The sequence below is a fragment of the Anguilla anguilla genome, chromosome 2 (assembly GCF_013347855.1).
Source record: "Anguilla anguilla isolate fAngAng1 chromosome 2, fAngAng1.pri, whole genome shotgun sequence".
In the NCBI taxonomy this organism is placed as follows: Eukaryota; Metazoa; Chordata; class Actinopteri; order Anguilliformes; family Anguillidae; genus Anguilla; species Anguilla anguilla.
Genome location: NC_049202.1, coordinates 44,344,896 through 44,489,074, shown reverse-complemented (window position 1 = coordinate 44,489,074; position 144,179 = coordinate 44,344,896). Strand labels below are relative to the sequence as shown.

General features: G+C 38.1%; 1 protein-coding gene across 1 annotated transcript; it reads left to right on the top strand.

Annotated features, from left to right (window-relative positions):
• The first annotated feature begins 77,802 nt into the window (after positions 1-77,802).
• On the top strand, positions 77,803-131,972 carry LOC118219763 (heparan sulfate glucosamine 3-O-sulfotransferase 2-like). The gene is made up of 2 exons (XM_035403152.1): positions 77,803-79,164; positions 130,531-131,972. The coding sequence occupies exons 1-2, from the start codon at positions 78,608-78,610 to the stop codon at positions 131,147-131,149; spliced, it is 1,176 nt and encodes a 391-aa protein (XP_035259043.1). The 5' UTR covers positions 77,803-78,607; the 3' UTR covers positions 131,150-131,972.
• Positions 131,973-144,179: the final 12,207 nt, after the last annotated feature.

Genomic DNA, 144,179 nt, shown 5'->3' with positions numbered 1-144,179 from the left:
TAGTTAGTGTTTAAAGCCTACAAACAGAATTCATTCAGTTTGATGTATGTGGTAGTGTTTTATAGGCAGCTGGTCCACTATGCATGTATAATCTGGATGACAGCTTCAGTTGATTTCAAAATTGTGAACACATCCCCTTCAGGAGCAACTTGGTGCATTATGTCTTTGTTCAAAGCACCAATGGCAAGACGGCACACACTGATAGCGCTCCAGAAAACAAAGAGCCCATATGAACAGCATAAGTGATGCAAATACATTTATATTGTGGTCATCACTAAAATCTGATTTGATTTTTTTTGCATTCAGGTCTGATAAATTACATTACAGGCATTTGGCAGACGCTCTTATCCAGAGCGACGTACAACAAAGTGTATAACCATAACCAGGAACAAGTATGACGAAACCCCTAGAGAGAAGTACCGGTCCAAGTACAGGGAACAACCGCATAGTTCAACTTGGACCCTGGTGGTTAAACTGATTAACACTAACAACGAGAACGGCAACAACGCAATCTATGGAAAAATAAAAATAAATAAAAATACAAGTAGTCGTTAAGACTGGCGCATCAACTAAGTCACCTATTAAACAGCTGCCTAGTTACAACCCTAAGTTTAGTCATTTACGGGGGGGAAGGGAGGGATGGGGAGAGGTGCAGCCTGAAGAGGTGGGTCTTCAGTCGTCGTTTGAAATGGGTCACAGTCTCAGCTGTTCTGACCTCCACAGGGAGGTCATTCCACCATCGTGGGGCCAGAACAGACAGGAGACGTGTTCTGGAAGTGCAGGTGCGAAGAGGGGGAGGTGCTAGGCGTCCTGAGGTAAATGAGACACCATACTGTGGGACAGTTCAATATTTAAAGGTAGTCGCTAGGGACCGAAGTAAAAGTTCAAACCGCAAGGAAACATGAATAATACATTACCCAGTAGCATTGTAGTCATCAGGACATGGTTCTGGGAATTGGTCAAATGATAATTCTCAGTTGAAATAATAAAATATTTCATGACTTATGTCACTTTTTCACTGTTAATTAAAACATACTTTCTTAAGAGGGCTGCGCAGCTATTAATGATAAATGCTACTTGCTCTGTCACGTGCACACAAACGCTAACATCTTATCTGAATCGCCTTATAAAAATATTGCTATGAGCAAGTAATACCAGCACACCGACGCAGGATGACCACATATTGCATCAACCAATGCTGTCTCTCTAATCAGATTTTGGGAATAATCACACGGTGACTTCCCAAGTGGAATTTGTTCCACTGACATTGGCATGATAAATCTGTGTCATGACAGAATGAGCTGCCCCCTCAGCCGCAGTGATTATAACATTTAATCACTCGACTTTAGTACTACACTGACATTGTCCGGCCAGGCTCCTTGCCAGGGGGCTTGATTTACCAGCCTCTTCATGGGAAAAACTAATTCAGGAGACGGATTGCTGAAAAGGTTCTCCACCAGGCACATAAATCATTCTTTAATCAGAGCACAGCAAGAGCGGGGCTTCGACGTTTGCACCACCACAGGAGAACCATTGACTCAACACTGGCTGCACTGCTGCCCCCTCTGACGCGCCCCCCTTCCCGTCCCTCTAATTTTCTTTTTCCTCTTTCTGATTTTCTCCCCCATCCTTTTGTCATCTGGGAGAAGGATGCACCATTGAACTGCGGGTGAGGCCCCAAAGTGGCCCCGCTTCTGCCACTAGTTTGCGTTTCCTGGCCTGCCGTTGGCTTGGTATTAGGCTGCCCCTGGGTGCCATCCCTCAGCTGTCCCTGCAGGCTCGCTGGCTTTGGCTCTGACTTACATCCCTCCCGTGTGCGTTTATTGCTGTGCCTTGTATGATATGCCATTTATTCAGATTTCTGTTGTTTTCGTCTTCCTGTGATGAAAATGTTCCCTTCTTCAGTAACCTGGCATGTCTTCTTCTAAAACAAAGGTTAATTTTTTACCAGACTGGAAATGTCTCCATTGAAATATTAAACTTGAACGGAAAATTCCGATTTTTTTAGTTGAATGATGCCTTTACATGAATGATGTCTAACTTAACATTCAAACACAATTGAATATAACTTTTTTTTGGACTTGCCACTATTTGTAAGGCCTGTGTTAATTCAAATCTAATCATTTTTTACGAAACATGAAAACATTTTCAGTTATGCTTTCTGGAACTCAAAATTAATAAATGGATCTGTTTTGTAAACCCATGTACATGTGAGATACTATTTTTTAATTCTGCTTAAAAATTGTAAAACCTCACACACAAGTGCTGGCCCCAGCATGATATGGCCTGGGTACTGATTATGTTCATCCTTTTGCAGCCCTAATACTAGATTCTGGGCAGCTGGCACCATAGTATGTGTGGCTGTGTGATGAAAGCTGTTCAAAGCCAAAATGTTGGTGTAATGAATTCAACACTACAGTGCAGCAAGATATGTGTGGCTTATTTAGTTAATTTGCATGTCAAACTTCCCCAAAGACCATCACCACACACCAGGTATGCTTTGTTATAGCTTATAGCCGTCCACACAAAAACCAGACTGTAAGATATTGGGTCTACTGAAATCAGTTCTTTGTTACTAAGTCATGCTGCTTTATTTGAACTAAGATATGGAAAAAGAACAATTTCTGAATCATATCTTAAATTTAGTTTCATTGGGAAAAAAAAACTCAGCAGCAAAATCAATGTCCCCCCTATTTATATATTTGTGTTGAAAACTATTTAAATGGACACCCATGATCATCAATTTATCAGTAAATCACGATGTATAGTGGCACTTGGTGGATTTCTCAGTATTTCTGCCATATTGATGTTATGATCTTCTACTGTTGGCACTCAGCAATGGCACAATACATGACCTGGTTATGAACCTAAATTTCCATGTGGGCTGGTGTGCTGCATACATTTTTTGCATAGCGATACATACAGTATTTGCTGCAACTGTTGATGTGTGAAAATGGGAAAGGTGAGGTGATGCACTGGCACATGTAGACAATGGTGAGAGTTCATTTCAGACCTAACAAATCAGACATACGGGGTCCTATTTTCATGACATCTTAAGTGCAATAGCAGCAGGGCACAAGTCGAATTGCTAGTTTTGTCTCTTGCAAACAGAATATTTGTCATCTGCTCTAGTTTTGATAGTTTCATGGTCTGCAGTAAACCCTTTTGCTTCAACATGGGTTGGGTGCAGCAATAAGGGGTGTGTTAATAGAAACATTCAGTGCTTTGTGAGTTTGGTGGTCTATAGTGCATTTGTCTTGTCATTTGTCAAAGCAACCCAGGGCAGGTTTAAACTCAAACGCTGGTGTATTGTGCTATTTTAGGGGTGTTATGGGATGCTTCTCACATATGAAAGCATGAACACATTACACAAATGTGAGAAATATTTAGTTTATTTAAATTTGAAAAGTTTGATTCTGCAAGCTGAGTTCTGCATGCTGCACGAGCAGCCTCCTTCTCTTCTGTCCTGATTCTGCTAGATCTCAGCTGCTTTCAACACAGTGGAGCACTCCATCTTCCTGTCCTTCCTGGCAGCAACAGGGATCTGTGGCACAGCCCTTGACTGGATCGAGTCCTATCTCTCCGATCGCTCCTTTCAGGTTGCCTGGGCTGGTAGAGTATCGCCGCCCCGCCCGCTTGCCACAGGAGTTCCCCAGGGCTCAGTCCTCGATCCCCTTCTCTTCTCCTTATACACCAGATCCCTTGTCCTTGTAATCTCTGCCCATGGCTTTTATTATCACTGCTATGCTGACGACACACAACTCTTTAAAGTATACATCATGTATTCATGTAATAAGTATCAATTGATATTAATAGTGTAGAACAGTTTTCATAATTAGGTATACACATGTGTATTCATATGACAAACTTCAATGGATAGTAATAGTGTAGAACAGTTGTCAATAATTTGGATGTGAGCTATAGACATTGAATTTAAAGAACAAACTTAATGGCTGAATAATGCATGGCAAATTTGTCTTTGTGATCCACAGTGGGCAGTTCTATACATAATGATAATGCAAATGCACAATTTGGTGTGCATAATTATCTTTAATGCTGAGGGCACATATATGTATGTAAACTCACTCTTGAAGTAAGCTATGCACCCTATGTTATACCTGGGAAAGTAAAAAGGAGTCGACTGCATTTTTCTTGACTGTAATGCTGAATGGCAAATAATTATTGTGCATTTTCAATGCTGGCACCCAACAATGAGGTTTGCTTTCCTCTGCAACTTTGGAGAGTTCCTAGGCACCTGGCTGGGAGCTGGCAGGTTTGAGTTTAGGGCTGATGAAAGACTACCAGCAGGATCATGCTGCGCTTTGTGGTTTCTGATGGAAAATTTCTCTCAGGGGGAGCATAGTCAGTCTCTCAGAAGAGTTCAACATCCAAGGTATGCTTCCTTACTGCAACAGCTAGAAAATGCAATAGAAAAAAAAATCAATTGACCAGGCTATAATTCCTTTCAAATACTTTTAATATTTTTCTATATTTTGTGGTGTAGCTTTGGGGCACAGATGTTCACTTATGTGTTTGTCCTGCAAAAGCCATCTCTCATCTGCATGGAGATCAAGGCTAATGTACATGGCCCTAATTAGTGATGTGTAGAAAAGTGCTCCATTTGTTATATGAAGGTTGAATTAAAGGTGTATGTGCATATATATATATATCACTCAACCCCATTTAATCACATTACATACACAGTGACATTGTGCACACAGACAGATAGACACACACACACACACACCATTAGTGTCAAACCATGTAATGGACTCAACCAGCATGTCCATGGAAGATGTGAGATTACAGCAGAGGAGTGGGCCCCTGTTTCGCACGTGTCCTAACAGATGTTCCCGCTTTACTGAAAGAGTGCATTGTTACCAGAATCACATTACAAACCCACTTTTAAGTTTGTCAGTAGAGATTAATTCCACTCGTTCTACCCAGTCAAGCTCATTAGGCCAGGTGTTGAAAGAAGGTTAATTTGTGGGATGTGGCAGACTGACAGTGAAATATTGCAAAAAAGCTATCTGACAGTAGCAGTCGACCTTTATCCTAATGTCAAGTTATTTCAGAAGTGCCACAGAAGAGAAGGAGCTCAGTGTAGGCGTTCAAATGTGATGCAACGGCTTTGGGTTGCCCTCAGATGAAGAAGCACAATGTTGCAGGGATGAACTTTAACTGTGCACTGAGCAGAACTGGAGAGTCTTCTCTGAACAGGTGGTAAATATCAATTTAAGTAGCTGTAACCCCATCAATACATCATTCAGGTGCGTCGCTTTCCATCCCCTCTGCGAACTTCAGCTGACACCACCAAGGAAAAGCAATTCAAAGGTTGACTCAAATTATTGAATGAGCCCCATCAGCTTGTCTTTTTGCTTTGCTGTGTATTGGCTTCTTAGCATCCGTTATTGCAGCAGCTAACAAGCAGCAAATACTTCGGGAATCTGATCCCAAACCACAGGCTGTCTAGCCATGCCCACCCCTCCCCATACAGAAAAGAGCGCCATACCCAGAAATGTCCCAAACACATTTTAGAATAACAAATACAGGTGAAAGATGCAATTTGGTGAAAGTAAGTAAAGACATAGATTGCCAGTGTATCATAGATGTGCCTTGGATGCATGGATTTTATAATGTTTACAAGTAAAAAATCCAGCATAGTCTGCCTTTAATTTTATTTCTTTTCAACCATTCAGGTGTGGACTTGCTTTTGTGTATTGGATCATTATCTTGCTGCATAACCAAATTATGCTTCAGCTCAGGGACAGATGACTGGATATTTGCCTTAAGAATTTTCTGGTACGGAGCAGAATTTTTGGTTTCGCCAATAATGGAAAGTCGTCCAGGTCCCGAGGCAGAAATCCCCGAACCATCACACTACCGCCACCATGTTTGACTGTTGGTATGTATTTACTTTATGCCACACATAATGGGATCCGCATCATCCAAAAAGTTCCACTTTTTACTCATCTGTCCATAGAACATCATCCCAAAAGGCCATTTTTGCCCAATCTCTTCCTTATTGTGGAATCATGAACATTGACTTTAGCTGAGGGTAGAGAGGCCTGCAGTTCTTGGAATGCCCTTCTGGGACTTCCTGGATGAGTTGTTGCAGCGCCCTTGCAGACATTTTGGCTGGCTGGCCACTCCTGGGAAGATTTACCACTGTTCCAAGTGTTCTCCATTTGGAGATAATGGCTCTCACTGTGGTTGGGTGGAGTCCTGTCCCAGAGCTGTAAAAATAGCTTTGTAACCCTTTCCAGACTGATATATTACAGCAACTTTTTTCTCATCTCATCTGGAATTTCCTTAGATCATGACAGTGTGCTTGTAGAATCTTTGTCGTGTCTGCTTCACCCTGATGATAAGGTTCAATATGAGGTTTAGATTCAACAGGACTTCCAGCAATCAAGCTAGGCTGTGTTCTATCAGTTGAATGTAATTATCAATTAAACTGGTTCATTGGTTTATTGAGTAACTAAGGGGGTAATTACCTTTTCACATACCTGTAGGTGAAAAAAAAGTGTTTTGTGTTTACTCAGGTTCCCTTTGTCTAATATAACATTTTGTCTAAAGATCTGAAACCATTCAGTGTGACAAATAAGTGATACAAGAGGAAATCAGGAAGTGGCAAATACTTTTTCACGGCAATGCGCAACATTGCAAAATGTGTGTGTAGTGGAATGGCTATACATGAATGGCACATGGGAGACCTCGTTGGTGAGTTTTCTCGAACAATTCCACTCTGCCCTTTTATATACCCAAGGATCAAAGGAAGACCCTAAGTCATCAAATACAGACACAATCATAACAAAACAGTAACATTATTGATCCTGTTTGTCCAATCTTTGTTAGCCTATCAAACCGGGGTTAACAGAGATTAAGAACCACCTCAGAGCTCCAGACATTTGTATAGATATAAATTATATAGCCCCATATGCAACAACCATGATTTCCTTTTCATTTTCAATTTATTCATTTTGAGCAAGCAAGCTAGCATGACATCTCGTTTTCAACTTTTCTCACAGATAAAGTGCTTTCTCTTTTATCTTGCAATGTTACCAACGGCTATGTAAATATTATGATCAATAAACAGAAATGTCAGACACCGACCGGCTCAAAGTAACACGAATAATTATTTTGTTGTGGTTCAAGTCCGGGTCATCGCCCTTTGTAATCTTAAAAAAATACCTTGGAATATCTGCATTTATAGAACACTATGTATTTTGTCCTATGTTTTGGGTCTTTTTTCTGCAAAAAAATGAACACAACTACTCTCAGCATCTCTCAGTTTCTTTCAGTGGATAGGGGAGGGGATGGAAGGGGGGCTGACACACAGTCCCTGGGAACGTAGAATGACAAAGGAGCAGAATGCTCAGGAGGTTTTCACAATATTGCGGAGAATTTTATTTCTTAAAAATGTAAAAATAAAGTCTTCAGTACAACAGGACTTCTGTCCTTGAGTAGCCTAGGTTTTGTCATAAGGGAACTGTTGTAAATGCTGTCTCAACAAAAAAAAACATTTTAACAAAAATTCCAAGTTACTCCTGTATAAAAAGCACCCTCCATAAGTAATGTGTTAAAACTTGCTAAATCTAGGCCTGCCATTAAAAGTATTGATATCAAAATGAGGCCAAGTTACAACAAACAATGTTTGCTATCTTATTCCAAAGCAGTCTACACAATGTTTTATGAATTATTCCATGTAACTTCCCTGTGTTTTTTCATCTTATCTGAAAAGAATGTGATCATTCCGACTTTACGTATTACATGAAAGTGCCAATTTGTAGTGCACATAATCTGCAATTTAGCTGTGTTACACCTGAAGTTTCAAAAGTTTAAAAAAGAATAAGTTTAAAATGAGCACATTATATGTTTTAACAATATTAATTTACTGATATAATTTGAATATCAATATTGCATAAGGAAATACATATTCTCAAGTCCTGCTGGCAGCTTGCAATATCTGCTTAAATGAATTATGGCAGTATCTTTACAAAGTAGTTTGGCTTTATACAATTGTAAATACTGTATAAATAGGAAAAACATCAAATACATTTCGGTTTCACCAGTAGCCCCCAACCCATCACCCCCCCAACCCCCAGCCCGCCATTTAAAATTCTTACATTTGGGACGGTCTATAATTCTCTTCAGGACAGTTAACATTATTTCTTGGGACGGTTCCGGGACGAAGGTGAAAAAGTTATTCTGGAGCCCTCGGTTAAGGGAGCTAGGAAGTGTCTTACACTTAAAAGAAATATGATAGGCATTGAGAGGCAAACCAAACGTTTTTGATAAGATATAGAAGCCATTGCTGGATTACTTGGAAGAAGAGGGGATGAATTAAGAAACTTGATATGTTCATGGGGAGCCGTTGACCGCGTGTGCTTAGTGTCGTATCCTGGAGAGACATTTAACATAAACCCAATGCATCCATCAAGTTGTAAAAAGTGGGATTGCCATGTACCTAATGGCTTCTATTTATTCACTGTTAATATATTTTACTCCTGTCATTATTAAATAACTTTGGTTATAAGAGACGAGATATTGCTTGCATTAGCAATTTCATTTATGCACTGTTAGTCAAGTGTGCTCTGCTGACCACACCTTTAGGCACTTTTGTAGCTTCTCCCCAGTATTGGTTTGAGAGACATGGCACTTGGCCTTGTTGCTTTTTATTGACCTGTCTGTTTATGGGTCAATAAAACCTGTTACGCTTAGTTTACTCTTTTGTGAACTGTATAGGTAGACATGCATTCTATCAATGTTAAGAAAAGCTGTAATACAAATTGCTTCATAAATATGTTTTTTTACTAATAATACCAAACTTTTTAATAAATCCTTAAAAATTAAATCATAAATCATAAAAAATTAAATAAATTAATAATAATAATAGGTCTGTTGGGGTGGTCGGGGGAAAAGCTTACGGCTGATGCCAAAAGTGATTTGATCTGCACTAGTGGACTGGGTCTGTATCCTTAAGATGGGCCCTATATGTTATATAACCAATTATATGCAGTTTTTATGCAATGCAGCTGCAACATCATGCATCTAAGGGACTATTTAGCAAGTGCAATTTTTTTGTATCTTTAAAAATACACTTTGTACACTTTTATACTATGAAAGAATCATACAGTTGTGTACAGTGTATCTACCTTTTCTTAACATGGATCTGATTTCCTGTATGAGACAAGCTCTTGTTCAAGAGTAGAAATTCCACAGTCTCTTGCACAGTGGCCATTTCTCATCCTGATGGGATTTAGTGGCTCTCAGTGACCCATGTTGGCACTTCCATTATGAGACTGCTGCAAGGAAAAATAAAGATAGTGGGCCTGAGAAATTCTGTTAACTGAACAAAAGATTACAAAGTTGTGCCTGTGATTTACTCTACATTGGAACACTGGGGTGTTGGCTAGTGGAAGGTGTGCTTGCCTAAACTGTAAATTTTGAATGAAAAGAAGGAAATGTCGCACTTTCTATTTTTTGCTGTTTGCAAACTGATGTGGGACTAATCTTGACTGCACCTCAGGTTGGCCTCCCTTTCCAGCCAGCCTCTTTCCCATGACACCTGATTAATTAAAGCCAGCACATGGTGGAATCCAGCAACTGATTTAATTGGCCCCACAGTTCACACTTAATTCTCAGAGATCACATTGTATGATGGAACGCCACTTCCTCTTCAGGCTCTCATGTCTTTCAGCGCCCCCTCTCCCCTTCACCCGCCCACCCTCCATGTCTTAGAGATTTCTTTACCCGGGTCCTATATGATACGTTCATTTCTGTTACAACTACATCTGCCATAACACGTATCTGGTCCTGTGGCAGTGATCCCCACAAAAAAAAAAAAAAAAATCCAAAAGTATTGGGATGGTGACACAATTTTTGTTGTTTTTGCTCTGTTCTCCAACAAATTGTATGTCAAATAAAACAAAGTTAAAGTGAAAATTGTTAGCTTTAATTAAATACTCAAATTAAAACTGACAGTTTGCACTTTAACCACATATTCGGTTTTTTTTTCATTTCATATTCTATGTGCTGGAGTACACCATCCAAATACTTACTGCTATATATATATATATATATATATATATATATACACACACACACACACACACACACACACACACACACACACAGGCCCCTTTATTAGGTACACCTGTTCAACTGCTCTTTAACAGAAATATCTAATCAGCCAATCACATGGCAGCAACTCAATGCATTTAGGCATGTAGACATGGTCAAGACGATCTGCTGAAGTTCAAACCAAGCATCAGAATGGGGAAAAAAGGTGATTTAAGTGACTTTGAACGTGGCATGGTTGCCGGTGCTGGACGGGCTGGTTTGAGTATTTCAGAAACTGCTGATCTATTCAGGTTAGTTACACAATTTGGTCAATAGCTATTCATCTGAGAAAAAACGTGTATTAAACAGTTCATTTGAAAAAGTAGCATCCTTTGGGCAATATTATCTTAGTATATTACCTTCTTCTCAAGTGCTGTTATCTTGTATAGCAAATCAAAGGAAATTAATTTGTGTAACAGTCTCAGTAATTAAATTTCATTTGTGTGCTGTAGAGAATAGTAATGCAGTTTGTCATACCATACAATATACCACAAAACTAAAAGCTTTCAGCTTTGAAGATGGTATTCTTAGCCACACAAAAGTAATGCAATAGTCAGCCATCTTGAATGATCCCATACTGGGAATAATCTGGTAAACAGCTTACTATGTTATTTGCTGAAGAGAACACAGTGTATTTGGCAATCGGTTTGCCAATTTTCAGACAAGCAAACAAGACCAGATGTGGTGATTATGCAAGAACGCCTCTGCTACAAACATCAAAATAATTAATTTGCAATTATGAATGTAATAAAATCTTATAGGTTGTGAACCTCTGCGCTGCTGAGGGGGTTGAGAAAATAGCTCTACTTGCTGTGCTGGGTACTTGCAGCACATTTCTTTTACCAAAATTAAATTAAATTAAACAGTGAAGGGATATGTATCATACTGAGATTTTTGCAGCATAAAAAAGTTCTGAAGAGCCACTAAAAAGCAATGAGAGGCAGCAAGGAGACAAATAAGGAACATTTTGGCTGGCTGGTGTTACATGAGTACATCTTTATTACAGTTCTGTCAACTACTGTTTCCTTTCAGCTGCCTTCCTATTTTTGCAGCATTGTGATCTAAATTGAAACCAGTTGTGAATTACATGGGTTAGACAAAATGTGCAGGGAAAATCTTGTTTTAGTTTTAGGTTGTACTTGTGTGAAAGTTCACCGATACAAATTCCCATACCTTAAATAACAAATAATAAAAACAAACAATGACTAAACGTAGCATGTTTTAATGAATGCACAAAATATTAATTTAATCATGCATCTGCATCCCGGTGCAGAATGAGTGTACCTGTACATGAAGCAAAGATTGAGTATACGCAGGAACCTGTCAATGCCTTGATGTTTGACTGCAAAGGTTGAGAACAGGCTTCCGTGTGCTGTAACTAGCACAGCACATACTGCTTATTACCGCAGTGTTGCAATGGCCTCGGGTCTCACAGAGAGCTCATTACAGGCAGGTGGTGAGGGGGGTGGAGGGCACTGAGGTACAGTATTCCTATGGCAATAGGAGGTGCAGAACAGTATTGTTATAATATTAGAAAATGTACAGCAGCTCTCATCTTTAGAGAGCGAAAAAACTGAATTGGTCAACTCATTTCAAAAGCTTAAGATTTACTGTTTAAAAAGTCCTGCTCTAAAATAATTTCTAACCCATATAGCATACATTTTTGTGTAATCTCCTAGCTAGGAGATGTGTGTGTATATATATATATATATATATATATATATATATATATATAGACAATTTAATTCATTATCAATATTACTATTGCTTATTAATAAGAAAAAATCCAAACATTCAAGCAATTACTCCTGTCTACTCCTTGCAGTGATCCCATGTCTGTTGCTGATGTCACTGTGTAGTTTTGATGTTACTTTAAAGAAATGGCTGTCATCTAATTTATCCATTGAGGCATGCTGATGAGTCCTTCACCTCATAAATGCATGAAATTATTTGCACCAGAATTCTCCTGAGAAATTTAGTCCATCCGTACATTTACGCAAAGCGACAAACATTTAAAGGACAGTATTTTTTTGCCATGATATTATGCAGTTTTTTTTTTTTTCAGTCTTTCCAACACGGTACAAAAATAACCCATTTTCTGTCAAATCACAAGACAACGGCCCCATAAAAATTACACTTGGCTCTTGCTGGCAATGACATTATAATCAACAGTTATCTGATTCACAAGTGTTTAGATGTGGATTGGGCTCAGAGAACATTTACTCCAGGTCAACATTTAGGCACAGTTCCTTGCAGCTCTAGAGGACAGATGTACCACAATGTTAGGCATATGTGTGCATTATTTCACTTAAAGATGTACCTAGATGGTATTTCACCTGCTTTGTCAGTAATCATTTGGACACGAAAAAACGTTTATAAAACAGATTTATAAAAAAGAGGCAAGCGATACGTAGGCTGACCTTTCTTTTAATTTCAGTCTTCCTATTTTTTGGTATGGAAATGTGCGTCAGAGAACAATCAAAAGGTATCTAAAGGTATAGCTGGTAAATTAACCTCCCCGGGTTGGCTGTACAGAAATATGACTATGAAATGTGTTACCAAATTTCCACATTATCAAATATGCACATGCATGTAATATTCTTCACAATCAACCTAGAGGGTAAATTGCACACTTTATAAATTCAGGTTATGTATGACTGAATACACACCATTGTTTGACTTTGGAAATGTCAAGGGCCACGGTAATGAAAAATTCAGAGCCATTTAAATTCAGACTGACATGGTAAGTTCAGGCAGTTTGTGGCCTGACCCAACTGTAATTACAGTCACATAGCCTTCGAAGGTGACAGATATTGAGTGTAACACCAGGGTTACAACTGTGGCTTCTTCAAAATGCACTCATTACTATCCCTGGATACAGTTGAACTCTCAACTTAAACACCGTTTCTCTAATCATCTCCCTAACTAAGTGACCTCAGCTACACAGTACTGAAGTACTCCCCTGCATTTCAGCCAGTGACTCTGGCTCAGGCAGTAGGATTTGATAGATTTTCAAAATAATGTTCTCAGCATACAGCACAATATATATGACTGCTTAATGATATCATTCAGAGGTGCATATCAGACTGTTAGTAAATATGTATAAGTGGTCTCTGAAACCCAAGGACCATGTTTTGATGACGTCAAGCACCATACACAAGAGTCACGCTAGTTCTTCTCTCCACTGCAGTGGCATCGCCACAGGCTGCTGACCTCTCTTGTAACTGCACTCACTATGGAACACGGCATGTTTTACAACACTTGATATCATCTACCATTTACTATCAAAGAGGAACATCAGTGCATAACAGTGAGATTGAACTTAAATTATGTATGATCTAACAATAATGCCATTTATCAGTACACAATTACAAATTGTAAACTGCCTATGATATTTGTATGCAGACTAGCTGGATTTACCGATAGATGATAAGAATCAGATTAAGCTTTTTTCAGTCTTTTGTGAACAACAAATAGAGAGGGACTCTGGGAAATCAATTCACTGCTTTATCTGCATAATGCACTAGACCTACCTGTTTTTATGCTTTCTGCTGAGTATCATAACAATGGATCCATGAATTGAGCAATCGATTCATTGAAAAGATATGATATGCAGATATCACAATATAATTGTTGCATTATTTTAATTATGAATACAACAGTTTTATCCTAGCATTTCTCCAGAGGTAATTAATCTCATTTTCTTCAGTCACGTGTCATTGCAGTTATAATGCCCCATATGAAATTTGCAGACATGGAAACAGAAACATTATCACTGGCATTTTTATGATTTACTGAACCCTGGTAACAAAAGCAATCGTTATTTTCATGCCATGTTAACAGTATGTAATAGCATAAGAAAAAGAAGTATATTTACATTCTTCAAACAAATGCCCTTTTGATATAAAGCCATTAAAATGAGAAGAAAAGTCCACATGCACAAAATGCACATAAATTGATATTTTATTTAAGTACAGAGGACTGTTTCAGCCTAACCCTTTTGTGCATGTCGATTAACTGGTTCAAATGCATGCCTTAAATTGGAAGTTGTCAATTAGCGAATTTAAAACAACACTACACAGTGATCAATAGCAAGACAATCCACTATTGACTTCGATACTCCAAAGATTTTTCTTGTTGCAGGATCTGGTAAATGCAACCAGAGAGAATGATGTCCCCCATGGTTACACAGGTGCAAGCAAAACACAGAGACAAAGGCAGTACACAGGGAAAACAATAAATAATCATAATAATACAAATTAAACAAAACTTCAGCCCAGAAAAATGTTCACTCAGTAAGCCAATGTAAAAACGACCTTCCTATGTGCTGATATACCTCATTCTCTCATTGACTTGTGTTAAGCTCATGTTATATGGCGTATACCAGCATAGGGTATTCTTCTTTGTGTTGAAGCCTTTTGTTTAAATTGGGGTAAATTAACCATGACTCATCTTGGTACTTAAAGAAGTGCTAAGTGACAATTTTACAATTTGCATGGAATTTCTGAATATCACATTTGTGAAATGACAGGAAGTTCTAAAGCAATCTAAAATTAGCTTTGCTCACTTAGCTACAGCTGGTTTTTAAGTCCTAGACATGGATATTGTCATTGCACAGTATACTGTATAGTGTGTGAGGTTTCTAAAGTGTATTTTCATTTACTGTTATAGCTCCATTATCAAGTGAAAATGTAACAATGATGAATGCTAACTGATCTGTGCATGTCTAATTCTGCTGATCAGTAGAGCACATCAAGGAGACCTGGGCTGCATCCCAAAAGCCTATCCTCGTGTCCTCCTTTCTTCATTCCCTAGTAGGGAATTCCGAGCCTCCTCTACACCTCTTATGGGTTACTGCACAAAATTTGATTTGCAGATACTGAAGTGTACAGAGCACAGGCTTTCTCAGGTTTTTAATGGGTTAATTCTATATACTCGTAAATACTAAATAACATTCTCAAATGTAGATAGTGGCCCCAGAAGCAGTCTACAGGTTGTAAGCATCAAGTGAAGCTGCACAGCTGGACACAATGGCTGTTTATCTGTAGTTGGTTGTTAGGTTGGTTTCTTAAATGTGGAAAACTTTCCAAGCATACAATTGGCGTCAGACAGCTCCAGTAGCTATATGCACTACTACTGGTTCAGTGGTATAGCTAGCAGGAGAGGATCATGCTGATATTAGAGCATTAATTATGTGCTACTATGTGAGTCCATTTTTATCTGACACTCTGACCCTTAAAGTTTTCACTTTCCCAGGCAATCTCTTGTGTTCTATCTCAAAAATGATATCAATATCTACTTAAGAGATGGAGTGAAATGGGGCAGGGATGACAGACAGTTATTCATTCAGAAATAAAATGTCCTTACCATTTTGTGGAACATAATGACTGGTTTCTCAGCAGCATGAGATTTCAGTGTGGAGGATCAATTAAACAGCACATCTACAAGAAACCCACTGGTTTTGTCAATATTTTGCATTAAGAATCTGAGCGCAGACAATTATGGTGAAAATGTGTTTAGTCTGACTTCTTGATTAACCTTTGTACCTCAGGAACCCAAATCACTTGAAAGGTGCCTATTGGGATAGCAGGTATGCCATCCTGCCAGGTTACGGCTTGGTGGGGTGGCATGCCCCATACCGATACAGCACCGAGGGTTTGGCACTATTCAGGTTCCCCTACAGAAATAACCAGAATGACCACGGCCCTTAAAAACATAAATTTCAGTACCTTCTGACACCATTTCAATAGACACAATTCACAACTTCACACGTCCACACAATAAAGCATTCAGACATTTGGATATTTTTCACATTCTGTTACATTAAAACTGATACATCACATTACACACATAATATTTCTATTCAAAACTCACATGCTAAAACTTAACACATTTAAATTTATTATAAATACAGGATGTTGCTTGCCTAGTATTCAGATTCCTCACATAAATATGGTGGCTTTTTCATCCACAATTTTAGTCCTTTTGGTTTGTACCAGCTACCATGTTGGGGGTGATTTTTACCCATTCTATTTGGCAGATTTGCTTCATCTCTCTTAAGTTGCTAGGCCATTGCATATGGCAGTATGACATTTTTGGCGTATGGTAATTTTTAGATTACATTACAATACACAACATTTATTTGGCAGACGCTTTTATCTAAAGCGACGTACAATAAGTACATCTAACATTTTTAAGATGTGCCAGAGATTTTAATTGGCCACTGGGCCACTCAAGGACATTGCTTTTCAATTTTTAATTCTTGAGCCAGTCCAGTGTAACTTTGGCCCTGTACTTTGGATTTTTGTCCCGCCAAAAGGTGAATTTTCTATCAGACTAAAACAGGTTTTCTACCACTATTTTCCTGTTCTTTGTCCATTTTTACTTTAAGTCTGACAAGTTTCCCAGTACCTGAGAACCATCCCCATAGCATGATACTGCAGGGTGTCACAGTGGGAGGAATAGTGGAACCGACTACCCAGGACGGTGGGGGGAGGTGGCAGGCCAAAAGGCTGCAGGGACTGCATTTGTTGTGCAGGACCCAGTATTTCATGCTACACCCCTGTCTATCAGATCTAACATTAGCATCTGTTTCCATTATCAGTCAGCCTTTCATTTTATATAATACTCAGTGCAGGCCTGTTTCCCTTGAATAGCAAAGGACAGTAAATTGTTCGAATTTCTAATTTCAGAACAATTTAGCTTTAAAAATCAGAAGATGTTGTAACAGTTATAGCTATAAAGATTCCCCTGATGTGTGGCCCAAAACCAGTCAAGTGAGCACATGGCCAATGACTGATCTTCAGCTCCAAAACCATACACCATAACAGAGGCAAGATAAAATAAAACAAAAATAAATCTCGCCATGCTAAATGGACATACTTTGGCCTCCCCAGACAACACGACTCCACTAAGACCAGAAGTGAGTGAATCCACAATAATATTGGATAAAACGTATAAAATGTATGAAGGCATATCCCTCCTTCCACTTGGCTGTACAGCGACAGGCAGACTCAACCAGAATAAATTCAATCATATTGAGACTCAATTTCTTCTGTTAACTAAGAGTAGTTATAAATAAGACTAGTTACTCAACAGGTGGCTTGATATGCTAGCTTTGTACCCCTCAATATCAGGATATGGCAGAGAACTGCTTCTTCTCTGGACTGTTGAACTGGGGATCTCACAAAAAACACAGGGCCTCCAAGGGCAGTATTACATCAATAAGTTTTCCTTTCAGAGAAACACTCACCTTTGAAGTATAGTAATCTATCAGTTTCTTTTTTCATCCACAGGAATGGCATGACTGCTGGGACCCTATAAAACAAGTACAGGAGGAACAAACAGCTGAGGACTTGCATATATCACTGAAATCAAAGCGTCTAATTTTTTTTCTAGGTGCCCTGTAAAGTGAAGCCAAAGTTCTGCTTATCCATGCCATGTCGATGGAGACTTCAATAGGTGTTGATATTCAAGTATCCATATCACCTCAAGTGTCCTATCCATCTATTCCCAATATAAAACACACAAATGCAGCACAATCAAAAGGAATTCACACAAAAATATGGCTCTCTCAAAAATATGGGCATTCCTGCTGCCACCACAGCTCCACTACCCCTCCAGAAAAAAAGAGAATTTGTTCTTCAATCCAGTTTCAGTTCATGGATTTATTAACTCTTGTCCAGAGCTAAGGGTTCAGCTCTAGCCACACAAGGGGGAAATAGCAAACATTCAATCAATTCAGCCAGTGGTAGCCAAATATGGGCAAAGGAAATGAAAGGCAAGGCACATAGCTGATATAAACATAACAGAAAATATGGTTTCTAAACACAAGGGGAAATTGCCCCATAATGGTGCGAAGTAGAAGTGAAAATAAATCACACCTGAAATAGTGCATAAATACATCTTATACAGCACACAAAATCCACACCATTTTCCACAGCATATAGTATGTGATTAGTTGCACCTGTGACAATGGCATCCTAAAATATTTTTTTATGTGGGAAGGAATATATTCTATGACTAATAGCCAAGCGTACCGTTTAGATAGCAAATTGCTACACGTAAATATTAACTAACTGCTATATCAGACTTGTTTATCCCTGTTCCTCGCCCTCTTTCTCTATTACACAATACACATGGACACACACAGAAACACACACAGAACTTTTAAAGCTCACTAGCCCTGGTGGTTATGGGAGGCATATCAAGTCTAGTAAAAAATGATGGATACTTTACAGTAGCCTACATTTACACCCATGTGATAATACATACTTTAGACCAGTGGTTCTCAACCTCGGTCCTGGGGGCCCACTGCGTATGCTGGTTTTCACTATTCAGTGAAAATTGCAATTCACCACAATTGCAATCCTGGAATTGTAACAAGCTATTATTTTTCCTTAATTAGGTGCTTCTCATGTCAGAGGGATTATTTGCCCACTTAAGCCACCTTGTGTCAAAAATAGCTATGCATGCCATAAACAACAAAAGTCCCATATTCACATTGTGCTATATTATAGATGAGGCAAATCAACAGGTTCCTAATTGGGGAAAGTGTGGACACCTGGCCACTAAATCTAATCATTTGATAGAAAACGAAGAATTCAAAAACAAAGAAAATGATAACGAGTCAAACCTGTATTGTGCTAATTAGTTTAAGGGAAATATTATGCACTTAAAGCACTTAAACACATGTGTTCAGCAACCTAATAGGAGCCTATTAATTCCCCTCGTCAATTTGATCTGTTAAAAATGCTACCTCTTTAAGTGATTGTTTGCAATCACTTAAAAAGCAACACAATAACGCAATGGAATTTTTTCTTCATGCCAGGCATAGCAATTTCTGACATAATGTGGCTTAAGAGGGTAAAGAATTCCCCTTAATATGAAAAACACCTAATTAAGAAAAATGAGCAGCTTGTTAAAATTCTGAGATTGCAATAGTGGTTGGAATGAAAACCAGCATACACAGTGGGCCCCAGGACCAAGGTTGAGAACCACTGCTTTAGGCAACATACTATGGCTTTAAAATATATTTATATATTTATCTTATACCAAGACTTGACAGGGACTGATTTCTTTCAAAGCTCAAAGGCCAATGTAGGACATTGGCTTGTGTGTATGTGGTGTGGACCCACCAGGAATTCTTTTTTTGCTGTGTCTTGGACTGGTTGCTACCTAACCCATCTGCCAAACGATCTGCTGCGCCCAGGTTGCTATTTGCTTACCTTTCCTCATCGGCAGGTAGATCTCAACTTACTCGTCACATTTGGAGCTGCTAGTTTGGAGCACAGAAGGTAGGTCTCTACTTCTCGATATGTGATTTTGACTCTCAGCTGAAGTATTTTCTGGCTTTATGGGTCTTCGAGTAGGTATTCCAACATTGTCCAGGTTTCTGTCAGTGAGGCATAGTGCTCCCACAAACGTCAAGCTTGTTGAGTAATGAATGTGCTTGCTGTTGCCTTAGAGCAAACGTTAAACTTGATGAAGTACATAAATAACATTCCAATAACTAGCGAGTCAGTTAATTATTTTAGCAAGATGCTTTGTATCATCAAGGGTCTATTACCTGTTATCAGCTCTATGAAGAAACAAACAGATTCATTCAAGTAAATTAAATGTAATCTATGAACCCACTGTTGAAAAGGGGGAATTTTTCATAATTGTAGCATACAAATGTTGTTTTATGATGAGATAATCGATATTTTATGAGACTGAAAGAAATTATGTGACACTGTAGGCTATTGATGTCAATATGAACATTTAATCAGTGACTTTGTGCTAGAATTACTGTTTCAACCATTATTGCGGAAATGGCAACACATGGCCAAATTTTTTTCAAATAAGTAAACGGATAATTACACTCTATTTTAGTTGTACAAAGTCAAGTTTTCTTATTACTCCTGAAATTTTGAAACATGTTTCAAATTCAGTGTTAAAATATGATGGTCAAGGACAACTCCACTCATTCAGTAGTAATAATTGTGTGAGCTTCTAATATGTTTTTATTTGTAGCCATAGTCTTCTGTGACAGAAAATAGTTTGCCAAAATATTGCTTTCCTCTTCATTTAAACAAAACCATTCCATTAAAATGATTAGCTTATGCAGGCTTTATAGCATTAATAGTTTTCCCAGATGGAATAATCAATCAATATCTGAAATAAAAATGGCTACAATATATCAGATATATCAGAAAAATAAATGTACTAGAATTGTGAGAGGATGTTGTTTAAATTATAAAGCTTGCCCTCAACAAACATTATTTGCGCCATATTTCATTAATATTTATGATTCCATATGACTTCATATCAGATAATTGTCCATGTCCTTCTATAGAATGTATTATATTTAAAATCTTTTCCAGTAAGGTATATGATGACAAAATGGCCCTACCGATATGCAAATTACTCACATAACTTGAGTAATCTGTATTCAGTATATAAATATATTATGGAATATGAGAGCCTATGTCTAATTTGGTCCACAAACTGCTTACAGAATGCCCGTGGTGGCCCTATAGTGGAAACATGAAAATGTGTTGTAGCAAACAAGTACTACAAGAAAAAATGTGGCTGACTAAAAATGCCTGTACTGTAGAAAGCTGTCACTGCAAATAAAAAACTGCCTTTATCTCTCTCTCTCTCAAAGTGCTGTATTTCCATGAACATTGGTATTGCTATCAGAATCAGTATTGGCCCGTAAAAGCTCAATACACCTCTAGTAGAAGGTGCTGTTCACACCAGGTGACAAAAAGTAAAAGGCCTGCTTGTTGTCTAAGACTAGTGTGTCTTGTGTGTCCCAGTGAAGACTAGACCCTAAATATATGCGCAACAATGACAAGAAGTCTGCAGCATCAGTACACAACTGATTACGTCTCACCAGAGATACAGTCTCTCAGGAATCCTTGGCAACTGCTACATTAGTCCTTCCAGTGATACTACACAGGGTATTCATTGTCTTCAAAAATTTTCTCTCCTCTGTTATTTTCTTGCTCTCTCCAGTGCAATTGTGTGGACTTTAGTTCGTAAAATTGTCACTGGCTTGCAAGTGCATTGGAGGAGTGCAGTGGTCCTCCTAGAGTGCACTTCAGTTTTGATTACATCATCTACCTTATCTGCTTGACGAAGAACCAGCTTGCCACATTTGTGTTTAAACAGCACATTAAAATATAAAGTTTAGATACATTTGAAGTCTTGAAGTTCAATCCCCACCTAACAAAACTAAAATGAGTGTAAAGTATTGTAAACTGTGTATTGCCGTGTCAAAGAGGAATGTTTTGGATGCAAAATGAGGAAAGAAAGATGTCTAGACAATCACAAAATGTATTGTTTTTTAACCTTCTGTCAGTGGAGGGATTGATAAAACACAAGAATATTAAATTAGAGTGAAGTGTCCGTTAATAACTGAACCAAAGGCAGCTATAAGGCCAAAAAATTACAGATGCCATTACGTGTTATTACTTTTTTGGCTAAACATTATGCAAGTCTCCTTTACCTTTATTATTTTCCTCCATTTGCTTCCTTGATGTCATATAAATATTAAGAACATCACTTAATTTAACACAGCATGCAAATGTAAACTCAATAATACTAATAATCAAGCCAGTTTTTCATTTAAGGTTTTATTTTTTTTTTTTTTTTTTGTAAATAAATGAGGTTATATAATAAGACAAACAAAACAAAGAAAATATACGTAATAAACTTTCGTTAAATGAAGTCTTGACTTCCTTTCGTTAGTGCATTAGAGTAAAAGGCCAGCAAATGTGGTGGTTGTGTTCCTGGGCAATCTCTCAGACTCCCTGCCATGCAATACAGCTAATAAACCTAACATCGTAACTTTCCGGTTGTCCTGAGCTGAACCCATTTGCCTGCTATCTATTTTTTTTGGAACGTGTACTGCAGATACAGCTGCATGGTTCATCAGATCTCAGAGCTAATTGCGCCAAGGGGTAATTATTGTGGTTTATTGGATAATTAATTACCCTCTTTGTGTCAACATCTTGTTAAATTATTTGTCAGTTTGACTATGGTTGAAGCTGTAGTTACTGTATAATGTTCATTACTGTATATGACTTGTTCATTCAGAATTTCCATAATAATATGTCCTTAATTTAAAGAGCTTTTAGTGACAGAGCTTTAGCAACTCTTTTTTTTATAAAGGGCAGTCTCATGGAAGGCAGTATTACATTGTTACAATATTAGTCAGTCCAAAAATACATTGGTAAGGCCATGCATCTACAGCCAGATTGAGAACAAATTGTGTTTTAACACACAGATGCTCATAGACAAGTGGTATGTGTGAGAGGTGCTTGATTGTCAGTAATGCTGCATTAAGGTATTACTGCTTTTCCTTGTTCTTTTCCATTTACATATTATCATTGGGTGTAATTTTCACCAGCAGATGCAGTCCATTTTTGGTAAATGGATAGTCCAGTCATATTTGCTGTAGTATTTAATTTACTGATTTATGCATGCATTTACATCCTGATTGGACATCAGTCCATCAGGCCTGTTGTGTCTTTTTCACACAGTGAACTGTCAGTGTAATATATACTGTACAAGAGAAAGCCATGGTGAACCAAGTCATTCAAACTAAACTGAGCTTGAAGCATGGTTTCAGATTCCTTCTATGAGTCTATATTTCTGTGGCACAAACAGAGGAAAACATACTTGCTTACAAAGCACCACTTAGCTGTGTGTGCTGCAACTCAAATAATTATTCTAAGGATAATTAATTGAGGCCAAGACACCTAGGAGTAATACCCAATAGATCTGAAGTTTTTCATACACTACAGAAGAAAGAAGCCTCTAGGAGCCTGATTACACTAATGCCGAATAGCTGTAGGTGAATAGTAATATATATACTCAAGGTTAGCCTTTCAGAACATAATGCCATATTGTAAAGGCTGGAATTGCGTGTTTGGAATGGCTATGTTGCCCGCAGTGCTGTTGTTTGTTATTTATTCCTTTAATAATTAATCTCTTAGGTAAGCAACCTTGCATTGATCCTCTAGAAGGACACTGAAACTATTTCAGCAAAAGGTATGTATCGGGTGGAATGTATAAAACATTCAATATATTCAAAATATTCAGGAAACGAATAGCTCTGTGTTATAGTTAGCTAGCCTTATACAATTTGCTTCTTGTTCACCATGTTTAGTATCTTGGTTATGCTTCACACTTGTTGACATACAATAAAGGTGCTACTCCCAACTATTTTACACGCATGTCTATGCAAACGCACACAGTGTATCAGTGTAGCATAATGGTTACAAAACTAGTTTTGTAACTACAAGGTTGTGGGTTCAATTCCCAGGGAAAGCACTGCCTTTGTACCCTTCAACAAGGCACTTAACAAGAACTCCTTCAGTATATTTCCAGATGTACATGTAAAAGAATCCCAAATAAACAGAAGACTATGGTATCTAGTGAAGTGAGATGAGGTGCGACATGACCTTGATGGGAAAGATTTAGAACAATACTGGAGCTATATTCTGTATTAGCTGTAGGACTTGGTGGCATGATCAGGGAGACTGGCAAGAAGGAAGTTGCGATGGTCTAGAAGTGGGAATACCAGGGTCTGGAGTAGAAGCCGGGAAGTGGGAATACCAGGGTCTGGAGTAGAAGCCGGGAAGTGGGAATACCAGGGTCTGGAGTAAAAGCCGGGTAGAGTAGGTGATGAGTATGGGGTAGATTCTTTGAATGTTTTAACGAAGGAAAATGCAGAATAAGAGAGAGGTCTTACTGTGAGGAATCTAGAACATGTCAGTCTTAGCTAGATTGAGCTTTAGATAACATCCTGCCATCCAGGACAAGATGTCCTTCAGGCAGGCTGAGATGCAAAGTCAGACCTGAATGTCAGATGGAGGAAGAGCTGAGCATTTTCAGAATAGAGATGGCATGAGCACCATGGGAGGAGATGACAGAACCAAGAAATGGCACAAAAAAGAATGAAAACACTTACAACTTACAGATATAACTTCACACAGCTAACTTGAACAAAACTACAGATAAATGGTTTTGCCTTGTTTTAACTTTACAAGCACCATACTACATTCTATGATTATTGCTATTAATTTGTTTATGTCTGCACACAATATTCTATATGGATAGATATACGGATATGTGTTGTAAACCCAATAATATGTACATGTCCAAAATATGTAAACATGAACCACATGGAGCCATTTCTCATAAGTTTCTGTCTATTTATCATCCTTTTAAACTGAAATCCCCGTCATTGAGACTTGATTAGGGCAGATAAAGGTGCCACATCTGATTTTGGGAATGTACAAATGAGTTCTTAAAATAAGGAAGGCGTATGAGTTGGATCTCAACATCAATAATATATGCTACAGAATCTCAGAGTGCTGTACGTCTTTTCCCAGAAAGATATGAATTATGGATATGGTTTAGTGCTTGGCTGATCCGTTTTGGACTTTAGCATTGGTGTGCGTGACATTAAAAGCTGCCACTTATTGTGGATTCCGTGATTCCTCTTGAAGAATTTTGTCTTCTTTTCATGGAGAAGAGAAAGTTGCTTATGTTCAGGTAAACTCCTCCAACATCAGTTTAGAATTTTAAAAAGTTAGTTGTTGTCTCCATCAGGATTTAAATGACAGTAATATTGAATTTCCCCACTCTGTACCGAGAATGGCAGTTTGATTATTTGATGGAACTGGTGACTGTGCACACAAACTGCTTTGCCGAAAGAGCCTCATAGTTAAGTGCATGGGCTTTGTTCCAATGTAAACTGATAATTACGACCCAATTAATAGAAATGTCAGTTGAATTTTACTCACAATTTTTCAGTGCAAAAATTGAAAGACCCAAAAACTGATGTTGAAAACAATAACTTTATCCTTGGCCTTTCAAAAAAAGTGGTCACAGATGCTATTCCATTATACTTACTAAATTAAGAATTCAAATGCCACTTCTGTACAGAAGGAGGGAATGTTTTATGTAGCACTTGCTTCTGTACTTAATCAGTCAATTTATCAATGTCCACCGTTCAGCTGTTCTGACTTGCACCCGGAGAAAGGAAGAGTATGAAAAGCAATATGACCAAGAAACCTATGGTAACAAAATAAATCTATGTATCATGTCAATGAAATACATAACATGTTCCTAAATAATATCGTTAAATAGGAATAACATCCCTGGCACTTTCTGCATTTTATGGGAGTGGCCCGTTTGTCACTTTTTGAGATGGCGAACATATGATTTTGTCAACTTATGATTCTCTCTAGATCTCCCCCCAATTGATGTCTGTCTACTGAAAGTCAAAATGTATAGATTCAAAGAACATAACTCATTGTTTTTGATACCTGCATAAAAAAGACGATGCCACAATTTACAACTCACTATGACAATACTGGATTACACCAAAAGACTGATCCAAACCTACCGTCTGCTTTTACCAACTGTTCTGTCTGGCACTCAGCAGTAGAGCTGTGGACTGTAAAGTATCAGCAGCTTTGCAAGCTTGTATACGTTCTCCCAAATTTGTGCAGGATGGTGCAGTGATGAAACAAACACAGGTACTGAGTATTCCAAATTAGGAGAAAAGTGAAAAACAAGGGATGCAAATGTGATAAAGTAAATAATTCAACAAAAATAAAGCATGTTCCAGCATTCGAATGCTGGAATCTTTACTAAAGCAATTCAGGTTAAACACCTCGCTCGAGGGTACAATGGCAGAGATCTGGCTGGGAATACGTAACAAGCACAGTTCCCATTACGCTGCATTGCTGCCCCTATTGAACATTGATAGGGAAAATATAATAAACAGAAAGCATAACTGCAAGCAAAAATGTGTTTTTTCCATGCTGTATTCAGTGTATGCCCTGCAACACAAGGTTGTTAATGGTATCCCTTCTCTCTCTCTCACCCTGCCTTCCTGACTCCAAGCATGTATTTATCACCCTACACGTCAACCACAATGTTAAGCAATTAATGGGAGCTGTCTCTATGATCAAATTAATAATAAAATAAGCAGGCGGGATATCAGATGGGCAGCTTGCAAGGTGGGCCCATCCTTTCGCTCTGCAGGAGTGACAAACTGCCAATGGAAAGAAGCTGTCAGAGCCCCCGCAGGCAGTTCAATCTTCCTCCTGCAGTTGCTGTGCAGAAAAAGTATGGGGGGAGACTGACAGAGAGGCTCTCAGGTAAGGAAACTGCAGTCTGCACCTTCTACTATGTTAATTGGCACAATATGGTAATGCACGGGGCTTAACTGTGTCCTGTATTAAAAACAATGTGTCAAAATGAGCTCTTGATTAAAAGTTACAGAGCATGGATATAAACGAGAGTGAACAAATACTAGTAATCCCCAGAAATGTACAGTAACATTTAATGATATCTGAATAAAAACACATTTTCAATGTACAAAAATGCCAAGTTACTCACACATACAAAGCACTGTCTATAAGTCATTAATTGAAACTTGTAAAATCTAGGCTTTCCATTGAACGTATTGTTATTAAAATTAGGCCAGGTTACAAGAAACCTGGCTATCTTAGCTGACATAAACAAGCTATATTCTGCAGCAATGCTGCCCAGTGTTTCCTAAATTATTTAAAGTAACTTGGCCTTGTGTTTTTTCATGTTACAATCTGAAGAGAATGCGGTCAGTGTGTGAGAGACATGCATACACATACATACATATAAACATACATTCTAGCTCAAAGAAACACATAGACATGATTTCAGTCATTTTTTCCTTTACTATGAATGACAAATACATTAGTGATACCACTGCTAAAACAACGGTTTTCAAACCTGAATCTGTAGTCTACCTTCTTTGAAAAAAAAGAATAAGCAAACGATGACATTAAAAAAACATCTTATATATATCAAACACACATCCCATTGTGTAAATCCTTCTAGGTTAAATGCAGCCACACTTTAGACAGTTTCACTTTCGGCATTTTGATCGAATTTAACATTAGTTAGCTTGCTAATGAGTCGACTGTGCAAGTTTATAATGGTGCAAATGGCATCAAAATTAAGCACCGAAATCTGCGTTGCAATTTGGTTGAGGATATATAGGGCAAGCTAATATAAATTTAAAATCATGGCATTGTAGAGTACGTACCGTAGCTTAGTTGAAAAGTAGCTAACAGTAGAAATGTCACAGCGGCCAGTTGCTGCAGCCCTGCATAAGAAGCCCCTGGCTAATCAAAGCCTGCAATAGTAGTCTGAGACTTTAGGGCTGGCCTTTTAGTCATGTTGGTGTCTGAGCCGTTTGGTACCAGATCAAATCGCAGCACAGATTTCAGTGCTTAATTTTGGTGCTGTCTGCTGGAAGGTTGCTCACTTTCTCAGTTGACTCATTAGCAAGCTAGCTAACAATAAACTTGGTCAAAATGCAGAAAGCAAAACTGTCTAAAGTGCGGCTGTGTTTGACCCAGAAGGATTCAAACAATGGGACGCGCCTTTGCAATAAAATTAGACGTTCTTTAATGGCTTAGTTTGCTCTTTCTTTTCTTTTGATGAAGATAGACTACTGGTTCAGGTGGGAAAGTGATGATGTAATTGGCAGGAAGAAGAAGAAGAAGAAGAAGAAGGAAAAAACGCTAGTTTTGGGCTTCATTGTGCGCATATGTGAAGTTGTTTGTGAATTCTGTCTGTTTACATCAGGTCAAAAGGTATAGAAATTAATGTTTTTTTTTTTAAAGAGACTCCCCTGGTTGTTGTAGGAAACCCTGAAAAGTGCCAAAATCTTGCCATAGTGCTATATAGGTATGGTGCATGCTGCCCGGCCAAGGCATAACTTGGCAGGATGTACCTGCTATCCCAATAAATTTACTTTTAAGTCAGCGTGACTCAGTAAAAGTCCTGGAGATATCAGAAGTGTCTAATGCTGGCCATACAGTTTCTGTAAAATCATTTTTTATGCAAGTGGAACATGCATTTTGGGGGATGAGGGGGTCATCACTCCAGAACTGCACAAAAATGTTAAAAAACTATTTGTAAATACTAATCATAATTATAAACACTAGATAATTTAAGATAACTGTATTAAACATTTTACTTACATATAAATGGTATCACAATTCACATGAAAACATCCATAACATAGTTGAGATCCAGTGACTGGATTTTCTGCTTGCATTACAAAAACAATCGGATCCCATATACAGTTACTGATAATTATGAACCAGTTGTCTTTGTGGTTCTAAGCCTATTCTTTACGAACGTAGACTTCAGCAAAAACAGAAAACAAAAAGCTTACTTTTGAAATTATACATTTTCTGAGACATCTTCATATTCATGAATCTGTTGCCATTGCTCACACTTCATGATAAATGAAGCACAGCACAGTGCCTTAAGTACTCCTATCTTTCATTACAGCTTGCGATGATTTATATTAATTAAAACTGTCCCACACAAACATTAAAGTCTGGCTAACCCATCCCATACTCTTGAATCTGTGATTTTGCAGTTTATAAACTTTGTAAGTCAGGTCTCCATGCTCCACTACCACAGGAAAAAAAAAAGCATTTTATCTTTGCCTGGTTCAGATCCTTCAGAACTAAAACAGCATTGATCTGTTCTGTTCCACATCCACAGCCACAAATGTGTCTTGCCACTGCTCATTGCCAAGACTCATATTTTGTCATGAAGCACTGAAAAATGACTGTCAGCAAAAATGTGAGTGGAAGATTACTCACGGTTTAGACACTGCCAGCACTTAAACCCTTCTTTCATATTTTATCCCAAAGATAAAATAATTGGCGGTGGTACAGTACAGTAATGGACTCCATGTACATGGTTAGCAATTTCAGTTAACAGTATCATTCAAGACACAGTATATTGCTATAGTGCATATACAATAAACCAAATTTTGTGAGAGGTGCTGACAGGCTTTTAGGTGACTGAAAAACAAAACTGCTATGCACTCTATATATTTCTGAACTGAACTTTGTCACAGTTGCAAGATATAACAAAGACAATCACAAACATCTCCCAACATAAAGATATTGCATGTGACGGTATGTGTGATAAACCCTCCACAGGAGGTGTCAAAACTGCAGGCTTGCAACAACTCCGTGTTCATGAAATACAACTTGCTCTGTAACTTTTAAAGTAAAGCAGCCAGTATTTTTCCTTCTCTTAGTGAGCTCAGTGCACTATGTCATGTCACTGGGCTCTGAATGAAAGAGCAGTGCAATTCTCCTCTGCCCTGGAAATCACTTGATCAGCAGATGTTTGTTTTGATGAGATCTGGAGCTGAAAGGGATTGTTTTCCAGGTATCAAAACTTTTTTCAGTATCTAAGCTTTGCTTCTCATGCCCTTGGCTAACACTGAACTTAGTATTAACTTTAAATTGCTCCCTAAATGTATAATAGAATCATCCGTAACGAAAAATCAAATAATATTGATTTTGGCATGCATGCTTCTTAAAACAAAAACAAACAATGAAACATTGAATATTGTTTGTTGGCTGGCTGATTAACTTTTTTTGTTTAGCTGTTTTATTTGTTTTAGAATGCCTTGGCAATGGAAATGGTTTCCTGTGGATTGGTTAAGCACTCTTCTCATACTGTGTTTCCTCGGTTGTAATTGCTTTGTATTAACCAAAATACACGCTCACTATCAGCTAATGAAGGCATTGACAATAAATGATAAATTAGGGCTAAAACATTAGCTAAATAAGTACATGCTATATTTTCAGTAGTACACATTTTTATTAATTTATATTCAAACCCAGTTTCCCATTCAATGTCCATCTGTCTACTTTTAATGAACTAATTTGCTTTAGGTCGTGCACCAACAGCCAATATCAGTTCAAATATAAAAACAGTAGTGCATTAAAAAAGCATAAGCACCATTTTAGCCAGGATCTGTTTGAATGTAATATTTACAGAAGTATTTCATTCCCACAAAGACCTATTAAACTCAGTATATGATTGAAATTCTTAGCTTGACGTTTCAACTGGTGTGATAAAGCTAAAACGTACATACCATAGCACAGTAGCATAACATGGTGATGAGAACAGGCTATTCAGCTCAATAACACTCTCCATTTTCCTACCACTAAATTGTACCTAGTGCTTGGTTTACCTACAATTAGGAAGTATCTAGCACCGTATCAAGCATGGGCTTGAAAACTCCCAGGTTCAGCCTCTACTAATGACCTGGCAAGCTATTCCACACAGTGGCTACTCTCTGTGTGAAAAAGATTCCATTTTAAGAACATAGAATTGTTTATGATTAACCCTGGGAGGTACAACAGTACTTGCTCAAGGCAGCAGTGGAACAAGTATAAAACATACACCAGGACACCAAATGATTTGGCTCCAAGTGTAAGGATACAACTGTCCTGAAAGAGGAGAAGCAGGGCCAAATGAGAGTAATGAGTTTCTTTTGTTGGGGTTCAGATTAATCATGGACTGTACAAGAGTAGACATGCAAGGGGTGCCCAGCTAGTCTGCTGCAAACCTATGACAATAAAACTGTAAATACAGCATAAATTGCGAGCACTGGCTCTTGAGTGCGATGGAATTTTCCCAGCAGCTGTCTGCAGCACATCAATAACAATTGCAGTGAGGGCAGATATGTGAAGCTAGTGATGTGTCTCAGTATTCTCAAACTCACAAGTCTTCAATAAATAATTGCTTGCCCCTCTGCTGTTTATAAACTGACAGATATTGGTTTAAAGAAGCCTTACATGATCAAAACTATCCACCTGGTTCTGATGTTTTCTGCAGAAACTGGTTGTTATAGACTTCAATTATTTTTCTACTGGATGTTGATGACGTATTCCAGGAGGACTTATAAAGTATCCGTTTTAAGACATCATACATCCCTGGAAGTCGTATCAGATTCAGACAAGCTGAGTCAGACTAACATTCCTCATTCTGAGCTGACGTCATTCAGTAAAACAGCCTTCCTTCAGACTTATTATCATCATCAGAAAAGGAGTTCTCATTTGATGTTGGTATCATAGACAAACAAATATGATATAGGTCATACTTGTTAACTGAGCTTTGTTAACTGAAAGTTGTTTTTTTCCATTTCACTGAGGTATAAACATGAGGTTAGGCATAAAATCCATATGTCATATATGACCATGAGGGAAAGGCACAGAACTCTGAAGGAATAAGATAAAGGGTTGTTGACATTCATGAAACAGGAGTTTCGTGGCAGATTTGGCAATGGATGGAAGACACTTATGGAAGACACTTATGTTGAAAAGAATGTCATACGGTGAAATATGGTGGATGTTTGATGTTGAGTACTTTTGAATGAACTGGTCCCAAGGCACGTGTTAAGGTAAATGAACTCCAAGTACCAAGATTTTTGATAAACTTTGATTCAGATGCCTCAGCTCATTATTGAAAGCTTAACATTGTCATTATAAAAACCAGAGTTTACCCTTCAAACCTTTTTCAGTAATGATTCCAGTGAAAGGATATACATTCTCTAACATTAGTTTAGGAAGTCCTTTATTCTCTATACTTTGTTAGCTTAGAGGGTCAACTGTACATCCAAACTTATTTAAGAAACGAATACCTTATTTAAGAAACAAATTTAGTAATCAACACAGAATTTGCACACTGCCCAGTGTTTTTATTGACATACTACCTATTACAGTGCCAAACCCATGTTTATTCAAACAGGCTGATTGCAGACCGTGAAACTACCAAACTGGAAAGGGTGAAATTAGCAATTCCACTTGTGCCCAGGTACATTTCTGCTTCTGCTGTCCTGACAATAGGGCCCTAAATGCATTTGATTAAATCCTTCCCACTGTCTAGATTTAAGCTTATGTGAGCGGATGCAGGCATTTATGGCAAATTCCTCTTACGTTGTCAAACATTACAATCTTCTATCTTCCTTTGCTTTCATCACCCCCAACCAGAACAGGAGCTTTGGTGGCAGTATACAGAGCTTGACAGGAATCTTTTCATCTGTGACTGAACTTTCTTTGAGCAGTCAGTGACAGCTATGCAGACAAAGATATGTATATGCACTTACTACAAGCTCCCAGCTAAAGATGCCATTGCATTTTCTTTCCTTTTAAATGGCACGACTTGTGCAGGTTGGAGGGATGTGGTCTGTACTGTGTACCCCCTGTTGGATGGACATGCTTGTCTGATCACAGCTCCTGGACTTGTTCTGAAGAGAAGAAGAGAGTCTGAACACTTAATTCCCCTTGTCTTCCTAACGGCTTGGAAGAGATTAAACTCTGTCACACTGCTCTGCAAGGCTAACTGAAAACTTGCCTCTGTGTGACACAACAGCTAGTGCACTGGTTAGCCCTCTCACTACTGGGCAGCACTTGCCTGTCTTTGCAACAGTTTATCCATGTCTGTTACATATTTTTCAAATTAATATGTTGTGTAATGATAAACTCTATGCTGTTTGTATTTTGTTTCCTTAATGTGGAATCGCTTTTGTGACTTTTGCATTCATCATGCAGGACTTTAGTCTTAGATTCAAAACTTAGATTTTATTTGTTCAGTTGTTTCAAATGTCATTTGAAAAAAGTGAATCTGAAACCCATTTCATCCTTGAAATAAATTGCTCTTACGTTAGCAAAATCATATCAATGTATGTCCCTACAAGTGAAGGCCTTGAATATTGTTGCTTAAATATTTATGCTGAGGATCACAGGCACAAGTTCGCACATTTGAGCACAAGTCACATTTTGTTACAGATGTCCCTCTAAACTCACATACATTGACACACAAAGCTGAAAAGAGCCAAAAGATGGAAGCCAAAAATTTACAATTAAAATTATGTTAACAGCATACTTTATATATGTTTTGGGACATTCATTTTCCTATTTATGAAACAATGGCTTGCTTTGTTTTTGACTCATTATTAATTCTGACCATTCTCTTGTTTTGTCCATATTGTTTTGTTCCTGTTGAAATTGTATCCCCAGGACAACAGCGAATGAAACTTTTGAATGCAAACCTGTTTTTGGCCAAACATATTCAGAAAACAGTTATGTCCAGAAAACTGAAATCTGTGAATTATTTGCTGATGTGTTGTTTTATTTTTTTTGCATTCACAAATGACTGAGAAATATTTAAAAATTATTCTTGCAAAAATTTTCAGTGGGTGGGGTTAACTGGGTGTCAGTTAATGTAACAAAAACCTTGAGTCCAGTGAAATCTTTTCTACATATGTAATAATGTTGCATATCAGTTAATAGATTACAGTTAACCTCTAATATGCAAAAGCTGATCTTCCCTCTATTGTGCAGGTGATGCAAGCTAAGTTGAAAAACGCCTAAGCATTGCTCCTTCTCTGGATGTGGAGAAAGCAATATGCTTTTTTCTTTTCACAAAAATGAAGAGACCTACAAGAAATGGGTTTTTATTTCTGGAGCTCATGGGCACTGCAATATTGCAATAATCCATACAGATACAGTAGTATTTGCGGTGCCCATTTTTACCTGGAATCTACTGCAGAACACGGTGGATCAGTACTGTAAGTAGACCTACTTTTAAGCTAGAGTCAATTAAATAGCTTTCAAGCTTAGAAATGTGGAATCAAATACTTTATTTGGATGTCCAGAGTTTTAGTGTACAGTAGGTCAGTGTTACATTATTACACATTAAATGATCTTCAGGTTAAACTATACCATGGAAAAGCCTAGTTTATGTTGCTTTCTTTCGTTTTGTCTGGTAGTGTAAGGTTACTGCTCTAACTGTTTCTAACCTAGCTAGCGATGAGGAATGTTTTATATATGACGTGTCTTATGGATATGAATGTTAATGAGTGCAGGATACATGCCCACCCTGTTCTTGTCTGCTGAACGGGTCACAATAATCAGTGTTTATTACAATTTAATGGTTATAATTGGGTTAAAAACTTTAAAGAAATATTAAGAAGACAATCAATTCTCAGTCTCTTAATCATTTATTTCTGGCTCTGACAGGCCAGCTAAAGAAATGGCTAATTCTACCCATGGTGGCTTCTATGAAAGTACAGTACATGCAGTATAGCCATTATTTTTACAGGGAACACGTATGTTGCCTTCAGCTGTAATAAACATACAGAGTGAAGTATGCAGCCTAAGAGTAAGCAGTCAATTGTTTGTCTGTGTGCATGAGTGTTCATGTCCTGGCATTAAAGAGAATGATGATGTTGTAATAATACAAAAGGGCCGACTCTTTTCCCATCTGGCATCCATCAAAGTGCAATTAAGGCACTGCAGAGTAAATCTGAAGCACAGACAACAGGGTTTAATTGAAGAGTGAAACAGATTCTATTGTTGTTAGATCTACTGCAGCCCACAGGAGTCAATATTCAATAAATTCATCACCAGCTGATATGCTTGCAGGTGGCCGAGGGCCAACATCTTGAATTGATTAGAGCTTTACCCGGCTTGCAACATAACTTCCTACAGAGGCAGGGAGCAGCTTGCCAGTGTGTGCTACCTGACTCCAGCTGCCAGATGGCTTGGCTGCAGACCGCATTGTGCCCCTCTCCCCCCGCCCCCCATGGCCCCACCTTAGAATAGCACTCTGTGGTCAATACTCTGACCCAGCAACTTCATTCTTACCTATAAACACTGTGATGCTATTTAGAAGCATCCATACCTCCACAAAGTCCTATCCTTGGGGGCTTTTTGCTTTCCTTCAAGCCTTGCTGGGCTTCGCTGGGTTTCTATGGTAACCAATGGAGACATAATATAGCTGGAAAGGTAAATTGTGATTCCCAGCGATGCCCCGGACTTTCATTTCTCTTACCTTTCAAGTGGCTTTTTGCCATGATTGGAGGGCAGAGCCCTGTAATGATCGTTATTGAGGCCCAGGCAAAACATGCCAGGAACCTGCCAGCCAAGGGTTACCTTTGTTTGAATGGCCTTGAGTCATTGCATCACCCCACTCTTCATTCTGTCTTTCAGAATGTATGCATCTGCTTCCTAACAATGCCTAACTTATGTCTTTACAGCAAATATTTCACCCTACACACAAACACGTTAGCAAATATTTGGAGGAACACTCTACAGTGACATTGCACACTAATATACTAATAGGTCAAGGAAACTACTATTTTGAAGGAGCACTGACCATTCACTAGACACCCACATTTCATTCCAAAGGCTGAAGGTTAGCCGATTCAAAGATTACTTTTTCTCCTTACTACAGGTAGAATGTGACACAAAGCTGTCAATGCCTCTTTGTAGCACTGCAGGAATGTCACCTGCTTTTCGAAATTCCAGGTCCAGTTCACAGTAAATATGCTCATGTATAGTATACAGCAGCATGCTATGCACAGCATACGTTTGAGAGAATCTTTTGAAATTAATCATCTGAAATTTGAAATTAATCATTTCAAAGAAATGAAAACGGACGGAGTGTGGCACAGTGGGTAAGGAACTGCGCTTGTAACCGAAAGGTCGCAGGTTCGATTCCCGGGTAAGGACACTGCCGTTGTACCCTTGAGCAAGGTACTTAACCTGCATTGCTTCAGTATATATCCTGCTGTATAAATGGATACAATGTAAAGTGCTATGTAAAAAGTTGTGTAAGTCGCTCTGGATAAGAGCGTCTGCTAAATGCCTGTAATGTAATGTAATGTAATGAAAACAATTAAGTAAGCTTTTGCTATTCTGCCCCTTTGCCATTTAATATAAAGAATGCTAATGCCAGACTTTCATAAATTCCTGTACTTTACATTACATTACAGGCATTTGGCGGACGCTCTTATCCAGAGCGACGTACAACAAAGTGTATAACCATAACCAGGAACAAGTGTGTCGAAAACCCGAGAGAGAAGTACCGTTCCAAGTGCAGGGAACAACCGCATAGTTCAACTTGGACCCTGAAGGATAAACTGGTTAATACTAACACAAACGAGAACAGCAACAACGCAGTCTACGCAAAAATACAAGCAGTAGATAAGACGAGTGCATTAACTAAGTCACCTATGAAACAGTTACCTAGTTACAACCCTAAGCTTACAGTTAATTTAGAGATTACAGGGAGGTAGGGAGGGATGGGGAGAGGTGCAGCCTGAAGAGGTGAGTCTTCAGTTTTCGCTTGAAGTGGGTCAGTGTCTCAGCTGTTCTGACCTCCACAGGGAGGTCATTCCACCATCGTGGGGCCAGGACAGACAGGAGACGTGTTCGGGAAGTGCAGGTGCGAAGAGGGGGAGGTGCCAGGCGTCCTGAGGTAGCGGAACGGAGGGGTCTGGCTGGCATGTAGGGTTTGAAGATCTTGTGGGGGTATGCTGGGGCTGATCCCTTGACTGCCTGGTATGCTAGGACCAATGTTTTAAATTTGATGCGAGCCATAACAGGCAGCCAGTGGAGGGTACTGAGCAGCGGAGTGACGTGGGAGTGTCTGGGGAGGTTGAAGACCAGACGAGCTGCAGCATTCTGAATGAGTTTCAGGGGTCTGATGACAGATGCCGGTAGTCCAGCTAAGAGAGAGTTGCAGTAGTGCAGGCGGGATAGTACCATTGCTTGGACCAGGAGCTGGGTAGAGTAGGTGGTGAGAAAGGGGCGGATTCTCCGGATGTTATACAGGAAAAATCTGCACGCCCAGCTTACCGCTGCGATGTTCTTGGAGAGGGACAACCTGTTGTCCATCACCACTCCGAGATTCTTGGCACAGGGTGATGATGTCACTAAGGTGTCCCCTAGGGAAATTGAAAAATCAAGGAGGGGAGAGGTTAGAGCAGGAATTAACTTTTAATTAAAGAAGATTAACTCCGTCTTACCTGGGTTGAGCTTCAGGTGGTGATTGTCCATCCAGCTCTGGATGTCCCTCAGGCAAGCAGAGATGCGGGCAGGGACCTGTGTGTCCGATGGGGAGAAGGAGAGAAAGAGTTGCATGTCGTCGGCATAACAGTGATAGGACAAGCCATGGGCAGAGATTACAGGGCCAAGGGATCTGGTGTATAAGGAGAAGAGAAGGGGACTGAGGACTGAGCCCTGGGGAACTCCGGTGGCGAGGGGACGGGGCAGCGATACTTTACCAGCCCAGGCAACTTGGAAGGAACGATCGGAGAGGTAAGACTAAATCTAGTCAAGGACTGTGTCGCAGATCCCTGTTGCTGCCAGGGAGGACAGGAGGATGGAGTGTTCCACAGTGTCGAATGCAGCGGAGAGGTCTAGGAGAATCAGGACAGAGGAGAGGGAGGCTGCTCGTGCAGCATGGAGTGACTCACTGACCGAGAGGAGTGCAGTCTCTGTCGAGTGGCCAGGTCTGAAGCCGGACTGGTTGGGTTCAAGCAGGTTATTCTGAGATAAGAAAGCAGAGAGTTGGTTAGATGCAGCTTGTTCAAGAGTTTTGATTAGAAAAGGAAGGAGAGATACCGGGCGGTAGTTCTGGATGACTGAGGGATCTAGTGTGGGCTTCTTCAGCAGCGGGGTGATGTGGGCCCTCTTGAAGGATGAGGGGAAACATCCAGAAGATAGGGAGGAGTTCACGAGGGAGGTGACAAATGGGAGGATGTCTGGTGTGATTGCCTGGAGGAGAGATGAGGGGATAGGGTCGAGGGCGCAGGTGGTTGGGTGGTGAGAGAGCAGGAGCTAGGAAACTTCAGAGTCTTTGAGGAGAGAAAATGTGGAGAAACGGGGCAGAGGGGGCGGTGGGCGCAGAGGGGGCGGAGGGTGCAGAGAGGGGGCAAAGAAGCTGCGGATGTCTGCGATCTTCTCGTCAAAGAATGCTGCAAAGTCATCTGCAGTGAAGGAAGACTGGGGTGGGGGAGGTGGCACGCTGAGGAGAGAGGAGAAAATAGAGAACAGTTGATGAGGGTTAGAAATGGAGTTATGAATTCTAGTTTGATAGAAATTTGCCTTAGCGGCAGTGACAGCAGAAGAAAACTCTGTCAAGAGAGACTGATAGACTGAAAGGTCGGATGGGTCCCTGGATTTTCCCCACTTCCTCTCAGCAGCGTGGAGGCTGGCCCTGGAGGTGCGTAGGATGTCAGACATCCATGGACTGGAAGGGGATGAGCGTGCTGGCCTAGGGACAAGAGGACATAGGGAGTCGAGTGCTGAGGAGAGAGATGAAGTTAGGGCGGAGGATGCAGAGTTAGTGGGGAGCTTGGAGAATGATTGAAGGGGGGGAGGGAAGCAGTAACTCTGGGAGCGAGAGAAGAGGGTGAGAGGGAGCGGAGGTTACGGAGGACAGTGACAGTGGGGGTGGGAGGAGGAGAGGGAGGATGGGGAGCGAGAGGGAGGAAGAAGGAGATGAAGTGATGGTCAGATGTGTGCAGGGGGGTAACCGTGAGATTGGAGCTGGAGCAGTTCCTCAGGAAGATCTGGTCTAGGAGGTTGCCTGCCTTGTGGGTTGGGGGAGAGTGTTTTAGGGAGAGGTCGAAGGATTGGAGTAGTGGTAGGAAGGCAGCAGACTGGGAGGCCTCTAGGTGGATGTTAAAATCTCCCAGGAGGATCAGCGGGGTGCTGTCCTCAATCTGAATAGAATACAAAGCATCATTTGGATCATAAATACTTACCTGCCGCCTCTGTGGCTTTGAGAAAATGTCTTATATTGAAATAGATCGATAAAATACTGAAGATGTTTATTTAGCGATAGACTTGCATGAAAATGAAATCAATTTATTTATTCACATTTTCAATTCATTATTCAGGAGGAAAACTGAGAAAAATGTCTATTCTAAAGAATATTATTTTCCATTTTTATCATTTTTCAAGCATATAATTGATCAATGTACATCAAAAATAATAAATTGTTGATATATATTCTGGTAAAACCCTTTTTTTTTGGTTAATTGCAGTTTGATCTGAAGCTGTGTTTTCATATTCTGCCAACATTGTAAAGCAGTGCACTGCACGTCTTTAGTGTCAGATTCCTTGCCACATGGTGTCAGTCAGAATTAACGAGGGGGAAGAGACTAGTCTTGTATGGCTCATTACTCTGCTCGTAAATTTTCTTGGATGCAGAGATATCTGAAAAAATACGGATAGAACAGCATAGGGGGAAAAACACTTATTATGCACTTGAAAATAAAACACCAACCCATTCTATAATTTTACTCTAAATACATTTTTAGACCTAAATGTTCTACGTCAAAACCATGTTGTCAAGTGAAATATAGTATTCTTAAAAAAAAATGAACAGTTGAAATAGTGTCGGGGAGACATAAATAATTACAATGAAACATTGGTTTTGCTCCCTCATCAGAAAATATCCCCTTCCTCTTTGCAGTGAAAAGAAAGACACCACCCTAAAGGCAATTCCAATGAGATAGGGCCGGCAGAAGTGTTCACTACCACGCACTATAACCTAAGATTCACCCCCACCCTGTCACACAGTGCTCCATGACAATGTCGTCCCCCAGCAACGCAGCCATACCTTCCAGCAAATCACCTGTTATCATTGCAATCAATGGGCTGTGTCAACCAATTTCACAGACAAGTGCTTTCCTCTGTCTAGGGTCAGTGACACAGATAACTCTGATTTACATGGCCAATAAAGGAGATCTGCGAATTCACTACGGACTGTGGACCTAATATAAGAGATTAAATCTCCCAATGCAGGGTCTCTCAAAGGCTTTTGATAGATAACAGAGACAACAGGGCTATGGAAATGTCATTTTGGCCAGAGTCATTGGCCTTTCCATAAGAAGTATATATACTAAAGAGTAAGCGTAATTTACGTAATCCTTGCTACTCAAACGATACATATACTTATTGTTAGATTTTCTTGTTATCATCCTGAAGCAGGATGACCACAAAGCTTGATGGGGAAAAACCCATAAAAGAATCACACCTTAACCCCATCACTTTACATGCTTTAAGTAGTATTTTATTATTATTATTATTATTATTATTATTATTATTATTATTAGTGTTGTAACAGTAGTTTTTTTTTTTAGAATGTATCACGTTTTTATGACTTGATTATAGTGGGAATCACTTGTCATCTATTGTATACTCTCTTGAAATACATGCCTCAGGAGTGCGCTCGGCCCATGTTTGTCCATGTACGACAGGCCTTTATAGAAGAACCCATCACCCACCCCATTAACATTAACATTAACATTCACATTAACCCAGGTTGCTGCAGCCAGCAAAAAAACCCAGCAGTCAAATTCAAAGGCTCATCATCACATGATTCTGACTGGTATTGCCCAAGTGCATATGACATATTTCCAAGGTCCACAGAGTCAAATCTGAATCCAGTGTGACCCACTGGACCCACATAAACACTAGATATTAATAATGTTTGTCTGTCTAGGAGTGATACAGGCCAAAGCTTAGGTAAACAGTGTACCATGACAATAACATACTGAAAGAATTCAATTACTATTGATTATTTTTTAAGGATAGCAATTATAGCAATTATATATCAGTTATATATTTTTTGCCCCTTCTACTCCTAGAGAACACATAGTAAAATAATTGCTGTTATCATCAACATTAAAATCAGTTGATATAAAATAACCAGAAGATAATACATTTTCATTACGTTCCAGGTCTGTAGCAAACAATATGTTGATGTTAAAACATTAATCTAAAATAACACTCTGGCCAAATTAGAAGTTTGAACTTTTTCTATCTGTTTATTTGTGGTTTTTTTTTAAATGTCATGCATATTGCATCACATCAGCAATCACCAGCGCTATCTAGGGAGGGTTCCATTTTGCAGGAATAATGTTCTCCACACATAATACATGAATAATGTATTTATTGACTGATTTTTAACAGTATAAACAGGCCCTTAAAATGAAATGTGACTGAAATGTCATATAAAAGGGCTTACTGAAAGGTTCTTTTGCTGATGCAATAACTGACAAGATCAATATTTATAAAGATTTGCTGGTACTGTATGTTCTCAACATATTGACCAAAATAATGTTGGCCTGTGTCCAGACGAGTCCTTTAAATTAATAGATAAAACTTAAATAAAAAGCCAAAAAAAACAAATCTCTGGGAATATATTTATATAGAGGTTTTCTGTATGAACAAATGTCAAGTTATGCCAACACCAACCTTCTTTCCTTGAGAAAAATAAAACAATGTGTGAAAAGTATGAATGGGAAGAGGTAAATACAAATATGTAACCTGTTTAAACAGTATTTCTATCTTCACAGAAATGTGATTAATTCTGCTTTGTTTGTTCTCATATTGAGGTGACCACTTACTATATGGTGTGAATTTCCACCATTCCTCTTGTTCTGTGATGTGGTACAGTAAGATCACAAGAGGCACAAACCTGATATGATTTCTATAATGGCAGCTTTGGGAAATTATACACCTAACAGATGCTGCTGCAAGTGAGGCCAATATCTATCACCATATTTCACAAACACAGACCTCTCTGCTGCTACAGCTCCCATAAAGGCCATATCCTCTTCAGACCTTTGTGATTCATGACTGATAGTTTTCAGCTTGCATTTTATGTCCTCAGTTAAAGGGAGGGCAGAATATTCACATGAGAAGAAAACAAACTTAGTTAGACCGTAGCCAGTGCGTGAAGAAAGACCTTACACTGGCAGGCAATAAATTCAGATCCTAATTTTCTGGTTTAAAAGGTTCAGTGGATAAACAGAACAATTTCAAAATATGTTAAATCAAGCCTGAAGCAAAAATAAGTCCTTAAAGAATGTTTCTCAAAAGGATATTTTTAATAGCTGTTGGAAGTTAACACATATAAATAATAATAACAATTTAAATTAGAAAATGGTTAAATTACAGGTGACAGCCACCCACAGGTGTGGTGTATAAAATCAACATCTAAATAAATCCAAAACCTATAAGGATGCTTAACATCTTTCCAAAACTCCCTTTCCAAAATTGGAAAAAACACAGTTAACTGTTCTTGTTGGGACAGTAGAGGAACACTATTTCAGTTTGTCATAAAGAGAAAAACCAATCAAACAATTGTCTTCTTAGTTGTGTAAATATCACCAATTTCTTCACTTTTGTTTTTATTACATTTTTTTATTTTGGTATGTTCAATCACAAGCCTCAGTACCACAGTCGATAGTATATGAGAGAGATATCCAGCAAAGCAACAGAAATCTAACAGTGCTCAAAAGAATGGGCCCTCCTGAACTTCATTTAAACTTTAACTTGAAATGCTTTTTCTGGGTGGTGAGATTCAGATCTCTTATTTATAGGTTTAATCTTGTTTTGCAGATGAAACACCTGTTTTGTAAATAGCTATAAAAATGATACAATCAGTGGTAGTTTTAGTAGTGATAATTGCTTAGATGTCTTTGCATAGTAGGAAAATGTCTTTATGAAGAAGCTCTTTGATTTGTAACAAGTTATTGTTTGGAAATAAGGATATCCAACACAATATGTTATGTAAAACAAGACAGCACAATGCTATTTTTCTTCAAATATTAATCCAGGTGTCTGGGCTAATAGTACTCAAGCAGTCTGTCAATTATTGTAAGCAGTGCCTTAGACAGTGGTGACAAAAAGTGAAGTCTTCTTCTGTCACATACTCCGCATGGAATTTTAATGAATGGCTTTAATAAATACATCCGTTAATTTGATCAAAGAGCATCTTGGTGAGACAATGAAAAAATACTATAATCTTTTTTTGTGTTTTCTTAAGTGAGCCTGGGACAGGCCATCCTGCCCCAAATTTCTAGTAAAATTTTGAGGATGAAAAAAAAATTCATACCTCCCTGGGGAATTAAGAAGCCCTCATGAGGAATTTCACCACAGCTGATCTCAGAGGCTAAATTCATTGATTAAACGCAAGCTAGCTAACTAGCATTTTTGATGAAGGGATTAAGCAGTTTGCTGAATTCAGCATTTATGCACTGCATTGAGGGCTTCATTCCTGATAAACTTCTTTATAGAGCAGAGTGGTTAGAGGAAGGGAAGAGCATAGTCACCCAGTCACTACACAGTAATATTAATACTTTGGGAAAGCCAATTCTGCTTTGCCAAAACCACACAGACCAAAATAATCCCTAGCAGTCATTATTTCGAGGTAAGGTAGGTGGTGCAGTGGGTAGCACTGTCGCATCACAGCAAAAAGGTCCTGGGTTCGAATCTGGTCTGGGCCTTTTTGTATGGAGTGTGCATGTCTGCATGGGTTTCCTCTGGGTATTCCGGTTCTACCACTGTCCAAAGATATGCAGGTACGCTAATTGAAGACTCTAAATTGACTCTGAATTCCCCACGGATATTAGTGTGAGTGAATGGTGTGTATTGCCGGCTTGTCTAGGGTGTATTCCAGGCTCTCGCCCAATGCTGGGATAGGCTTCAGCACCCTTTGTGACCCTGCCCAGAATGTGGGCATAGATAATGGATGAATGGATATTTTCAGCATGTTTAATGGTGTTTAAAACAGTGTGAAAAAGAATACAACATTTAGTCCCAGAACTAACCTCAAATGGAGTCCAGATCATCCCACGCCTCTACACACACAGACTTGTTTTCTCTTATGATCTCACCAGTAATGAACATTGCAATTTTGAGAGTACCATTAGTACATTATATAGCTCCAAAAACCTGTACTTAGAGTCATAATGAGCAATGAACTACATCTAAAATAATAAAACGTCTCTGCAAATAGAAGGGCAACTTAGAGCACAGTAAATTGCTTTTTAAAACTCTATAATAGCGTACTCTAATTTAAAATATATTACTGGCACTTCAATTATCTTAAAATGGAATAATAATTTAAAAAATAGATCAATAGGTCTTTTTTATTTTAACCAGAGAGCCAATTAGAAGAGTGCGTTAGTTTACGACCAACTGTGATATGAGGTGACGTGAGGACAAGAGGAAGAGTGAGAGCTAGAGAGATTATTACTAGATAATAAACAAAACTGATTGTTTAATGTTTAAATGGAGAAATGTGTACTTTTGTTATTTTGCTTCAAAATGTGGGACTTTGTGAATTTTCAGAGACTTTTATCAGGCATCCTTAAATCCATCCTCAAGAGTTTGTTGTGAAGACAGCGCTTTCTTCAACTGAGAAACCATCTTCTCTTGTTCATTGCCATGATAATCTGTTCAATTACTTTTCATGCTTCATTGCACAGTAGCTTTTCAAGTTGTATTCTTTTAGAACGGCAACTTTCTTTGTACAAATGCCATGTTGCATTACTTTTGAACTCAACAATAAATAAGCTAAACCCCATTTCTCTAGAAATTGTCAATGCTCCTGGTCTATATCTTGTTTTGCTTTTGATAAAGTCGTACTGAACAGAAATGAATTTCAACCACAACAATATCCAGCACACCATTGCTATGCCAACATGGTTTTGTGTTTTGAGTGCTGTGCCTTTTTGAAAGAGAGTAGCAATTCTTCAGGCAAGTTAGCTCACCTACTGAGAATGAATGATTGGAATTGCATATAACGCCTTGAGCTATGCCCTAGGTATTTCAGGAGCTACCTTTACATGGTATTTTCACAGAGAAATATTACAAACATAAATATATTTCACAATATAATTAAGCCAGGCTTGGAGAACTGCAATATGGCATTTGAGATGTTTAGAAAGACCATTGTCTAAACTGAAATGTGTCTTGTGTTGAATGTCAGAGCCATTGCATAATGCACTTACATATTAAACCACAACACTAAAATATAGATTAATTTGGAATCCATGGACATCAGACAAGGAGAATACTTCATAAGTGCATTACTTATATATTTAGCCTAAGAACCAGGCTTGTACATTTTTGCATACATATTTTAAATGGAAATCTAAACCACTGCAAATTCAATAACTATTATAATGAATAATTGCAAGGTTCATCTTGGGGGGGGTCTGATTAAATAGCTGCATGCAATACTGTGCACAAACAGTGTTTAAATAGATGTTGAAAACAGCGTGTTGTAGGCTTGTTGTTCCCCAGCTTGATCAGAGTTGAAGTATTTTATTGCAGAATGGTAATTAAACTTGCCGAACATAATTAACCCATTTAATCTCACCGGCCACAATAATTAATGAAGGAAAAAATGCTATTTACAAAGCAAGTGTTACAAGTGTTGCGGATGTGTTTTTCAGTATGTATACAGCATTGAATGAAACCAATTAAATGCCCCCATGGCATATGTACATTTTCATGTGCTTGCCAAGAATAATTTACTTATTGGTTGCTTTTACAGAAGATGTCTGCATCAAAGCTCTACAAAGGGTGGTTAGAAAAACATGCTATTAGATATATATAGCTATTTTTGGTACATATAATCTTGTGTCTACTATTTATGTATAAATAGACATTTACTGAAACATGTACATTGTGCTCACAATTGATGTAAACATATTAATGGTCACAATTATGACTGGTGGGATAACACTGTGGCTCTATGTAAACAAATACTCAGTTATTGTTCATTCTTCTATTTTCTTTATTTTAGTGCATGAAACACTGGCAGGATCCCTCAGCCTGAGAGAGGTGACTTTTTACAGTGAAGGTTCAGGTATGGATAACGAAAGTGAAACTGGCCATTTACCTATAAGATTTCTGAATTTCAAATGCTACAATAGATTGCACAAATAACATAAAACAATAACTTAGATGGATTTCACAGGTCACTGCCCTGTCAAAACTGCAGTAACACAATCTGCAGTATTGATCATGATGGTGTGTGCATTACCTTTGCTGACATTTGACATGGAGGTTAGAGCCCCTTTAATCTTAATGTCTTTTCTAAAGAAAGACTAAGACTTATGATTGATTGTAAGAGAACCAGAATAATATGAACTGTACATGCTGTAAGTATGTGTAGCTCTCTAATCCTGTGCACATCACGTGACTGACTTCTGCGTTGCCGCTGTTGTTTTACCTTTATATATGGCTTCTGTTTATTGTTTTATTGTATTATTTTAATTTATTTTTTGTCTGTGTTCCTGTTGCATTATTTACTCTAAATAACTGTATAGATTCAATCACTTGCTGCTTGTCTTTTATATTTTCTATGGTAGATTACCTGCCTCAGATTTGATATTTTAATTGTTCAGATTTGTACTGAGGAAAGCCTTCTATTTGATGGCCGTCCCTCATATACTATATCTGGGTTATGAGTCTGCAACATCTGGCCAACGGCGCCTTCCATCTCTTGTTCTTATAACTGGAGCTGCTATCTAGTGCTTGGCCTTGTATGTAACTTTTATTTGTAAGCATTTCCTGTAAACAAACTGGTATTCTTATCTGTGAGCATGTCTAACAGTCCTGTAAACAAACAGGTATTTTTATGAGTCGTTATCGTTTTGTTCATTTGTTAAATCTTCCCTTGTACTGTTGGTACTGAGTGCTGTCTTGTGGGGAGGCTAGTCACTCAGTGGTGGAGTCTTTTATTACATGCTGTACGCGATTTGACACAAGATCATCGGTGCGCTTTGTCTGCTGTGAACACTACTGGTGGGAATTGCACTCTCTGTGCATGTCCCTTTTTGTAGCCTCAGTGGGCTTGGCCCTATTCCTATGTTTCTTAAGTGGTCTTTTATGGCAAACCAGTGGAATAAAATATATTTATTAATGAGAATAAGATTACTGTACTATTAAAGCATATATGATGCAATTAGTGTGCTCTAATAAACCCCTTGTCACTCTGTGCAGATTCTAATGAAAGTATTTGTCCTAATTTATCTCTAATATTAACTATTTCGATTGGGATTAATAAATTCTCTTGCTTTATTTTGACTTGTGCCTCTGCTTTGTCACACTTGGTCATGATATTGGGTTGGAATGTACTTATTTCCAAAAGTTTAAACCTCCTAACTTATCGTGGAGTTTAGTTATGTTTGGAATTTAATCGGGCAAAACAAATGTTGACTTGATCTAGGTGCATCATCAATACTGAATTCTGATATGACTGTGACAATAAATCTAACATTTGTTTTTTACTTTGGTCTTATTTCCCTTTGTGGTGGACTGCAATTTATTATTCTGTTATATCATCATCTAAATCATTGAACTATACTCTTGATCTAGTAAGATGGAAGAGACAAGAACAGTGTGTAGTCACCAAGTTGTTTTAGCACAACAAGGTCATCTACAACCTTTATGTTGACATAATGGCATTGATCTGTCAATTACAGATCACCCCCAGGTAAGAGATTAATCTTCCTTCCAAAACTGTTCAGCCAGCACGTTGAGTATGTTTCATTACATGTCAAGAGACCCAAAGCATTCACTGGGCACATCTTGGGGTTAATATTTTTCTCCATAATCAGGTGTCAGTCAGGAGTTTTAGGGCATTGATATATGTGGCTCAGATAGCAGGATGATGGGTTCTGACCCTGCTTCCAGCCCTCTCCTGGTCGCCTCGGATTGGATAATTGCGAGGTCCAATACGTAATGCAATGTGGTATTCCCCTTCCTCACATGTCTTTATCGTCACTGTGGCTTTTAGAGAAATGCAATCCACTTCACCGAACAAAAGAATAATAAAATATTTCCTTGAGAGGCTTGGGCCAATGACAATTTCACAGACTGAAGTCAATTTGCCACCAAATGCCTCAAATTCAATCTTTTCCAACTGGAGCATTCGCCCCATTTCTCTCCCATCCCACTACTTGTGCGCTTTAATGCGAGTGCGCACGGCTCTGTGAAAGATTAAACATTTCAAGCTCGTATTATGAAATATGGGTCTGCATTAATTAACATATGATGGGGGATTCTCCAAGCAATGAACTTTCTGAACCATCATGAAATTATGGGATCCCTTTTTATTCTGTACAACATAATTGTTATGAATGCCTTGTATCTCCATGTTTTTCATCGCTCACACTACTCTGGGATGTGATATTTTTAGCATATTCCAAAAAAGGAAATTTGTCTGACATGTTTTATAACAACTGGTATGATTTCCATTTGAAATCTCTCAACCTGTTTCTTTTTTTTCCCCAGGAGAGACACATTAATGTGAAAAGCCTTCAAATAATTAAAATTTTAGTAAGTACACTATAATTAAGATATAAACACTTTTACAGCATGTTCCATTTATTTAATTGTCAATAATTAAAAAAATATTTCTGATAATGCTGCAGAGCACTGCTGTGTGGAGGAACCAATGGAGCCTGAATCAGTAGACAATTCTGGCTCTTACCCCTCCACATTACTCATGGTAAACATATTCCATTATCTTACTGAAATAAAAAATCTATTCAGTTCAAGAATGTAATCTCCAGGTTAAAAAAAAAAAAAAGTTTATTATGTTTATGAAATGAATGTTCCACCATTACCCAAACTTGCACATTCACCTTTCTTGCCTACACTGGCAAAGATTGCTGCGTATTCCAGGCTACCATTACAAAACAGCATAGTGAAACTATAATATTGGCCAGAGATTAGCTGAGATGTTTGCATGAAAACTCTATTTATTTCTGACTTCAATAAACACATATCTGTTTTGGATCCACACCTGTAATCAAATTGCATTTATTACATATAAAAGCTTACGGCACATTCTCACTGCAGGGCTTTTCCAATCTCCATAGCACAAGCAGATGGGCGATATGTGATCCTACTGCAATCGTGTTGTGTGGTGCTCCCCTTTGCCCCTGGACGTGATGAATGGTCCTGATTCAATTTTCTTTATTGCTCTGTCCACACTGCATCTGGCAGCAGGGTCAAGAGGTAGAGGGCTTCGAAAGAAAAGATTAAAATCTATAATGCCTTTATCAACCCAGGTTAGCGCTGTGGCTCAGCATTACCATCAACGACTGGATCAACTGTTCCTAAAATTCTATCAAGGACCAAATCACATTTCTGTAAGTTCGGTCTGTCATGGTTTTCATATGATCAGATTTGATTTCACATAAGCTGGTTCAATCAATAGAATCACTTTTTTTTGTGGAAGTGTTTGCATTCTGCATAGTGATTACCTATTTTTAAAAGCCTGATCACTAATAATACAGAATGGAAGATTTATTGAAATAGATTCCATATTCAACAATATCTGCTCATGAAGATAGATTGAACATTTCAAAGGGTGGAATTGATCTTTTGTCAAGCCCTGCCAAAAATGTTATCATAGTTACTGTTGCTAAGTCTGTCAAGCTTTCACTACTGAGAGCAACCTAACATTGACTACAATGTAAAAGCCATAAAGATAATCACAACTTGAGTTTTAGTAAATTCAATCAAATTAAGCTGAAACTAATCAGATTTTGGGTATGTCATCATCAAATTACATTATTAATATCTTTGTTCCTTATCTGTGGCTAGTTGTCTCTGGCTAGTGCCAGTTTGATCCCAAAGGCATTGTTCCCTTGGTGCACCATTATCAAAGTGGTTAAATGAAAGTCACATTAAGCAAGATGGGTATAAATGATTTCTGCCATGCAAGTAGCCAGCTAGCTAAGTTAGGTCTTTGATGCCATTTACTCAAGATCATAGATGCTGTATTAAGTTGGGAAACTATTTCAATGATATAGAATAGACATTTGCAAGATATTAAGCAAGTCAAGTCATTATAAAACTTACATAGATAACTATGTAATATTTGAAACCTATATTAATAGATAAAGAACCTAGTTTGTGGATAAACGTTTTTTTGTTTTTTTTCTCTAAAGGAACAGACATGAAGTATATATACTGATGCTCATTAAATTCAGCTGGTGGTACAATTGTCTGCTGAGCCTAGTCCTGAGCCTGCATTTTCCTTTATAAATCTGTGTTGTAGGAAATGGAATAAAAGACCATCCACTGTTGGCATATCTGCAAGTGCCCCATGTACAGTGTTCTTGCTAAGTTAAGGTTCTCCATGCATTGAAGAGAAAACTTGGAGTCAACAGTGGTTAGCGACAATTGCAATAGAAAAGAGAAATCTGATTTCTAGTCTTTGCTAAGTAACCATAAAAGGGCCATTTATGAATTTAGTGGGGTGGGGGCATACAGTCAAGATTATAATTTAGAAATAGTCTGTTTAAAGAACAGTGGTGTTGAGTTTCTGGGGAAAATTGTGAGGAACCATACAATCACTTTCTCTTTCAGTGTTGGCCAGCTTTCTCCTAAGGATTAAATATATCAAACTGCTCTTTAATTGCTATATCATCCAGGCCCTGACATTTCACTATTTATCTGGGAGAAGTAATTTTCTTTGCAGTGTCTGATGTTCTGAGTCCGATTTTGTGCAGGCTACTCCATTACATTCTCTTGACAATGCTAAGTGCACTCAGAGGGATGATGTGCGTCCTGCTGGCTAACACAGCATTGGCTGGACAGGCCGTAGGTGATCAATATTTTTCTCTTTAAGGCAATCCTGGCTGATTTCAACTTCTTGAGAAGGATATCATCTTTTAAAAACCCAGTCCTGGGTGTCACTGTTGCGGAATCCCATTTTCTACAGGTTACGGTGACCCTCCTCTTTCTTAAGAGAATTATTACTTGCATATTACACACTGAGCCCCCACCCCCCCCCCCCCCAACTATTTATCTTTCTTCACACACTGCAGCCTCTTTAAATAGGCCAAAATTAAGGCTAAAGTTGGTTCAAGGTTGCAGCTCTGAGCTGAATCACAGATGCAAAAGTTGACCAAAGTAAACAAATATTCTCACATTACCACTAACATGACCTTCAGGAAGTTGGTAAATATAGAAATATTTACAACTGAACAAACCCACGCGAAGAAAGTGGGTGGAGCTACCCGGAAGACAGGGAACGTGGTACAATATCCAATCAGATTAAATATCCAATATCTAATTTCAATTTTTTCCCCATTCTGTTAAGGAGGACTCGTTAATTGTTGCTGTGTGGGAATTTCCAAAATATACGATTGGTGTGCATTTAACAAACACAGTTTTATAAATTAAATAACAAGCCCACATGGGCCGACTGCGGGAGGCATCACTCTTCCCTCCCTGCTTGTGGGTGTATTTTCTATTTTTAAGACAGTGTTTGTTAAATGTATTTGGATCGTATATTTTGGAAATCCCCACGCAGCAATAATTAACGAGTCCTCCTAATGGAACTACAGTATGTGAAATGGGGAAATAAAATTTGAATCGAAGACAGTTTATACGTTGGATCTTTAATCTGATTGGTTATCGAACCATGTTCCCAATCTACCCCGTAGCTCCGCGTACTTTCCTCGCATAGCCAGCTACCCCAGCATGCCTTACAGATGTGAAAAAATTGCCCCCAATTGGGAATAAAAATGACTATAATTTTTGTTCGCTGGATTATAAGGAACCATTGTCACTAAAAACATTGGCATTGTAAAATAGTTTATAGAGACTGAATTGTGAGTGTTAACCCTTTAAAACAGTAGATTGTGTGACCAGATTGAAAATTTCACCATAAAAAATGGAATCAATGCAAATAAACCCAACTTGCGAGATTGACTGAAGCTATGAGAGTCAAATTGCCAGACTAAAGCAGCGGCCCATTTACTTTACCAGATATCGTAACACTACACAAAAGTATTTGTACTTTTCTTGAGCAATCAAAATTTAGCAATACATAATGGAAAAAAGAACCAATCAAACTTTAAAAAATGTGAAAATACATGTACAATTTTTATAACCTGTATACTGTGTTCTCACTCCAGTTTGTTCTATTCTAAAATGTTTGTTTAAAAAAATGTGGTTAATTGTGAAATTGCAATCAGTTGCTTCAAGAGATCATGCTGCATAGTTTTAATATTGTAAGTGTTCTGACTGTTTCTCTTTGTTTAAAATAAAAGTCTGTCAAAAGAAAGGCAATCATAAGTCCTGGTACAACTCAGTTGGGTTTAAGTGGGCTCAAACTATATCTCTTCTTGAAAAATAAACACTTCAGTATAACATTCATGCAGGTCCTAGAGGCAATTGGAACACACCATTTACAATCAGGGAACATTTAATGGTCAAATGATCTGAGGGGGAGTCCTTAGGCAACTAATATTGCTCCAGGAATTAACCAGTGTGAGGCAGCACACATTATTTTATATAGCCAAGGGCAGATTTAACAAGTATCATTATCAGAATCCTGCCTGAAGAGATGCAGTGATGGATGTCCTCAATGAAGGGGAGTTTTTATTGCTGAATAATTTTGTTTAGATTCAATTAGGGCTATGAGCTGTTCCATTACTGCCATTGTTAAATGCATCTGACCAATCAAAGCTTTAAAGGTTACATCAACACTTATTTTATCTGTGTCTCCTTTTTTGAATACTCACAATAAATCAGCAGGAACAAAAAAATAAAAGGGTTATTTCTTTTTACCAATTACCCTGGTGAAATGAGCTAACTGGCTGTATACACCAGAACTGGTTCACTTGTAGCTTAGATAATAGTAAAATGTTTCATATAGGGGCACAAGGATAGTCTTCAGCTCTCATTCATGCGCTTATCAAGAAATTTAGCTAAATTGTCAGATTCTGTAAATGTTTAGAGTAATTAAGGCCAGAAATTGTCATGAAAACCAGAAACTGATACATCCCTAGTTGCTGACCTCTGCTTTACCCTGCAAACTAGCTTGACAGCATGAAAACTGAAAACCATTGCTAAGATACTGAGGATGTGTAATAGGCGAGCTAACTTTAGCATATCAACCATACCTTTTTTTTAAAAATGCTTATAACGTCCTGTTATAAGAAAAATTAATCACCCGGTTCTCTCCCGTTACTCCAGATAATGGCAGCCAAATGTGTTTGCAGTAGAGCCTGTGCAGTTAACACTATACAAACACTATACAAAGATTTGTAGGGACAAGGTAGACTTGCTGTGTGACTATTCCTGGAGAGTGGAATCTTGCCATTATCAATCCTCTAAGTTCAATTTTTGGCCATCAAACATTGGTGCCATCATCCAACTTGATCCAGTGTGCTACCCACCAGTGCCTTGGAGCATGTCCGCACTCCCAAATACTGCAACAAGCAGCCAAGCAAGGTTTCATTTTTGGAGCTCACTTCCTGGTCTTGTCGGGAGATTTTTCTAACTAGCAGTAGTGCAGTTGGCTCCAGTATAGGTGTTTCACCCACTCGTTTTAATCTCAATGGTAACACTATGGTCAAATACGTAGTCAAGAAAATGTAATTACAATAGGTGTTTTTTCTTTGTCTAATGTCTCCCCATAAACAGTGCCTGCTCCAATTTGTATAACATGGCGGTGCCCACAAACTGCACTTCCAAAGTTTCAAAACGCTTTTCACCTAGCTCAAGGAGAGTCAATGGTTGATGTTACCGTGGCTTGGTGCATTTTTCTACAGTCTATGGACCAATGGCCCTGAAGTGCAAAAAAACTATTGTAAAGCAAGGATTTTAAAAACAATGAAACTACATGACAACATAAATTTGTCAGCACCACTGTACCATTCTTCTGTAATCACACCCATTACAGTTGAGCTCAAAAAGTTTGGGCAAAGTCTCAGACTAAGCAAAGGCTTGGTGACAAAAAATAGGAAAGCACAAAATAGGTGCTCTGAGAACAAACATATTGTTTCCACACTCAGCCATTATGAATTACATTTCAGGCGTTGTCTTTCCAGTTTCCCTGAAAAAGTTCAGCGAGGAATGTTTACTTGGACTCACTAAAATTGTTGAATGCTGCAATATGGTATGGAGCCTTTTGGAAAGCGTTTAACAACAGGATTCTGCAACACATGGGTTTATTTGTTTAGAGTGGCAATGTCCAGTTTAAAAACCATTTACATGACAGCATGACAAACACACATTTTTACTGCACTGTGTAGTGTTGTGTTCAAATTGTAATTTATGTTGTAAATATTTTTCTTATGTACTCAAGACATAGTGGTACAATAAATGTTAAATACATTTACAACTACATTTTGTTAAATTCACATATAATAATTCAACTTTAATGTGAGTCTAGGACTGCATTAGTACTGCTGCTCTGAAAATGCATTAGCATTAGAGCGGCAGTATTAAGTGAGATGTGCATTCCAACCTACTTAGCTCAGATTTGGTATTAAATCAGGTAAATTAGCCTACTGGCTGTTGATTCTCCGAAGACTGCATTTGTAAGCAGTTTCATTGAATCTGTTCTGAAAAATGAAGGCAAAATAATCGCTTCAGATGACTTGCTGAGTGTTAAACTGGTGCTTTTATGCCTAACAGTGCCATAAATTCTAACAGTTGGTACTTGTTTTTATTTTAAAACGACCACGAAAAGTAAATACAGTCTCGACAAGCATATGATCAATACATCGGTAAGAACACATTCACACAACCAAATTATTGATTATAAAATGATGGAAAGTTGCAACTAAAACTATCAACAACAAAAAAATGCTACCCGTGTTGTCCTACTTTTGTTCAGGTAACTTAGGCCTGCTTTCTTTATCTTACCACTTTAGTAGAATATGTTCTTATGCCAGGAGTAGTTCTAGAATGCATTGACAGGATGGACATTTTGAAATATCAGTTGGGCTTCCTTTTCAAATGTAATGAGCACACTTCATGCATCGATTTTTATTTCAGCATTGTTGTGAGCAGGCAACAAAACAAATCAAAGAACTGACTGACCATTCAAACAAGTCGAAACTTTAACATAGAGAAATATAAGCCTACATTTTGAACTCACTTTTCAAGTTATGCAAATGTCTTCAACAATGTCCTTAACAGGCCACTCAGCCCAACAATGCTTGCCTTTTCCCCATCTAAATTGTACATAGTGCTATGATTACCTACAAGCTAGATAGCATCTAACACTGTATAAAGCCTGATCTTGAAAATGCCCAGAGTTTCTACCTCCACATGACCTGGCAAACTGTTCCATACATTGATTAATCTCTCTGTGAAAAAATGCTTCCTAATGTCTGGACAGAATTTACCTTTTGCTAATTTCCATTTATGTCCCCTCATTCTACTAACAGAACTCAACCTGAATAAGTTGTAGTTCACTTTGAGGCTTTTAAATTCATAAAGAAGATTAACAATCAAATCACCCCTAAGTCTCCTTTTACTAAGCTTGAAGAGATTAAGCACCTTAATTCTTTCCTCATAGATTTTATCGTTCATACCAGGAATAAATTTGATTGCCCTGCTTTGAAGAGCTGAGATTGCTCAACGTGCCCTCACCCACCCCACTTACAGTTTTGGTGCTTGAAAACTACCTGGTGCTTTCACTTTAAGAAACGATGCATGTGGATTTTGCTTATCCTTAACTGTAATTTCATGATCAAGGTTTAGCATGGCAGCTTTGCTCACACAAATAAGAATGGAGATGTACAATGGCCCAACTCTAATTACTGGAAAACAGACACCTTGAAAAGAACTGCCATTCAGTCTCTCATGCCCTATGCTGCGGCACAGCTAGTCTTTGATTAATTCTTAAGTCTTGATTTTTGACTAAGGTCAGACACTTTGCCATGGTTGAGATGGCAACTGCTTTTTTAAAAGCCATTCAGTCATCCGTTTTCTCTTTACTGAGATCAACGTTTTTGTTTGTAAGGCATTTTGATTTGCTTCTTTGTAGTTAGTGACATCCTCACTGCCTAGTAGGTACCTGACCTTAAAATATCACTGCCAAAACTAGCTAGCAGTTAGGTCCTTCTGCATCGCCACAATAAAAAACGAAATAATGGACATTGCACAACAACATACACGGAGATATTAACCAGCAGATTAACCAGCATATCCGAAAAGACAATACTAGGCTTATTGCCAAGGATATTACCACAAATAATTAATGATGTCTGTATTCTCTTGATAAGTTTGACATACTTGGAAGCTATTATAAAGTTGAAAAAGCAAGTAACCATGAAGCTTATATGTTTGCTGAACTAATGGTTTATAAAGCATGCAAACTGCATATAGAGTTATTAGCATTTCTAGTGTCATATGAATTTGGCTGTGGAGAACCTGTGCTGGAACATAACAATGTATGCTGTTTGCGATGTCCATTCTCTGATTGGTTGGGCAGGACGGAGACTAAGGTGGGAAAAGCCCGACCCTGCCCGCCCCTGTCACTGCCTCTGTGCTCAATCAATGTGTGCAACCTTTACCAGTCTCGGCAGAAATCAACTGTAATAGGCATCTTATGGAGTGCTTCTTTGAATGTACAGAACTTAGTCCATGAATAACCTTTTGTTTTCTTGCTTGAACCTATTGTATTCAATGATCATGGTTTGCATTGAGAGATGGATTTCATTTCATAGGTAGACTTAAAAATATGGTAATTGTATTCTTTATTTTTTTTTAATTCTTTTTCATTTTTGGAAACCTTGGATACATGCATTCAGAATTTATGGTAAAGTGGGATTAATAACACACTCAAATAAATAAAAAAATCATTTTTTTTGCATTACATTGATAAATCAGACATGACTTCAGTGTATGACAATTTTCTATTGTGTGAATAAAGCTATGTGTATATGCATGATGCATGACAACAAAGGACAAATATGGACATATGCAACTTGCAAATGGATGATGTGTAGTTTAAACTGCACAGGAAGAAAAACGAGAAAACTAGGGACAGAAATCCCATTCATATCCATATTCATAACTGCCCCTATTGTGTTCAAACACTGAGATTGTCAACTGCCCACATACCCAAATAAATTGATCTACTTCCGTGTAAGTACTGCATTTCTTTCCATGTAAATAGAATTTCTGAGTCATAGATCATAAGAAGCAAGTAGGCACTGGGATGCCAAATCCTCCTTTATGATTACTGTTCACTTTATATGAATAAATATGTGCTTGACTGGATATTGATTCCTCCATTCACTTTTAAAGGTTGTTCAATCATTCAGAGCTGACATTTAGGCATTAGAAAAGCCACAAAAAGAGCAAGGGGTGTGCCTGAGACCTATTGTACCCGTCTTAGAGTAAGCTCTGAACAGGGACATAGACCTGGCAGCAGATGAGATCTGTACAATCATGGACTTATAAGTGCTTTCTAGAGCCATAATCTGCTGAGCGCTACAAATATGACCCTGTGTATTTGATGACCCTGCATGGTACGTTCCCACTGGATTAGAATTTATCTGTTACAAAGCTAAAGCTATCAGAGTTTTTTTTTTGTTTGGGTTTTTTTTTTTTTTGAATAACCAGATATGAAATCCAAAAATCTGACATGATTTCACCCAAAAGCACGACCCATCAATGTCCAGCTGAAGATGGAAAAGGACTCAGATTTAAAGCACTGAATTAAAGATGGACTGTGATAAATTAATCGTATGAAAAATACATGTTGCCCTTATAATTCTTCTGCGAGTTGTCTGAACGCTCCTGTTTCATTACATGACCTCAGGCCACCTCTGAAGTTCAACTGTAAACTCTGAAAAATGGGGTGTGTTAACCCACGTTGAAATATTGACAGGGCTGTACACTAGAGACAATATTTGCAGTTCTGCTAAAGTAAAATTCATTTCTTGCGAACTAATTTCATGATACCATACATATTTCGCAACCTTTTTAAAAGTGCCCAGAATGGATCTCATAAAATCGATCATTAGATCAATCCTATATTATCACAGATACTGCTTTATTTTCAGCAGCACAAGACAGATAATGGATTGTAAAATGGCACAATATGAGTATTAGCAAATGCATGTAACCTTCAGTTAACAAAAATCACATGAAGCCTACATATCTGCAGCATGGCTTAGTCCTGAAGACTTCCAGACATATTCAACAGAAGCAAGCAAGCAGAACCAGTTACAATGAATACAATATCACAAAGGTTCAAAGAAAATACCTCATTGGCATTAAATCAACTCAAACACACACTATATAAGACCAGTTGGGACCACATGCGTTCAGTTGGAGTAAAAGAAATCAGAGTTTTAGTGTTATGCTGGTGCAAACAAACTAGCTTTTTTACATTACATTACATTACAGGCATTTAGCAGACGCTCTTATCCAGAGCGACTTACACAACTTTTTACTTAGCACTTTACATTGTATCCATTTATACAGCTGGATATATACTGAAGCAATGCAGGTTAAGTACCTTGCTCAAGGGTACAACGGCAGTGTCCTTACCCGGGATTCTAACCTTCGACCTTTCGGTTACAAGCGCAGTTCCTTACCCACTGTGCCACACTCCGTCCTAGCTTTTCTTGGGGTAGGTCCAAATAACATGATCTCACTTCAGCAACTCCCACAAATGAACTGAAACATTGTATCTTCAAATATACTCTCTGCATATGCATATTATAACATAATGTTGCAGTTCATTCTTTGGAGTGTCTGTCCACACTTCGTGAAAACATCATTTGACACTTTCCACAGACATATATTGTCCACATTGTGTTGAGAAGAGTTCTACCTTCTGTGGTAAGCCACACATTTTGATTAAACATGTTTCAATGTTATTTTGATTGCATATACAGTAAATGTGTACAGTATTCATATTTTTTCTATCACACAAGTCCACTTTTTGAGGAAACGGAACCTATTCTATTTAAGGAATATCTGGGGGAAGTGTGTTTCACCCATGAGAATGGTATCCGGAATGAGGAGCTTCTTATCTGAAATTGGTGATCAGAAAGTAAGTGTAGCATTATGTCAATAGCTTGGGCGAGGGTCAAATGGAACAGGGTCGACTTTATTTATCTTCACTCCATCTCTAGGGCATAACCGCTTTTGAAGAATAGAAAATGACCTAATTCAAATGTAAATTTTAGTCATTTGAAAATTCTTACCTAAACATTGTTATTGAGAAGAAAGTACAGTCCATTGTGAGTGTTGACTTAATGAAGCAACAAAGAATAGCAATGAACTATCAGGCTTTGACACTAGAACAGAACAAAATGAGATCTAAACATCTATATGGCTGATGTTGTGATGTAATTTTTTGTCTAAGCACAACTGCTGCTGTGCCAGCATGTTCACGCTTTCTGTTCAGAGAAGGCAACCTAACAAAATGTGTTTTGGTTTCACATAAGCCTGTATGATTGGACTTAATGTGACTGTGAAAGCTACGGTACTTCAAGGATAAATATGTAGGAAAGGATTATGTTCTTGAGTTCCCAGAGAGAAGTGCTCTGAAGGACACGTGGCAGAGTGAGCCCAAAGGTTTCCAGGACACCACATTTGCACTGGTACTGGTGATCTATCCAGACATCAAAGTCATGGCCAGTGGTCTGTTTGAGGATGTCCTGCTCTGCCCTGACATAAATAAGGTGACCACAGGCGGTGCTGACAATCATCTGGTATTTACCTATGCACGAGCACCTGCTCTTTCTCTTCCATTGCACTCCAACAGCAAATCGGATGTTCACCCTACAGTAACTGCACAAATATCTTTTCCTTGTCTCTGTACTCTCTCTTCTATACTCTTCCTATTTAACATATTCATTTGGTTTGCTTGTGAATGTCAACACACGTTATTACGTGACGTCAGTGGCATCATAGGCAGTAGTTTGTCATTTCTATATATCATATGTGAAAATTCTTGACTTTTTCTCTTTTTTATGATATAATTCATTTGTTGCATATATTGCAGTGCTTACATTCAATACGTCAATGTTATTCACAAACCAAACATCAAATACTGATCAGTATAGTATAGAGCCATTGTTACAGAAGAGAAATTAAGTTTTCATAAAGTAATACACTGTCACTTTTATAGCTATTAAGTGTGTGACTACTATGTGTTTGTAATTGAATCTCTTAGATCTGAGATCTAATTTCACAAGAACTGAAATTACTGATTGGTGCACTGTGTTCAGGATTCGATTACATTCGTGGGATTTGATTGCGTTTTTTGATTGCTTATGAAATTGTTTGACTAAATAATTTTGCTAGGCCTATATCTTCCAAAATGTTGAGTATAATTCAATATTTAAAAACCCTCAAGACCAAGTGCTTTAAAGCAACAGTATAAATAAAGTTTTTTATTTCTCAAATTTTGTTAATTCCACTGTTATTTCATCTGGTTGCATTGAGTTTAGTTGTTTTGATGGTATTGTCTTAAACCAATCAGCTATTTTACTGTCCTTTTTCAGCTCAGATGTATATAGATTTTCATAACATCTTTCAAATGTATTGTTATGTACTGTATTTTTACATGTTAAAGAACCAGTAGCATCGTCTTTTAAAAGTCAAGAGCCTTAGCAGAGTTACATTTCTTGATAAAAAGTTATTAGCTCTCTTTTTAGGAAAACAGCTAGTCACATGGTTAGGGACAGAACTGAGTTCCATTTGGAGCCCAGATGACGTCATGGACCTGTAGGTAATTTGAATAATGCACCGGTGTCTGGGAAGGATGAAACAAGGCTCAAGGCAGACCAGCGGCGTGGACTAGGGAAAATCCTCATTTCAGAACCACTACCGCCAAACAAAAACCTGAACAAAAAAGATGAAATGCAAGGGCTGGGCCTGCGAAACGCCACCCGGGCTAAGGGAGCAAACTCATCATCACCGGCAGCTAGTGATTTCTCTGTGGCGTCGTCCCCAAGCTAATTGCACTACACTTAGTTTGGACTGACGACCACGCTAATGCATTCACGTAAGGACAGCATTTGTTTCTATTTACGTTATGAATAGGTGGCCCAGCGGTAGCATAGATTCCCCTAGACTGTGCGTAGGGGAAAAGTCCAATCTAGGGGCCAGCTGGTCCATTACATTCTTTAATAACAATAAAAATGTAAGTATAATAATGACTCATATTCTAGTTTACATTTCCAAAATTGCATTAACACGTCTTTACATTGATTGGCTTTGTTCTCTTTTTGAAATGCTTGACTTTTTCTCAGAAGCAAAGCTGGGTAACAGGTGATTTTGGTCAGTCTGCCTTTTATAAATTTGGATTTTGGAATCTTCATAGGATCAAGAATTTCCTCCTATCACAAGGCACCAGTTCATGAATTAACCTTAGCAATTTAGGAGGCGATAATCAATACCTTCAATCTGAGTTCATTACAATCAGTAGAGCCCAACTTTTTAAAATGCAGAACACAATTTGTAAATAGAAGTAAAATAAGCAATTATATCAATATAAGTGTCCCATGTCTTCGTGAAATTGCTTCTGAAAACAATGCATATATTACATTACAGGCATTTAGCAGATGCTCTTATCCAGAGCGACTTTTTGCATAGCATAAACTAGTCCACCAGGAAAAAAACCTCTGAAAACCATCCCTGCTGGTGTTCAGAGATGCATTATAAAGCGCTGGACTCTGATATAAGGTGTTTGTGAGCTATGATCTCTTATTATAGAGTGCAGTCTCTCTGCAGTAGAGCTGCACCTCCGGGTGGGATTGGCTGCACATGGAGAAAGTCAAGAAGAAGTACATCAGAAGTTTATGCTTTGTCCAGAGGCACTGGAGTAACTTAATATACCTCCTTCCTATCATCTCCTATATTCCATAGGTACGCCTCCATTCAGTTACCATTACTATAATTTCCAGTGTTTGTGACATTAGCGACTAGAGCTATTTGTGCAAGTTGTTTTGATGGGCAAGAACATGGAAAATTACTGCCAAAAAAATCACAATGGCATTTTTCACTGTAAGTGTATCCACAAATGTGCATGAATGGAATTGAACTTGCTAAAGCAGATTATAAAGCAAGTAGCATGAAATGTTTTCGGTGCACAAGAAATCACATTGTATTTATTTGCCTTTTATTTGATTTTTATGACTCATTTCCTTGGATCATCAAGTGTTGCCAAATCTAGGTGGGCATATTTACAGACTGTTGTGTTGTGTTTTCTATTTAAACATTCAATTTACATATTGTTATGTATAAATGTACTTAGAACAATTTGACAGTAATCAAACTTCACAGAAGTTGCCAAATCCATGAGAAATACTCAAAATAATACAGCACACAACTATTTTCACATTTTATGTATTACATTGGATGTAGGTTCAAAGATCAAAATGGAGTGGAGAATGTATGCTTATGCAAATTTGTTTACTGAAATATTTCTCTTGACAGCAATTCATAACCAGTTGTATTATATTCTCTGGGGGTACTGATACCATTCCTTGGCAGGAATTATCAAAACATAAATAATCGGCAAAGATTTAATCTGGGCTTTCAAAAAGCTGCAGAACTGTAGAGAATATCGTATATATGCACAGTACAGTCTGCTTTAAAAGTTCATTAGGCATTAGGCAACATACTCATACACATAGGTGCATAAAATGAATGGTTCTTCAAACCATCTTCAAAAAATAATTGATGTACATGTGAAGCATGTAATATTGCAATATCTATCACAGATTTTTTTTTCCTTCTCAAAAATGAAACTCCACATAAAACATTTTTTTTACCAACCCATCCCCCCCCCCCCCCCCCCCCCCAATGTCCTCGGTAATTTCGGGGGAAAGCAGAGCTGCAGTCATTGGGTCTCAGGAGTACAAGCACAGCTGGTGTGAGCAAAAGAGCCGTTCTCTTGCAATGAAATGGAGAATCCTGCCAACAAAAACCCTCCCTGGATGATGCTATATTGTAGCTGGCCACGTTTACCACTGGCGTGGTCTGGATTTGAAGCCAGATGATTGGACTTTAAGCTATACTTTAGAACCAGTGCCAGTGCCAACAGAACAGTCCAACAAAATGTTCTTTTCTATAAGTTAAGTCTCTCCAAATTAAATGTAGTGCTCTATTCTTCAATACATTTTCACTGTTAAAATGATTTTTGTTTAAAAGAGTTCATGATGACTATCTGCAAATATATGACCTGATATTCTGTATATTGTATACTGATATACTGGAAGCAACTGTACTGCTGTCACTAAACAGCATATGTGAAAGTATAATATCTTCCATGCTAGCTTGTTTTGTTTTGGCACATATAAAAGTAAAATAGTTTTAACTGGTTAATTTTGGCCAAATTAAACTGAACCTTGAACGCATGTAGGAAAATGTATAGTACTGTTGAAAGTAGGAAAATGTGTTGAACATAGGAAATTGTGTAATACTGCTTTAGAATCTGGCTTGTTTAGTTGAGAAACATTTTGTTTTTTATTTTATTTTAACTTTTTAATTTTTCCAGCAATAATTGGTATATGTAGACAGTTTTTTATGAATCATTTAAATTTTTTAAAGATGTATAGAATGCATGCTTTGTGTATGTGAGTAGCTTTTTTGCAGTGAAAATGTTTTTGTTGCAATTGTTTACCAACTAGAACCACATTTCCCAGTTCAAAGTACATCTTTGCAAGCAAAAACCTGTTTTAAGAGAACAATAAGTTAAATCTGTGAGGAAATGTACAGAGATCAGCTTGAGTGCAAATGGTTAATACAAACAATACATGAAGCAGTTCTAAATATGTGTTGCATAAAATTATATTGCAATGCTTGTAAAACAAAAGAATACATTCAAAGGGCTGCAATTAAATATACTGATCAATCTTGAGATCATCCAGATATAATTAAAATACTTGAGATGTCCAGTGAGACAAAATCACTTCAGGATGGAGGAAGGGATGCTTTTAATTTCAGTGAAGGTGCAGCATATGCTGGCTGCACTTAAAATCCAGGGCAGAATACCTACGGGAACCTTAAAAGCTGCAATCGCTTTGCTAGTACTGACTGTGTACTCAGTCTAGGGAATTACACAACATAACATTGTCAGATACAAAAGCCAAGAAACATTACCTTATAGAGCCTTGGAAGTGTTTCCAATAAATAACAGGCTGACGGTGGCTCAAGGAAAATAATATTTTGTGCTTTCTCAACAAGGTATTTAGTAGACAAATACAAGAATGCAACAACCATCTGATTCTCTGAGAAATATCAGAAGCAGCATTATATTGCAAACAGAACAATATTTGCATGGCAGGAACAAGCTCTCATAGTAGCTCTCAGTGGTAGCTTAAAGTGTCTTTTTTGCATTTGGCGTACTGCATCTTGAAAATGACAGCTAACATGTCAAATTAAATGATCAATATTTGAGTTGGATATCCAAAAGTAACAGGGACCCGGATTCAGTACTTTGAAAATTAACTCTTGAGAGTTAATGTTCAGTGCAAATTGTTTTGTTGTACTCGTGCATATGATTACCTTGTCAATCTATGTTTGTGAAAAATGTAGATTTGAGGTAAGATTACAGACCAGGGTAACATAATCAAATCAGTTACCATTTCCCAGTGTGTGCATGTCTTATGTACATTGCATTTAGAGTCCTATTCTGTCTTGAAAATTTTACTTGCCTGCTTAAGCTTTTTTGCGAAGTCAAAGTAAAGCAAGTGTCCCACACATGCATTTAGTCTCGCCTTTGGCACATGCATATTTCTAATATTAGGAGTCACTTCTTTGCACACACTGGAAAATTTAAATTTGCTCAGGTTAAAGTAACAATCTCTAAGATCTCCGTTTCTCTGTTTTTGGCAGCACCTATAGGCGATAAGCGGTAATTGCAGGTGTGTTTTTGGACCTCACTTCCCAGAGATCCAAACAGTGCCGCCTGTGTGACATCAGTCAGTTGGCACCTAGGCCACTCCTCCATAACAATTTGAGGTCACCAGTACACATGAAAGCGAAAAGGGAATGAAGGCTTCTGAGATGGTAACTATAACACTTACTATTTACTAAATAAAAAATGTTTGTTATAAAAGTAATGTTATGTACATACTCATTCATTGTCTAACATTAGGCTAACTTATTCCGATCATTATAATATATTGATGAACTTGATGGCAATGTAAATAACAGTAACATTAGTTAGCTACATTGCAACGTTACAAGGTAGCGTTGAATTTGAGAGATGATTTGCGAGGTCATTACCAGTCGGTAGCATTAGCTAGCGTTTTTTCTAATTGTTAGCTGACATTAGATTATGGTAATTACATTAGCTAGCTAGCTAACATAACGTTACCTGATATGAGAGATGGCTACTGTGCGCAATGTTGTCTAAACTAATGTTGCCTTTCTTGACATGGTCTGGTAGCTAGCTATTTTCTGAGGTAATTTGATCATAGCTAGTTCGCTAACAGTGAAAATAAATTATCCCCGAAACAGTCCTGTTCATTGTTTTCAAACCTAATGACGAACAAACAGGCAATCTGCGATTCCACCGGGGGACTACCCCAAAACAATGGTCCACAATTTAGGTAGAGTAGATTTCATATTTATAAACGTTAGTAGTACCTACCAGTCCAAGAGAAGGAGAGCCACATCTGTATCTCCCCTCAGTCCCTTTTCTTCTTTCAATGGCCTCCACCTTGGCAAGGCAACGCTGATGGTAACTCTGGTTTTTCCTCGCAGACGGTCACTTTGCTTTTTTGACTGTTTGACTTCATCTACAAGTCGAATTTGTTTCTTTTTCTTTGGATTTGCACTTGTTTTTGAAGTTTCATCATCGGCAGAGACCGGAAAAAAACAGTACGTTGCTCACACAAGTGAGTTGAAGAGCGAGCCTGTTGCGTTAGCTCCATCTACCCTCTCTGGCAGACCAACCACTGCTGAGTGATGGAAAACACGTCACTAACTGTGCGCTGTTTCTGATTTTTCCTGGGAATGTTGCCACAGACACCCAGTTCATAATATTCGCAATACTGCAAATGCAAGGGCTTTCATCCGTGGGCCATAGGCTCAGTCACCATTGTGTTACCTCATTCGGCGATAGATAGTGACTTAACAGACATTTATTTAAATGAAAATATTTGAGATTATTACTTTAAGCAAATGTCCTCTGGGGAACAAAATTGTTGGTTCTTGAATTCCAATTACAATGTATCTATAATATACTAACATGGCCAAACATATGCGGCACATGACATCTAAAATCTCTTCCAAAATGATGGGTATTAATATGGCTTTGGTCTATTCTTTTCTGCTATAACAACCTCCACTCTTCTGAAAAAACTTCATACTAGATATTGGAGCATTGCTCCAGGGATTTGCTTCCATTCAGCCAGAAGAGCATTAGTGAGGTCGGGCGCTGATTGGGTGACTAGGCCTGGCTCGCCGTTGGCTTTCCAATGGATCCCAAAGGTGCTGGAAGGGGTTTGAGGTCAGGGCTCTGTGCAGGCCAGTCCAGACTAATTCGAGACTGATTTCATGAAAGCAGATCTTTGAACAATATTTCAGTAAACTTTCAAATAACTAATGTAAAAAGAAATAAATTTTTTTTTTAAAAACATGCAATATTAAATCACACGTATATCACCTTAAAATGACCACTGACTACCAAAAAGCATGGTTAATTAAATTTTTGTTTTAATATTAAAGCAAGCTGGTGAGTAGAGAGATTACAGTTTTGTGTCTACAACAACATCATCTGCAATTGCAGTAGGGATGAGGAAAATGTTCTAATATGTTAATCTACATTTATATTTGTGCCTTGATCTTATTTTGAAAGTAACCTTAAAATCACAAGTAGTTAAAATTTTCTCGCCAGCATGCTAACCTCATCAACGTTAGATATAATTAGCTAGCTTTTACCAAAAACTAATTCATTATTAGTTTTATGGTTCCCTTTATTTTTCTAATGTATCACTTATGAATAGCCAGGTTTCTCAGTGGTGGCTGCCTAGATCTTTTGGACTACTCAAGCAAAACATCAATCTTTGCTGAGGTTATAACAACTACCGCTGCTATCATTAAATGCCTAAAATTGTGGGGCGGGGGGGGTTCAAATGGTTACACTTTTTGACAGTTTTTTGTAGTACAGAATTTGTATTACATAATGTACAACAGCACAATGGAGGCATTGCACAGGCCAGACAAGAGGCCTTCGTAGCAAGGAATTTAACTATTTTTATTTTGTGTCAGAAGCAATGGGGGGGGGGGGTGGAGCTGTGGCAGGAAGGTGAAGTGAGGATTGGAAGCCATGCCTGGGTCCTGTCTGGCCGCAGGGTTACCTGGTTTGACCGGCAGGTGGGCAAGCGTGGAAAAGGATAGGGAGTTCTGAGAAAAACAAGTGCCTTTCTGTGAGACTAAAGACCTTTTGTAGGGAGGCAACCAATTATATGAATGGGCTTCACCTGTTCCTCTGGCTTTGAGATAATTGGCTGCCTGATTCAATAATTGCCCCTTGTGGAGCTGTCCATGCTTGTGTGGGGAGCAGGGGTGCTGAACTTTCTCCTGGTCCCACTGATGCTATCCATGGTGCTGATTTCCCCTGCTGTGGAAAGGAATGGCAGGATTTGATGCTGGCTGCATGCAGGCAGGGGTGGGGAATCTGATCACTACTCCACAATGTGTATGTGTTTCCATAACAACTGCTATATGCACTCATCATGTTGGTCAAATCAAAAATATGGGCTTTAAAAATATGTGCTTTAAATCAAAATATAAATTATCATATTTTGCCACAAATGCAATAAACTGCCTCTTAAGATATAATAATGTGCTTTTGTGAGTAGCAATAATATATTATAATGCAAACAATTGCATGCACTTTATAGATTCATTATGGGTAAACCAGTTAAAGAATACATTTGAAAAGAAGCCACGGGGATATGTAAAGGACTTTAAAACAGCATGAATTCAAAAGGTCAAACATAAATAACATCTAATCTGTACATCAATATTGACACCACTAGAATACACAGACTATTCCTACATACAACTAGTCAGGATATTCATATGGATATCAAAACATTATTTTGACATTTTAATAGCAAATATTTAAAATACCAGCAATTTGTATTTATGTCCAGGATTTTAAGATACACGACTGTAAAAAAGCAGTAGCTTGCTTGCTGTTTGGTTATCTGCAGTATCATTGCATAAGCCTAAAAATCTAAGCCTGAAGAAACCATGGGCTGTTAAAGGAGAGCCTTGTATGGCAGCCTACAACAATGACAGCATGCAGTGATCTCTGAGATGGATATGCTACTGGAGGAAAGCGAGACATGGCGATAATGTATGTTGCTGCCCCTAATAGCTGAGTTAGCAGTATATTCCTCTATTTGTCTTCAAAGGAACCCAACTACATAGAGGAACTGGATTAAATTGTCATAGCGATATAGTATAGATGCCGTAAATGATGGTGACTGAAGTTAACCTAGCCCATTCAAACTGCCAACTATAAAACCCTGTGCTGATAAACAATTAAACGCTCTGGATAGCTAAGCATCTTTCATCTGCAGTCTCAGGTCCTCAGCCATGTTCTGTGTCTTACAGTATTGGCAATGCATGCGTTTTTCCCCCAAAGGAAGAAGAATTAGCTGGAATAGGTTAAGCAGTTCAAAATTTGTTTTAATAATAGTTGTGGACAAAGAAGAGATCTATAAAATTTCATACATGAAATGCAACACTTAATCGCACCTAATAGGATCATTAAAGTCTCATTCTCAGCTATTGGGCACAATCAAATGAAGACAAAGTACCCGAAATCTAAATGTTGACATTTTCAGATCAAAGACATATTGTGCTGTCATTAGTATCATTTAGTAAACATTAATTCAGAGAGGGGCTGGCTGTGCTCCTGCTGTAACCCGCAAATGATGCACAACTGTGTTTGAAATTATACCGGATAAGTATCTCATTAAAATGACAAAATAGCTTACAGTTCAAAGCAAAATGCTTGGTGTGAGGCAGAGCAAAACGAGCAGTATACCCTGTAATTCTACTGTAACACAGAGGACATCAAAGAATTTAAAGTTAACTTATCATGTTTTGCAATTATGCCTTTATTTTACTGAAATAACTTATTGAGATGTTGCTGATGAGTCATAAGGGAAAGAAAATTATTATTTGAAATGACGCTTTAGTTGAAACTATCAGGTCAGAAGTGAAAGCAAGAATTATGTAAATAAAGACCTACAACCTAATAACTGTGCTTTTATAAAATCTTCCTCCAGGTAACAACCTTGATGTTGCCTGGCCATGTCTGTTCTTATAAAGACATCAATTACTGTATATCATGCAGCAATAATATCAATTCAGCTCCTGCTGGTTTTTTCAGATCGGTTGACTGACATGGCAAGTCAAGAATTTTCCAATTTTTGGCTTTGAAAAACTTGTTAGTCAGTATGTTTTAGATCATTGTTTTGCTATAGGGTGAAGCACTGTCCAAATCATGGAGGTGTTTGTTTGAATATTTAGAATATATATAAAAAGAGGAACATTATGCAACCATGACAACAAACATACACAGACTGCCAGCACTTCAGAGCAGCCTGAAATCCAATAGTGCAGAGTACATTGACATAGAAATACAGTAAATGTCAAGCGTTGTAACAATAACAACATTTTGATGACTGCTGCTCATAGTAATTATGCTGTACATTTATTCCCTTGCAGTTATGGCCATTATTGTGATAATAAAACAATACATCAGTGCGGTGGGTGGAACTAAAGTCATACATTCAGCTACGCTGTAAGTAATCAAGAAAAGGAAAATAAAATCTTGTAGTATTTATCGACAAAGTTTGTCATGGTGAAATGGATCGTTTCCATGTGCAGCAAGAAAATCATCTCAGCTTTAAAACATGGTGGAGAGGCTGATCTCCACTCTTTCAGGATCACTTTTTCGCTAACAACCATCTCTAGCGTAGATATTGCAAATTGATCCTCATAGGCTCTGCTCTGCAAGCTCTCAGAACACCCAAACACAGCGGTTTTGAGGTCTGGAGTGATGTCACATTTCAATACAGTAACATTTGAAAATATCTACCCAATAATTGTAAAGTAATGCAATGTAATTTACTATGCATGGCGCAAATTACCATCAGGGCCGCAAAATTATGTCAATGTTTACGTCTTCTTTCTCATGAATAAAGTGCCATGCTTATTGTCTAAGGATGTGGCTGGTCTCACATTACCATTAGAATTGTGTTTCCTTGATTAATATTAGCATATGCAGAAAAAACATGCATTATCAAGAAAACATGTCTTTGCCCCCAGGTTCTACAGCCTTGTACAGCCATTCAAGTACATACAAATTCACCAATAGGAATGCAAATTCATCCATCCTCTGTTCATGTACATAAAAACCAAACTTTCCCTTTTGCCTTTCAACTGGTCATTCACACAGCATTATGTCAGTCACCATGACCATCTGTAGACCAGCAAGAAGCTTATTACCATTCCATTCAGTCTGAGTTTTTATTGAAATTGAGATTATTTAAATGTCAGTATAGAATGGCCAGGCCATCATTGCCACAGACCTCTGATGCAGTACCTCAAAAACAGATCAAAACTAGAAATCCCTGTTTATCCGACCATACCAGGTGGGAGCTGGAAAGAAGTCAAAAGCTCAGTGCTGCGAGTCCCTCCTGCACATTGGCATTTTGACACAGTGTTCGCCAAACATGCAAAAAAAGAAAAGGTGAATTAATTTCCTGTTCAGTCAGGTACTCAGTCTGGCTTGCTCACATCAATGCTGTTTCACTGTTGACTTAGTCACTAATTGATCTGTGGCCTCAAATCTCATTTCACTAATAACAGGTCTGGATTCACAGAAGCACCATGACCACAACAAATTGCTGATTAGAACTAAAGACTGTGGTACAAATACAAATGAAATAAATGCATCATACTCCACTGTTCATTCTCCGATGGAACGCTAGCTGCTACTATAAGAATACATTAATAACGTACTGAAAATAAATCATTATGGATGCAGCCGTTTTAGCTTGTAAGTAATAACAGTTATTGAAATGGAAATTAAAAATGCTAATCAAATTTCCCAGGTATAATTACTGGGGGTAAGCACAATTTAATAATCCTGTTTATAAGCAAGAATGCCTGGCTCTGTTGTCATCAATTACATTCACCATGTGAAGAAGATGGAGCTAGATGTGTTTCTAAATGTACCTATGGCACACTTGAGCATTATACCAGGATGAGTAAAGAGGGAATGCAGGTGTAATCACATGGGAGTTTATCATAGCCCATACCAGTGTTGGGCAAGCTATTGGAAAATGTGGAAAGCTACCGGGTACTCCACAAAATCATATCAGAACTACAACAAAAATTATTATTATTATTATTATTGATAATAAACATATGCTTCCAACCTTTTTATGTGGCTGTGTGAAGATGCATCCAATATGAGGTCAGAGGGTTGATTAGGATGTTTGTTAGAATAGAGACTGAGGGCCCAAAGATATTTCTGTGGGAAACCCAAAAAATGGCAAACTGTCAGTACTGCATAGCTTCGGGCTATGCTCTGTAACTTAGCAGATGGCATAGCTGCCATCCCAATAAACAGAGCTAGCATTAAGGGGGGGGGGGGGGGGGGGGGGCTTAAGCCAGTTTGGGGCCAATTTACTTTTGAAATATTAAAATCACAGAAAATGACTTGTTGATGAGGGTGAGGCATGATAAGTTTTCAATTGCAAACTGACTTTATGAAGTATTTGTCTGTGCTGCTAACTGTGAGACAGGTTAGCTAACCTTTCCCATGGAAGTCACAAGGTCTGAGTTCTTTCAGAAAGCAGTCCTTGATTAAAATGATTTCTATGATCATCAGCATCCCAGGAGAGACACTGTTCTTCCTTTAATTAACACTGAAAAGGAATTGGAAGTTGACTTTAACAATGCCGTGAGCCCTTTTTCAGCAGACAAAGTGTGCATCAAGTCAAACAGAATTGATTTACATCACAGCCTGTTGACTGTAAAGTTAAACTGTCTTATTTGATATTCAGGCTCAGACAATAGATATCAAAAGGTTTAAAAACCTAATTATGAGGGTCAATGATTGATGAGGCTTTCAAATGGACACAAAAAAATGTTTAATGGAAAAAAAGTGAGAAAAAAATGTTTTATGTTTACTTGAGCATTGCCTATGCATTCGTTTTTTTATTCAATACAAAATTGTGGTAATGCATTGTGAAACAAGCTGGATATGTTTACTCCCCCAAATGGTGTTGAATAATATATCTTCTGTGCATTACTCATAAGCAAAATTTGATAAAACATCAATATTTATACTGGCTGAAATGTATAACAATAATTGGGATGGCAGATGCACCATCCCACCAAGTTATGTTTTGGTGGGGCAGTATACCCCTTACCTACATTGCACCAAGAGTTTGGCACTTTTCAGGTAGGGGTGTGTCATTCATGAACGATTTGTTCTTTTAGAAAAAATTATTTTTAGTGAACGAAACATACTGACTCATCTCCATGTAAAGATTTGTTCATTTGATTCAGCTCTCAGTAAGTTGCGAACTTGCCATTTGCTGAAGCAGCAGCTACTCCTTTTTAGCTATTTTCACCATTAGGCTGTGTAGTAGCATTTAGCCAGCGACAGCATTTATTCGTTTGAGTGGGCCGTGCTTTCCGATCCCCTCCTGTCTGTGTGATCAAAAGAAACAGTCCCTAACTGAAAGAAGCGGCAACATTGAAGAACAAATGAGAAGGAAATGGGACCAATGAGTCCCATTTCAGTTGCTGGAGACCTACCACTTTTGGAACCTCTTGGACAAGATTAAGTTATTTTGTTTTCAGTGGTACAAGCCTGATATCATATATTATATATCACATATGGGAAACACTTCTTCTTATCGACCAATGGTGATCTAGGCAAACACTACTAGGCAAATTCTGGCAAACCAGAGGAAGCTTTATTATAGTTGTATACACCAAATTGATTTTTACAGTCTGTCCTAAAGCAGAATCTACTCTTCAATGCCAGTGATCAAATGTTAGCAGATGGTGTTTCGGGGTTTCACAACTTACAGTATAAACCCAAAAAAAGGGTCTATGTCATGTGTGAAGTGCTTTATAAACCATTTCTACTGAAAGCCAGATGACATTATCTCCACACAAATGAGAAAAGATTGACTGATCTGGATGGCTCTTTGGATTGGAGCATCCTTCAACTTCTATGGTGTGAAGCAGTTACTGTATGTAGTCATAAAAACTGAGCAGGCCACCTGTCCATCAGGGTTCATTACCCCCATTGATTTATCCAATGCTGGGATTCATGCAGAGAGCTGATAAGGACTCTTCTTTTCAAACGATGAAATTGAACCAATCTACCCCTCAAACAACAAAAAATGTCATTGCTGAAAGTTGCCAGCTTGTGACTGCACTTTATATGTATTACATCTAATTCAGGCACCCTGACTCAAATTAAAATCTGTCTTTGCCAATTTAACAAGAACAATGGGAGTTTCACAAGTTTTGAAATTAGCAGTCCAGTGAGATTAATTTCCATCTGTTTTCCAATGACTATTAAATTCAGAAATTATTGCACATACAGTAACATTATACAGTAATGTGTGGTCGATGACTATGGGGTGCCATTAAGGAAAAAAAATTAGATAAGAGTGTTACTGTACAAATGTATTGGTTGCTTGGAATATATATTTGTTTTATATGCATATTGGTTGTAATTGACATCTATTGGTTTGTAATTGGTGTTTCTATTGGTTTGATTATCATGCATATTGTTTTGCTTCAGAAAGCAGCTCTTTTATATCTGTAACATTGTGTAATAATAATGATCAGGACAGCAACAGGAACAAGTAAGTTTGCTCTGAGAAGATACACTAAATTATACATGCTGGAAACTAAAAATCTAAGCCTCAGTATAGTCTTTGCATCCGGGAGCTATAGTGTAGTACATGAAAACAGAGAACACATTCTATTTTCTTTGACATAAGTTCCTTCGTGAAAACTGAGAAACAGCAACTGGCCTAAGATTGAGGATTTAAAGCATACAGGGTTTATTCTGGATATCATCAGAAGGACAATAATTTACTCTTATGTACACTCTGTAGTCGTGTCCAAATCTTTGCTTGATTTTTCTTTGGTCACTCAATTCCTTATGTGAAAATGATATGATCCCTGCAGTGGCTGGTCCAAAGTTCCAAAACAATTTGGAAGTAGAAAGTTGGTGTAAAATTGAATAATCAGTAAATGAAAAAAAAATGAATAATCACTCTGGACAGAAAGAAACATCAAAGAAAAATGGAGATATCAAAATTATGTTTACTTGTATGTGTTAACACTTGCAGGCCTCTTTCCCAGTCAATTAATAATCCGACTATCCTTTCAAAATCATATTAATGTGCGAGCTGATCCCTAGTTCCCATGGCATACCATGTGGGTACAGCATGCCCTCCCCACACACAGGTGCTCATTTCTCTACTATTCTATTTGTACTTACTTTATCTGTCTTCAAATTAAATTAATCTTAATACAAACAACAAAGTCACACTTGAGGGAATTTCTGCAGACCCATTTCGTATGCTTTCACATCATGGGCTTTAATAAAGACTTTAATAACCAAGATTTAGGTACCTGATATGTTCACCTGATTGCATGGCACTAACCTGAATAATGAGTACAGTGTACAAAAATTTCTAAAGCTATTTGAAATTGGATTTTAATATCTGTGGCCATGCTTTACGTGCATGTTGGGTCCCTCAACCAACTTCGAATGGTTATCTCTTTCTATTCATTCCTAACTGTCATGCAAGCCAGAGCTCAATTAAACATAAAGGAAGTAGGTAGCTGGATCAATTCCTTCCTGATCCAAAGCCAAAAATAATAAGAAAAATAATAAAATCCAATCCATTAATTCATGTGATGAATGGACTCTAATTAGCCACCTTGACAAAAATTTGACCCTTGCTAAATATGTAAATGCATGAGCATGTCTGGTTAGTAATCATGATGAAAACACATTTCAAGAGAAATACTTAACTGAAATTCCATTCTAATTTTGATCATTTCCATGTTCAATCATTAATTCACAAGACTGGTATTAAAATGATGACACTTCTGGTCCTGCCTGCTGTGTGGTCCATTAGAATTCGATCCATTTCAATATTTGTGATAAATGTTAACTGACCTGGTCAGATTATTTTGGTGTTTGTCTCAAAATGAATAGCCTAGGAAGGTTTCATATACAATGGAGTTACACAAGTGGGAGCATAGAATGTGTACCAAAGAGTAAAGCGGGTGAGGTACACAACAATATCACCGAACAAGCCAACTAAAATACAAATATTTACACCAAACACTATAAAAACATGGAGAGTCAATGAGGTTTCACGTAGGATAATTCCTTGTATTAAAAGACATCTCTGGAGACACATCTCTCTTCTAAACCAAACTTGCTAGGCATGTGGACAGTGGACAGAGGGCTATCAAATTCGGCATTAGAAGGGAGAGAAGCTTTGAGAAATAACACAGGAAAAGTTATATATGCTGTATACATATTAGTGCATAATTCTATTTTCTAAATTATATCATTTTAAGTGCACTCACTCTATTAGTAAAGCCTGAATAGGACATACGTGAGTGACAGAGTTCAACTTTAAATAAGACTCAAGCATCATGCTGTACCCCACATAAACTATTGTTCTTCTCCCTCCTCAGCCCAATCCTAGCCCCAACTCCCTCTCCTCCCACTGCAGATGACTTTGCGACCTACTTTGACATGAAAGTAGAAGACATCCGTGGTTCCTTCTAATCTCCAGCACAGTCTTTTAGCCTCCTCCCCATTGATGCCGACACCAGTCTACCCTCTCCGTGCGTACACTCTCCCTTTACAGATGCTGATGTCTCAGTACTTCTGATGGCTCACCAAATTAACACCTGTTCACTGGGCCCAACTGGTGACACTAAACTGTTTCTCTTCTTTCCTCTTTTGACACACAGATTTACTCACGTATGCCTTTTGATATCTCATCCTGGATCAACAGCTCACACCTGAATCTTAATCTGGCTAAGACTAAAATGCTCTACATCCCAACCAAGTCTACTCTCCTCCAGAACCTCTCCATCACCCTGGACAATACTATAGTGCAAGCAATGCTGCTCAACTCCAGGTCCTACAGTGCCGCAGTGTCTGTAGTATTCGTTCCAACAATGCACTACACCAACTGATTTCACTAATGAGCTTACTTCCTGTCATTGGTCACAGCCTGTTTTCATTCATTTCCATTGATTAACAAGTGTGCCAAAAATCTGAATAAAACGTACATTGGCAGGTAAAAACACAGCTTTTTTTCTTCAAATCATGTCAGGAAGATTAAATTGTGCAATGCAATGTTCACATGGGTGTGTGTGCACATATATGACAATACTGTGTGACCTATTTCACCCATTTGTGCATTGAAAATCCAAAGTGGAGGGAGATAAACACCTTTCATGATGTGTCATGCAGCTTTATTTCTCAAATTATCTTTTTTTTTCTTTTAACACACAAGCCATACATGGAAAGAGCCAGATGATTGCACTCTCATCAGACGGTATTTTAATAGAGGAAGGGGCTACATTCAACTTTGTGTTGAGGACCTATGGCGATATTTTACCACAAATTCACAAAAACAGCCTGTAGATTTCAGAGAGCTCTACTTCCACTTTTTCGTAGATAAAGCCCATTCTGTGTTTAGAAGTCTAATGGTCCAGGAGTGCAGTGTCCTTCCGTTCCAGTGCCCTTTTTCCACCCGTGTGCTGCATGTGCATAACCTAAACTAAACTAAATGTGCCGTTTCCATTAGTTGCAAGGAAGCGTTTCCTAAAATCCAAGACAAGCAAGTGTGCAAGGTGAGACTGAATGCATACTGTACGTAGTGATGACGTGAATCTGCTAAGACTAAATAAGTCTTGCTGATTTATAACATGTCTTACAACATTTAACTATTTCAAATTTCAGACTTACATACAAAACATTACATTTTTTATCACTCTTATCTAAAAGAAGATACAATATATAGTGCAAATGTGTCACCTTTAACAGTATTCTTAACTATTAGAATACATGCCAGCTAATTCTTACTGGTAGCGATAATCTATGAGGTAACTCCAATCCAATTCTGCCTAAAATACAAACTTTATTGAACCCACTTGTAGATCTATTATAACATGCTTTGTGGCTTTCGCTAGCTGTGAATGCTGGCTATATAAGACTCCATGAATTGTGGCGTCAGCTTTACAGCTGCTCACCAAAGCGTGTGTCCAACTGGCCATAAGTTTTCTTCAGACCGCACCTCAATTACATGCCAATCAGCATTAATTCTCCTACTAGCCTGCTCGTAGTCTCTTGGATTGTAACACTGTGATCCTTCCTGTTCATTGCATATTGCAACTCGTCCGTTTGTCTTCGTGGCTGTACGCCGGCGCGGATGCTAACCTAAAAAGAATTGTAGTTTAGGCACCAACCTCTGAAATAACGAAGGTGAGCAGTTTTGGAAATAAACTGACTTCGTCCATTCTTAAACTATGTCTGAATAAGCCGGACCCAATGGGCGATAATGAGTGAACAGTAAAATTGTTATATAGATTTTGGCTAAGCCATGGACTCTCTGATACTTTTTCATAATCTGGCATATTTTAAAATTGTGACAGCGGTAAATTATACCTGCAGGTAAACAAGTGGTCATACAGACGCAATCAGATGACTGCACTGCTCCTGGTTTCCTTCATTCCTGCGCAAGGACACTAGAGGGAGTCTTATGATGTATAAAAATATAATGAAGAAAGTTCAACTTCAAACGCGTTAGTGTAAGTATTTATTTATTTATTTATTTATAGAATGTACTTATCAGGAACTTGTATTCGTAATATGCCAGTCGGAAGATCTGCAATCCAAAGTTACTACGTGATAAGAATATGTCACTTTAATAACAAAGCTGCACATGTCACAATTTGAAGCGCATAAAGGTTACAAATTAGGAATACATATGCGCATGCTGTGATTCTGTTTTCTCTCTATTTAAATCCCCTGTGTTATTAATGATGACGTTGATACATCCTCGTTGTGTGACTTCTAATTAAAAAGAGGGGAACACTGCACCAATTTTGAAAGTATTACAAGGATGGACTGTTTATAATAGTATGTGTATTTTATTGTATAATTATACATTAATCTTCTGATTTCAACTCCAATCACAATGCGGAAACAACATAGATGTTGGCAATTATACATTTTATAAATGTACTACTCGGTAATTCATAGTATACTACAAAGATTTGAGGGCAAGGCTATACCTAGAATGTACTCACGAAAATCCACGGCAGCATAGGTGAACAGAATATACGCTTAAGTAGCCTGCGCCAGTTATTCTGAATCTATAGGCTTAATTAACAGAAATATACGAAAGCGTTGTGTTTTACGCGTTAGTATTTCAAGTGTGAAATGTTCAGGGTATTCCTTTTATAAATTAAGGTATTTAGGAGGATAAGTACTGACGTCAGCTGGCGCCTTTAAATATTTATCATCAGCTCTTTGCTACTGCAAAGGCATTCTTGGGAAGTTTGAGAGAGCAGGCACCGAAATGAGCAGCCTCATAGCTCTGAGATATTGTAAAAGTAGAAGGAAGCAGTCCTGGCAGAAAGACATGAGACAGAAGATAGCATAGCGCATGTCGTCATACTAATAGTATATATTTATTTAATTTATTGGGTTTCCAGTATTGTACGCAAGAGTTCCAAATTTACAAACTGAGGAAGCACGAGAATCTGTTGGACAGCACGGAATTGAAAGTCGTTTGCCCTCGGACAATGCGTAATTGGCTCACGTTTCAATTGGTTCAGTTCTGTAATTTAAACTACGATGTAACAACTGACCCATCCGAACATCTTTTTTATACAAACGAAATGACTTGGCAGAATGTTTTATGTGGCAAATCAGCTACCTCGAGATCACTTACTGGTCTTTTGCAGGAAAATGTAGTCAATCTATCTAGGCAATGGTAATGTCTCAATCTAGCGCGCTGGTTTCACCGGAGCTTATTTCAGCCTGTGTATCACATTGGAATGCTGCTTGATCCTACAGATGTCCTGGGAAAACAGACCTGCCCAGGGAAAATCCAAAAGGAAAAACATGCAACCTTTTAATCCATGGAGACATGGCATATAGGTTCCTCACTAGCCGAGTTGTGCCATCTTCAAACAGGCTAACCAGAAGATTTCTTTTCGTATTCACGCTGTCTTTGTCCTTCACATATTTATGCTACAGCCTCATATTCTGCTCTGATACCATCATGCAAAACCAGAGTGATGAGCAGCACAGGTGCCTGCTTTTCCAGAATGTCGGGAGCAAAAAACTTCTGCAAAAATCGCATTACTGCACTTTGCCTGTGGATGCGAAAGGAATCCGGGATGCCACTTCTAATATGGGTCTTACTCGCCAGGGAACAAGTCTAGCTCACAACCAAAGTAAAAACTTTGTACCGTTCCTCAGCACCCCGCGGAGTATCAGCGCGCCAGATCGGAGGTCTAATAACAACACTGGCTCTCCAAAATTTGGGAACAAAAAGTTGCCAAATGCCATCATTGTTGGCGTAAAGAAAGGGGGTACTCGAGCTGTGCTGGAGTTCATTAGGATCCACCCGGATGTGAGGGCAGTTGGCACAGAGCCGCATTTCTTTGACAGAAATTATGACCGAGGTTTGGACTGGTACAGGTAAGCAACTCTCCTTGTCCTGATTTTTCTTTTGTGGTTTACAGTACTTCGGACTCACACCCACACACAGCATCATTTTTTGTATATTTACAGAATAACATCCCCAACTAATTGTTTTAGTATTAAGGGAGGACAGTTTAAACTATGCAGATTCACACACAAAGCTACGCTTCTGTGTGCAAATCCAATGAAGACTCACATAGTAGTGTCGGTTGCTCTATTCTACACCTACAGTAGTTATTTCAACAACCGGACCATGTGTAAATTGCTAACGGTGTGTTACGGGGTTGGGGCTCTGTTCACACAATCTACAGAATTGTGTGACTGAGGAAGTTTAAGTACAGATCACCTTTAAGTCACGTGCTATCTGATCAAATGATTTAAAGGCGTTTGATCCACTAACCCAGCGAGAAAGTGGTGTTGACAACGTACTTTATTACAATTCGTGTTTTTGTGTTTCAACAGGCCTACTAATTTATTCAAGCGGTAACTGGATGATTTATTCATCACAGCAGTCAAGCATAATGACCAAGTTGTCCATTACCCAGACAACATTGATATCAGTGAGCACAATCCTTTGCGCGCACGGGAAGTGGGCATGTACTTTTGGATTACTGACATAGTTTAATTTCTTCGGTATCTTATTGAGCATTTGTTTTTCAGTCCCAGAACTCTCCATAACATAGAGAAGGGCACGGATAAATATACCGTGACCGGTCGAGCTAATGTATAAATTGTGGAACAACTATGTTATATAGAAAACAGTGTTTCCATGTTCTTAGACATGCATTAGACTGCATTTTCCGTGCAATGACAACATACTGTATTATGCAATGTTTAAAAAAAAAAAAAAAAAAACGAATTGACAACTCGTGAAAACAAGCGTTTTTCATTATTTCCAATTTAGCATGAGAACGCACTAGAGGTCGGTACTCGGTAGTAGGATATCTCTCGTCCTCTCTTTGTCGTAGTCGGCACTTAGTCTGTCTCCACTACACAAGCACAGCTAAAAGCATCTTAGCATTTCCCCCTTGACAACATTTATCGAAAAATTTAACCGTAACGTTGAATTTTAACAATGTATTTAACCGATACAACTAGCTATATTTTGACAATATGTCCACCAGACACATTTGCCACTGAAAAGGAGAATGTTGATTATTATTATTATTGCTGTTGTTGTTGCAGATATATTGTATGCAATATAAACAAGAATCAAAGATTCCGAAATGGCACTACACATTATAATGTAAAACATGTAGAATAAGGATGTTACCCAGTAGTAAAAAATAATATAAAAATTTACTTTTTAGAGATAGCATTTATCCTTCAGGAAGGTCAAAGCAAGAAAGGATAATGGATTGAAGAAAGGTAAATTTGGTCTATTGAACTGTACACCAGTGGCACAACCAAAAAATTAAATGTATTACCTTAAAATTACATAAAATGAATGACCTTAACTGAAAATAGAATAGGTCGTCATTGTGAAATTAGCTGCAATTAAGATGCTGTCATTATAGTTTTCTTGGAATTCTTTGATCAAATGATTGTAAAACGAAACTCATAATGTTGGGATTTGAAGAATGAAACTGGTGGTATCAAGTAGTATGTTGCATGGAGTACTGTAATTCAACATATGACTAGGTCAGCCTTTTATTTACTAATTTGCTATTTGCTTGTTTTATAATATGTGCAATTAAAATACTGGAGAGTTTTAGGTTTCTTCACAAGTAGTAATGATTTGTATCTCTTATTTTCTATAATCAAAAATGTGAAATTAGGTAGAAAAAAATAAAAAATACAGTGCAAAAAATACAGTGTAATGATGGCCTGTCAGTCAGAGCATGTTGTATGGCTTCACAGGGATACTTCACATTCTGGAGTTTTAGTTTATATTTTCCACTGGCCCAGATAGTTACACAAAAGATTGGCCCTGACCAGGATGAAGGATATTTACAGAAGTTTCTGAAGCATTGTCAACTTTATAAGGGCTGATATAGGGGTTAAAAGGGTTTCATTGTCTTGTAATTTTGTAGTTTTTCTGTAAGCAACAAAATACTCTGCAAGTAACTACAAAGTACAGCAATGTTATGCCTCCAGAAGTTGTGTGTGTGTACATTACGTAGTTATTCTTCCAAAAATGTTGTTTAATCATATTTTCAGTTTGAAGTATTTTCGATGGTACATGCAACCTGAAACCACAGTGCTTAAGAAAAGATGTACTAACACAATTTAAAAAGTGATATTTATGTTTACCATTATAAATAAATGCTATAAATTAATGTGTCATATAGAGAGCCTCTGGAAATACATTGCTGCATAGCCTGTTCTGCAGTTATTTGAAGTGTATTTTCTTCCTTTAAGTCACAGACCTATATAATAATAATAATAATAATAATAATAATAATAATAATAATGCCTATATCCCAGCCATTGTAAAGCAGGCAGGTTGTCAGAAACTTAAATACATCTAAAATGTTCTTCATCACACACAGAAACTGTCTATGCTAAGAAAAACACACTAAAACTGAAACACCAGTAAATTAACTATCCTTTTAAAGTTTCAATGAGCAGATATTTCCTTTCCGATGATGTGGCAGTCCAAATATAGACTGTAATCCGTAACTCTGATTAAAAACATTCTCGAGGGGGTTTATTAATACTGGGTTATTGTACGTTTTTGCTTCATAACCTGTGATGCAATCTTAATCCAATGGGTGGGTGGGTCTGAAACATAAATATGACCCATCAGCCTCCCACAGATGATGACAGATTGTTCTTTGGATGGCGGGATGGTTGTGCAGGTTGTGTATGAAAGGACAAAAAAAGGCACTCGCTGAAATGTTCATATACCACTCTAAGCCACACATAAATACAGGCAGCTCATCCCTGCTGTAAATTAACTCACTTTGCACCTGGCTAGAGCAAAAGTGTCTGTCTTTAATGCAGTAAGCATGCAGAGTCTGACAGAGAAAATAAAGAGGTAGTAAGAATACAGGTATTTCACCACAGTTATGGCCAAAGGACCAGAATAGTTCTTAATGTGTAGTTTTTGCTTACATTTTCATAACATCATCACTAATATCATAATGGGAGGAATCAACTTGTTGATTCTTATGATTTCCAAAATAATTTAAGGGACATACATACCTAATGACACATATAATGCCCCATATGCGAGTACTAATATTGGGTACAGTGGTTCCTCTTGATATTTAATCTTAATTTATTATTCGGATTTATTGATATTTAATATGCTTGAATTGCTGTCTGCACATTCACATGCAGATTCTGTTAACTGGAAGAACTGCTGCAACTTTTCAAATTCCACGGGGTATATGGTAGAGGTGGGAAAAGACATACCATGGCAAGTTACATTCATGGACTGCATAGATATATATTAGCAAGTCAATTTAGCATTTTAAAAGCACATCATGCAATATGAATTATACATTTTAAATTAGGCCAATGTCGGAAGTGCCGCCAGAATGGAGGAAGTGTGTCCTTTTGCAAATGTATAATATACACATGCAAACATGCACAAGCACATGCACGCACGCACACATGCATGCATGCATGAATGCATGCAAACACACACACACAGTAAAGCTGCAAGCTGTACTATTCAATTTTTGTCATATTTGAGCATTACAATCAAACGTTGCATATTTCACCATAATTATCATTATCAGGAGTTTGTTCCAGGAATTTCCATCTGAAAATGTGTTCCTTGTCTAAAATCCACAGTGACAAAGCTGGAGACATTTTGTTGTTAATAGGGATGAGTAATGGCAGACAGGAGGGGTGGCTGTAAGATGGGAAGTTGGCATGGGAAATACATTCAGAACATTTTGTCCATGTCGGTTGCAGGATTTACTAGTAGGACTAGTTAGCCTGCAGTTATTTTTTGGCTGTATTATTTATTTTTTAAAAATAAAACAGAGTAGTTATATATAAATAAAGACCCTTGCCTTCAATGTCCCCTGTAAAGTTTTCTTTCCATATTTTTGTTGGTTGCTTTTGTTTTGCAACAAGTTATATCACACTTTCATATGTACGGGATATTGGTGAGCTACAAATTAGTCTTCTGTGTCTCGTAAAATCATAACGAGGGTAGTAAACTTGCCTAATGCAGCTTTTCATATTTGCACAAAACATTTGTGTACAAATTAATATAGAAGGACAATACTGGGTTGGTTCATCCCTACTTATTATTCACTGTAAATATTGAAGTCACATTTAAAGTTCCTTCCTAATCCTTCCTGAAAGCTACATTTCACCCTTCTGCACCACTGCATTGGTCGTTCTGACATGTGCAGTCACAAGCTAATCAGGGAAGACAGCAGGGATAACATGGCCTGAAGTAGCTCTGATTCTATAAGAACTGGACCTATATCTCAAGACTGACTATCAACTATCATTTTAACTGAACAGTTCTCCTGTTGCTTCCTCCTTTTATCCCAATTTGCTACTTTTGTCTTTTTGAAGCTAACCAAGAGAAACATCAATTTTGCTCACATTTCCAAAACAGTATCAGGATAATCCCCAAGCCTTTTGGTATAATGTTCTATGGACAGACGAGTCAAAAGTGGAACATTTTGGACAATGTGAGTTCCATTATGTGTGGCCTAAAGTGAGTACAGCATTTCACAGTAAGAACATCATAACAACTGTAAAACTTGGTGGTGGTAGTGTGATTGTGTGGGCATGCTTTTTCCATTATGAAAGGAACCATGAACTCTGTTCTGTACCAGAAAATTCTTAAGGAGAATGTCCGGTCATCTGTCCTTGAGCTGAAGCTGAAGCGTAATTGGGTTATGTAGCAAGGCAATGATACAAAACACAAAAGCAAGGCCACATCTGAATGGCAGGAAAGAAACAAAATGAGTCTTGGACTGACCTAGTCAAAGTCCTGACTTGAACCCAATAGATATGATACAGCAGGACCTTAAATGAGCAGTTGAGAAATAATTGTAAAAATGTGTTTTGTGTTTACTCAGATTCATTTTGTCTAATATTACACTTTATCTAAAGATCTGAAACAAGTCTGTGTGACAAATATGCAATAATAGAAGAAATCAGGAAGGGGGCAAATATTTTTTCATGGCACTAATATTGTCTTTTATCACTATTGCAGTGATTTATCTTTATATATTTTTTTGCATAGAAAGGTCATTAATGTAGTATTATCTGTTGTTGTGGACAGTTATTGGATTATAGAATACCATAATACTCAACCTGGGGTGGCAAAATGACACTCCAGGTTGATTATTATGCCTAATTTTTTCTTTTGTCATCTCAAGAGGTTTTACCAACTGAGATGGGGATTTTTGCATCAAAGTGCGAAGAGTCTAAGCTTTAAATCGGTATATGGATTGTAGTGCTACACCTTGAATCAATAACAAATAAAAGCAATAATTTAAAGCAATGTTATTTTTAGATGCCAACTTCTAATTTCATGGCCAGTGGGCTTTCAACCGATTCTCAAAAGGCCTAACCTTGATGCAGACATTCTAAAGAATTACAGACCAATTTTGAATCATCTGTCTCTGATAAAATTATTTGAATGGGTTGTCACTAAGCTGACTGAGCACATGTCCAACCATAATCTCTTTGAAATGCTTCAGTCTGGCGTTAGGTCATTTCACTCTACTGAAATTGCATTTACTAAAGTTGTGAATGATGTACTCCTTGCTATTCAAATGCAACATCTGTTCTTCTGCTACCAGCATTGAAAACTGTTGACCATAAGATACTTATAGATTGCCTAAAAACGACTTCGGTGTTCAAGGCCTGGCTCTTTCCTGGTTTGAGTCTTACCTGTATGAGAGAATAATAATACTCTGACACCTGTATGATGAAATACACTGTCCTAGAAGGGTCAGTTCTGGGTCCACTGCTTTTTCTCTATCTACATGCTTGCACTTGGCAACATTATTCACAATCATGTTATGCTGATGATACCCAATGACATGTATCAATTAAACTCAATGATATCACTCAACTGCTAAACCATGAAAACTGTCTACTGTCTATTATAAACTGATGTCCTCTCAGTTATCCCTTCACCTGGTCATAAGCACCCATGTCTGAATATTGTCAGAAATTTGGATTGTATCATCTCTCAGAATGCCACAGTTAGAAATCTATGTGTTACATTTGATCCCAGTGTGTTATTTAACCTGGACATCACACAGATACCCAAAGCTACCTTTTCCCACCTCAGAAACACTGCGAAGATCCAGCCAATCCTAATGATGCCCGATGCTGAAACACTTGTTTATGCCTTTGTTTCCTCCAGGTTTGATTACTGTAATGTTTTCTTCTCTGGCCTCCCATCTGAAAAGCCTTCAGCTTGTGCAAAATGCTGATGCCAGAATTCTTACCAAAACTAAAAAATGAAACCATTTAACACCTGTCCTAGCATCCATAGCTTGGCGTGCAAAAAGGCAGATTCAATTTTAAGGTACTTTTGCTTACATATAAAGTGCTGCACAGGTTTGTGTCAATCTACTTGTCAGACCTCATTGCACCTCATATACAATCACAGGCTTTAACCCTTAACCCAGTATATAGGGGGTACGATGTATAGTTTAACGTTCAGTTTGTGTGTTGATCCAATGTTTTTTTCTTGTTTTTAATGCGTCTTTTAGCCACTTACAAATGTGGCAATATAAAGCCCTTTGAGATATTTTATGTGTAGAGGGGCTATATAAACAAATAAACTTTGAAAAAAATAAATAAAATAAACATTATGATAAGCGCCATAAAGACTGCTCAGCCCCTGTAGTAATGAGAAAGATTATTTGGCTGATTGAATCAAAAGTGCTTGTTTCTATGGCTATTATAAACTATTTCAATTTGGCAGTGATTAAATTAAATTTAATTAAATTTAAATTAATTAAACAGAAATGTGTCCAAGATTCAAGATTGCGTCTTTATCTTTTATTTTACTGCATGTTGGCAACAGGAATGAATGCAAATCCTCATTATTGTCATCCTGTGTGACTGGAACCCATAATTAATTGCTTACCAGCACTGACTGTTCAAAAGCAGATAAAGCCTTGTTTATTTCATTTAGTTAGCACCAAAGGTATTGAAATGACATCTTCTTTAAATGGCAATAAAGTACTGGAAACAAGCAAATGAGCATAGTAAAATACTTTGTTGTTGGGTAAAACATCCTTTTTAAAAAGAGTTCCTCCCCTCTGAATTTGTGAGAACATCTATTCCTTAGTACAATCAAAATGGTGTATTTAGTACTGCTGCGCAACGGGGCCAACATGGTCTTCTTTCGGCGGTGCTGAGTAGGCAAGGTAACTGCCAGGTAAGACAGCTACTGGAGGGTAGTAGGAAGAGAGGACTGGATCAACCAGAGATATATTACATCCAGAACTGTATACAACAAATATATGTGCTGATTCTGGTCATTTCCATCAATAACTATGGAAAGTATTGCAAATACAAATAGAGGTGTGAAAGTATCCATATAAGGATTGTAACTCAAAGTATTCAATACAGGTAATACAAGTCATATCATATAATACAAACAGAAGTGCATGTAGTTATAACAGTAGAGGCTATTATTATATATTGGGTTCTCCTCAGAATGCTCTGATGCATTGGCTAGTTATTGTTTTGACTTTGCTGTGTGTATTGGTTTACACTGTTTAGTTGTTCAGCCTTATTGTATGTTTAGTGTACTGTGATTTTTCTACTCTCAAAAACCATGTCACATAACAAATCCCTGAACTGTGCCAATGTAGCAATATTTGGTGACCATCCCCAGGTCCAAAAATTTTGACTAGAAATAGGGGTACTGGGAATGGTACCACAAAGCAGAATACCCACTGCCCCATCTCATTCTGCATGGTGCAGGTGAGATTTTTATTGGACGGTCTAAACCTTTCTCCATTAGTGCATTCCTTGGAGCCGCTGTGTAGTGCAAATTTCTGTTTTGACAATGCTTAAAAACCTTTTTAACAGCCCCCACAAGCCATCTACAACTGAACAGTCATTTACTGTACAGCAGCAGCGCTCACCACATCAGCAAGGACTACTTTCAGACCTGATGCAATTGATTTTCCTTGCAAAACAAATAAAATGTTCAAAAGATAATTGTCTGTGCCATTGATTGACTCGTCTGTGACCACAGACATGCTGTCAGCTGACTAGAGAAGTTCCTTTATGTTTTCTTTATGCACACTAGCCTCCCACAGCACATAGTTCTGCCTAACCTATTTTGGCATGGTGATGGCCCTGCCATTGATTACATGTTTATTGATATTCTGCTAATAAGCAATTCGAGAAATGCACACAATTTCGAGTTACATAGTTTATCAAGTGGAATGTTTACAATCAAAAGTAGAACTGTCAAATCATGGATGACATCTATCTCAGCTCAAAGCACTCTTGTGCCCTGTTGACAGACGATTCTGTTTGTGATGTTTGTTTAGTAAATGTCAATCTATCGTAGTTGTGTGTGTGTGTGAAGGGATAAACTGCAAACTGCAGAATATTTTTGTGTGCAGTGTATCAGGTGGAACAGCATTGCACTCAGTCACTCAAAGACGTTTTCTGAAATTCCATCCAAGTTTTCTTTGCTTCTTCTCTGTGTCAGCATACCAAACTTTTATGATGGTAAAAATTAACCACTAGTTTTATGATTAGTCTGGGGATTGCACTATTCCAGTACTTATGGGGATCCTACAAGGACATATTGTAATGCAAGTTTAAATCTTATTTCAAAGCGAGAAGCGTTGTGCTAATGTAAGTCAATGAAGCCATTATGAGGCTGAGAAATAAGAAAAAAACGTAAATGTACACCATGAAGGCCAAAGACGTAGGCCAAACTGTAGGCTTACCAAAATCAACTGTTTGGAACAGCATTAAGAAGAACGAGACCACTGGTGAGCTCAGTAATCACACAGGGCCTGTTAGGCTAAGAGAGACATTTGGCGTTGATGACAGAAGAATTTTCACCATAATGAAGAAAAACCACCAAACATCAGATCAGCAACACTATTCAGGAGGCTGGCATGGATGGGTTAGTGAAGCCTGCCTGCTGAAGACTTCACTAACAGAACTACAGAGGCTATACTGCAAGATGAAAACCAATACTTAGCTGCAACAACAGGAGGTTACAGTTTGCTAAGTACCTAAAAGTTCTGGAAAAAGAAGGTCTTATGGACAGAGGAGACTAAGATTCAAGTGTATCAGAGGGATGGCAAGAGCAAAGTAAAGTCAAAAGGAACTTCCCAAGATCCAAGTGTTATATTTATGGCGACTCTCCCCTTCATTTGTGAAAGGATAGAATCTTTTAAAATATTTTTAAAACACGTCTCCTTCATTTTAGGAACAGCTGCCTGTTAGAGAAGTTGAGAGACGGTGACTTTGAAGATGGTTGGCTATTGGGTGCGGAATTAAATAACATGAAATATTAAAATTGTGTTCTGAAGTTTTTACTAATGAGACATGTTATCATTTAAAGGTGACAGTGCCTATACATTGCATCCATGGATCCTGATATCTGTTCAAAACCTGACGTCTCCAGAGATGGAGCAGTACAACAGAGTTGCTTTAAATACCAGCAGTGCATTTAAATGAACTTGCTGAGGCTATGCTCATTTACATAACCAGTCTTATTAAATACCCCACTAAACTGAAAACATGCGGCGATGCAGAATTTTGTAGCACTGACAGCAATTTGTGGCATGCTTAGTAAATATGGCCCTAGATATCATAGATATTTTGCTAAAACATATTTCTTTGCTTACTTTACTAGCTGGCCGTAAACTGCTGACTAGCTAGGTAGTAAACATATGTAGCTAATTATATTTGATAATAACGAGCACTAGCTAGCACTAATCTAACACCTGCCACCTCAAAACATTAGAGTTAAATGTTAGGTAATATTAGGTAACTAATTTAGCAAGTTAATAGTTGCTCACTTTGATACACTACATAGCTAGTTTCCTATGTCAGAAAATTAATGCTAGCTAGCTATTTGTGCATTTGTAAGTAATATATAATTGTGGCAAATGATGTTGTATAAGCAGAATAAACCACTTGGTTAACTACTGTGCCACGGGGCTCTCATGTTATGCTTGTGTTTCTGGCCACAAGGTTTTCTGCCTTTTTTGTCTGGGCAATGAGGTGTGCACGTGTGCAAATATATCATAAGAACCACACACACATGCTCTATATATAGGAAGAGAGAGAAAGGCTCACTCTTTTTTTAACAACTTTTATGAATTAAAACCCAGTTAAAAGAAAAAAAGTGCATTTCAGCTCTATTGATTCAGCTAATGTCTGAAGTACTGCAGGTAAAATTTTTAGAATAGTGCTTAGATCAAGCAAGTAGCCTTCCAGCATTTACTGCAATTGTGAATATCATCCTGCTCTACCATAATTGACTCGGGGGGGTAAGGAGCTCATAAATATCACCTTCAGAAAGGCTGACGAGGAAGGACTCTTTGATGGTCCTCATTTAATGGCTAAAATGGGACATTTTGCTGTGTTATTGTAATAGCCTAGCACCTTCTATGCATTATTAATGTACAATGTTAATTCCAAAATAGCCCTGAGCCTCCTGAGTGAGATTAGCAATTCACATTAATTGCCTGCACAACCCCCCACATGGAGGAACCTGAAAATATTCCCAGGGAAGTGCGGGATTAGGTTTAGCCTACGTTTTATTTATTTATTTATTTTCATCTCAGTAATTACATTGTGGAGTGAGAGAGGTCAAGAGTTGTGGCAATGTCCTTAAGTGAATGTATTTTTTGGAATTCACTTTGGTATATTTTGATGATAAATAACACCCTAAAAACTAGCAGGATGACAGACAGAAAAAGAATGAAAACTGAAAAGCATGAGTTGCATCATTGCATCCAGTGGCACGTTAAGTAAAAGCACCACCCAAAATTTTAGATCAATAAAATGCTGATCCAGAATCTCATGAATCATTGTCATTATTCATGAATAATAGATAGTTTAACTAAATGGTGTCTGTAACCCCCCCTTTTCAGAGTGAAAATCAGCTGTAGCTGAGAAGTGAAGTGAGCTTCAGCCGAACAAATTTGGCACACAAAACCAAGGGTAACAGGGCTCTAAGGAATGTTTTACGTTTGCTTAACATATCTCCCTCTGTCGTGCTGCTTTTCAGTTCTTTCCCTCCATGTTATGCTTCTGCATTTTCTGTACGTAAAAAAGCCAAATTGTTTAAGTGCTCCTGCTTTCAGTTTTCATTGATTGATGTGCAACGTGATCTCAACTGGAAAGGAAAGGCCACTAGTCTGTAGGTCTCATTTCTTGGCAACCACATAAGCCCAATGACTTCCTTTTCCTGGGACATGGGAAATCACTATCTGTGAGTGTGGGGTTTCAATAAAGTGTCTTTTAGGGTTTCGATCATATAAAAGGATATGAATCCGTTTTAAAAATCTGACCCTGTCTGGAAAAACAAGGTGCCTAAATTGTGATCAGAAGCACTATATTTACATCATCCTCAATGTAGTAGGCATTACCTGACTACATACTGTAACTGACAGTGATGAGCTATTTGGATCTGGGGGCTCGAGGAAAACAAGATTATCTGACTGTTCACTGCAGCTGAGGATACTAATAAGTGCACAGAGAGTGTTTCCTTTTCTTTATGACTCATTTTATGTGCATTATCATCTTCATTGGTTGAAATTTCAAAAGGCTGCCCCAGTGCAATTTAATTTGTGTGGTTCTCATTTTAATTATATTCTTTCTTATTGTATATTTGAATATAGCATCTTTATCATTTAGAGCAATAGTCCCAAGCTACCCAAGCAGTAATGAAGTAAAACACAAATCTTAAAGATACTGTATATTTGTTAAAAGGTTGGAATGTACAATGAGATCCAGGACTGTTTCTTGCCCTTTAATGGCATTCTGAAATTTTGCTCAATTATAATAAGATTTTTTTTTTTAATAAAGAACCCCATATTCTGTCACCTTTTACAAATGCTCCAAAAGCTCCTAAACCTTCATAAACAGTTTACCAATATATAGAAATTGTGTTTCTTCTTTGCATTCATCCCTGGTTCCTATCGAGTCCTGCCTGAAGGAAGCTTAATGTCTGGACAGATCAATAATGAAATGAGCCTTAGTGGCTGCATTCATTCCTGTTTTATTAGAAATATTACAGCACAACAAACATACTCATATACAGAAAAGGGCAATTTAGTTCCAACCATCTATGTGGAGGCCTCAGGCAATTAAGTGATGTAAAACGTTTTCCCAAGGTTAGCCAGAATAAATGATCAGACTTCATTGTCCTCTAACATGAATGCTCCGACTCAGAGGTTAGTTTATAAAGCATGACTGCCTCTAAATAAAGCCTAAAATAATAATACATACATAGCTAGCCCTCTTGGTATATCTTGGCCTTGTTGGTCACTCTCTAAAATGGCATCTGTCAAAAAATAAAATGAATAATGCTTTTAGGTGAATAAGATGTATCGATTATGTTTGTACTTCAATTAAGAGCACATCACAATGTCAGTCTTAAAGGGCCATGGTCAATACTGCGATGTATATTAATTAGTATTATATGATAACTGGGCCGATATGCATTGTGCTTTGTTTTTTGACAATTTTAAGTCATAACCTGTACACAACAAATCTTTGTTTTAAGGGGTATGCGATTACATTTGTTTCATACAATACCATGGATCTTGTAACTTTTCTGGCACAGCACATTTATCTCAGCTTACTTGAAATTATGGAACATTACATTGCCCTCCAAATGTATTCACACACTCCTTAAAGATATTGTATGCTCAAAAATTGAGAAATCATATAATTTTATACTGATATAGTTTCTCTGAGAAAACAAAATGTTTAGCAAGTAACATTTTTTCAGAAAAGATAGGTAGAGATAGACAAAAGATAAGTGTCAATTATTCATGCCTGTTTCTTTCATAATAAGACTACTGACTCATCTTCTACAGGGATTTTTGAGATGGGTGAACATATTTCAGGATGGAAGGATTTCTCCATACACTCTTCAATTCAAAAAAGCTTTTATACAGACTCCTTTATTCATCTTTGTCAATGCTGTGAATCATTTTGGAGACATTTTATCTACTTTATATCATAACTACATCACTATATACAAAAAATAAAATATATACTCCTTGGACACCACAGTGGCAGCTTATTGAATCTAACAAATGTGCTCCAATCAGTGGAACATTCCACCATGTAGATTTGGTTTTCATTGACCCTCTAGTTTACTTTACAGTTCCTCAAGCATGGAATTGGGTTATTTGATTTACTCTCTGCACACAATATCCACTTTTATTTGATTCATTCAATGAATGAAGTTCAATGAAGTTGAACTGTATATGAGGGGAAAATAATGGACTAGAATAATCATTGGTCACACCCATTTCAACGTTGGCATACATTCAGTCAGACTTCTGCGAAAAAAGCAGAAGACATCCCTTGGAGTGTTAATTTAGCCTAGGAAATGCCCGGGATCCACTGAGTAAGCAGTAATGCTAAGGTCTATTTAAAGAGCATAGTCAGCCACGGATGACAGGCTGCCTAATTTAAAAAAAGAAAGACACCTCCCCCCTCTTTCTTCAAAAAGTGGTTGCACCCAAACCAAGCAGAAAGAACATCATATTGAATCAACTTGGTTCAGAGCGCAAGATATGCACACTGTCCACCAAACCTGCTTCAAAGCTGAGAGTAGTGGCCTTAACAGCACAGGTATTCATGATGTGATGTTATGAATAGCATACAATGTATTGAATGCATAGCAGGGACATGCATAGATAGACACCAATGTATGCTGAAGCATATGCCCCCTGCCCAGAGACAGCAAAAGTGGCCCTTTGGCTGCAGCATTGTCTGTGACTGCAATGTCTCCATGGCCACCCTCTGGTCTGCCAATGATCACAATACTCCATGGTCCCTCTCCCACCCCCAGTCCATGGTCACAATCTCCATGCATTATCAGATCAGAACGTCTTTCTGTTATAATATAGGTGTTGTAATTTAATAATTGACTCATTTCTGTTTTCTTGACTAGTTTGGGAAAATGTACATGACTTGGCTAGTTGTGCTGCTTCCTGTGAGTGACCTGCGTGTTTAAAAAAAAAAAAAAAAAAAAACATCTGAATAGGTCATTTCTGGTCCTTGCACTCTAGAATCCTGTAAATTTTAGTTCTTTTACGCTCTACCGCATTGGTATGTTTGTGGCATATATTGAATCCAATATAATAAAGAGCAGTTTAGACAACTGAAGGTACATTTGTTCCACTTACAGAAATTAGAGCATTCATGAGAAGATACTTAGGTACAGAATTTATAAATTTTAGATTGATTTCATGAGGGAAAATGTTTTCTAGAAAAACACATTAGGACAATTTCAGTGTGCTTAGCGGGAGTTAAAACCACACATTTAAACCTCTGGGCCACATAACTGCATTACAGCTGGAAAAGCACACCAAAGCTGTGGAATAAGATTAGCTGTTCCGGTTGTGATGCAGTTTTACAGTTTTAGACTCAAGCTACGTACACTGCAATTGTCCAAGAATATCAAAAGGGCACTGGAAGTACTAGATACATATCATTTATTGTTATACATGTTTCGCACAGTATCATGAAAATATTTTTATGCTGCGCTAGTATTACATTCAAAAGATTAATATCTCTTTACTGTTTATGTGATTTTAACTGAAAAAGGAGAGAACATTTAAAACTTAGGAATGACCTTGAAATTAGGCTCTCTAAGTCTACTCAGAAGAATGCAGGCAAACTACCTGTAGTCCTCTGTTAAGGTGACATTTACAAAAGGAAAGCATCTCATCAGTAAAAAGTATCAAATATGTGAAGAAAAAAATTCTGAAAGGTGGCAGTGACACATTCTTCACCTGCCCAGTTAAGAATGCTGATTAAGAGTAAATTAAACTTACTTTTTTAAAGTACTTTTGTAAACCCAATCACTTTTGTTTCTAAAGCCTTCAGAATTCAGCGAGCAGGGCCTTTCGATTTACAGCACTGATGATGGGGTGCTAGCAACTGTACTTGAGAAAACCAGTGCAGAAGAAGTCTCCACACAATGAACCCTTTAAATTCTCTTGGTTGCTTTCTGGAATTAATCTCTGACCAGAAACTCATTTTTACATTTTCTCTGTACATCCTGTGATTGAAAATATATTAACAAACAGCCCTAACAGACAGACATGCTAAACTGTGAAACACCATAACATACAAGGCCGGGTCTGGGAAGGGAACCAGATATAAAAACGAACAAGGGAAAACTAACAAAAAACCTTTTAGACATTATTGTTGTTTGGAAAGTGCTTGCTACGTAATTTATTATGTTTCAGTGTAGTAGCTTTCAATGAATGACAGTAATGTATACCCAGCCCCTTTTATAGACAGTCATTCCACTGTGCCTCCACCTTGCATTCACACCGCTGAGCTTCAAAGCATTTGAACATACAGTATGGATAAATACTTGGAAATACTGAAATTGTTATTTATCTGTAATATGAACTTATGTTATATGGTTCTTGTTATCATTTTGAGAGAAGAGGGTGGCAATACTGTTAGATTATTATACTTTGAGCAAGAGAGGGTCCTGCTCATTTGGGCCACTTCCCACTGTTATGCTGTTACTGTGATAAACTCTGAGGAGAACTGCCACAGAAATACTTGAAATGGTCAACTTTTGGTTTCATAGAACATGAATCATTTATCCATTTGAGAGCAGGCAATTACTGGAAATGTGTCATGTTACAAGTGCATAAACATGGTGATAACTTAGTTTAGCATGAAACCATGTATGCAGTAGTATGCTGAATATACTTCCATAATTTGTTCATAATTATAATTTGATATAGTTATAGGTGTATATACTGTAGCTCATCATTAACAGTAATCACCAAAGAGGAGACGAGACGGTGGGGAAATTCTGTAGTGGCAGCAGTCTGATATTATCATTTTGACCTCAAGCAAAAAACTTGGTCTGTGTATAAAATTCATAGGAAAAGATTGAGTCACTGATTATAATTATAAGCATTGCTTAGTGATTTTATTTTTTAAAATCAGGTAGGTGTGTAATACATTGTGAATTGAAACCTTTATTTGTATTCCTTCTTGGTCACCTATTATCCTGTGTGTAGTGTTGCACTCTTCATTTTTTGTTGAAAATCAAGATGAAATTATTGACATGCTGGTACCAGGGAGGATGCAGTAGACCTGTTGACACCCTGATATAGAGGTGCTTGAAAAGGTTGCTAGGACTGCAAATACTTCAGCAATCCATCCACCACGGAATGATAATGAGCTGAACAACCTTTCAAAGCAATTTTGTGCAGCTGTTGTGAAGTGTGGTGCCCTAAGTACATACTTATATGCAAACAGTTGCAAAATTCAAATTTTAGTTTGATTAAAAGCATGAGTTCTGATTGACTCAGCATTTTCCCTTAACTCTTTAATGTTACTTTTTTCAATGCAAGTAACTCTGATTCTTTTTGGTGTTCACTATACTGGCCAACTATAAAAAGACAAAAGTATTGACTTAAAGCCATAATCTTAGTTCAATTGAGAAACCTTTTTAAAACTCATTGTACTGGTTTCAGAGTGGACAGCTGTGTGTTGACTGCCTTTTTGCAGAGCCTGTCAGCCAGACAGGTGTAGAAAAGAGCATTATCTTCTGGTGGCTTATAGAAGGAGCTAGTTAATGCCAAACCCCAAAGGATATTTAGCCACTAAAAAAAAACAACATCCAAAGATGTATAGGTAGCACTCACCAACTTAGAAAAAACGGAACAGGGACAGTGCCTCAATTTCACCAGTTTATTTTGGCCATCCAAATAAGTCTGCTAACGTTTCGACCTAGTCGGCCTTCATCAGAGCATCACTGCGATATTTAGCCACTCTTTTAGTAATTTAGCAAAACTGTAGGTTGTGAGCATAAAGAAAAGATACAGTGGTAGCAGTATGCCATGGAAGAGACTGAGCAAGGACTCTGAGTTAAGTAAAAAGGTCTGAAGTTTCCCAACTCTTGTTATTTCAACAAAAACAGATCTGTTATTTTCTGAACACTGAGCATTTTTTAAAAGAATGAGATTTCTGGAAGGTCAATTTATGGCCATACACCACTTTCTGTACAAATTAAACATATCCCAGTGGAGTAGAGAAATTGAAATGACCAGAAACCCATGGAATTCTGATTCCACAGTTAGGATTCAGCCAGGACATGACTGCAATGGTAAGGAGATGCAGTAGTAAAAAATTCAGCCTTTCTAGAGATAAAGCATTATAGGCACAGGTTGTCTGCTAATGACACACCCAGCACTAGCTCATGTGGCTCTAAAATACACTACATGACCAAAAGTATCTGGACACCCCTTGGTCTGTGGTTGTTTTTCATGGCTTGGGTTAGGGCCCTTAGTTCCAGTGAATCTTAATGCTACAGCATACAATGGCATCCTAGATGATTCTGTGCTGACCAACAGTTTAGGGAAGGCCCTTTCCTGTTTCAGCATGACAATGCCCCCGGGCACACAACGAGGTCCATATAAAAATTCAAGAATGGTGTGAAAGCACTTGACTGGTCTGCGCTGAGCCCTGACCTCAACCCCATCCAACACCTTTGGGATCAATTGGAAAGCCAACTGCAAACCAGGCCTAATTGCACAATAATAACATCACTAATGCTCTTCTGGCTGAATGGAAGCAAATCCCTGGAGCAATGCTCCAATATCTAGTATAAAGCCTTACCAGAAGAGTGGAGGTTATTATAGCAGCAAAGGATGGACCAACTCCATATTAATACCCATAATTTTGTATGAGATGTTGGATCTCAGGTGTCCACACACTTTTGGGTAGTGTATTTAGCCTGCCCCCCAACGACTGTTTCCTCCAAGCAACTTTTTCAACTTTTGTTGTATCTCTCCGTTGCTGTAGACTGCTCCCAGCCCAAGTCTCAGGAGCTTGTCTGGAAGTTTGAGTAAGAGCACAATAACTGAAGATGTTCTCCACCCAGGGAAGCTTTTCGATTTTTTCATTAATTTATCCAAGCTTATGCTATTTAAACATACAGGTAAAGTGGGGCTTCAACAAAGACAGGAGGAAAAAGTATTCAAAGTATTTGTGTCTATACATAGGGTAGCAGGACGGCACTTCATCCTATAACAAGACAGTGATCCTAAGCATACAGCTAAAACACCAAAGGAGTTTTTCAGACCCAAACACTGGAAAACATGAATCCAACTGAACATTTGTTTTGTATGCTGAAGTGAAAACATAAGGCAACTAGCCCCAGAAACAAGCAGGAGCTGAAGTTGGTTGCAGTACAGGCCTGGCAGAGCATCACCAGACAATATACTCAGCAGCTGGTGATGTCTGTGGGTCAGACTTCAAGCAGTCATTGCATGCAAAGGATATGCGACAAAGGACTACTTTGACTACTTTAATTTGCATAACATTAATATGCCCCAAACACGGTGCCCTGAAATGGGGGGCTATGTATAAAAACTGCTGAAATTTCCACAAGTTTAAACAAAAATGAATAAAAATACCCTTTAATAAAAAATGAGACTCTGCACTATATATATATATATACACACACATACATATACATTATCACAATATCAACATTCTCTAAAATAAGATAATTCAATCCATAATAATCGATATTTCATTGCACACCGTCTCGGGCCAATCAACACAAAAACTGAATTATTAAAAACCTCAAAAAGTGACCTATCCCTTTAAAGCCATGAACAGTAAGTCTGCAGTCATATAGTCCCTTTATTATCCAAAGGCAGCACAGCACACTGACACATCGGTTTGACTCACTTAAATTTAGACCAATAAACCAAAGAGACTTCTTTATGGCGGCGTAATTTTCCCTCAAGTATGAAAAAAAAAATGTAGAAGATAAATTGATGACTTTCCCAACCATATACATTTTTAAAGAGCTACGTTTAGATTCAGCTTTTTAATTAAGTTGCGTTGCTCCGGTTGCTACTCCAGATTCTCATTTGGTCTGATTAACGAGCCTGCTGACATGCCTTCTAATGATGTGGCTGTTTAGATTGTTCCTTGTTAACTCTTAATTGACTTTCATCAAGGCCATATTCTAAAGCATGGCTGACTAGTAATTAGAAGCTGGACTCTCTTCCAGCAAAGAATATAAATATATAAAATAAAATATATAAAATAAAGGAAGGCAGATATTTTACTGGAAACATAATGGAAATATTCTCCATTTTATCTGGCGTGGAATGCAGTTCAGGGTTGGTTTGCATTGAGACGAGGGCATTATGTGTGATTTAATCTATTTTGGCACATTAAGTTACGGTGTACAGTGAAAACACAATGAAACATTGACTCAGGACACAGACAGTTTGCAATTAAACCACTCCGGTGGCAATGCAGTTGTTCAGGACATAAAACAGCTAAATCCTTAACCTCCAGTTTACGTGCTGCAAATCACTTTAATGCCCACCAGCTCAGGACTCTCAGCCCGGACTACTCTAATTTCAGTGCAAATACAAACTGTCTTTATTGAATTGAAGCATTAAATCTGCGGCAGGTCCTCCCCTGACAGTAACTTGCATAGGCGTTACAACAATTCAATTGGTAATACTTATTCCAGTTAGTATAGCACTACAAGAGTTAAAACTTGAGTGGAAATGCATTCCATTCTGCTTTACTACTGTAACTTTTGAAACTGTTCTTCTCACTCCACTGCACTGCTAAAATAAGTTGCTATTCATTAGTATTATTCTAAACACAAAATTTGCCAAATAATGTTTGTCTGCATATTTGTTTTGATATTATTAATTTGTTCATATATGTAGTGAGATTTGGTGAGAACAAATATAAACTGATTCACTTTATTTGGGCTTCAACAGTCAGCAGAGCCCAATTTCATGCTTAATTTATTTTTATATATATAAAATTAAAATTAGAACAGACATGATAAAATAGTTCACTGAATAAAAATACAATTGATCAATTGCACAAATTATCAATATTAATGTTAATTGAATTACTGAATACAACTAAATGACAGCTAAGCACAAAATGTATTGATTAACCAGGATAAATAAAAATTACAGGTTAATAAAATGTTGGAATCACTAATGGTAGGGCCACGCTATTAGTTTATGTTATGGGTGACAACTATCTTTAAATTGGTTAGCCTAGTTAATTAAATCAGTCTCACAAAAACATATCAGTCTCGTGAAAACAACAATGCATATAGTATAATACCAGGAAGTTATTACTAAACAATATATTTTTTTACATGACAGTAATTATTCAGCAGTTGAAAAACAAACAGAATATTGATGATTTTACCGTTACTGCTCTTGGGGGCTTGTAACGGAGCGAACCCTCCGTTCCTGCTGAGACCGTATTTGTTAAAACGAACGAATTTTAACTGTGTAGGCTATCTGCTCATGGTAGCGGCTGTTTGGCGCTTTCATAAATGTAGCTAGTGCGCATCATTTATGTTTGCCGGTTTATTAACTCAAACATATTCGCTACTGTACATCTGTTCACCACCATAATGTACTGCAACAAGTAACTTAAACATACACTTATCTGGTTTCAAACATTAAAGGTATACCGTGTTCAACTGACGCAATGTTAGGAGTTGCTACTAACCCGTTGTTTGTTCCGTTTGTTCCACGTTCAAACCGGAATGACGTAATCCGAACGTCACGATTCTGTGTAATTTTATTGGAAGAGCTGGACAAGAAGAATGAGCTATTTTAGACCATAAAATATATTCGGTATTATTTTCTAGTATCTAATTAGGTGTAATTACTATATATAAAGTAGCAACCTATATATATATATATATATATATATATGAGCCTCAGTGCTGCTGCCAGATATTCAGTAGATACTACAAGCATTATTTCTCCTGAATATTTTTCCATTGAGTTCAACAGGAAAATTAATCAGGAGAAACAATGCCTGTAGTATCTACTGCATATCTAGCAGCAGCATGGTGGTTTGAGGCTCATTTTTATACCTTGGACCCTTGATGACTTAAAGCCATTTAGCCGCCAAATGTATTCCATACTGTATCAGCATAATTTACAGCTGAATCTAGTCCCACCCCCTAATTCCCATAGAGATCCATTCAAATGCAAAGTTTTGTATCGCTTGTAGGACAACCTGAAAATAAGATATCCAGACTCTGATGATGTTGATAGGTCACAGACATCAGGAAGTCATGGCATGCAAATGATATGCAACCAAATACAAAACATGACTCTTTTATTTGACATTATGTTAAATTGTCTACTGTATAAGTGAATTTCCCTGTTTCTAGCTTTTCCCCAAATAGTTCACTGCAGCAAAAGTAAACGAGCAAATGGTGGCACAGGAGGTCTGAGAAATCATATATATATATATATATATATATATATATATGATTGCTAAGGGTAAAAATATACGGCCATTTCTTCTGTGAGATAATGGAATACTGTTTGGACATGGTATAGTCTGGATAATGTGTAGTAGATAAGCAGGTCATCTGCTGGCAGTAGGTGGGTGTAATTGCATGGGTACAATTGATATACTGATTCTTTTGTTTTGTATATGTGTATAAATGTTTGTTTAATAGTTGGGGGCACTTCTGTAAATAAAATACCCCACTTGGGTTGCACAAGTTTGACTCTCATCTCCAAAGTTCACTGTAAAATCTGCCGACCGACCATCTTTGTAACAGGGCTTTAATTTTCCCGAATCAATGTCGCAAGGCACATGGGTACAGTCAGTGGCACAGCACATGGGTGATCTGGCCATGGCTGTTGAATGTTGGTATTTTCATGACCAGAGGCAAGAAGCACACATCTCAAAGTACATGGCTCAGGTGTAAAATGTGAACATGAACTGGCCCAGTGCTGCCTGCTCCATGATGTCTTCGGGAGTGGTCCACTCCAGTTGCAGCCAGCATTAGTGGGAGTCAAGGAGCTGCTGAGCAAAAGCAAGGGGCCGACCACGTGCACCAAACAAAAGTTAGTGAAGCTCATTCCGGTGGGTCTCCGGCTTCAGTCCCACCCATTCCCAGATGGTGGCCTGAAGGGTTGGGTAATCAGCCAGGGCACAGGCCCATATGTTGTGGGCAGCCATTTGTATCTCCCCCAAGAGCAAGGGTAGGAGGACACAGCTCCCACTCTTCCAACAGTCACTTACAAGCTGTAGTCATCCTCTTTAACAGTTCAATAGTCGTCCTCTGGTCCCATTTTCTGCCGTTTGAGGTCTGCCGGTTGGCATGAGACTGGCTGTTCACTCCTTCAGCAGCTCCATTAGGACAGCTCGGTCCAAAGCCTGCAATGCAGATATTGCTTGCATCGCTTGTCACTGATGTTCCTGTAGGCTGCAGAGAGCTTGGTGTAGTGACTCCTGCATCTGTGCTAGCTGTTTCATTATCTGAACTAGTGGAATGGTTTCCATCTTCGGAGACTCTTCTATTCTGGGTCTCGGCACCAAATGCCATGACTAACCTAGTAGGGAAAGAAGATGTGGACACAGGAAGATGTGGAAATTCTAGATTATTCCAATATTTATTTGGAAAGAGAGAGAGAGCATGTTTCAGAGTAAAAATAATAAATTAAAACACCAAAGGCAAAATGAATGAAACCAAAAATCAACAGCTTTTTAGCCACGTTCATCCCGTGCACATGCTTTCTCTTCAAGTGGTGTGGGATCCCCAGTCTCAGATGCCTACTGTGGACAGATTTGTAACACAATCCAGGTGTGTACCTAATTAACCAGTAGGCGTGGTCCTCCAATTGCCCTGAATCCCTCTCATGAACCGAGCCCCGCCACATACTGCTTTATTAATTATAAAAGTAGATTTAGCCAAGAGAAATGAGATACATTAAATTTCACACATTCCCTGTTTTACAGCTAGATATTTTACAAAGAATTTGTACCTTGCTTCTGAGCACCACAAAGGGGTCACACTTCAGTCATTTTCAAGTATTTAAATTAAAATTCAGCTGAAGTACATTTTTGGTTGTATATGAATATTTACAAAAAAAAAGGAATGCATTCAGATTCTACAATGCTCTGTGCACCCCAAAAACAATGCCATATTTAGCATTTCCAGTACCAAGCCTCCTTCAATAACACTGATTTATTTTTATCACAATTGACTGCACTGAACTAAACTGACCCTAGTTTGAGGATAGTTTCATTGTATAACAAAGGTTATGCAGAACTAGCATAAGTGTAGTAGGTGTTATGCACAGATAAGATGCAATACGTTTGTTCAATTACACAGAGAAAAAAAAATGAATTGACATCTTCTGTTTTGTCAAGCCTTTTGTAAAGACTATAACTCATTTCCAGGGCAGAGATTCCCAAGAGAGGTTCATTATTTACTGTGGATGATGACAGGTATTTCAACTCCCGTGTCTTAGGGGAAGAAACCACCTTCAACATCTTTCTTTTTTTGGCATAGTTCTGCTATTGCCCATGATGGATGGCTTCCAATTTAAATACCAATAAAATCAGTCCAGGCTTAAGCAATCTCTTCTTTTTCTAATCCTCCAACTTATCACAGAGTACCATAATTAACACAAGCAAGCCTCACTGGATAATGTGTGAAGCATTATCACTGTCTACTTCTGACTGGCAGAAGAAAGTTGCAATAGATACCTGCTCAAAATATTCAGTAAATGACCAATTCCCTTTATGTGTTAGGCATTTTAGAAATGTCAAACAAATTGGCAAGTCATCTCACTTCCATTCAAATACAAAGTGTACAAAGCTGGGTTGCATTATTCATCTCTTCCTTTATTTCTTGGACTATTCCTGAAATGAGACTAATGTCATGTCAGAGAAAGTTTGTTGCATCATGCAAGGTAATGCTTTTATCTGTTTGTCATTTTTTTTATTTCCATGAATCTAAACATCTAGAAACATCTGATGTCCAGCACAAAGCTCCCAATTATCTCCAGGAAACAGTATGCTACAGGCAAACAGGCAACCAGCAGTACAGGTGATCAATCAACTGAACACAACAAATGTTCCCATATAAAGCAACATGCTAAGTGAACCCAAGTGCATAACAGTGGAGACTAAGTATCATGAAATAACTTCAATCCCACATCTACAACTGATTTTTTTTTCACTGTATACAAAAAAATTAACTTTTGAAATGTAGCCATACCATTTTCCAATTAAAGGTCTTAGTACTATTAAAATTTTCCCTCTGAACTGTGTTCCGCCTTGTTGGGCATTGGTTGAAATAAAAATTAAATTCACGCACAGAAGGATTGCAGTAAGTGTAATTGAAGACTTACAGCAAGTGCCATGGAGCATCAGTGAAAAGCCTTTGTACACAAAACACTACGTTGGCAAACATTTACTCAAGAGCTTTAGAATGCAGTTCATTCTTTTAGGCTGCTGAGGCAAAACACCACTGTAATGATACTGGTAGAATCCGAATGCATTCATTGTGCAGGCAGAGATAATCTCTGCAGTTGGCGTTAGTGTGTGTGTGTGTGTGTGTGAGCCTGAGGGTGGGTGGGTGGGTAAGTGAGTGTGGGTGTGAAACATCAAAGCAGTCAGGCCAGAGAGAAAGGGTATGTTTCTTTAATGCCCCAGTGTTGTACAAGCCACAGGGTGCCTGAAGGGAGATTAGAGCCAAATAAATAATTCAGTTCATAGGGAGATACATGTATATAGGGAATAGTTAGCCATTCTAATGCTGGCTGTCATTTAACTTATTAGGAAGTCATATTTATAACAGATCCACTTTCTTTTTCATATTTGAATAGACATCATCCTTAAAAGCAGTCTTTCAATCAAATCTCATCACAACGTTGTTAAGTGTGAGTACAATCAATGCATGGTTGGAACATCCAAGTAATTCAAGCTCGATGTCCTTTCAAAATGGTCTTCTGGAGAACAAAATTTAGATTTGAAATGCAGAAACTGTGGAAACCAGTCACTTTGATGACCACGTCTGTCTGTTCGAAGATTCTCTTGAAATTAGAGCCTAATGCTCTCCTTCCTAAATGTTTTGTAATACACGTTTTGTAATATACTCTATTTTGTTTGTGATCATTCTAATTCCATAACAGTGGACGTTAAATCATCCATCACTATTATATTGATTCTAGCTAAGTTTTAGCTAGTTAAGTCTCAATATAATCATGATTTTGAAACATTTATATTATGTCCCATCCTGGACCATAATATAAATGGGAATTTAGAAATTTAGCAATTTACATTAGAACACAGTTCAGTTCACACAGTTAACACTATTCTGACCTAAATTATGCCAAGCCAAACTAGGGAGAAGAACAAGCTACAATATTAGGACAAATACAAATTACCAAAAGTGCTGGAATGGGGGTACATGTAACATGAGTGTCATGAAAGGGGGGATTTAAAGTGAAATGATATACAGAGTGGTGGCAGTTAGTCCAGGTATAGTCTGAAGAGATGCATCTTCACACCACGGCGGAAGATGGGTAGTGAGGGAGAGATTCGAAGAGGGAGAGGGAGTTTGTTCCACCACTGGGGAACTAGGGTGGAGAAGCTCTGTGATGCCTTTACTCGAGTGGGAGGGTGTACAAGGCGCCCTGCTGCTGCAGAGCGGAGTGGTCGAGCAGGCGTATAGAATCTAATCATGTCCTGCAAGTAGGTAGGGGCCATCCTGTTGGCTGCAGTGTAGGCGAGGGTCAGGACTTTGAACCTGATCCTGGCAGCGACCGGTAGCCAGTGGAGTGACCGCAGGCTTGCAAGGAGAGAGTTGCAGTAATCAAGGCAGGAGGTCACCATAGCCTGGACAAGCAGCCGGGTGGAGTGCATAGTCAGGTATGGTCAAATCCTTCTGATGTTGAGATGTGGCCTTGATGTGCTCCTTGAGGTCCAGTGGGTCATCCAGGACCACCCCCAGGCTCTTTGCAGAGTGAGAGGCAGTCACTGTGGTGCCATCAACCGTGATTGAGAGTTCATGTAGTAGGGAGGTCTTGTATGGGAAGAACAGCAGCTCAGTTTTGTTGTGGTTGAGCTTCAGGTGGTGGCTGGCCATCCAGGTAGAGACGTCAGCCAGGCTGTGAGGCAGAGGGTTACGTGTCGTATCCATAACAATGATAGGAGAAGCCGTGTGAATTAATAAATAAACCAAGAGATTTAGTGTATATGGAGAACAGCAGAGGACCCAGTACAGATCCCTGTGGTACTCCCATAACAAGGGGATGAGAAGCAGAGGCAGACCCCATCCAGGTGACCTGGTAGGACATATCTGCAAGACTGATGAAGGTCTAGCAAGCTGTTCTGATGGAGCTTATTTCACAACTAGGCAACATACTCCATTATAATTCAAACCCGATTGAATTATAATTTCTGTTGTGCTGAATTTGTTTTAAATACATAGTAAAACAAAAACTGTCCATGAAACTTTGTGGTGGACTCAATGTCATGATTAAAGTAAATAATACTTTCAATAAATACGTACATATAGGCTACAAAAGATAAAATAAAGAGCATCAATTGGGACATATAAGCTATAGTCTGGGACTTCTTGGAAGCCCAGTAAAAAGGATATAGGCTACATATGGGTGAATTATTTTGTTCTTATTGAAACAAAGGTCTAACATTAATTTGTTTTTGTCACACAATATATAGGCAACTGTAGCAGCATATCCACTGATTCCCGCGGACTTCTGCAGTGCAAAAATGATCGTAGATGAAAGGCAAAAGCGCGTCTATGGAAATTGATCATGATTAATTCTATACCGGGTATGCCTTATGAATAGGCCTACCTGTTAAAGTGATATGTTCATTCACGTTGATTTGCTGTTGGATAATCTTAAGTTTAACCAAGAATACCATTATTGGGTTGTTTACCGAAAATCGGAAAACAACATGGTAAGAAAGAAATGTTCGGTAATGTTGATATTTACCCAGTGCTATTTTGTTTTATATAGGAGGTATGAGCTAAAGGAAGGGGATGTAGATCATTCGGCTATGTTTGTTCATTATGAGCCACCGTACCTGTATGTGTGTTTATGGCTAGGGCAATCAACGTGCTCTAGTTCCCTCTCGTTCGGTCATGCAAGTAGACTCACTCCAGGTCGGCTTTGCTCACACAGGTTTTATATTTTTAATAAACCGGCAGTTTGTTCCAAGTCAGTGTGATCATTGACTCACACACAAACAAACTAATTTCTACAGGGTATGCAGTCAGAAAAGCCATATCCTCAGTTAGCTCCACTACGTATAAATAAAAAAAAACTTATTATTATTTTTTTTTCCACAAATTGGATTAGTATTATGGATAGGCCCTATACTTAATTACCATCATGATGGGAATAGACAGGTGAAACGACAACATTCTCATGACGTGCTATGCACAGAAACGTTGATTGGATAACTAATTTTCGTGAAGTTAATATTAAACCGTATGTCATTTTCACATGCAAATGTGCTACTAGATGCGCACTGTAGTACAACTGTCAATTTGAAAAGCAAAATGTTGGCATAATAAGGCTAAAACTGTGACAGGATGAGCAGAGCGCATTGCTAAGGGACAGCTTACAAGTGCCTCAGACCACCCTTTTAAAGGTAGACCTTTCAGAAGGTATACCTTAGCTAAGGAGGTGCTGGCAACAGCTCGAGACCTAAAGGAAGACCTTAAGGTATACCTTACGACGCACGTAGCGCTAAGGAGATTCTGGGAAACGCTGCCCAGGTTTTCTAGTGGGGTTTGGATCAGGGGAGATGGGTATCTTCCAACTTGACTATAATTGCAAAATCTTCATTCGGCCATCAATGAACCACAAAAAAATGTGAATGACAAAAAAAATTGATGACAGAATCAAGGTTTTGCAATTATAGTCAAGTTGAAAGATCCAACCACGACCCAGTTCTAGCCCTTTGGCAGAAACAGCCAGATTTTGGTCTACAGTCTTCTAGTACTTGACAGAGGCCGTGATGCCATGTATCCTAATAAGGTTCCCAGAGCCTTTGGACAAAAACAGCCCCACAACATCATATGTGTCACCATATTTCACAGTGGGGGTTAGGTTCTTTCCTGCATGACATACACATAATAAAATTGTTACTGTTCTTGAACCTGCTATACTACAGGCATAATCCTGGTTTCTTCTGAAAGGCAACACTTCGGAGTTTGATTTGCTGAAACAAAGCAACAGAGTTTTTACAGTTTTGAACAGTATATTGTGTTACCGGATTGATTGAAAACTTCAGCATGAAAAACACAATGAATGCAAATAAACCAAACCACTTACAACCCAAATTAGGGCTGGTGCTAGTATAACAGGTAAAACTCATTAATATTTCCCTAAGAGTGGAGAATGGTATTTTCAAGTGTTTCAATTGCCGGATTTGTGAAGGTCAGAAAGGAGAGCTGAGGAGAGTTCAGCGCATGTGTGACCTCATATTTATGCCCAAATAAAACAGGAAGGCATGGATGACCACTTAAGAGAACCTAAAGACTCAGATGACTCATAAATATAAGTTATATATATATATATATATATATATATATATATATATATATATATATGTGTGTGTGTATATTGTTCAATAGAATTGCTAGGGATGCCAGTAATTGTGACACGTTTTTGAGGAAAGTATTTTTTTCTTGATTAATTTTTTCTTAAAACAATTTACAATTTGAGTGCAAGATCAAGCTGATCAACAGCAATTTTTCATAGTCTTTTTTGTTTATCTTCACCCTTGGTAAAGATAAACAAATTTCCAATCCCAATTCCAGGGGGCACTGTATGCCTCAGCTTGTGTAGTGGGATTGAATTGTACCTTTGTGTGACCTTCAGAGGATATTATTTGAATATAGTACTAGGTACTGTAAAGAGCGATATTTATACTATGTATTTGTTAAGACAGGAACAATGAATAAATCAAATATGACACCAATGATTTTTCCATTCCTTATAAACCATCAGTTTAGAGCTGTTATTTTAGACAAAAAAAATGTAGTGAAGAAATAATTTGGCATATTTGTTTTTTGGACAGCTCTCAACCATATTTTTTTTATAATTTTGTTTCTTAGTCAGTAGCTGAGCACTTTTGAATTCTTTGTAAATTAAAATACATTATTTTTAATCAATATCACTCTTTTCAGTCCTTTACAAAACCTTGATTAAAAATGTCAATTTCAAGTCACTAACACATCCTGACTTCAGATATTTAGAGTGTCACCAACAGCCCGTACAGCTAGGGCTGTGGCGCTACTGTAAATGGGTCGTATAAATCTTTCTGTGGCAGGCAGGCAGGGGGATGGTCACAGGGAGGCAGTCTATAATGCAAATGTTCATCAATCTTTCCATAGTGTGATTCATGTCCATTTTAATGGTTAAAGTGTCATTCTGATGACTTCAGCTTGGTTTATGATATTTCCTGCATGAAATGTGCTTGTGTGGATGTGTACATGCTTGGGTTCCATCGTGGTTTCACGGTTGAAAATGATTGACCACTGCTCTGGAAACGTAATTATATTGATGTTTCTTTTTTAAGATGCAACTTATAAAAGTGAAATCATCAGAAAATCAAAGGTTTGATTTTGAATTTTTGTCAAGAGAACATGATATTGTGATATCATGGAACTGCTTAAGTTGCTAATTACAGTGCCAAAATTATTGGCACCCTCAATTAATATGAGTCAAAAATGCTAGATAACATTAATTTTATTGTTTATCAAATATTTAATATGCTCAACAGTAAGAGCCATAAAATCCTTAACTCAAAATCATTTTTTATTCTAAAAATATGTGTCACAATTATTGGCACCCCTGCATTTAGTACTTTGTGCACCCTCCCTTTGCAATGATAACAGCACTGAGTCTTCTAAGACTTCATAAAGACTCTGGTGTGCTTTTTTTAGGGCTTTTGAGTGAGAAAAGGGCACACCAACCTACAAGAGCTGTTTCATGACCCCTGGTTATTGTATGAAATTTATATAAATCTACATTTCCCACAGGATTTTTGGAAATTTTTTTTGGGGGGGAGCCTGAACCTCCTAGGGGGCTGCAGGGGCATGCCGCCCAGGGGAAAGTTTTGTACATGTTAACAGTTAAATGCATAAATGTGGTGCAGAGATGATTGAGAGGCTAGATCTGTAAAGAATTTGCACTTTTGTAAACAATCCAATCATAAACCCATGCAGTTGTATAAACTTGTAAGATGCTTGAGCCTACACTTGAGCAATCAAAGAAATTATGTGAAAGCTGTCACATGTTGTACTGGTTTATTTAAAGTGTTTGGATTCACACTCCAATTTTGCAGTACAATTATGGCACTGTATACTACATCAAATTTTGAATTCACATTCAACTCAAAGCTTGATGGTGAATCAAAGCGAACATATCAAGGAAAACAACAAACATTTCTACAACAAAAATTACTTCCTTTTTTTACTTCAAAAAGCTAAAATGTTCAATCAACAGGTTTCAAGCAGAGATTCTCTAGAAGGGAGACAGTCAAACTTCATGAATATTTGGTGTTTGCATTCAGCTTAGCAGTACTTGAACTTGATTAAAATTCAAAAACATTCAATAAATTTACACGATTGACATAACATTACAGTTGGATGTCGATGTTGGAAATAATACTTGTACACTACATGTGCAAAGCTAAGGTTAGTTGTTTTAACTTGACAGACCACTGTAACCACTCCATTCATAACAGTGCAATGTAACAAGAGTTACCTCGGGGAATTGGCTACTACATCAAACTTATTTCTGTAAAAATGTCAGCGAAACAGAAATGTATGCATTTTTGTAAAAAAAAAAATGTAAATCTATCATCTGTAATATGTTTTTATAGATGGCTCAGATAATCACTTGTTGCTTCATATAACTATACCTCTACTTAGGATCCAGAGGTAGAATTTTAGTGGTAATATCATCCTTATGTTTGATGCTATTCTTTAATAACTGGGAAATCAGAAATAGGGGTGTTGAGGTTGGGTTGTCTGTGTAGGAAAGAACTGAAATGGCTGGAAAACCTATAGTTGTACATTCAGTATGCATGATTACCAATGGTAGAAGCAATTTTGCGTGTTTGTCTATTTGATAAATGCTCTAATCCCAGCAACATACATTATAAGGCCATTATGACCAGACACATGCAGACTACTGCTTACTGAGCTTATTACAGCCATTGGTCAAATGTTTTTGACCTTCACACTTTTACAGATATATGTGTCCTCCTTCATTTATAATTATAGTAGTGTCTCCCATGTTTAATCAGTGCACAATCTGTTTTTTTTTATTTGTTTTTTTATTTTTTATTTATCATTAAGCGGTTCCAATGCAAAACTGATGTATTGCATAAAATAGCATACAGCTCTGTGATGCTAAGGGAATTCAGAGGGAGCGCTCTGTGTATCATTGTATATTAATCCACATTTAATAGTCCTACTTATTTACTTTTAGTAGTGCAAAACAGTAGTACAAAGGGTATAGTTTTTTGTACAATAACAAGAAAATATGCATAGCTTATGTTCTGCTGAGCCTCTGGGAATTGAATTACACTGAATTCTACCAGTAAGACCGTAACAATGTCCCTTCTGCCAGAAATGGCTTAAAATAGCCATCAAGAAAAGGGGGACAGCTATCTCACTGAATTTTAATAAGAAGGAAAATATTTCCTTCCATTTATATATTTTTTATTTCAGACCTCTGGGGGAAATATATTAAATGCAAGCTTAATGTTCCTTTTTTGCTAGTCTCAATGAATTCGCTACAGTTGAGCACATACAGAGCATGTCTGAGCCAGAACACCCAGCCAGATCCACATGCCAGAGCAGTGACATCTAGGATAGATCCACAGGTTGCTGGTATCTCTTTTGAAAGAGGACGTAATGGCTTAATTAGAGATATAGCCTGCATGGAGACTTTAATTTTATGTTGTTTTGGGTATCTATCAAGGACATTCACTGCGTCAAAAAGAGGAGGGGATGTGACAGTGGAGTAGAGAAATGGTGATTTTGTGACTTACTTTCGTAACCTTCAAAAAGCCTACAACATAAATGCTGGCTGTCAGCAAAGGACTCAAATTAAAGAGTTAGCACAGCCATGCATAGTTAAATGTTCAGGGATAAATCATCTCTTTCAGAGTGTATATGGTCCCTATTGGACTCATATGTGCTCTGTTAGAGTTGAATTGACACGGGATATTTTACTGTGCGTGATACTCTGTAAATTCAAGCTTTAGACGCCAGAACGCCAAGTTCCGTAACGTTCAGAAAATGCTCATTTATTCACTTATTTTGGAAATTATAAAAAAAATATTCAAATAAATACCTGCCTTTCACCAGGTACAATATATTAATGGAAGTGATCATTGAAGAAGTGCTAGAGAACACACATTTTAATTGTGTATCTAGAATATTCATTCCCTTTTTTGTAACTATATAGGAAGTAATCTATCTGTATATGCACAGTAATATACTATTTCTGGACAGGATTGTGTTTCATGGTTATTTATATGATTAAAACAATTGAACAGAAATTATGTTCAGACTTGTCCCTAAAAACTGTGCTCAAGGAAGTACTGCACAAACTGGAGAATGAGTACCCAGCCAAGGAAAAAACATTGGCTCATATTCACAAAGCTTCCCACAGTTGATACTGATCTGGGGTCAGTGACCAGGAACACCTTCATGACTGAAGCTGACTCTAGATTAGTACCCCCACTTTTTGAGGCTTTGTGAGTATCGACCATTGTCCTATTAATACTATTTTGTTTATGTTTCTATATTCAATAAAATTCATTTAAATATGTTAGGCTCAAAATAAACCTGGTTAACAAAGAAGCCTGGTTCACATTGACGTTGATAATATTACTCACTCACTGTAATTTATTCCATATATAGTATTAAATACATGTCTACATAAATAAAATGACATTTTGTTCTTGACATGCTTCTATATGAAATTGCATTCAGCCTGGTGCTGCATTCTAGCCTTTAGTTAGTGCTGGATTGATGAATGTCAGCCGTTTTCTTTTTGTCATTTTGGGTGCAGTAGTAGTTCCTGAAACCTTAGTTTGTCAGAATGTTCGACCTTCATCAGGCATTTCACTTAGCGTGATCTTAAGAGAAAAAGTAACTGCTGAATTATGAAGCTCCAATTAGAATTTCAGTGAGCGCATATTGTTAAACGTCTAATGTAGCTCTGGTCAAGCAAATATGCTTTATTGTTGAATGTCTTGACTGCTTCGCCAGTATCTGAGATATTGGTAAATAGCTCTGCACAATAAAAGTATGCCTTTGGTTGAAGAATAAAAAAACAATTACAGTATATTCACATGGGTGCAGTTTGACTGATTGTACTTGGCAGGATTGTTTGTTTGCTGAACAGGTTACCCTACAGGGTTGGAGTCCTGATCTATGTGGTCACTTCTGGCACTACGATCTTTACTTCACTCTAGTGTGTTTCTTTTGCACCTCTACACCTTGAACTGATGCACTTGTTGTACGTCGCTCTGGATAAGAGCGTCTGCTAAATGCCTGTAATGTAATGTAATGATAAAGCAATTTGTACTCAGGTGATAACATGTTGGATTACTTTTCGCTTTGCTTTCTCTGGCAAACATGTTTTTAAATGGTAAGGTGTCATAATTACTATCCTTGATTCAAATTATTTTTGAAGGCTCACTTAAGCCATTGTACTAATTAAATTGCACTTTCTATCCAATGGCTTATTTACCATTTAGAACAACACATTACAGTCCATGACAGTGAACAGTTATCCACAGTTATCTATTCATACTCATATAAAAGGAATTTAATTAATGCCCATTAAACCAGGGGGGAGAGGATAATAGAATATACATCAGTGGTTTGAATCAGAAAGCCAAGTGATTGTACACTTACTGGCAAAAGCAATGTGAAATTCTGAGTAAAATTTCACCACTACAGTTATTTAATAAGTGTCCCTGTGATGAAAGTTAAATATCCTGTATTCTAAAGAACAGCCTGCAGTACCCACTCCTTGAGAATGAGGTTTCAGCATGTTGTAGAAAATGACACCTTCACTAATGCCATGAAAAGTTATGGGACAGGCACTAATTTAAAATGATGAAGACAAGAATAAGAAGGTGATATGGAAGTTTACTTAGTGATAAATCTGTTCAATCACAGGGTTTTTGTTGCCTCAGCAAACTGCTGCTAACGGCTTCTTGGGGGGAGAAGGGGGGTGGGGGGGTTAATTGGAAATTTCCTGTTTCATTTTTCTAATTTATTGTAATGGATTCTTTCATTTTTCATAATTGATTGGAGCAGGTGACTTCATTTGTCAAATACATGGATTTAATGGACACTGTAATGAAAATGTAACAAGCATGAAGATGTTCCATTAATGTTACAGCAGCTTTACCAATTTCTGTTAATAGCAAACAGTTATAAAGCTGTCTGCCTCTGATTGATTGTGGAAACTTGGAGATGGATTGAAAAGACCAATTTGCTCGAAGTACATTAGAATGGTCTGAGATACTTTGTCTAGGCTCAGAGAACATCCTCTTTCATAAGCCAACCTTCCAGATATACCAGGATGCCTTTCATTTTTTCATGACTTACATTGCATTAGTGTGGTTATAAGGCACTACTGGAAAAGATGCATGCAAAGGTTGAGATGCTATGAATATGGCTGCAGAAATGTTAAGTAATGAGGTGATGAGCCTCTTTGCAGCATATATGTGACCTGCACTTTAGATAGCATTGTTGGAGGTAAACACATGAGCCTGTCTCTATGGTGACAGAGGTTTCTGCCCTAAGAATGAGAAACTACAGGCTTTGGGCTCATATTGAATGTTGGAAAGAAATTACTGTAAATGGCAGCAATGTATTACATTTAGCTGAGCAGCGTGACCAAGCCAAAAGTTTCCTTTTATATAATTGCATGCTGCATATAAAGCATTCATGTCATGTCCATCTATCACTTCAGCAATTATAAATGTCATCCAACTGTGCCCCACAAGTTTGATTATAACCAACATATTAGTAACTTGTATTAATGCTGATGAATTTTGCTCCAGTAAATGTCTTTGAAACCACAATGGCAGATATAAAGAAGTTTAATTGCTGCATTTCCTAGGAACTAGAAATGACCTTGAGAAATGTCTGCGGATGGTTGCTGCCTGAAATCGTGAAGGTTTTACTGCCAAAAAAGGGGAATTACTTTTGTGGAAAACACTTAGGCTGACAAATGAGCAATGGAGGCAAACTTGCCTCTAATACAATGTTTGTAAGTCATTTAATAGATCTTACTCATTTTCCTGCTTAATTCCTAATAATGGAGGAATTAGGTCTACTCGTGTCCACTTAAAAGAATCTCTGAATAATATGATATGTAAATGAATTGGTTTCACAGAATATACATTACCTTATAAGGGAAGTTACAGTTGCCTAAACTTTGCGTGTGGCCCAGCGACCAACAAATGAACCAAAAGCACACCAATCAATGAATACAATTCATAAAGATATCATTGGGATTATGTATGTATGCCTGTAGCATTTTTAATCACAACAAAAATAAATCAAGACTTGAAAGGGGGTAATTATTGGGGAACAATAAAAGGTAATGATAATATTTAATACTCTCGATTTATCTAATGGGATATGTAAAGGTCTATATGCCTATGCCTTGTAGGCTTGGGGGTTTGTGATGTCATCATATTGTCAATTACTGAACAGGACTTGTTTCCTTGTGCTGGTGGAGCAGTAACAGTTTGTCCAGCCAAATGCTGGTATGCACAGAGACAGAAGTTTTCACTGTCTTGCTCTCCTACCTTGACAGAAATGCCACTCCTTGTTTTCAGGAAAAAAAAATTGAAATGACTATGAAATGAGAGTAAACGCTTACAGTACATTTCACTGGGAGTATATTGTGGTTCAGGGTAAAATGTTGTGATGTCCATCACAGAAAGTCAAAGTAGAAATGTATCAAAAATTAGTGTTTTTACAAAAGAATGTACATGGACACTGCCTCATAAACGACTGTTTCTGTTATTGTTGCTTACTTTGCAGAGCTTAACAATGATGGTACTGTACGATTTGCTACCATTGACCATTGAGGTGAGCCAAGAACTGCACTGTGTACGGTAGCAGACAGGACCCATTGAATTGTTCACAACCTCATGGGCAAAAGCTTGTTCAGGTTTTTAAAGCTAATCTCTCCAAAGGAATCTAGGTGTATATTCGTGATTCAAATTAAGAGAAATGTGAAAGTGCTATTGTACCCAGGCAGGGATTTCTGTTTGATGTGAGTTTACATTAGCGGAGTGAATAGGGTTTACAGATCCTTATCCTTCTTTTGTTGGCTCTGGATGACTTGCCATCCTTATCTACCCTCCAGGACAGACATGACAAAATGCTTACATTTTAAAATAACTAAGTACTGTGATATGAAGAATAGCCCTTTTCCCCATTGAAATCTTGAATTTGTCATTTTGATGTTATTTATACTGGGAAGGATGCGGTGAGTGCTTTTGCCAGCCACAAATGAAACGCGGCTCACTGTGCATTTCCCCCCTTTTCTTAACTTCAGTTGACACCACTGCTATAAACAGGATGTGACAGGCTACAGGATATGACAGGCTATTAAATTTAAAAGAGAATTCAACTGGTTGGCAGGCATCCAATAGAAAATGATTTCAACATAAGAAAGAGTAAATGTAATGGCTCCATTTTGATAATTGTTCTGAAGGCCATAAACAGAATTGGTGATTACACTGACATCATATTTTGCTATATTTTCTATTACCAAGGCAAGGTCATTGAATGAATGTTAAATTGGTTGTTTGACGCTCTCTAAACCGTGAGGGATAACAACTGATAGCAATTTGAGATTTACATGAACAAGTGTTCTACAGAGACATAGAACTGCATTAAATTCACAGACATTCAGTTAAATGCGAAAGTATTGGGACCGTGACAGAATTTTATTGTCATATATGGGTCCCCCAATATGGATGTAAATATCCCCAAATTAAAGCTGATCATCTGCACTTTAACCTCATATTAATTGTTTTATTTGAAATCCAAATGCTGGAGTACAGAGCCGAAACAACTCAAATTGTGTCACTGTCCCAGTACTTTTGCATTAACTGTATACTGACTTCATATTAGGTAACACCACAAAAACAGCACAAGTATCAAAGCCAATCCTCCTTTCTTAAAGTTTTCTTGAATACTAATGTACTGTAGGAGTCTTACTTGCTACCACCATCTGCAAACCCCAGACGTGGAATGACAAACTCAAAGAAGATGTGAGGTCTTATGTGTCTGCTACTTGGATATTGGTGCTCTGCGGTTAGTGTCTACCCTAAAAATTCTGAAGTCTATACAATTTAGCATTATCAGCATTCTCTAGCAAGTGCCACCCTCAAAAATCTGAATTCATGTCTAATATTAATATGCAGAAGCAAGCCTGAGCTTAGAGTCTGCTTCACACTGCACATTTCCTTGGGAACCTGTCAATGGAAAAAGAGTGTTGCAAGCACAGAACTTCAGGCTGCTTTCTTCCCCTTCAACCGTATTGCCAGTGTGCGAATGCACATAATCACTGACTGCATTCCATTCACACCCTTCTGTCCCCCCCAGCTATCCTCTGACCAGTGTGCTTAGGGCTGGAGGCTAAGCAAGGATTGGAGCAGCTGGCTAACAGACATTTAACAGTATTTAACTGGCTCACCTCAAGCAGGGTTAATGGAGCCTAGTAAATGCTGTTAAATGTCTGGTCTCACCTTGGTCAACAGAGCACGATCACAGCGTCACTGAGAGACTTGGCATTTAGCATTGGCACCACTGAGAAGTCCGGTAATTTTTTTTTTTTACATCAGATTAACTGTGTATGAGGCATGTCTTGCTGGTGAGGTAGAGAGGGGGAAAGAGAGAGAAAGAGAAAGGAGGGCAAAGTGTAAGAAGAGATGGAGGAAGCGAAAGACAGAGGGGACTAATGAGCTCTTTTCCTTTAGTGCTTGCTGCAGAACCATGATGGTGGTTCCCAGCGTGCTCTGAAATCTATCAGGCTGTCAGATTCATTGGGGCTTGCTGGAGTGTAAATTAATCCAGAGAGCAGTGACTTGAGTCTCCAGTGCTCCCACATTGTTAAGGTGGAATATGTTTCCTGTAACTGAAATATTTCACTGTGCACATGGGAAAAGTGGCGTTGGCGTAAATGGCCCTTTCTTTTAATGTCTTTTTTTAAGACGGTAGAGCGCGGACAGAGTGTCCCAATGCTCGACTTGTAAAGATTTTAGGTTTCGGCTCTAATGTAAGATATACTATGAAACTCCATATGCAGCTGCTGGAACAGGTCTTTCTGTTAAACCTGAAATCAGTGTGGATCCTGGCAGATATGAATTAAATAAAAATGATGAACATCAGTGCGGTTCAGTTCTAAAGACCATCTCTAAATCTGTCAAATTGTGGAAGACATGCATTTGCTAAATAAATATGCGTATGTACATTACAACCTCTAAGATACGAAAGCATCAGGAAAGCGGGTCATTCAGAACTGGAATGTTCATACTGTAACTTTGAAAATGTACCAACAATACGCCAATGTAAATAATTAGAGCAATTTTATTGGGATTGCTATTTATATTACCATTACTTTTTATTTTGAAATAATCTACTCTTGTTTTGTAATTATAAACCTTAGTTTAAATTAACCAATAATGTAATGTACATGTAATCAGGATTGCATTACAACTGCATTTATATACTGCTCTCCATGCATAAGTCTGTGCAAAGCCACTATCTTTGCTTTTGTGTATTATATTTTGTCTTACAGTACCTAACGGAATTACACAGTGACTTGCAAAAATGTGCACCAGAAAAAACACAAAAAATGTCCAAATCTATATAAAAACATAAAACAGAGTACATGCAATGCATTTTGAGTGTATGTTATTGGGGAGGTACCATAAGACTGAATGGCACAAATAAACCTGAAAATAATACATAGAGCACATGTATTTTTTATCCTTTATGTATGGCTTTCTCAGTGCATCAGTGCATCTATGCATTTCACAACAGCTTACCAGTCTTCTTTCACAATACTATCGAGACTACTACCATTTTCATTAAAAAAATTATTATTATTATTATTATTATTATTATTACTACTAAAAAAGTAATAGAGTCCTTATATATTTTGGTCATACAAAACAATAAAAAAGGATATGTACAAATGGTGGTAATGTGAGACTGACATCCAGCTAAGATGGCACTGCACAAAACAAACAACTAGCTCGTGTCACATCTTCTGCCTCTAGTTTGCAGCAGGCTGTCTTGACTAAGGAGGTTTGTTTGAAGTGTCAATATATTTGCATGTAGCAACTGCATCTCCCAGACAAGTACTTCAGAAATGACAAAATTGCCTGTTTGCCATGGTATTAATGCACTGGTATTAAAGTTAAAAAAGGAGTTGATCTGAATGGCTATAATAAAACCAAACCTCCAACACTCCCACAGGTAATGTATTCTATTTAAACCAACTTCTTTTTGCATCTGTGCTGTAGGCACACTGCTGTCTCTAAAAATTACCAAAATTGTCTTTGACATGCCCTAATATGCTCCCACGCTGAATTTGTATGGAAGTTTTACAGTTGTGCCTTGAGAGCAAAAATGTGGCTGCATTTATGTTAAAAAAAAACATTGCATTGTGGGGCCTTCCTCTAATGATGTTTCAGAGTCCTTTGGAGGTCCTACACTGGTCATTTGGAGGTTATACCCCCAGTTTCCTTTGGTGGCTGCAGCTGAGTGGTTTGGAGTTATTTGGGGCTATTGAGCTGCTATGAGGTTTTGGCCCTGAAGACACATAGTGACTTACCCACAGTAGGACAAGGACAAGATTGAAAAACTATTAGTGGTGAATGCGAATTTCCAGTTTAAACCTGGGGTCTGAAGAAGCTGGTGGGAACTGACATCCTTTTTTTTTAATATTGAAAAATGTACTGGGGTAGACACAACTTGATTGGCAGCACCAATTTTAGCACAAACAGATTTATTTGACACATGAATAAATGCACAGCTGCAATATTCTGAGAGGTATTGAGGAGAATGTCACAGGGCCTGATGGGTGCAAGAAGATTTGCCACGTTTTTTTGCGGGCAGGAATTAATTAATGATGGACACAGCAAGTCCATCTGATATGTGTGGGATCTTGAAGAGCTGGTCCTGCCAGCCCTGTTTTATATCAGCCCTAATGAAGCATACCATGAGCAGTTTACGCATACACTGCCTGCCACAGGCATATATTTCCATGCAGCATGCCCCTCTGTCCTCAGTATCCATGCACATCCACAGCAGCCATACATACTAATAATGCATTCAGATCATGTTCAAGTCCAGTGTTACACTACTCAGAATCCATCCAGTAGACATTCTCCTGAACGGATTATTATTTTTGGTTTATTGTGGTACTCTCAAGTTACGCGCGGCTTAAGCGAGAATTAATACTCGTCTCGTGTTTTTGCTCATCTAAAGGAAGAAGAAGGGAGCAGAAGCTTGGAGTAGTATTGATCAGCTACACATTAATTCATGTAGCTGCTTTAAACAGAGAAGCACTCCTGGGAATTTTCTGCTCAGCAGGTGAATCTTAAGATGGCTCACAGGGACTGCCATGTTGTCATGCCTCAAAAGTGTTTGCTGCGAGCATTTTCTGGCTGATTATTTTTTTTCCATTTCAGTACAAATGAATAACTCCAATTTTTCAATGTAAAATCAGCATTGACATTGTTTGTAAAGAGGGTCATGTCATTTGAATTACATCAGTTCTATTTGTTGACCCACTCTCCCCTTTGGTACAATGCTTCATTTGCAATAGTTTACACAACATTTATTTCATTATTTATTGACTAGGTCCACCCATAATGGGCACCAAAGATGTGCCACCAACATAACCTTTACTGGCCTCTCTGATTCATGTAGCAGGGATGCGCATGAACACAGCTTTTTAACTCTTGGTCTCTCATCAGGCACAGCATGGATTTTTTGATTGTGGATATGCATATATTTTATTCTTATTGTGCATATGTGCGTGTGTGTGTGTGTGTGTATGCATGCCCATACATGTTCATATATCCATCTATCCATCCATTATCTATACCTGCTTATCCTGGGCAGGGTCGCGGGGGGTGCTGGAGCCTATTCCAGCGTGCATTGGGGCAAGAGACAGGAATACACCCGGGACAGGCCTCCAATCTATCGCAGGGCACACATACCATTCACTGACCATTCACTCACACACTCATACCTATGGGAAATTTAGAGTCACCGATTTACCTACCTGGATGTCTTTGGACTGTGGGAGGAAACCCACACGGACACGGGGAGAATATGCAAACTCCACACAGAAACGAATCGAGCCCAGGACCTTCTTGCTGTGAGGTCACTGTGCTATCCGCTGCACCACCGTGCCACCCTTCCAGTTCTTATATTATTAAAAATATTAAGTTATCATTTAAAAAAATGTCTGTCTCATTTTGCAGAATCCATGTAACTGTCATGCATATAATTGCAGCTGTTTGTTTTTGCCGTGGAATACACACGCACACACACACACACACACACACATATATAAATATATATCTCAATCATTTTTATATTTAATATTTGTGTTAGGTTTCCTTAAAATGCACAATGGCTGTACAAATTTGGCAATTGATATTAAATCTGACATAAATTCTCATCAATGGAAACATAGTCACTGGTACCAGGTGGGTTGTGAAAGAGCACCTCCATTTGAAATAGCAGCATATGTCTGATCCTGGACCTCAACAGAGGGGTCTGTTGATTCAAAGGGTCTTAAAACATATCTAACAAAAAAGTCATCCTTAAAAAAGAGGTTCCTAGGTTAAATGAAAATTGTGCCCCCTCATGAGAGGAAGAGAGCAGTCACAGATGCGCTCCAAGCTTGCATATGTCCATTGGGCTTCACTGCGGACACCAACTTGTTTTCTTACTTTTGTTAATGTTGCCATCAACTCAGTGGTGGCAACACTGTCAGAGTACAGAGCCGTGAAAGAACTTTCTCTTCTAAAGCATTTCTACCTGGAAGGAGATGTGTCAGCCCTGGATCTCCAAAGAGTTCCGGGCCTTTCTGCCTCCTCTTTGATCCTTCTGGGTCTCATACACCTCAAACCCCTTCATAGATGCTTCAAAGGACCTGGTGTGCTATACGCAGAGTTGCTTTCCAAGCAGAGTGTGAAGACCACAGGAATGTGGCATTCTAAGGGCACCCTATCTTCAGGTGCAAACCGGGGGAGACCTTTGAATGGACGTATTTAATTGGTATACACAGTTTAGATATACGGGTGTGTCTCTGGTGCGGTAAGACATTATAACAGATGGGCTGTCTTTCTAAGGCATCTGGAAACCCCCTTTAAAAAAGCACATCTATGTGTTGGAGCTATGTGTATGGAGCTACGCAATGCTATGGAAGGCCCAGTCTTCTCAAGATGTGAGATTGAACAGCACAGGTGGATCAGTGGATAAGGCAAGATCTTCAGCCAGCTGTTAGGACGCCACCACCAATTCGTTATATGTACAGTACACATGTACTTGCCTTGAGTTTTGCTCTTATTGTGCACAAATCACGAAGCAATCCCAGAGCCCCGAAAAATTACAGATGTGCTCAATTATCTCCTGTCCACTAGACAGATGTTGCCTGTAAAGCAGGCTAAAGGTATATGCCCCTGCTGTCTTTGCTTAACAGGATGGGGTAGATAGACACACCCATTTGGGATCTGCAGACTTTAAAAGGGCACATGCCACCTTTCGCACAGGGACCTATCTAGAGCGTAACTGCAGGTCAATTTTACCAAAAGGCCAAAATCCTTCTGCAAAATAAAAAAGGAAAAGGAATGCTTGTGAAACCTTGTTTCATTAACTAAAACCAGGAATGTCTGGCACATATATTTAAACACATTATTGAGTTGCTGGCTGGGAGAGGTGCTTTTTCATTCAGCTGAAGATTAATGGTCACTAATGGCCCTGAGCTGGTAAGGCTAACTGAAACACCCTGGCACATAGCACCGGACTCATAAATCATGTTGGATTGATAAATATTTCTGTGATACTCAGGTAACCCAGGGATCTTTCAACAAGAGAAAGAAGGTAAGAATGTTATGAGGACTGAATGGCTAATAGTTCTTTTAAACAAGGCAAGACTTGACACCAAAGCATATTTCAGTGCTATATTGTTACACAGATTCCTGCTCATGCCTGTTTTTAATCAAATTTACATAACAAATTTTCTCAATTTGATGTGATGTGATTTTGGTAAGTTTGGTTTAGTTCAGGTGTGTGTGTGTGTGTGTGTATCGTACTGACCATTATGAAAATCCACATAATAAAATTTTCATTATTGTGATGATGGGGAGAAAGATTACCCCTAGTCTCTTATAGTGAGCATACTGTTTAATACTTAACTCCTGTGAATTGTTATATCTCAATTGGCAATTTATTTTCCATGTGAGGAACTTAAATATCTCCATCATTAACACACTTCATTAACATTAAGCACATCTTACAATGCCTCAAGCTGTACTTTCAAAATAGTTCAATTGTATTGAAAGTATCTCTTAATAGACAAAACATTTTTGAAAGCCTGTTTTCCTGATTACATCCTGATTATGTCTTGTAGTGGTTAGAGTATAGCTTCAAAGGAAGAGAGATACAAACAGAAAAGCTTGATTTTAGCATGGCATGACATCAATACAGAAAATGGCAGGAATACTGAACATTTAAATTCTTCTGCTGACACCACACATTGTTGTTACATAAAACTCTTTCAGTTCATTTATTGATTCAGACTGTTCTGAAATAGCATTCAGTTCAATCAATCCAACAACCTTGCAATGTACGTCTGAAATCTCTCAGAACATCTTTATAGAATGAAAAAGATCTTGTGTGGCGTCAACAGTCACCAGTATGCCTCTGAGTTATCACAGCCAGATTTGGAAAACAATTTGCACTTTTGTCACAACACATTGTAGTTTCAACTTGACTTTGTGAAAGGCACTCTATAAATAGGAATACTTTTTAAAGAATTTAGCAATGTGTCATCAAGATATTTATCCTTATTAAATATCTCATAACCTGTCACATGGATTTTGACTTTTATCACTATTTTCACAGTAGCCTTTTTTAGCCAACAGTATGTTCATTCTTTAGTTTTTACTGGTTAACAGTAACTGTTTTCCCACTGTCCGAAGTCAGTGACCCACAGACAGCACCAGATGCTGGGTATCTTCCCTGGTGATGCTGTTCCAGGCCTGTACTGCAATCATATTCAGTTTCTGTTTGTTTTCTTTTTGCTTTCTGTTAATGAAATGCAGGTTCAGTTGGATTCAGGTCAGGTGATTGACTTGGTCAGTTAAGAGCATTTTTTGGCCCGGAACAACTCCTTGGTTGCTTTAGCGGTACGTCTGGGGTCACTGTCCTCCTGCCGGGAGAAGCACATTCCAATTAATTTTGAAGCATTTGGGTGGTTTTGCGCAGATAATATGTTTCTGCACACTTCAGAATTCATCCTTCCGCTGACACAGAAAAAGCTGTGCAGCCAATTGTCCAATTACTTTTGGTCCCCTAAAAAGAGAGAACTAGGTATAAATCAGACTGTAATTCATACATGGTTCACCTGATATGGATTTAAATAGCCTCAAATTAAAGGTGGCAGTGGGTACTTTAATCTCATATTCATTTTTTCATTTCAAATCCAATGTGCAGTGGAAGCATGACCATGTGCTGAAGAGGCATGATTTTGTTAACTCTGCTTCACTAACCAGATAAACTAGCTGGTATTTAGAAGTAGCTACTGTATCTAAAGTAGAAGAAGTGAATCATAACAGCTAACGTTCCTCCACATTTTAATGCGCATATACACTGACTGGAACTTTAGAAACTTTTGAATACATTTCTAAAGTTCCTGTAGATGTACTTGCACATTAAAATGTGGAGGGATGCTAGATGTTATGATTCACTTCTACTTTAGATACAGTAGTTACTTCTAAATACCAGCTAGTTTATCTGGTTAGTAAAGCAGAGTTAACAAATCATGCCTCTTCAGCACATGATCATGTTTCCACAGCTCTTTTGCAGTATCTGGCCACCGCTTGCTCAGACAAGACTTACTGGCACCATCATGTACACCAACAAGACCCTAGCATTGCCGGAAAAAGTTATATGGCTATATCCCATGTTCCATGTATGAAAGCTTATTTTTAGGTCATTGCTTCCCAATGATCCTCCTTGTTATCCTGTCTGGAAACAAGCCATCTAAAAGGAGCTATTACGTCTACGCATTACGCACTTGCACATCCACACAATATTTTTAGTTTACTACATACCTGCTTAGGATTTTACAGGATTCTTAGAAATGTAACCTCTCCAAACAAGATACCCATTGGGCAATTCGCACAGCTGTAAATGTGAATGGCCCTCTTTACTGTGTAAGGCAAACATTGCCAATAAATAAGTGTGTTGCATACTCCTGAATTAAATATAAATGGTGCCTTAAAACTGGCCTACTTTTCATTTGAAATACACGGTCTGGAGGGAGAGAAGGGAAATGGGCATCTAATTCAATTACAATATATGTGACCAAGTTATTACCTACTGCCCATGTAGTATTTAGCTGTGTTTCCACATGTACCTACTGCATCGTTGTTAAGTGTGCTGATATGAACCAAATCCGTAAATGTTGAATCTGATTGTGTAGAAAATTGGCAGATGTGCCATCTGACATTGGAGAGAGACAAACATGATAATGAACTGTAAATGAAGGTGAATTAGGGGCAGGTGAATTAAAGGTCATCTGCTTGTCTCAATTATTCCCCAGACTCCTCAACCATTGTAGCTCATACTCGCTCTTTTATTCACAGCATCATGAAAACCTGTCAATAGGATTCAGAGAACCCCATAGTCGATGCACTGAAAATTATCAATGTCCAGTGTGCTGAAAGAAATGGTACCTGTGTTCTAAATATTTTATTGTTCTCCCCTCAAATCTGTATTTGTTTAAAATCAAAATTCCCCAAAGCTGGCATTGTTTTGAGTGCTATTTTCCCTAAGGATTCTGTTAATGGTTGCTGTAATGTGCCACTTATTCAGCTTCATAACACTGAAGGATATCACAGAGACAACTGTGCCTCAGTCCTCACACACACACATACACACACACACGCGCGCACACACACATTTTGATGCATGCACATCAAAAAAATTACATGAATAATATAAGAAATAATATAAGAACAAGGGATAAGAAAATGTAAGAAAATAAAATTATGGAATGACAGACATTGTCCATGCACATTACCACTGTATCTGCCTACAATGGTAACCACGAAAATGAACTGGCCTATTTCATGGCCTAGATTTCTTAACACCACTCCTCCCATCAGACCTCGCTACAATACATAACTGTGATTTATGACCAGAAACACTAGATTAGACTGAGACTTGATAAATCTGCACTGGCTTCGAAAAATGATCATCACATTGAAGAAAGAGTGCTGAGATCAGTCACCAGGAACACTTGGAACCATGAAAAACCTGGAAGCACCCACTTGGAAACAGCCATCTGTGACATAACAAACATGCGTTTAATGTGTCAAACAGGTGCACAGGATGTGGAAGTGCAGTATGCATGTCATCTACACAATATGATGAAAAGTACTGGACACCCCTTGGTCTAGGGTGAGGCCCCTTAGTCTCAGTGAAGGCAAATCTTAATGCTACAGCATGCAATCACATTTCTCAACAGGTCTAATAGAAATGGTTTAGTCAAGAACAGGGTGGAAGGACTTGATTGGCCTGCACAGAGCCCTGAGCTCAACCCCATCCCACACCTTTGGGATCAGCTGGAAAGCCAACTGCGAGCCAGGCCTAATCACCCAATCAGTGTCTGACCTCACTAATGCTCTTTGGGCTGAATGGAAGCAAATCCCTACAGCAATGCTCCAACATCTAGTATAAAGCCTTTCCAGAAGAGTGGAGTTTGTTATAGCAGCAAAGGGTGGGCCAACTCCATATTAATGGCCATAATGTTAGATGAGATTTTTGATGTCAGGTGTCCACATACTTTCGGTCATGTAGTGTACATAAGACATCACGAGATGTGCATCTCTTCTTTATGCATACAAATTTAAGGGAGAATTGCACAAGTAATGGGCAGAGATGTCATATGTGTGGCTGATTATATTTTCCGCTGAATTTATTAAAGTTCACGCAATTAGCAAGGGTAACTTTTTTCATGAAGTTTCTCTGTCTCCAAAGAGCAGGCAGTAATCTAGGCACAAGCAAGACTGAGACACAGATAATGGCCTCAAAGATGCACTGACAGAATCTTTGCTTCAAGAAAAAACTCCCTGAGCAAGAAATCATAAAATGGTACAGATTAACCCCTTCATGCAGATGCCAAATCTGGCCAATCACAACCCATTTATGTAGTGTTCTATTTAAGGCTTTATATTTCCAAATGTGTGCATCACAGAGACTTGGAAAATGGTTGAAATGAAGAAAGACGCTTGTAGCATTTACAATGCTAATAGATGAGTTTACATTCACAATTTAGGTAGAAATAAAGAGCCACAAATAAGCTGCTTACCTTTAGTTTGAAATGAAATACTGAGAGTCACATGCTGTATGTAAAACCAGTAAAACTAAACTCCTTGGCCACAAGTGTGCAAAATCTGAGGGTGATATGCGAAACTACTAAAGATCTATGAAGCAAAATATTAACAGTGAACCCTGGTGTCCATTAGTGTCTCCAAATCTAGCCAAAATGTCTAAATTGTGCATTGCTGTTAATCATAACATAACCATATATTTGACTACAAATCAACTGTTTTGACTCATGAAACTCACTTTTGCATCATTTCAAGTAGGAATTACCTTTCATCAGTATTGGGTCTAAAATGTCTAGGGTTCCAAAACATCTTGTACATTTTTCTGTACTCTACAGTATGTAACCTATTGTTGCGTGGGGATAGGTCAACATTAAACAAATTTTTTAAAAATCATCACTCAAAGGGAAATTTCACATTCATCTATCACATATCAGCACACACTAAATTTGAATGAGTATATACCATGCCCTAAGTGACAGAGTATAGACAACGGAGACTCCACATGTACAATAAGATTACAATAAAATAATACTCCATCTTCAGAAAAATGTTGGCGATGTTACAACTTCTTGGTAAACTAGTGCATCAAACATAACACATCCACCAATGAATGCTTACACTATATTATGTGAAATGTCCGCATTAGAGAATAACACAAACCTCTTGAAAAACATTCAGTTTCATTGTGAGCGGTATGAATTCTAACAAAGCAGGCCACTCTGAACCACTACACTAACAATGCCCCTATACTAACAGCTATTAGCTTGCCTCCGATACAGATATGCAGAGCATTATTAGCAAAGCCTAACAGTTGTCTATTATGACCAATGTGAATATAACAATATCAAAAATATGACACACAACATAAACAATTGAAATGTTGCAAGCAGTAATACATACCAACATGGCGAAGGTGTATGTATACACATTAGACTTCATGCTTCCCCCTCCTCTTCTGACCCACTTCCCAAATCTATGTCAGCATGGTGAAAATTTGCTTTAGCCATGCAGATATATTGGTGGAATTAGTAAAATATTCCAAAAATCAAAGGAATAGAACAATTACACCTCAACAAGTGCTTGTATTAATGGTATGGTTGACTGCACAATGCTGTGCTGAAGCAACCATTCATGCGCTTGACTCTCAATTGCTGTTATAAGCTTCCAATGTGACATGCCTTTTTTTTGCATTTTTCACCACTATATTGGCACACATGAGCATATATGGGAAACTGTTTGCTTTATCTTGCTGCTATGATATTATACACATTTTTGGTGATGAAAGAATATTTTGTTTGAACTCCCAGATAGACACTATTGTCAAATTTATTACATCACATTACAGGCATTTAGCAGACACTCCTATCGACTTACACAACAATGTATCACACTAGTTGCAGATAAGACTGTGGGGGTGCTTGCAGTATAAAATGTCCAGTGTTAATTCAAATATAACTCTGGCCATAGTCAACTCATTTAAACTCATAAGAGGTTATTTAACACTGAACATTTTACTGGTGGCATTTTACCATAAGACAGCCAATCAGCAACAAGACCTTGCAGCTTCCATGTAATTAATGAAAACACATCACATGATCCCATGGAAGCTGTACAACCTTGCTGCTGATTGGCTGTCTTATCAACACCAAATGGATAACAGCTGTTACATTTGCATTCACATTTACATTATATTTTTCTAAGAAAGCATTTCACACAGCCTCTGAAGCATGGTTGTTTAACTGCATCAGGTTTAATTTAAGGGAATGAGAGGAAAAGAAAGGTAATACACCATATGGTGGCAAAGACCGTTATTGTGTTCAATAATTACACATTAGCTGTATTGTTTATTTTATGCAACCTTTTTTATTCTTCTTTATCAAATGTGCGAATCAGTTGGAGGCCACTTATATATAGCAGCTAGCTATATGAAATGTCAACCTTTACCATACCATCTGTTTGGGAATTTCATTTTATGAATGATTGATCCACCAAGTTGGCAGGTGTGACTTTAAGAATTCATAAGAATTTTCATTATTTTATTTTATACTGCTGGGGATTTAAAAAGTAAGATTCCTTGTTGCACCTTACAGCCTAAAATGACTACACATTAAAACTGAAAGAATCATGCAATTATTTAAATAAATAAAAATTATTTATTTATTTTCAGGAAAGGAAATTACACTAACATATCACTTGTGTAAACTTCTAGTCAGCAGTGTCATTAAATATTAATTGTGTCATATCAGGTGTGGTTTACAAAACTGAAGTGTAATTTCAGTAAAAGAAAACCATACTGTCGCAATTACTGTAGACCGGTTACTTCATACCACATGTATATAACATTTATGGAATTGCCAAGAGTTGAGTAGCTGAAGTCAATAGTTTGTCTCCTTTTATCTTAAAATGTTTCACTATAACCAGCTTACTATTATGGATTACTACTATTGGAAACAAGTGTAACAAGAAAGAACCAAACAGCAAATTAAATAAAGGACCTTTCACCATAAAACAGTTGCAGACATGAAAAACAATACGTCATGAGTAATATAGAGTATTCAACTGCACAGTCTGATGCTTTTACTCTAATATGTTACTATATATTTACATATGGTTGTCCAGGAGGACTTAACTAAATGGGGGGACTCGATAAATGGGGTTCATTAAATATTCTGACTAATTAACAAAGGTCCACGCTAAATACATGATGTCATTAGCATAAGAAAATAACTCCAAAAGCCTCCAGTTAATTTAGCGCAGACCTTTTGACTTGTATTGTATGGGTCGATACGGTACAAATCCAATGCTCTGCAGAGTAATTCCTTTATTAACTATAGCTGTTACAGTATAATCACTACAAAGACACCTTCAGCAAAACTGGAGAGAAAGAGAGGACATTTATGCCAATAGCTTTGCTTTCTGAGCTGACTTAAATAGCAGGCTCAGCCCTTTCTTTGGGATAAACGTAGTGCCTTTACATCCTCAGCCTGCGGGGACTTTCTGTTCTGACCATGGGCACTCATGTCGTGGTTCCCCACCTGTTTTCGATACTTGCATGTGATAAAATACTTTAATGAATGTTTCTTTCATGCGACTAATTAAGTTGTTCTTCATATGAAGTGTTTAGGTACTGCAATGAAATCTGCCAAGGGACCATGGCCACAGAACTTTAATACAATTGTTTTTTTAATCAAATTTTTAAAATCAAATGTATTGGTCTGAAAGAGGTTGTTATTGCTTGCCTGAAATTAAATGTTTTATTCAGCATGCTTTTGTATAATAGTTTATGTTAAAATTCCCTTCAGAATTCTCAAGTGTCCACTATTATCCCGCTCGTTTCCCTTTTCACCTCCTCCCTTTTCTATGCCATTTATACATTTTCATGTCACATTCTGACAGGTTTAATGCTTTATGAAGGACTGTTTTAAGGTTGGCAGATTGTTTAAATTTAACTGATATCGTATTTTCCTTGATGGAAAGTAAGATTCACATTTTTATATACTGTACAATATTTTCTCAGTATATATTCTCAGGGGGGAAAAAATGTCTATCTTCAGCCTTTACAGAAAAAGAAGAATGTTCAAAATTCTTTAACACTGTAAGCTTTTAGAAATAATATTAACTGAAAAAAAACCCAAACTGAAGCCTCTGTCATGTTTATTTTTTATTCTTTCTTCCTGTCTGCCTTCTCTTGTGTAGAGGCCTGATGCCCCGGACCCTGGACAGCCAGATCACCATGGAGAAGACGCCCAGCTACTTTGTGACACGGGAGGCGCCCAGACGCATCTCCAGCATGTCTCGTGACGCCAAGCTGATAGTGGTGGTGCGCAACCCTGTCACAAGAGCCATCTCCGACTACACGCAGACCCTCTCCAAGAAGCCCGACATCCCCAGCTTCGAAGCACTGGCCTTCAGGAACAGGAGCCTGGGCCAGGTGGACACCTCCTGGAATGCCATCCGAATCGGAATGTACGTGCTCCACCTGGAGAACTGGCTGCAGTACTTCCCGCTTTCACAGATCCATTTTGTGAGCGGGGAGAGGCTCATCACAGATCCTGCTGGGGAGCTGGGCAGGGTGCAGGACTTCTTGGGCCTCAAGCGCATTGTCACGGACAAGCACTTCTACTTTAACAAAACAAAAGGCTTCCCCTGCCTGAAGAAGCCAGAGAGCAGCAGTCTGCCTCGCTGTCTGGGGAAGTCCAAGGGAAGAACTCACGTACAGATCGACCAGGAAGTCATTGAGCAGCTCAGAGACTTCTACAGGCCATACAATATTAAATTCTATGAAATGGTGGGGCAGGACTTCAGGTGGGATTAGAAGAGGGAGCAGAGGTACCCCTCACTACACATTGCAGACAGCTACAGCTTAAGTCTTCCCTCAATATCAGCCACACCGATGGACTCATTTCCTCACATGCATGAGTGCCAGTCTATCGGGGGTCATCAATGCACCATCACAATGTGTATCATAAGCTCCCGAGCCAATGTCCACTGACACAAATAACAGTCCAGATGTTCTTCAGAATGATAATAATGAGTTAATGAGATGCACTTTGGCTGTTTTATGGGTGACCATCATGTTTGAGTCATCTAAAAAGCAGAGGTATTTTAAAGCATGTCACTAACATTGTGAAGCCTATGGCTTTAATTCTTTAATGCCTTTAAAGATTTATGTTGTATTCAAAGAGTAAGGTGGGATCAACCCCAATTTTCAAGCACCAGATCATGTCAGTTTGACATTGTAATTTATGCACATGAAGTTACAGCAAAACACTTGGATTATCGAGAAAAACTGCTGCTTAATCATTATTGTTTTATATACGTTCAACTTGTTTACCAAGGCCTGCTGTCACATCAGTTTCAGAGCAGCTTAACATATTCATTATTCTACCAGCTGGATCATTTATCAAAAGCCTGCCATATGTACAAATTTACAACCTAATCTAATATAAATCAATAAAACTATACTGGTACTGTATGGCGAGGTGTGTTGAAATAATTACCTTTATTTCCCAAGGGATACAAAGAAACTAGTATAGCCATGAAAATAATGATGTATGCTTAAAAACATGTCTTCAGGCTTATTGTATTGTAACAATATTTTGTCCTGTGAATAAAGCACAGATTTACTTTAACAAATATGAAGTTGAAATCATGAAAACTGATTACTAATACTTTTGACACAAATCATGGTTTTGTAATATTTACTTTGAAATGCATCACACAGGGAAAAAAAACAGTGCTTATCAATTTCCATTAGTGGATAATAATGTAAGATTACCCTAAATTGGCTGTAATAAATTTGACCTCAGGTACTGTATGCTTTCATTAGTTTTAAAACCTTATACATTTTCTCCGCCAAGTATTTGCATATTTTAGACTTTGAAGTTTGAGTTATGTATGAGAAAATTGTTCCAATTCCCATTGTTTAATGAAATGCAATTTTCATGCACATACCCATTTAAAATTAAATCTCTCTATTAATTATCTTTCGATTAGTTTACTTATTTTAGGTTTGGCGGAAAAGCCTGGACTGTGTATCATTAGCATTTAAATAGGTCCCTGTCCTCACACTGTTGTGGTGAATGTAGAACATGGCTCAAACGTATGACAGATGTTGAGACAGTTTTCTACAGATGTGTTCCACATTGAGTGAAAAACCTTGAGATGCTGAATTATAAATTTACTCCGACAGTTACAGAAGATTAGAAGGCCTTCCAGATGCTGAGGAAGAAAATCACACCGATAGCCTAATAAATAATTAAAGCAATCCAAGTTGCCTCCACCTTTGCAGCTCCACAGTTTATCACAGTTACGAAAATAAATATTATTCACAGTAAATTGTTGTACGTCGCTCTGGATAAGAGCGTCTGCTAAATGCCTATAATGTAATGTAATGTAAAGGATTTTCAGATTGGATACCAATCAATCAAAACTGTATGTATGTATATGGTTCACTCTTCAAAACAGTGGGTGTTATCCTCATTGATCTGCCTCTGCATGGACAGGAACACTGGTTACTGGACAGAATATAATGGTCTTTTCTGCAGATGGGTACTGCCAAAGAAGGGGAAGCTTCCTTTTAACACAGGAGGAAGCCAATGTGGAAAACCTTCTGCACTCAATCGTACATTTGGGGCCAGCACAAAAAGCCAGAGCCCAAGACCAGTGGACCATTCATTTCAAAGCCTCTACTGTCTAGAGGTGATCAAATCAATGAAAGACTAAAGAGACCACGATCGTTTCACAGAAGGCTTGAAGCCCCAGGAAAGAAAAACCATACAGACTCTTCATCCACAGTGCTATCATTGTCCTCACTTAGTGCCACAGGAAACAATCTAATGGAAGCTCAAATCCATCTGGAAAGCTTCTTGTCTTGCACTTTACTGTGCACAAGATTTTGAATAGCCTTCTACAATGTGTGTATTCAATCTGATAAAGTTCACACAAATACAAGTGAATGTAATTGATGGGTGCTCTCAATTGGTTTTCTATGGAAACTTGCTTTTTGTAGTGAAAGCTTATCAGAATTAGTGGCAGTCGCTAACTAAGGACAGCTGGAATTGCTAGGGGCAACAATCTGGAAAACACTGTTCACAATCTCACTCCAACAGGACTAACTTTTTTGATGCATGGACACTGTGAGGCAGGACTGTGGGTGGCCACTGTTCACATGGCGAACAGATAGGAAAATACAAAAAAAAGTTTGGCTCACCGCCTTTTATTGATCCAAAACCCTAACACAACAGAAATCTTAAAGAAAAGAAGAAACAGCTAATCTGGCAACCAAACGCTTCAAAGAAAAAGGAACATAAAACCACACAAAAACTGGCACCATCCCACCACACCGTGCATTGCTCAGCTTCCCCAAACACTGTCCAAACACCCTTCCTCTAGACTTGAAAGCTAGGCCTCATATAGAGCCCATGATTAGGCAATGGGCCGTAGCTGATGTGATTGCAATGAACCACAGCTGTGGCCATACCTTTCTGTAGGGCCGGTGCTGCCCCCTGGTGGCATCACAAAACATAAAATCAGGGTGAAAATTGTTTTTAAAAATATGGGTATTTTTAGGTGAAAATCAATAAAAACCAAAGAGAATGAGCCTTACACATAGGATAAATAGCTATTCAATAAACATCCTAAAATTTAAGAGTTCCCCAAATTCATAAAATATATCCAGAGGTCTTAAACAAGTTATAAATTATATATATATATCAATACAGCACAAGTTCTTTGCCTTTTCATTTTTTTCAATGCTGTTAGCAAAAATTCAGCAAGGTTACATATGCCTATGCTACAGAAAATGCTGGATATATTTTGTGAAATTATCAAAACTACTGGCAACATAACTGCTTATCATTTTCCACTTCACGCAGGTGACATTGTTAATCAGTAGCCAGTAGTACTGGCTGCCTTTGGGTGTAGATGTGCTGCTGGGAATGGCCTCTGCAATCCCATTGTGGCTCTGCTTTAGAAGACTGCACATTACTGTCAGCTTGGCATAAAGTCTGTTCCACCACCACTTCAATTCACCGATTCTTTGCAGCAATGTAGCAGACCAAGTACACAGGTAAGCTCCCTTGTCCATTTTACCAATGACACCTTGTTAGCACAAGACCACTGTTGATATGATTCCAATATTCATCATAATTACTACTAAAAGAATAACAGCAGTGTCATTTTAAATTTGTCCCCCACCATCTTGGCACATGTAAAACTGTTGATGCAATATCAATATGCATACCCCTATCTCCTCTTGTTTCAATATTTTCTTATTTCTTATATTCCTTTGGAAACAACAAAACAGTCACAAGACACACTCTGTCATTAAGTGTAGGCTTAAAAATTACTTCTAGTCAATCCTATAGTTAGCCATCCCTATATTCCTATATCCTGTTAAATGGTCAAGTATAATCACAGAGTTTACGAAATTAAACATGGATGTCTGGGCTGAGAATGTGCCCTTAAACCACATGTGAACTGTTTTATTACAAATTTAAATTGTGGAGCACACAGCTAAATCAAGAAAAAATATGCCTTTGTCCAAAACATTATCACACTGTATGGTACAGAATGTGTGAGCTGCACTACATGGCCACAAGGTATGTGGACACCTGACATCCAACATCTCATCCAAATTTATGGGAATGAACTGGGACTTGGTCCACCTTTTGCTGCAGTAATAACCTCCACTCTTTGGGGAAGGCTTTATACTAGATGTTGGAGCATTGCTGCAGGGATTTTCTTCTATTCAGCCAGAAGCGCATTTCTGAGGTTGGGCACTGATTGGGCTATTAGGCCTGGCTCGCAGTTGGCTTTTCAACTGATCCCAAAGGTTTTGGATGAGGTTGAGGTCGGGGCTCTGTACAGGCCAGTCAAGCGCTTCAACACCGTTCTTGACAAAACCATTTTTGTATGGACCTCGCTGTGTGCCCGGGGGGCATTGTCATGATGAAACAAGAAAGTGCCTTCCCCGAACTGTTGGGGAAACATCCAGAATGTGATTATGCTGCAGCATTAAGATGTACCTTCACTGGAACTAAGGGTCCAAGCACAAACCATGAAAAACAGCCCCAGACCAAGGGGTGTCCAGATACTTTTGGTCATATAGTATATGATGACACCAACCGATAACCTGCCTCAGTATTATAGAGTGCTCATGCTGCTCTAAATTATGATTTTAAATCACATCCACAGCTGTTGACTGAAGTCAAGCTTCAGAAAACAGAGACAAGCGTTAGAGACAAATTGAACTGTCTGAACTAGATTTTAGAGCACTTTTGAATTTTTAGTGAGGCAGTTTTTTTGTCAAGCTTACAGAGTCACAAAGAGACATCTTGTCATTATACACCTGAGCAACAACTCCATAATGGAATATCATATTAACCCATTAGCCCTCTTTTTTGCACAGAGTGGTTGTAATCACATATGTTGGCTGTCATAGGCAAATTTTAAAAGTGAGACGTTCGTCTTCACACACTCAGCAAGATGGCGACAGATCATCACATAGTTCTTTCAGACAAGATGTTTTGAAAAACACTTAAAAAATAACCCCACTAAAATTATATGATAAGGAAATAGCAAGTCTGCTATTTTTTAAAACCTTCAGGTTTCTGTGTGCAAGTGAGCAGTCATTTCCATGGTAGGACAATATTCATATATGATGTATGTCCTCCCCTACACAATGGTGACATAGTGCCAATGCATCAGAGGACTAGGCGAGAGGCTCTGCACTGCTTCTGGAACCAAACCTATTAAATAATTGCGTGCACAGCAGACAGATGCAGTGTGTTAGCTGTGTGAGATCAGCAAGCCCCCTTAAAATGATGATCTGTGTTTGCAGGAGACTCTATGGTGCGAATATCTCCAGCTGGAATCATCCCATAGGCGCACAGCGAAATGTAAGATCTTCCTTAATTATGCCAACACCTTTCTCATTTTTCCCATAGGTCTTCAGCAGCGAAATAATTTCAATCACATAGCACTGCAAACTCCCTGCACAGTTACAGGCATGTAGATCCAGTCCATTGCAGGTCCATTCCACTATCTGGTTAGCTAAATTAGTCTGATCTGCGATCACATTCTCCTCTCCCCAGTCTGCTGGCTCCCCCCCTCCCCCCACCCTGGTTCATGATCACAATCTCCCTCACCCCATTCTGGTCCATGATTGCAATCTTAAACCTCAAAAATTAAATTTGTCCAAAATTAAGACAGATAGTACGCTCTTTTCATGATGTCCCTGGGGAAAGTTCTTCAAATGCCATATCCGAATGCTATACTCATTTTGGTACAGAGCATCTGTTGCTGGAAACTTATACTAATTTTTCCTCAACTCTAATAGATGTTCTCAGTAAATAATTGCTAAGAGATGTTACGTAACAATCTCAAACCACTTCCTGTTTCATGGGATAGCATTCCCAAAGCAGCATCTCAAGATATCTGCATCAAAGTCTATTTAAGGGAAATTAAAAAATTCTACATTTGAGGGGGAACAGCTTTCCCCCCCCCCCCCCCCCCCCCCCCCCCAAGGCATAACAATGTTTTTCACACTTCAGATTGTTGGTCTGAATCAATGTTGCATGAATTGTTAGTCTGTATATTTCTTGCAGTATAACTTTTCAATTTTAATGCAATTTATATTCAGTCTTTAGCCATTATTTACAGTCAAATGCTTAGAGAATTGGGACAGTGACAAAATTTTGGTTGTTTTGGCTCTGTACTCCAGCACACTGGATTTGCAGTAAAACAATGAATATGAAGTTAAGGTACAAACTGTCCGCTTTAATGTGAGGGTATTTACATCCATATCAGATGAACTGTGTAGGAAATACAGTCATTTTTATACATAGTCCCCCCCCTTTTAGGGGAGCACCAGTAATGGGACAAATTGGTATAATCTGAAATAAAGTCATATTTGTTACTTGGTTGCACGTCCTAAAGTCTGCCTTAAGTCTGCGACCCATAGATATCACCAGACGCTGGTTATACTCTCTGGTGATGTCCCGCCAGGACTGTACTCCAGCCATCTTCAGTTCCTGTGTCATGTCTATAGCAAGTGAGACACATTTTCATATGGATTCAGGAAGGGTGGCTGAATTAGCCAGTCAAGAACTACTAATTTTTGGCCCTGAAAAACAACTTGGTTGCTTTAGCAGAATGTCCAAGCTATAACACTACCTCTGCCACATTTCACTGGGAGGAATTGTCCTATATTCTGTTAAGTCTGATAAACTGTGTGTGTGTGCATGTGTGTGTGTGTATGCACGTGTTTATATGTGTCTTCCCTTAGTCCATGATATTCATTTTAGAATGGCATGCTAAGGAAAGATCCACTCTGTCCACTTTCAGTGCCATTATCCTGCAGCTAAAGCAATATGCTGACATGCTACAGTATGAATTTTATAATGAGAAATGCTTTTAAATGTTACAGTTCAGAGTTATAACCTTTTCCCCTCCCAGACAGCTCAATGTTTAAAATATACTGTTCCATAATTTGTTAATTTTGAAAGTCAGTCATAGGAGAAAGAAACAAGAATAGGAGAAACTCTCAGGCTTCCCCTTACCTTATTGATATGTAACACTGGCTGTATAATCCGCCCTGTTTGTACATGAGGCATGGAGTGGGGAGACACTACAATCAGATAGCAGGAAGCTCACAGTGATAACTAAAAGGGCTTCAATTAAAATTTCATAGTAATATGAGAGGTTACACTGCAAGTTACAAAAATTGTGTCAATCATAAAATGTTCATTTTAAATGTTGTGAATCAGAGAACTTTGTTAAATTATGAGCTTACTCGACACATCGTTGAGCTCAAAGCCTCCAGTACAATCTGAAGAGTTGGGTAGTGCACACAAAGTACCTGTATATGCTGACTGCAGTGAAATTTGCATGAAACCCTGGCTTTGTAGTGGGTAGTCCCTAGAGAATTTTACTTGAATCCAGAGGGTTGCATATGAATTTTCAATACCCTTGTACCTCTTACCACTTAGTAAGTACGCAAATAGTTAAACAAATATACAGCTGTGTAAATGGTCCTGGACGTAGCAATCACAGTAACAAGCCTGTAGTCAAGTCTATCTCAGGTTATAGACAGGCATACACCTCAGGTTATAAACAGGCATTTGGTCTGACCATTAGTACCATAGATGTTCCTGCAAAGTATAAATACACACTCATTGCAACAATAATTTGTATTTTCCCTAGTTTGCTTTACTTGTGCACAGGATCATAAATTGCTCTCTTTAATAATTTACATTTGTTTGGACACTGAACTTCCTGCCATCTGCTCACTGTTATAGGTGACAATTTATAATTAACATCAAAAGCACTGTTTTCAAGTGCCTGTTGCCAATTAACTGCTTTAAATGTGTAATGAAAATAGCTAAATAAGCACAAGTGGATCCGTCTGCATTTTCAGCGTGAAGCACACGTTTACTGAACTCTCCAGCTTAAACATAGCATAACCACGATATGTCATGGTTCCATATTCCGTTTGCTACTCGGCGTCGTGGTTTGTGCTAATCGACACTGTTTCATGCTAATCGGCTACTCAGCATCCCTGTTGAGGAAACTGAGTGCTGTTTCAGGTAACTGAGTGTGGTACTCTTCAGGACCGCCTGAGGGCGCTTCGTGATTGCTTTTGATTACGACCGATTGTTCACCCCTGATTGAGAGAGCTTATATACGCTCAGATATACGTGAGATCTGTTCTTCGCTTTAGTGTCTATTTACGTACACGAAAGCCGGTACAGATAAAAGCTCTCTTAGAGAAACGGTGGTAAGAAAAAGGTATAGGATTTTTGAATTTAGCTTTTGTTTTGACTAGTAGTTAGACACCAGTCCTACTAGTCACCTAGCTTCTTCATTTTCCTTAAACGTCTTTTTGCCTTCCTCATTTATGAGGTACCCTTTTCTTTTGCTTTTCTTCAGACTGCACTGCAGTCTTCCTAAAGTTCACTCACTCCTTACGCCTTAGTTTCGTTCTCCTGCCAAGACATTTACTTTGTGTTGGGATATTCTCCCTTAGGAGTTCAATTTTCTTTTCGTTACCCCTTCCTCAAGTCTCTTACTGAGACCTAGTGGTTTCCACTTGGGTGGTAACTTAAAGAAACCCCCTTTTTGAATTCACTGTAGTTGAGTGTGGTCGTTAACACTTCCCCACCCTCATACAATAGAGATGAGTTTGCTTATTGAACAATATATACAACAGATGGCGCAAAGAACATAAATAAACCTTTTCTCTGATGCTTAACAAGTATCTCAAAGGCAAAGGCCTGTACAAGAATGGACTTTCTGATATAGGGCCAGCTCTCCGTGAGAGGACCATGGGCCCCAGTGTAGCCGCATTGCCTGCACCGCCTGTATCTTCGCCAATGATTGTACTTCTTGCACCTCACTCTGCATTTTTACATTGTTGTTCTCTACAACATGAACAATTTTATTCTCTTCCCTCTAATGCTGTTTTTCACAAATCTAATCTCACAGGTTTCACAACAGCTCTGCCAGACCTCATTCCAAGAGTAGAGTGTTGATCCGTAATGAATGGCTGTACCACTGCTGGTGATACAGACTGCATTTGTGCAGATTCTGGTGGCGGCTCCTGTGTGGCACTGCTGTTATTCTGGGCCTCGTTTCACAAAAGCGTTTTACAAGGATTTTCACTCACAGGTTGTCAAAACGCATTTCACGAAAATACATCAGTTGCAAAACGCAAGCCTCTCGCACTTTCAATTCTTTCCTCGCCAGTACGGCACTTCCTTTCATTGTGCAGAGATGGAGGCGCGCTCAAAGAAAATCTTCTGTGATTGCACCTGCTCTTTAGATAAGGTAGATTATGAGTTGCTCGAAAGATATAGCTTGCCACGGCATGGAATAGAATGTTTATGCAATCTTCTTGACAGTGATCTTAATTCAAATACTAAGAGGATAGTGGCCTAACAGGTCTCTCTTCAAGTGTTCCCTTACAAAGGAAAAGGAGTAGATAAAAGCTTATTTTTTTAAGTATGCTTAAATACATTACTTTTTTATGGAGTTTATAAAACTAACTTGACCAATTTTAAGTGCACAAAATATGTTCACAAAAGTATACCTTTTATGAACTGCTTTTAAAAGGGAATGGGTAGTGCCTGGAGCTGCCAAATTCCAGCTATCTATGTTAAGTGGTAAAATAATAGCTTTTTTACCAGAATAATCTGAGATTTTTTTTTTTTTAAAGTTTATCAGTTTGATGGTTTCCTGTAGGAAGATTTATGGGTTCTGCAAATATATAAATACATTATTTGCAAAAAAATAATGTTATGCTCTGTGTTAAGGATTGCATTCCTTTGATTTGATTATTGTGACATATTGCTGCAGCCGGCGGTTCAATGAATATGGCAAACTGAGAGAGAAAGTGGACATCCTTGCTTGGTACCTCTTTCAAGTGCAAAGCTTGCTGATGTTAGTCCATTAGTTGTAACTGTGGCCATTGGCGAGTTATATAATACCTCAATCCAGTTAATAAATGACTCTCCAAAACCAAATTCTTTCAATGTAGCAAATAGAAATTCTAATCTAACTTATAACATTCTTTTTCTGTGTCTAGTGAAGCTATGATTATTTCTGCTTTGCCAATGGTTTTGCAGTTTATTAGGTTAAATAGTCTGTTGTTATTATATGAATGTCTTCCTTTAATGAAGCCAGTCTGATCAGGGTGGCATTACAGTTTCAATTTTGTTGGCTAGAGCTTTAATTATTATTTTAATGTCTGTGTTGATTAATGATATGGGACAACAGCTAAAAGGTGGGGTGTGGTCTTTATTTGGTTTTAGTGGGACTGAAATGATGGCAATATTAAAGTGTAGAGGAATTGTGTTTAATTGCCTTAAAACGTATTCTGATAAAGTGGGGTGAGATAATTTGCCAAAAATGCCTATAAATTCAGCAGGGAAGCCATCTGGGCCTGGTGATTTGTTGGGCAATTTCTTAAGAGTTTTACAGAATTCTCAGATGTTAAGAGTTTATCTAACGATTCAGTTAGATCTTTGGTTAGTTTTGAGAAATCCACAGTGTTCAGGAAACAATGTTCAAAATATCTTTTGTGTCTGTTTCATTGTCTGATGAATACAGTATACTGTAAAAAGACTGTGAAATACATTTAGTTTTTTAAAACAAGATCTAAGTTTACTTATGGAAAGTAAAGTGATATAGTACACTGTAAGTATGCTACCTTGGATTTAGTTCAGAAAAAAAGTGTACTTAGGGCATACTTTTATGAACTTATTTTTTATTTTATTTTTTTGTAATGAATAAGCAATGCCTCTGCATGCAGATGGATCCATAAGATGACAAGTGAAATGTTTACACACTGTGTGGTCCCACAAAATTTCTTGGTGCAAATCTTTGGCCGCAAATTTCCATCAGGGCACCGATAATTAACATACATTTGTATGCAGGACCACTTGATAAACATACAACCTGTATGTGCTGCCAGTTACAGAGTATTAGATGTTGTGGTTAGATACCCTGGGTGTATATATGCCACATTTAGAGCATTTGTGATTAGTGGCACAGCCTCATCACAGGTGACATTACTGAAGGATGGCTTCAAAGTGACAGTTGCCAACATCTCTATATCAATGCTGTCAAGACAGGTAACTAATTCCAGCTTTGTGGTAACTGGTCTGCCTAACAGTGCAGTGTGTATGTGTCTTCTGACATAAATATTCTCCATAATCTCCTTTTCTCCCTTGTTTAGCATCAGGTTTGCCACACTCATGATGTCTACGGTACCTAGCAGCAATCTTTTTGCTTTATGGAAAGCAGGCCTGAAAGACTTGTGTAAATCTCACTGTACATTGTTTGAGGAAGAACTGTGACAGAAGAACACCTGTTTCTATCTTAAAATAAGTATTGGTTCCCCAAACGTCATGTCAGCCATCCATGGATCACCACCCACTGCAGTGGGTCCATGGAAAACCCCATTCTCCTCTTCAATTTCATGGACTGCTTTAGATGCACTGCACAAGCCCTGAAAATGACCTTTCCCCACAGACATTTAACATAATTGGCTGGACACTCACGCATTAGTTGTGAGGGAGAGCTACCGCATTTCTGTCACTGTGGGCTGTGAGGCTTGTGCTGTCGGTTTTGTGGCTTGTATTTGTAGCTTTGTGCTTTTTTAAGTCCTCTGCTGGCAGCCATTAAACACTCTGTCTAATGAACTGGTTTCAACACTTAGGAAAATGGAATCCTGTTTGTCTATATTAATTATTTTGTTTCCTGCAAAGACATATTGCATAATCTCAGAATATTCCTCTGAAGTTTAAACATTTTCATTGAACAGGGACAAGATTGTGTTGCTGCTGGGAGTTCCGCTTCTCGTCACATTAGTACCGCTAATTAAATCAACCAGCAGTAAACTGCATCGGAGAAATTAGCTATTTAAACCCGTCGCTACACAAAACAGTCATTTCAGTGTCACCCTCCTATGATGGTTTCACCCAGTGTGATCCGCACCCCCCACACCTCCTAGTGACACCTCTGAATCAATGTCATTACATGTAAAATGAGTTACTGTTATGTGACCCAAGGCAAAATACCTAAAAGGATTTATACTATGGAGGATTTTCACATTGAAAATATAAAACAACCATTCTCAGATGCTCATATATGTTGCAATGCCTTATCCTTAATCTGCCAACACATATCAATAACATGCCCAGTATTCACTGTCTACCTGTATTTATTATTCTAAAAAGTGTTCACAACATTTCTTTGGGTGTGATCCTTTTTTCTTTGTGAGCTTTGTGGTCAATAGAAGAAGAAAATCTCCCAAGAGTCCAAGACAAGACCAAGACTAAAAATGTATTCACAAGTCGGAAGTACAACATCTCTGAAGAGTTGTAGCAGTTGTCGTAGTAGTAGCTGTAGTTGTGTTATGTTGTCAGTAGCAATAGTACTAGTAGTAGCTGCACACTTATTTTATAAAGAAGGTATAAGAGAATTTTCTCTTAGTCATTTCTAGGTGAAGTATGCGTCATGGCGAAAGTCTTGCAGTGAAGCATGCATAAATGAGGTAATTCAGCCTTATTTATAGAAGTATTGTACTGAAACTATGCATTCATTTCACAGAATGCTTGTGTTCCAACATTGTCACTTTTATTTATGTTTGCTGTAAGAACAAGGTCATGTCTGTAGCATAGTTAGTATAGTACTGCCGTATTACTTGTGGTTATCACTCAAACACCCCAGCTGGCAACATATACTGTAATTGGCAGGTGTTTTATAACTATTTAAACAAGAAGAGGTATGGCACATGCCACCATAAACAAAAAGTTGTTGAAACTGTAAATAGTGAGAGAGGTCACTGAACATGTGTTGTCAACTGAATATGGTTCAGACTTCTTTAAATTGTAGAAAGTTTTATAATAACCAAGAAGAAAATCTTCTTTTATTGTAGTTCAGCTCAATTCAGTGAATTAATGGGTGTCTACTTGTTTCATTTTGACCTCTGTCATAATTCTTTGAAACCAGGATGTTAAGAGGACAGCCAGGCCTTTTTATCCTAATTAAGAAGAACATTTAAAACAATTGAGCACTTTCCACATGCTGGCCAATAAAAGAAGGGGCTCTTACTTGAAGTACTGAAAATCCTAGTCAGTTACTTCACAAATGACATTCTGCTTGCCAGGCTGTGCACTGAAGTAGAAAAAATAGGGTAAGGAAAATAAAAAAGGCAACTCATTAAAACTTCTTGACCTAGCCATTTAGTATGACCAAACTGGCATAGTCAAGAATTAAAGTGGGGGGTTATGGGGGGACTTCGAACTTCTTAAGGGGGGGAGGGAGGGGGCAGTTTTTCA

What these genes read in the sequence shown, in the direction of transcription:
- LOC118219763 (XM_035403152.1), top strand. Translation starts at nt 78,608, where the DNA reads ATGGCATATAGGTTCCTCACTAGCCGAGTTGTGCCATCTTCAAACAGG. An exon ending in CGAGGTTTGGACTGGTACAG is followed by an intron (nt 79,165 to 130,530) that starts GTAAGCAACTCT and finishes TCTCTTGTGTAG; the next exon opens with AGGCCTGATGCCCCGGACCC.